Source organism: Ambystoma mexicanum, chromosome 9, assembly GCF_040938575.1.
Source record: "Ambystoma mexicanum isolate Mex_15411 chromosome 9, UKY_AmexF1_1, whole genome shotgun sequence".
NCBI lineage: Eukaryota > Metazoa > Chordata > Amphibia > Caudata > Ambystomatidae > Ambystoma > Ambystoma mexicanum.
The window spans coordinates 771129263-771273441 of NC_090931.1; positions in this window are offsets into that span (position 1 = coordinate 771129263).

Genomic DNA, 144179 nt, shown 5'->3' on the forward strand with positions numbered 1-144179 from the left:
TGCCTGATGCGAGGAGGACACAACACGGAAAGCAACGGAACGGGAAACGAAGGTAAGAACAAAAAGAAAACAGAAGTAAGTACGCTCGAAGAGGCGAGAGGGCAGAACAGTAGGCAACGATCGAAGGGTCGATCGCGGGAGAGAAAGACAGAAAAGATAACAATGGAGCGTTAGCTCTGAGAGTGAAAGTTACTAGCGTTGGCAGGACGGTGAAAGGACCGAAGGTGCAACGCATCCGAACGCCAGCAATTCCTCCAGTATAAACAACGGGCAGCCATCTTGAAAAACACTAGACCGCTCACAGGAGAACTTAGTGTAATGTGAAGGCACTTTCAATGGAGTCTCCAGGAATGCCATAACTTCCATCGGGGAAGCATGACAACAACTGCATAGAAATCGTGTGTCCATTCTGTGATTTCAAACCTGTGAAAGTGTCATTTGTCATTTGAATCTTACTTTATTTCTAGAATCTACCTCCACTGAATGGTCCGTATCTTTTGAACCGCATGTCCTAGAAGCGAGATGTAACTTTCATTTTAAAGCTAAGAACTTTCTATTCCTCATAGTTAATCGTGATTGACGCACTGGGAAAAAGTGCTGCGAACTGCAATTTTGACTCAATTTCTCCACCTGTCAAAAATAGCTGTCCTTTTGCTTGCAACTGCTGAACTCTGTTTTCATCCTGATAATCATTCATGAATCACTGATAGTGTTGACCTGAACCAATCTTAAGTAGCTATCACCTACCCTGAATCTCCAATAGGGAATTAAAATCATTTTTAGCATATTTTTCACTTCATTGCAAATCACATTTAAAAGTATTTTTGACTGTTTAAAAGCATACCGGTTGCTCTAAGCTTGCTAGGGGGGAACTGGAATTTGTATTGCATTTTGTTTGTATTCCTGAAAACTGTGTGCTCTCTTTTCCATCCCTTTATATTACATAGGGGGGAGTGAATTGTCACAAGGAAAAGTGATCATATTATCTCTTGTTGAAACCATATCAGTTTATTTCTGTGCTGCATTCTTTCCATCATTGCTTTTCCTTGAAACCATAAAAGTATTCTCTGCTACATTATCCTTCCTATACTAACTTCTCACTGATTGAAAACAGTGTGCTATTGTAACATTACCCATTGTTGATCAACATTATATTCATAAGTGTGCTATCAAATATTAATGTATTCATAAAAGTGTGATATATATATATATATATATATATATATATATATATATATATTAATTTTTCAAATAAATCTTTTAATTTGCAAAACAAACCTACTTCTTGGCTCAGTGAGGTCAGGGGGATTCAAAGAGAGGGGTGTTATACAAGGGTTTATCATCCAGATTTATGAACTTGTTATAAAATTATCTAAATAAGGGCTTCCCTTGGGCATCCCAGACTAGGCATTGACTTAGTTGGAGTGCTGAATTGGAGTCACTAACAGAGTGGGGGCTCGTCCGGGATGTCTGGATTAGAACTACCACTTGTGCAGCTTAATACAGTGTGCCAACTGACAGGATACATAAATCCTGTTGGTTCACCACGCTGTGTTACACTGTAAAAGCACCCCTCAAAAGAAGGACCCTCTAAGGAGACGGTCTGTTTTGCAAAATAAAATACTAACTTCTGTAAGTCAGGAAGGAAATCAATTTCCAGAATGACGACCTTGGTAGATATCAAAATAGCCAGAGAGCACCTCTTACATAAGCTATTTGTGAGAGGCGGACGGAACAGGACCAGACGGTGTGGTTGCAGGCAATCACACCCCAGATCACTGCAACAGGGTCAGACAAATGGAGAGATCAGGGTCCATTACATGTGGGCCTGAGTGAACTATATATGGCCCCTAAAGCCAAAGATGAGCACGACAAGTTTGCCAGGATAGTGGCATATTTATATTTATATATGGGAGCCATACAGGACAAATGTGCTGAAGGCCAAGATCTGGCAAATAGGCAACAGATGGCATTAGAGAAGGCCCAATCTGACCTGGTCTCTTCTGAGCAGAGGCTGCACAGGAGCCAGGAGTCAGATAATGAGAGTAGACAATATCTCATTAAAATCAAAGAGGATATGGGTATCCTGCAACAGGAAAAGTCGACCAGGATACCAGAGTTCTGGCCTTGCAGAAGGAGTACCAAGAAGGTTTGGACTCCCTACTGCAGAGCCAGAAAAGCTGGAGCAACAACTGGACTTCAATAGGGCATGCGCAGAGCAGGTAGTCACCCTGCAAAGCCACCTAGATAGGGAGAAGGCAGAGAGCAACAAACTGATTCTGAAAGACCTGGATACCCAGACAGAATTTGAGGAAGAGCGCCAGAAAGCTGGTGCCCTTCAAAGGCAGAGGGACGACCAGGCTGCACAGAGGCAGGCTCTTAGTCAGGAAAGGGACATCTTAGGCCAGGAAGTCTGCCACTTAAAAAGAAAAATGGAAGAAAATCACCTGGCCCTCCAGGGACTGGGTGACCTCCAAAAAGAGCATCAAAACGTGTTGGAACACACCAGGAGGGTGGAAGATGCTCTGGCAAGAAAGGAGCAGGCCAGTAGGGATGGGACTCAGGAGGTAACCCTCCTGCAGCAAAGACTGGCCCAGTACTCCAAGACTAACCAGAAAGCACAGAGAGAGAATGAGGCTCGATGCCAGCACAATGATAGGCTCCAGCAACAGGTAGCCATGCAGGAGAGACTGATAGAGTCTAGTAAGGCCTTAACTGAGGAACTGAAAGCACAGGCTCTTGCATGGCAACAGGGAGCAGGGGCTGTGTCAGACGGGCTCTCCTCCTCCCCTGACTCCTCCTCACCTGTATGCTCAGGTACTTCCTCTACCCTGATAGAGTTCTTCTTCTTGGTCTTTATCTTTGTCCCTTGACCAGGCTTCTCGTTTTTTGACGTAAGTAGGGTCGCGCTGCCTCGGCCGCCTCCGTGGTCTGAATATAGAACAGATCCGGAGGTAACCCGAGGAGCACGCCCTAAAAATGGGGAAAAAGCCGGTTGGCAGAAAAAATCCCGATGAATTCCAAGACTGTTGTAATGGGAAGGTCCGATGATAAACCAGAAGACTTGCAGAAGTGGGGAATCTGGTCTGCTGACACCACAGACGCGAAGCTCCGATGTAAATGGAAGAGGCTGGTTGCTGGAGCCTTCTGGACCCGGTGTAGGGGGCCGTAGGATTAAACGGCATTGCGAACTTCCGTGAAAGATACTGCACAGAGGTAACGATGCAGGTATGAATAGAACAGAAAAGGTAACAATAGAGGGAACATGAAAATTAGGATAGAACAGAGTAAAGATAGAAGTCTCCCGACACTAGAGAGGGATATGACGGCGGAGACTAAGTGGGTTGCAGAGAGAGACAAGTACACGGAATACACGTGGAGAAAGGGAACACGTAGTGAAAGCGAAAGTCGTTAGAAAAGTCCCCGATCACCTTACCTGAAAACCATTAGACACCGCGAGTGGCAAGGAACAGGAAAGGCAAAAGCAAAGTAATACGGGAGACGGAGTAAAGCTAGTCGCTGTAAGAGACTGGCAGCGCAGGTAACACATACGATACAACGCGCCGTGCGCTAGTTTGATCAGCCAGTTATAGGTTCCGTCGGCCATCTTGGAATAAGCTAGACCATTGGTTTTGCTAATGGATTCCATGTTAGTAGTACTTCCAACGGTAAGCTATATTCCAGGGCTGGTGCATGACAGGCTGATAGAGATGAGGTTCGCTGGGAAAGGGAAACACCTGAGCATAACCTCAGGAGCCCTAGTACCAGAGGCCTTCATCTCTCCCAGTCCCTGGACTCTGCCACCCGCATGTCCCCTGGCGCACATGAGCACAGGGCCACATGGATGGCAGATTACTATCCAGCCAAAAGTATGGGGCTCATAGGCCAGTACCACCCAGGAATGGATGGGCGGGCATCCGGGTATGGGCACCTAAGTACAGTGCAATTTAATGGGGAACCCCGGGAGAGTAGGCCCACTATGGGCATCCTGAAAACCTCTGCCCAGTTAGGTCAGTGGGGAAGGGTACCCCATCAAATCCTGGCAGCAAGGAGGAATCTGAAGACTCCTCTGAACGTCACAGGACACAGGAGACCAGGTTCCCACATTCTGCCAGCCATTCCCAGGCTCGCAGAATACGGTAAAACCTGGAAGATCAGATGGGCACCTCTGGGAGCAGTGCGTCTGAGTCAGAGGATGAATGGACCAGGGTTACCCAAACCAAGAAGCCCAATAGGGCAAAAAAGGCCTTGCTTAAGGACCCCTTAAAACAGATTAAGGCAATCAGGAGTGTCATCACGCCTTATCACAAGAACTCCAAGTATTCTGTTTGGGAACACTTGGAGCTCTTTGAGCAAATGATGGAGACTTTCCATTTGAAAGACAGCAGTAGCTGCATTCAGTATGTAAAATGGACATTCTCCCCAGAATACTCCAGTTTCTTTGCAGGGCTGGAGGACCAAAATCATGCAAGATGGTCCACCTACAGGGCGGCCATCTTAAAGCACGTTTCTGTTCACCGGAATCCCCAAGAGGCTCACAAGGCAGCCTACAATTTGCAATGTGGGGAGGATAAGGCACCACAAGAATTTGTGCAGGAATTGAAGCATGCCTTTGTGAAGACTACCAGAAGGGTGCACACGGACAGCAAAGAATTTGTTAACACTTTTTTCCATGCCTTGCCCAAATACATCATGACCCAGCTAGTGAGAGATTTTCATGAGAAAAGGTCACTAGACTGGGTCATTGAACAGGCTACCCGGATCTATGAGGTGCGGAAGCCCATAGGAAATAAAAATAACACCCAGATAAGCCCCAAATCAACCAGCACCCCTGCTGCTGCTAAGGTGGCAGAGGTAAATGTAGCCCCCATTTTAGATTTGGAGATGGGGGGCTAAAATCTTGCCTGCGCAGAATAACTCTAAGCCCAGAAGGCCCTCGGGCCAGTCACAAACAGGGAGTCAAGGAGGTAGTCCCACAGAGGGGATCCCTCATTCCCCTGATTATGTAAGTCCCCGTTACAAGGGAAACCGACCCATCCTGGGTTATGTGTGGACTCCTCCAGCCCAAGGGGGGGATCCAGCTAAGCACCTAACCCAGGGAACTCCCCTCCTAACTTACCACAGGAGGGCAGAAATTCCCCAGGTATCCACCCAACTTCCAGCCCCAAAACCATCCATTCTTCTTTCCCCAATTCCCTGAGCCCAGACAACCTAATCCGGGAGAGGGGAGGCCAAGGGTAGAGAGGTACCCAAATCTTCCCAACCCGGGGTACTACCAGAGAAGGGATAGCTACCCTTCCCGGGAACAGCCCAGGGGAAAAAACAGAACCCCGTATCAGCCTGAGCGGGTTTCACAGTTAGAGCGCCAGGTTCAAAATATGGCACAGGAGCTGGGTCGTGTGCTGAGGGCTTAGCAGAACCCCCAGATGAGCATGCCGGCGCAGAATGCCCCAAACTTGGGGCCTGGTGCTCCAGAACAATGACGGGGGCAGCACCCTGATAACCCACCGGTTCCCAGGGAGGAGGCACAAGGGGGTGGGGGGTGTAAAGCCTTGGAGGAAGCTTCCTTCCCCTCTCGTAAACAGCCCCTGGAAACCAGGAACTGGAAACAAAATCTCCTACCCCTGAAAGTCTGCCACCCAAGAGCAGAGAGGAGGTAGGAGAAACAAAGGACCCAATCAGACCCATTTTGTGGAGGAGGTGCAGATCTTCCAATTTGAGGGAGAGGGATCCTCAGAGGATCCTGGGAAAATGATCTTCTCCTTCAGAGATGGGGGAACTCCTCCCAAAGAAAGATGGGTCCCCAGGGATTCACATCCCGACTGGATAGATGTGGGGACTGAGCTAGCGCCGCCCATCATCTCTGGTGACTGCCTCCAAAAAGGGGGGGGCGGCCCAGAACCGGAACCAGGGGAACCCACAACGGCTCTGATTTCCAGCTGCCAACTTTTTCTTGCAGAGTCCCATGACTCTCCACAGAATTCTGCCCAAATCTCTTCTCTCGCAATGTCCAAAACTAAAAAATTACCCCACCAGTTGTCCAAAAATGTGCATTATATGTGCCCCTTGAGGAGAAGGAGGGAAGACACTATGCCCCGGTTCAAGTGCAGGGGCAGGGTACAATTTTGGCACTGGTGGACACTGGATCCCAAGCTACCCTTCTGTCCAAAAGGGCCTTTGATGAACTAAATGCAGGAAGGGGGGAGAATTACCAAATTCCACTCACCTCTCTTCCTGGACAACTTCAGAACTTTGACGGGAAGGAAATTCCCGTTGAGGGTACTGCAGATTTGGACATTAAAATTGGGTGACACAAGGTGAAACACTCGGTCATAGTAGTGACTCCAGAGGGCACCCCTTGTTTACTAGTTAATGACCTCCTGAGAAGGTTGTCACCCCTAATAGATTGCGTAAACAAGGTCCTCTGGACCCAGACTAGCCGACCAATAAAATTAAAACAGAGTGTCAACCATGTTAGTTTAAATGGCACATGCTACATGGTTGAACAAAAATCTGACCAAATAGAATTTCACTTCCAGAACAACCAAATTCCAGACGTGACAGTAATAGCAGTAGGACAACAGACTGGCGTTCCTCTCTATTTCTGAAAATCAACCTTCCTTCCAGTTTATGGTGGTATTCCACACTGGAAGGAAACACTCTGATTTCTTTACTAATCCACAATCAGACATTCCCACTCCAATAGTCCAGAAAGATGTTAAATCAGCTCAGAGCCTGGCTGATATTCAGCAAATTGGAGAGCAGTTGTTCATCCCTGTTCAGTTAAATGATGGGAAGGACTCTGTTCTCGCCCGAGTGTGTGTGAACAACGGTAAGAGCTTCATCAGCGAAGCCATGTTCCGCCAACTCCCAAAAGATCCAGCCATTGACACATTCAAACTGATAGACAAATAGGAAATGGACCTGGAAGCACCCAATTCCAAACATTTCGTGTAGGTGTAGGTGTATGCTCAAAATCTCCATTGGCAACAATTGTTGGGTCGTGTGAGACGTCACTGCCGCCTTTTACTTAGGCAGTGACATTCTCAATCGCTTTGCCATTAGTTTGGACCTAATAAACTTCAAAGTTTGGTCCCGATTAGCGGATAATCCCATGGGCTTTCATGATCCAGAAAAAGCATTTAGGTCGGATCAATTGCTACCTTATGCAGTTGAAATACAGATTAAAGAGGAAGTCACTATCCCAGAAAGGACCCGATAATTCTCCCTGGAAGTGAAAGTTAAAGAGGACAAAAATTGAAAAACCCTGATGCTTATATTCATCTAAATGCTTCTCTCCAACAGCAAGGGTTGGGGGTAAACCCAACACCATTAGTCAACATAGAACATGACACCATTCCAATAGAGGTGGACAACAGCGACTTAAAGAGTATTACTCTAGCTGCAGGCACCATTATTGGAATGGCGGTTGATGACCGACATTTCTCCATTGATTTAGGAAATTAACTGTTAGGTCCAATCCCCAAGGACTGTTTTGACAGTGACAGTGATGACAATACAACACCAGACAGGATCTTTACCCGGCATGTGGGGAACTTCCTGGTGTACACTTCCTGCCCTTATGGTAAGGAAGATCTGACTTGTGACTTGCCTCCAGTCCAAATCAGCACTCTGACCAGGGACTTCTCCACCCAGCTGGAGGAGATCACTGAGATAGCAAAACCAGAAGTCTTTCCAGGCTTCAGGCAGATGGTTGAAGAGAGAGTCAACCTAGCTGACGCCTGTGTGACTCTGGAGCAGAAGCAAAAGTTGAAACAAGTTTTCTTGGATTTCCAAGATCTCTTTGCGGTAGACTCATTTGACTGTGGTCGCACCAACATCCACACAACAACAATTCCCACGGACCCTGGCATGACTCCAGTGTTTGTGAAGCAATATCACTTGCCTCTCGCATCCATGGCGTCCCTTACTGAAATAATTAAGAACCTTGAGTCCCGGGGAATAATCTGTCCAGTACACAGCACCTTCAATAATCCGGTGCTGGGAATATTGAAGCCAAACGGCCAGTGGAGACTTTGCGCCGACCTTAGGGAGCTCAACAAACGGGCCATACTTTCCGATGGCCTCTTCCCTACATTGACCAAGGGCTGGCCCAGATCCAGGGGTCACCACGGGTATTCACTGCAATAGATCTGACCAATGGATACTGGACTGTGCCTGTCAGTAGGGAGGACCAATACAAGCTGCCTTTTACCTTTGGGGGCCAGCAGTACACATGGATCCGGACTCCCTTCGGATACCTCAACTCCGGCAATCAATTCAACTTTTTCCTACACAAGGCCATGCCCGACCTGAGTGCAAGGGGTAACCTGGCTTATGTAGATGATTTCCTCATCAAAAGTTCATCTGTGGAGAAACACATAGCAGAGATCTGTTATGTTCTGACAGAGTTGAGGGCTGCCGGAGCAAAACTTTCCTTTCAGAAACCACAGTGGTGAAGCACCCGTGTTAATTTCTTGGGGCATTAGATTACTCCTCAGGGTCTCTGTCCCCAGGAAAAGAAAGTGGAAGCACTTCAGAAACTGAAAGACCTCACAACTCTGCAGGAACTAAGGAGCCTCCTTGGACTGACTAATTATAGCAGAAAGTTCATTGAGGGCTACTCAGAGATCACCAGACCCCTGATTCATCTCTTGAAGGGGGGGGTCAAGTGGGAACGGGGTCCAGAACAATCTGCGGCAGTAAGACAGCTCAAAAGAAGCCTCTCACAAGCACCCTGCCTAGCTTACCCTGTCAGAAACAAGTAGTTTTTCTTGGAGACAGGGTTCTCTAATACATGCTTGACTGCAGTATTATATCAAAAGCATGACAAGGTCAATAAAGTAATCTCCTATGCAAGCAAAACTTTATCCTCTGTGAAGGAAAAATTCAACGATTGTGAGAAGGCACTCCTGGCAATGGTGTGGGCATTGAAGAATTACCGCTCGTTTATCCAGGGGGAACACATCATAGTGGAGACTCCACACCAGCCTCTGCAATATCTCCAAAGTGACAGAATCCGGGCTGGAAATGTGAGTAATTCCCGAATTACTTCCTGGATTCTGTCAATGCAAGGCTTTCCTGTGGAGGTCAGATATGGCCAAAACAAGAAGAGTCCCCTCGCGCAAGGTCTGGCTGACTTGCATGATTGTGCCAGAGAAAACTGTCTCAGGACAAAAGTCTAAAAATCAAGGACAACATGGAGGCATACCTTAATTCCCCACACAAAGTCTTTGAAGAAGACAAGTGTGAGGGAATGCCCACTGTCTATGTGGATGGATGCTCTTACCATGTTGACAACAACGGGGAAAAAGAACTTGTGGCCGGCGTAGGGAATGCATTGGTGAATGAGTCCCCAGAACCCTCCGCTGGGTACAAAATTGGTCCCCGAAGTAGTCAGGTGGCAGAGTTGATGGCTGTGCATCAAGGCATCCTCACTGCTGTCCAACAACAACTCCACGAACTGGTCATAATCACAGATTTGGACAATATACGGAACTTGTTCATGGAGCACCTGGTTAATTGGAAAACCAGAGGCATGTTATGTGCTAATAACAAACCCTTGAATCATGGGAAGTTAATCCAAAATATTGATTATCTGGTCACCTCGAACAGGATGACCATCTACTGGAAGAAGATCAAGGGTCATTCCAAAGTAGAGGGACCAGACACAACTGGAAATGACTTAGCTGATCAGCTGGCCAAAACCGGGGCCATCCAAGGGAATCTAATAGAGATTGAATCCCTGTTGGGGGAAATCCAGGTCACTGCTATCACTAGGTCCCAGAAAAATGCTCACAATGATCTTTCAATTGCACAATGGAGTAAGGAGACCCCAGATGCTGATTTGATTACGGCTCAGAAGGGGGATCCAATAATTGGTAAGTTTTACCAACACATTGAGGACCGTGAGAGCTTTCCCCTGACGGATACTGATTACATTGGGAAAGAGGACCTTAGAGTTTTGATGAAATGTCCGAAAATGTTCCGAATCCAAGACGGTTTGTTGGTAAGGAAATCCCAAGCTGGCCATGATCAGTGGGTGGTTCCTACCTCATTCCGAAGCCTGATGTTAAGTCACGCCCATGATGCGGCCACCGCCGGTCATAGGGGGTTTCATACAACACTTGAAATCTTAAGAGAGGTTGCAAACTGGCCACACATGGGGCAGGACCATGACCAATACTTGAAGGGGTGTCTTGTGTGTGCACAATTTCAGCCAACATCCCTCACACACTGTGCGCCTCTCCAAAAGAGGGGGATGACACTGCCATAGTCAGATTTGCAAGTCGACTACATAGGGCCCGTGATTCGCTCCTCTAGGGGAAATAAGTACATGTTGACGGTGACATGCTTATTTACTAAATGGATGGAATGTCTCCCGGCCCCAATCTGCAAGGCAGACACAGCAGCTGCCCTGATGATCAACCACATCTTTTCCCGTTTTGGTCTACCCCAAAGGATTGAGTCAGACAGAGGTAGCCATTTCACTAGCGAAGTAATGACAAAGATGTGGGAGATATTGGGGGTTAAAAGGAAGCTACACATTGCTTACCGACCAGCTTCTTCTGGGGCAGTAGAACGTTACAGCCGAACCATTGTGAGCATATTAAAAAGGTTTGTGGCAGATTCTGGGCCAAGTTGGGACATCCGATTACCTCTGGTCCTAATGGTCATCAGATCTACCCCTTCATCTGCAACTAAAATGTCACCGTTTGAGCTGATGACTGGACGCAGGATGGTGCTTCCCCAGCATTTGCTTTACAGGACCCAAGAGCAGACATTGTTTAATGCCTCCACAACTCATGAGTATGTTGAAAATTTAAGGAAACACCTTCAACATGCTTTTGCCTATGCTCAGCAAAACCTAGAAAGATCAGCCAATAGCATGAAGACTCATTATGATTTGAAGACTACTAGGAAAGAATACAATGTGGGAGACCGGGTCTATCTATACAATTTCCAAAGGAACCAGGCCAAACAGCGGAAATTTCTGCCTACATGGAAGGGACCATTCGAAATTGTAGACAAGATCTCACCAGTCCCCTACAAGATCCGCATCCCCAAAGGCAGTTTGGCGGAAGGGGAAGACAAGTGGGTCCATATAAATCAGCTAAAGTGTTGCCATCCCAGGCACACTCTGCAGCAACTGGAGGAGTCCTCTGCAATCCCAGAGGGGGCCATCCAGAGTAAATCATTTCTAACCCTAAAATATTCCACATATAGCCTATAAAATTCTATGATTCTTGAATGCAAATGTCTCCTGATGTATAAAATGTATATGTTCGCCCCACCATCAAAAGTGGTGGGGAAACGTCTACGAATGTGTTTCTGCTGCTTTGCTTTGTCATCCTAGGAGAGATAAACCATGGAGACTGACCAAGGAGGACAACCCAGGGACCGGGAGCAAAGATCCGAGGAGCCCGGGGTACTGCCCAATACTCCCATCAGGACAGGCAAGGAGAACAGATTGATCCACCCTGATGGAGGAAAAGATGCTGAACTTTGCCATTGGCGGAATCAGAAGAAGATGAGGCGAACATCCCAGATCTTGCGAGTTCCAGCGATGAAATATCAGAATGGCCATCGCAAGAGGGGGGGCTTGTGGGATGTTTTTACCCACGCATCCAAGCCCTACAACAGAACTGTGCATTACTGGCATTGAAAACATCATGATGGCCAGAAATCACCAGACAATGCACAGGGAAAACATGAAAAATAGGTTGCCATCCATTTTTGCCACTCTGTCAATGTTAATACAGGAGACCATTGCCAGACCCTATCCTTTGGCTGCACACAGAGCAAAACCAGGGCAAAGGAATATGGTGCTGTTCAAAATCCGTTTTAATTGATGTCAAAAATTGCTCAAATCATGGGCACAAAACCACCAAACAAAAAAATCCAACTTCTGGTTGGGTGTTCTACATTACTCTACTGCAAAATCCACATCAATACAATGTTAGCAAGTATCATATGCCATCAATTAAAATCCCCTTTTTGAAATGCATTAATTCAATACAGCTGCCAAAAAATGGGTGGAGTACCAGTGTTTGACACGGACCGGCGCTAGCGATCTAAACTCTGACATGAGACCTGTATTTCAGGAGCTGAAAAGGAACCTGAGTTAGCTGGGACTTCATAGCCTTGCTGGTCAATGAGAATTCTTCACACCTACTGTTCCCAGGCCCTATACCAGAAGGCAGTCTGATTTAATTAAAAGTTCAAGAGGCCTCTGTCCATGGGAAACCTTCTGCTGCCCCCACCAAAAGGAGATCACTAGGTCCCAGAAAAATGCTCACAATGATCTTTCAACTGCACAATGGAGTAAGGAGACCCCAGATGCTGATTTGATTACGGCTCAGAAGGGGGATCCAATAATTGGTAAGTTTTACCAACACATTGAGGACCGTGAGAGCTTTCCCCTGACGGATACTGATTACATTGGGAAAGAGGACCTTAGAGTTTTGATGAAATGTCCGAAAATGTTCCGAATCCAAGACGGTTTGTTGGTAAGGAAATCCCAAGCTGGCCATGATCAGTGGGTGGTTCCTACCTCATTCCGAAGCCTGATGTTAAGTCACGCCCATGATGCGGCCACCGCCGGTCATAGGGGGTTTCATACAACACTTGAAATCTTAAGAGAGGTTGCAAACTGGCCACACATGGGGCAGGACCATGACCAATACTTGAAGGGGTGTCTTGTGTGTGCACAATTTCAGCCAACATCCCTCACACACCGTGCGCCTCTCCAAAAGAGGGGGATGACACTGCCATAGTCAGATTTGCAAGTCGACTACATAGGGCCCGTGATTCGCTCCTCTAGGGGAAATAAGTACATGTTGACGGGGACATGCTTATTTACTAAATGGATGGAATGTCTCCCGGCCCCAATCTGCAAGGCAGACACAGCAGCTGCCCTGATGATCAACCACATCTTTTCCCGTTTTGGTCTACCCCAAAGGATTGAGTCAGACAGAGGTAGCCATTTCACTAGCAAAGTAATGACAAAGATGTGGGAGATATTGGGGGTTAAAAGGAAGCTACACATTGCTTACCGACTAGCTTCTTCTGGGGCAGTAGAACGTTACAGCCGAACCATTGTGAGCATATTAAAAAGGTTTGTGGCAGATTCTGGGCCAAGTTGGGACATCCGATTACCTCTGGTCCTAATGGTCATCAGATCTACCCCTTCATCTGCAACTAAAATGTCACCGTTTGAGCTGATGACTGGACGCAGGATGGTGCTTCCCCAGCATTTGCTTTACAGGACCCAAGAGCAGACATTATTTAATGCCTCCACAACTCATGAGTATGTTGAAAATTTAAGGAAACACCTTCAACATGCTTTTGCCTATGCTCAGCAAAACCTAGAAAGATCAGCCAATAGCATGAAGACTCATTATGATTTGAAGACTACTAGGAAAGAATACAATGTGGGAGACCGGGTCTATCTATACAATTTCCAAAGGAACCAGGCCAAACAGTGGAAATTTCTGCCTACATGGAAGGGACCATTCGAAATTGTAGACAAGATCTCACCAGTCCCCTACAAGATCCGCATCCCCAAAGGCAGTTTGGCGGAAGGGGAAGACAAGTGGGTCCATATAAATCAGCTAAAGTGTTGCCATCCCAGGCACACTCTGCAGCAACTGGAGGAGTCCTCTGCAATCCCAGAGGGGGCCATCCAGAGTAAATCATTTCTAACCCTAAAATATTCCACATATAGCCTATAAAATTCTATGATTCTTGAATGCAAATGTCTCCTGATGTATAAAATGTATATGTTCGCCCCACCATCAAAAGTGGTGGGGAAATGTCTACGAATGTGTTTCTGCCGCTTTGCTTTGTCATCCTAGGAGAGATAAACCATGGAGACTGACCAAGGAGGACAACCCAGGGACCGGGAGCAAAGATCCGAGGAGCCCGGGGTACTGCCCAATACTCCCATCAGGACAGGCAAGGCGAACAGATCAATCCACCCTGATGGAGGAAAAGATGCTGAACTTTGCCATTGGCGGAATCAGAAGAAGATGAGGCGAACATCCCAGATCTTGCGAGTTCCAGCGATGAAATATCAGAATGGCCATCGCAAGAGGGGGGGCTTGTGGGATGTTTTTACCCACGCATCCAAGCCCTACAACAGAACTGTGCATTACTGGCCTTGAAAACATCATGATGGCCAGAAATCACCAGACAATGCACAGGGAAAACATGAAAAATAGGTTGCCATCCATTTTTGCCACTCTGTCAATGTTAATACAGGAGACCATTGCCAGACCCTATCCTTTGGCTACACACAGAGCAAAACCAGGGCAAAGGAATATGGTGCTGTTCAAAATCCGTTTTAATTGATGTCAAAAATTGCTCAAATCATGGGCACAAAACCACCAAACAAAAAAATCCAACTTCTGGTTGGGTGTTCTACATTACTCTACTGCAAAATCCACATCAATACAATGTTAGCAAGTATCATATGCCATCAATTAAAATCCCCTTTTTGAAATGCATTAATTCAATACAGCTGCCAAAAAATGGGTGGAGTACCGGTGTTTGACACGGACCGGCGCTAGCGATCTAAACTCTGACATGAGACCTGTATTTCAGGAGCTGAAAAGGAACCTGAGTTAGCTGGGACGTCATAGCCTTGCTGGTCAATGAGAATTCTTCACACCTACTGTTCCTAGGCCCTATACCAGAAGGCAGTCTGATTTAATTAAAAGTTCAAGAGGCCTCTGTCCATGGGAAACCTTCTGCTGCCCCCACCAAAAGGAGATCACACCTCTCTGATTGAATCAGGGGAGAGGCACCTGGGACTGCAGGGAAACAGAACCATGAACTCCCTTGCCTCAAAGCAATTTCTAAATCAGGGTGTTGTAAATGGCTTCCTTTTGGAAGGAATTGGGAGGGGCTCTGCCTCTGTGTGCCAGCTGAGCTTGGAGGAGGGGACGAACAAGAATTCCCCATGTGCTTTGGGACCTAAACACATCCATCTGGGCCAGAGCATAATTTTAAGAAAATGGTAATTCATAGTACAAAATTGTCAAAAGTATATAAATAATATCATTATTCCTGAGACTGAACCCCACGATTTATTAATACTACAGACACTGTGCTTACACTAGAGAATTGAAAACTTATTGTAACGTGCTCATGGAGGGGTTGCAGGTCTGTGTAAAATTTGATGCCGAACCGACCATGGCAAAACCCACTAAAAGTGCAAAATGTTGTTGTTTCCGAACCCAAGCTCGCAGGAACATGGGGCTTGAACAGAGAACTGTCTTAAATTCATCTGTGATGTGTACATGTATTATGAACCACTTGTGTATCTGGGAAACGTGTGATTATGAAAAATTGGGTTCTAAGTAAAAGCAAAAGGGCGTTTCTTCAATAGATTGTAAAAGGGTAGCATCACTCTGACTCACATCTCAGTTATCCAGTTAAAGGACAGAAAATCCTCCAACCTATCAGGATCCTTAGAGGGTTGAGCATAGAAAGGTAGCCTTCCCACCCACTTTCAAAAGACATAAAAAGAGCCACTGAGACCCAGGTAGGGACATTCACTTCCCACTTCAAACTGATTTCTTGCGAAGCACTTTGACGGACGCCTGCAGATTCCAGAACTTTGAAGCAGAGGGCCTACTGCAAGCTGAACTCTTCTCACTTGGCCTTCCAATCTTGTAAACTGATTTTACCCCAGACTTCCAAGGGGCACATCAGAATAAAACAGCCGGGCTGTGCTGTTTCTGCTTCTTTGCCAAGAACCTTTGCCGGAACCAGAGACCCAGACCAGACCGCTGTGCAGTGCCAAGAACTTTTGCCAGAACCAGAGATCCAGACCAGCAGAGCAGAGCTGACCCAGATAGCTGTGACTTCAGAAACACCCGCCAGAAGTCCAGTGCTAAACCTGTTGACCAGATCTTGACGGCCTATTTCAAATTTACAGTGTGAGTATCCAGCCAGAACTGTGCAGAACCAATCTCTTAGTTTAAAATAATCGAATTCAAACCATTTCAACCTATTTAGAACTGCATAGAAATCGTGTGTCCATGCTGTGATTTCCAACCTGTGAAAGTGTCATTTGTCATTTGAATATTACTTTATTTCTGAGAATTTGACTCAATTTCTCCACCTGTCAAAAATAGTTGTCCTTTTGCTTGCAACTGCTGAACTCCGTTTTCAACCTGATAATCATTCATGAATCACTGATAGTGTTGACCTGAACCAATCTTAAGTAGCTATCACCTACCATGAATCTCCTATAGGGAATTAAAATAATTTTTAGCATATTTTTCACTTCATTGCAAATCTCATTTAAAAGTATTTTTGACTGTTTAAAAGCATACCGGTTGCTCGAAGCTTGCTATGTGGGAACTGGAATTTGTATTGCATTTTGTTTGTATTCCTGAAAACTGTGTGCTCTCTTTTTTCCATCTCTTTATTTTGCATAGGGGGGAAGTGAATTGTCACAAGGAAAAGTAATCATATTATCTCTTGTTGAAACCATATCAGTTTATTTCTGTGCTGCATTCTTTCCATCATTGCTTTTCCTTGAAACAATAAAAGTATTCTCTGCTACTTTATCCTTCCGATACTAACTCCTCACTGATTGAAAAGAGTGTGCAATTGTAATATTACCCATTGTTGATCATCATTATATTCATAAGTGTGCTATATATTATATATATATTATCATTATATTAATAAGTGTGCTATCAAATATTAATTTATTCACAAAAGTGTGATATATATATATATTGTTTAATTTTTCAAATAAATCTTTTAATTTGCAAAACAAACCTACTTCTTAGCTCAGTGAGGTCAGGGGGATTCAAAGAGAGGGGCGTTATACAAGGGTTTATCATCCAGATTTATGAACTTGTCATAAAAATATATAAATAAGGGCTTCCCTTGGGCATCCCAGACTAGGCATTGACTTAGTTGGAGTGCTGAATTGGAGTCACTAACAGTAAGAAGTCTTATTTTTCAACAAATTGTTCTTGTCTATTTCTTTACCATATGTAGACTTGCAAATTCATCACTTGACTCTTATCTTGTGAGGATCACGATATTGGTAAAGCTGCAAATAACAGGTGTCATTTTGTGCACTAAAATAGCCAACTCTGTTGTATCGCCTACCTTTTCTTTATGTAAACATTGCCTCTTGACAGTTTCTTATTCCAAGATGGCTTCCTCCATTCTATTGCTTTGATTTTTGTATTCCAAAATGGTCACATCTATTATATTGCCATCATGTTTTCTTTCAAGATGGCACAGACATATGGTACCCAAGGTGGCGATCATGTTCATATTATGCAGTCCATGCTTTAGAAAGATGTCCTCCATGAAGTCTAAAATACTGTCCATTGCCACACAAATCCATTTTAGCAACATAGTGTAAATTGTAGTCATGGCTGCTACTGTATGAATGACGCAGATATTTGCATTGTAAGTATTATTTGCAACTTCTGTCTCCATAATAGTTGTCCACTCCCTTTTATTAGCCTAAAATGTTAGTAAAGGATTTCTTTTTACTTCCGAATGTATTTATTCTTTTCCATTTTTTTCCAGATATCAGATGTGTCGTTATATTTATAATCCAATATGGTTCGGAGATGTTATTAAGTTCCTCTGTGATCAGACTTTGTTGTTGAGTAAACTATATTTTAAAGATACATTTCACATAGAAGCATACAGCACCAATGGCTGGACAGGAATTATGGAAATGAGAATTATATTTTAATAGAGCACATGTTTTTGCTCTCACAAGAAAATTGAAATGTTCATTCAATGATTCTATACAATCAAGGACCCCAAAGAAGATGTAATCCCCACACTGAACAATACTATAACCATATGACTGGGCCCAGGGATACTGGAAATGTGTTGTCACCAGAGGCGTTGCTAGAGGGGGGCTAAGGGGGCTATAGCCCCTGGTCTTTTGGTTGTAGCCCCAGATAGAATCTCAGAAGCTACAGCCAAAAGACTAGCTAGCCTCCAGTCCTGACAGTTCCGACATCAGCGTAGCCCTGGGTCATTTCCAGACCTAGCAACACCCCTGGTTGTCACTAAGAAGACTGGCCTCATTATGAGTGTGCCGGTCCAGTAACAACAATGCTGGTAAGCTTACCGGCACCGTTGTTACCGGACCGGCACACTCCGTGTCTGCATTTAGCTGCTGTCCCTCCCGCCAGGTCTGACCTGGTGGGTGGGATGGCACCCGCATGCAGACTTTCTGGGAAGCACCATCACCGTTATTAACAGGTGCTTCCCTCATCCCCATTCCCATTTGAGTCCGATCGGACTCAAATGGGAAAATCACAACTCTGACGGCAGCCTGCCGGTTTTACTGGCACGGCTACTACCGGAGTTGTAATGAGACCAAGTATTTCTGTAAAGACAAATATTGTAAAGCCTGGGGCTTCACAGTTGGCCCCAGGCTTTTGGCCTGGTCCAAAACATGTGCTGGCAAGACTAGAATTCTTTTCAAAGCACTGATTGAGAATTATATTTTTGTGGTTAGACAACCCAGTGGATATAAGAGGATTCTTACTCAATTTGAATTGATAAATGAAGTTCACATATCTGATGTATTGGATAAAGTGCCTCCTAGGTCATTTATAAGGATATTGCAAGTCATTGAGGAGTTGTGTGAAGAAATAGAGGAATGAGGCTAAAGGTTGAGTTCTTTTATAAGGTCACTGAACTCCAAGGTGGCTTGCAATATCCTTTTTATTGATGGTAGGGATATTTGTATTCCTTATAATACATGGCCACACGCTGTGATCCCCTTGAGACAATTTTGCATGGAGTATTAGACTTTTGTTGGTGAGAGATCTTGTTAATTTAATAGGCCTCTCACAAAATGTTTATTGAGTATTGATCTGTTCAAAGTGAGCAAGACCTTCTTTCCACCAATACTCAAATGCATACATTCACAACATTGTTATTTATGGTCATGACTTTCTTAGTGTTTATGGACCATGGACAACACTCACCGGGTAAGAGACTGGCATTTTAACAAATATCTGCTACTAGATAAACAATTCATGAGATGAACTGAGGGGTAATTGACATGTTTTGGAGGAGAATTAAGGGAGTGTGGAAACATTGGGGTCCTCATTACACGGATGGCGCTAAGGGATTACCGGCACCAGTAAGGGCACCGGTGCTGGTAATCCCTTAGCCCCATACTACAAGGTCCCTGAGCGGGTCCCGTCCTTAACGTGTAGCCAGACCACACGTTAAGGAAGGGACCCGCTGAGGAACTTCAGGGCTAATTGCGGTACCGTTATTTGCTCCTTCCCCATTCCCATTGAGGCCTATGGGGGCTCAAATGGGAATGGGGAAGGACCTTGGTGAATGGGGAATTACCGCCACGCCAACCTTGGAATGGGGCGGTAATTCCCCCATTCACCAAGGCGAAATCGGTAAAATACCGGCGGCAACCATGGCGCCAATAGTGCCATGGTTACCGCCGTCCGTGTAATGAGGCCCTGGTCATATTATGGGACGCGTTTGATCAATTACTGAGTGCACACATAATTTGCTTCTGGAGTATGAAAAGTATGGAGAGGGAAACGATTGTGGCAGACATTGAGAAAAACCTGAGCACACTAGAAAACGTACTGACACTCAAAGAACACATTAATTATTTTACACAGAGAAAGCTGAAGTGTACTGCCGTACCACCAATCATGACTTTTGGGAGAGTGGTGAGAAGTGCTCCAACCTACTGGCATATCACATGAGACAATACAACTGGGCATCCAGGTGGACATGTTGGTCTCTGCTATGGGTTCACATTTCTACACTCCCAGCAAAACATGTGCAAAATTACAGGAGTTCTACTAGTGTCTGAACACAGAAAATGTAGTGCCACAAAGTGAGAAATATATACATTTTTGGATGCACTCAATTTAAAGTGAATCAAGGTGGCACGGAGGAAATCCCAATAGAAGCCACTTGTTGATACCAAGAGTGCATTGACAGCAATGCAAAATAAGAAATATTTTGGTTGGACGAACTAAGAATTAAGCTCTATGAACACTTTGAGAGACGATTGGTGAAGGTACAAGAGAAAATGTTGAGAGAAAATGGTCCGCTGGCAGAAATGTCCAAATCACACATGTAAGCAATGATCACAGTCATCCACATAAAGGGAGATCTCAAAGAGGATGTGCCAGCTGCATAGCACACTCATTTCTGAACGTGGAGACTACAGTTTCATGCAAATGTTCTTGCAAACAGAATATGTCTGGTAATGGGACAACTGATCCAGGCAGATCAGGTGGGCACCATTAAGGGATTCTTAACATCAACTTTCTCTTGGTCATCAAAGCCTACGTACAGACAGACGAAAACCATGTACAGCGATATCAGAAGAGGGATGCGAAGAAAGCATTTCATCATGTGAACTAACATTTCTTGTTTGCTGCCCTCTGCTTTTATTGCCTGGATTTGACATGTTGAAGATTATTATGTCACGATGCCCGCTCCTGGGGAGCCAGCTCAGGCCCTGCGTCCCCGAAAGCGGACATCAAGTCCCCGGGGAAGGTCCCAGCAACCCCTTATAGGGGCCCTTTGGACAGTGTCCTGGCGCCTATGGCGCCAGGCTCATAGAAAACGTCAGTCCTGGCGCCATAGGCGCCAGGCTCATTATGAAAGTGTTTGGGTGCACTTACCTGATGCAGACCATGCTGCAGAACCCCGGCCTCCTTGAGGCTTGAAAGGAACTACTATACCTGTGGGACTCATTTACCACCCGGGCGTGGTCGGGGAAGGATACATACCTGATTGGAGGAAGGACACATTCTAGGAAGTTCTTCCAAGGCTATTTAAACTACACCCGATCAGCCACACGTGCTTCGCGTTGTTCTGCATCTAGCAGCTGGACGCTCACCGTGTCTGCTCCTGCATCCTGACTTCTGCCACGCCTGCCAGCATCCTGAATCACCTGCAAAGGAAGGGAACAAGAGAACAGAAGAAGGAAAAGGCCTTACCTGCTAAATCTGCATCCCGGAGACATTTCGCCGACGATCCTGAAAAGGAAGACATTTATTTTTAAAAGCACATCACATCGATCGCTGCAGCGCCTCATTCTACTCATCTTACAGGGCGCTTTCATGTTCTGCAGCGACCATCCGGATTCACAGTCGCGCCCCAGCGCCTAGGGAGAAAAAGACAATAACGAAGGTGAGAGAAAGAAGGGAAAAGGGAAGCTAAATCTCCATGTTAAGACTTACCTGCTGGGTCATTCCCTTTTCGTTTCGGGTCCGCGCCGCATCCAGGCATTTTCGGACCCCGGCCCCCAAGGGGAAAAAGACATCAGCGTTAATGAGCGAATGACATTACCAAGACGCTCATTAAAGTCTTACCTGATTTCCACAAGGATTTCACCTCTCATCTCGGGTCGGTGCCTGTTCCCCGGCATTCCATACCCCGGCCCCTATGGGGAAAAAGACACTAGCATTAGAACATTAATGCATGGACACAAGGGGAACCACTTATCAAAAACTTACCTGGAAGCCAAGCAAGTTTGGTTCTCACCAATCCGAAAATCCAGTGAAGTAACTGGATACCAACGCGCCCCTGCATCAGAAGCAGGATGGAGAGCTCGTCCTTCCAGACCCTAAGGTGAGACGCTACGGAGAAGCACAGAAGGGTTTTGAGGAGGGTGAGAGGGGTAAGTGGGAGGCCGATTGCATTACCCCGCAGACAGTTAACCCCCTATTTTCACCTACAGAAGGATACTTCTGCGAGTCAGACAAGCCAGATTTGGGGCCCGGTCCAGTCCGTCTCCCGACCTCTGTGCATCACCTTAGACGAGGTCACAACAGCGCGAACCAGGCCAGCGCCTCCGTGGGAGTCAGGTGAACGTTACAGATTAAGGCACTCTACAAAGGCCCTGAAGCATGCATCTATGTTAAAAACTGTCAATGACCTTCCTTTGCCTGAGTCACAGGATTTGACTGGTGTACCCGCTCCCTCCCACTAAGTGATCGAAGGCTAGAACCCCTGTCAAAAATGATCAGAAGAAATACAGTCTTTAATGTGTGTACATGATCTTCAAAGAACATTAGCCGGCATTATATGCAGACGACATCAAGGTCATTTAGCTATTTTCCTTCCTTAAGTACTATGAGCATTTTTCAGGATGCAAGTTCAAACAGGAGACATCCATAGCCCTTCATTTCTATGATGAGTGACCCATGAGTTTAGAGCCTGAATGATTTGAATACTTGACAGAATGCTTAGAGAACATAGTGCCCTGCCAGACAGATAATAACATGTCTATCTCTCTCAGTGGGGTAGGGTAAACTCATTCAAAATTGAGTCTCTCCCCTCTCTACTCGATAAACTAAGAGCAGCCCTGATGGCGAATCTGCAATAGAAAGTGTTGTGGGGAAAGGGGTACAATGTATCTAACGTCTCCATCCTAAGGCAATTGCACAGACAGACAGTCTTGCATTAGGCATACTGAAATAGGGTCAGGAACAGAGGCCCTATTGTGGGTTCATTAAGTAGCCGACAAGGATACTAGCCAGTTACTCTGAGAAACTGTTCATGGTGAGGAGAACGCTAAATGTAGCTAGCACACAACATGTGCCTTTGAGCAAGCTGAATGGACAGATATTGTGAAAGTGTTTGGATAAGATTCCTTTGTAAACAAAGAAGCACCACTCCTGGGTAACTGAGAGATAATACTGAGTCACAGAGTGCAGAGGTGGCTGAAACCTCAAGAGGGTGGTTTAGTAAAAGTTGGGGAACTGTTTGAGGGAGCAGATCTTATCCCTTGAAAGTTGACTCATAGAACCCTGAACCTTACATGGGATGAGACTCAGTGGTCTCTAGTTCTGGAGAGATGGCATGCACAATCAGATACATGTGAACTAATAAGAATCAAATTTGTTAGGCAAGTGCTAGAGTAGACTGTTGTTAGTGAGCATAAACGTCTGTCGTGAGTGACAGATGGTTATCGGAACAAGAAGCAGAGGATCTGACTGCACTAAAGACAAAATGGGTGAGGAAAATGTGGGAGACAATATCTCAAACGGAATAGGAGTCTACTTTGATAAACTTCAAAAGTGAGCCAATAGATCCAGAAGAAAAACAAATGTAAAGAGAGAATTTATTTTACAGGAAATACTGAACATTGGAAAAAACAAATAAGCTGTCTTTTATTTCCATGATCAACTGGTGATACTGTGCTTGTCCTGTGCGCCCCCTCCCCCTAGGCAACTATGCATCACACGATGTGGGGCTGTGGCCAGAGACTATGGCAACAATGTTTCCCAGAGAATTAACCTAGTCTCTGTTAGGCCTCTCAAAATAGATATTACTTTTGACAGTGTTTGTCGTATCTCCGTTCCTGTGCAGAGATCCGAGGCTGTCAACCTAAGCAAGACATAAATAGCAAAGATCTGTGTGAAACACGTGATTTTAAGACAGTGGAAAATAAGACAACATCAATGCATAGACGTTCAGATGAATGACCTTGTGAGACTGGCTGATGTAGAGCAGCATTCGTCACTGAGGGAGAATCGATTGGGAAGATGTGAAAATTGGAGAAGCTTCCTGGAGCTCTTGGAGATTGAAATCTTCACTGCAGTGACTGTCTGGTATTGGAATGCATAGAGGACTGATCGGACATTCGTTATAATATATTTTACAAGGAATTAGATATTGTATTGTTGAAGCTATTTCACTGCAAGTCTTGTAAGGGACATTAAGATACATTGTGGCCCTATCTCCTATGCAATACAATGCAAGACAACAGCTTTTCCATCCCAGATCACTGTGAGAAGCATCCATAATAGTTTTGAAATGTGTGTCATATTGTTTCACCAATGTCCCGGTTCCTTTCAATGAAAACAGCCCCTTTCGTGGTCATAAATATATGGTTTCCTGCCTGTGCAAGAATACATGTGAACCTATAGACCTAGGGCCCTTTAAGATGAGGTAGCAATACTTCCAGATGGATGGGGATGTAGAATTTACTCAAACATCAATAATCAAACCGACTGAGGAAGTTGGCCAAACTTAGTCTGTTTTATTTTCATTTGTGTAACTAAAAAAACCTACTTGGGGATGTGATGGGATTACAGGGAACATCTAAGAAAATGTTCCATACTGCCGGGGGAAGTGATTGGGTCTCTACTGTCAGATGGACAACTAAGCCCATCCCAAGTGCAAGCCATCTTCTGTGTCACTCTAACACTGAACACTCTATTGATAACATAAACTATAGGGCTCATTGAGACATGGCCCTCTACCATTGGTTTGGCACCCTTGTACCCTTTTGGAATATTCCACACACTAGCAGCACGCAGGCTACCATAACAGGTACAGGCAGGGTCGGTATGATCATGCCTCCCCACCAATTAGCCCAACATCTATGTTCACTCTTGCAGTCTACCAGTCAATCAAGACTTTGAACTTGGCCTTGTAGAAGCTCTTTGTACCCGAGAATAACAGGGAGTATCTTCTTGGTTTCGGTGTAGTTCGACCCAATGTCTATTTTGATCCGGAGACCGTGTTTCTGAGGTCTTTGCAGCATTCCATTCTACCACAAACAGAAGTTTGTTTCTTTCTCACGTTCATGTAACTACTAGGTGGACAACCAGGCTCAAGGTGGCCTTGTCTTCTTGGTTCTGGGCCAGTCAAGCCTTTCTTGCAATTCTCCATCGCCTTTAGTTATTTTCAATCTGCGCCACACTGAAAAACCCCTCCCAATCACAGAGTTTCAAGCCTTGCTTAAAGTGCACTGTGGAATATTCAGGTTCTATACATTCTATCGTACTATACATTGGTGCATCGCTGCAAATAATCACTACATAGCCAGCCTTAAGATTAGTTTGTCTACTTGCGTTACTGCGACTGTACAAGTGTAAACTGATTTGAATTTTCTTCAGCGTTTCTGTAGCATGAGCATCTCCATATCAAGCCCAAAACGTTGCTCACCTTTACCACCTTCTCTTCAGATCTTATAGAATGTCTATGTTCTTTTGCCTCGTATCTTTCTAGGTGCGGCAGCTCTGCTTTCCATGACATCACCAGTCTTCTTTTGCACTCATTGTCACATTTCCTCTGGAACTTTATCCAAAAGGCCATTATTTCTTCATGAATACATATAAGATTTTCACAATGGATACCTAGATGATTTTCTGTGGTACAGGCATCCTCATTGGTACTGCACGTGTTGCAATTTCCGGCTCCCAACATATAGGTAGCATGGGAGAGGAGCTTTTGATGGGGTACTTGACTCCACCTCTACACCTGTGCTATTTGGGCAATCTCACTTAAAAGTCCCCCTATTTACATAACAGGTACAGTGTTGAGAAAAGGTTTATGAAACTCTTAGGGGTTTCACATATGCCCTCATTATAGATAAAGGAGATCTCATAAAGAAAATGGCACAGAAACATCATATTCTCTCATTATGGCGTAAAGTATCGTTATCAGCGCCATCACTCTTATCACTGTATAAAGCTGGAACCAATTCTAGGTTTGGAGGAGAATGTACCACAGTTATATATGAATGTCATCGACTTGAATGTTAAGTTCGGAAAAGCTTATGTTATTGGTAAACACAGCAAATCTAATTTCTTATTCAGCTGCGATTCAACATGTTTAGCATTGGCAATCCTGTTACGCATTATGCACGATAATTGAAAGATTAGCAAGGGGCTTACCACTATCCAAACAGGTATGTTAAATGGACTCCAGCATCACACAGAACGCTGCAGAATGGAAAATGAACAGGGAAGTGCAAACTACGCCAGCTTGTCATTGACGCCGCTGCTTATGTCCCCGTATTTCAGCATTCCGTCATGGATGGGGATTGCATCTGCTGCTCTTCACTATTTATTATGTATTTATATTGATATTGGTATTTTTTTCTATCGCGCTCATACACAAGTGTTTCAAATTGCTATAATATCCGTGTTATGACTACAACCGACCCACAAAACATAATCTAAATTCAGCCGCAGTCCCATAGAATTATGTTCACTCTCTAACCTCGTAATTACTTCTAATTCATGTGACATATGCCAACTGGTTGAGTTAATGAAAATATGATCTAAAAAAGTGGAAGCGGTAAGGCAATTGCCCGGCAATCGACAACTGCCAGGTTCAAGCCCTAACTCTATGAACAAATGTGCAATGTTGAAGGCACCCCAATGTTGCCAAGATGGAAAGCTCTCCTCTTATGGAGCGATATGCCATATCTTGTCTTCACTATCAGAAACATCTGAATTGGCTTTCAAATGGTCAACTGGGCATTCAGATCACCAGCTACTAACACAATACATTCCACACAATACTATGAGGATTTTCTAAACTCATACAGTAGTTACTGGTAAGAGTCTGATATAAATATTACATAATTTAATATTTAAATATTAATTAAATAATTAAAAGCGGCATGGCTAACTCCAAACTCGTAATGAGGCACATTGCCTCAATAGGATGATTAGTAGCCATGCAAGCTTGTTTCAAAGAATCTACTTCCACTTTAATGGCTAAAATATCCAAATAAATATCGATCAATTTCAACATCAAAGTGTCCAACTAGCTATGACAATCAGGCAGCCTGGACAGCAGACTTTTGATGGATGGACAGGTGGTCAATTTTGTGACTTTATTATCCATTACAGTTGATCTATGAAAAGAAAAGAGTGCCTAAATAATCCTAGTTCACACAAGCTATTCAATACAAAAGAAGAGGGAGAAACATCATTGTTACAAACAATAGGAACTGTTCATACAGAGTCAGAGGCCTCTTCTTCAATTTCGTTTGGTAGTATCGAGATTGTGTTGTTTAATTGACTATTACCAGTAATTACCATCTCGGCAGGAATAACTTGTACGGCCATGGCTTCAGCTTCATTGCCTACGTCATTTGGCAGTTGAAATGTGCCATGAATATGTGTGTAGCACATGAACACCTCGTTGTACTAACCTCACACATCTAGCATTGTTTGAATTATTAACTGACTATGTCAGTCTCTATGTCTATTTTTTATGTTGAATTTTATTTTTTAGAATAAACTTAGTTTTAACAGTTTTTTCGTGTGATGACAGTTTGATCAAATACTGTTAATGGAAAAATTCCTTAACTGAATGTAGTCCTGTGTCAGCATTTACCTAACGTCAAAGAGAGAGGTAGCCTGACTCACCCTTGTTTATATACTACCTCATTTGGAGACATGGGGCCTCATTACAAGTCAGGCGGAATGGGTTAACGGGGTCCGCTAATGGGTGCGGACCCGTTATTCCCATTCCGCCTGATTAAGCGGTCCCCTCGCGGGACCCGGTAAGGATGCCTGGTAAAACCAGGCGTCCTTACCGGGTCCCGCAAGAGGACCAGGGAGCGAACAACGGGCCGGTCGTAATTGGCCCGTTGTTAGCTCCCTCTCCCATTCCCATTGAGCCCCATGTGGGCTCGAATGGGAATGGGGAAGGTCCGGGCCCGGGTTCCCTGAGGGAGGAATTACCGGGCCCTCCAAACTCGGAATGGCCTGGTAATTCCCCATTCAGGGAACCCAGACCCAGTTTTGGAGGCAGCCATGCCGCCAATAGCGGCATGGCTACCGCCAAACCCGTAATGAGGCCCATGGTATGTGAAGCAGTATTCAAGTGTATATCAACCGGAAGCCTATACATTGACCCTCGCACATGTGCGTGAAGCTGGACCACTTCAAACCGGTTTAGAATATCTTTCCCAGCACCATCACTCTTATTACTAAAGAATAAAGTTGACTGTCTCAAAACTCCCCCCACAAGATGCATAGAGCTTGAAAGGAGTCCGGGTTTGGAGGAGATTCTACCAGTGTTAACAATAGGAGAAATACAAATGTCACCAATTAGAATTTTGGAAATGAGCGTATTAGTGTATGTTATTAGTGAACATAGAAAAGCTAAATTCGTATTCAGTAGCTGTGAAATAGGTTGGTCATTGGCATTCCTTTTGCCCATTATACAAGATGATGTGAAAAAAAAACAAGGGGCTTACCGTAATCAAAATAGGTATACACAAGTGGGCTCTGGCATCACACAGAATGCTGCCAAAAAGAAATGAGCAATGAATAAACAGCGCTACCCTGCGCTAAATTGGTGCTGACACAAGTGCATATGCACCAGAAACCCCGTAGTACTGCATTCCTGCAGCAGCAGGGATTGTATCTGATGTTCCCCTCATTCCGCTCTGTGCTGCAGCACTGCTTTACAATAACTTGGGGAAGACACACAAGCAGCTCCATAGATCAGCATTCTGGTGTGAACATCATCAAGGATTGTATCAGCTGTTCCTTGGCCCCCCCGACACTCCATGCTACCAGAAAACAATGCTATCATGTCTTTCCAGAGAAGATTGCTTCAAAGCCCTTGTGAATTCTTTCAGAGATAGAAGTGGTTGTCTCATGACTATCCTTCATTGAATACCATTTCCAGTAGTTTTTTTCTCATGGTCAGGGGCGTTGCTAGGGGGGGGGCTAAGGGGGCTATAGCCCCTGATATTTTGGTTGTAGCCCTGGATAGAATCTCAGGAGCTACAGCCAAAAGGCTAGCTAGCCCCCAGTCCCAACAGTTCCGACATCAGATTAGCCCAGGGTCTTTTCCAGACCTAGCAACTCCCCTGCTCATAGTTGCATAAATCCCACAAACATCAGCAAATTGGAGAGTGGCATGCGGATTCTTGGTTGCTACTAAGGGGTACTGTGTAAACTTCTGAATGATTTGGTGAGGCTATGGTAGTTTAATCTATCCAGGGTAGAGTGTCTGTGGGCTGCAAATGTCCCTGTTTGCAGACTATCCTAAAGAGGTCCACAGTCTGGTTCTGCAGAGCCTTAAGGCAGTGACTCAGGGGGACCAGGTCGTCAATCAGTAATTGATGGGCCCTGAGGTGGATTTGATGGATCTCTTGGTCACCATCCCTTGGTGGCTGACACTTGGCAGGTAACAGTCACATGCCATCTCTGCAACCACACCTGTGGAAAATGGACCCCTGCCCAAGCCCCAATGCGCAAGAGCTTAAAGGCCCAATTCATGGAATTATTTGCGCAGAAGACTTGCGTGCCAAATTTCGTACAAATTCCCATTTATCGGTTCATGGAATCGAATGTGTGGCACTTTTCTTGGACTTGGGTGGAGTTTGCGCATGCTCAGAATGTCTCTGTGAGCCGTTGAGCACCTTGCATTAGACACCATGGAGAGCATGGGCGTTGCTTGCGCAGAGGGATGGGAAAGGGGTGGATCACAGAAAATGGGGAAGAACATGCAAAAAAGTGGGTGTTCAGAGGGACGGCTCACGGGCAGTACCTCGCACACCCACAATTATGCCAAACGTCACGTATTCATGGAGCCATCCGCGCAGCTTCTCAGCATGGAAATGGCCGTGCAAATCCCTTAATCTCTACTCCACCTGAAGGCAGGCGTAAAGGCACTTGTGCGTGGGAATCGCAGCACAGAGGTGGGTGTGCTTGTTGGATATAGGGGTGCGTGCACACAACTGCGGTTCTTATCTAACTTAGGGGTGCACGTACGCAGTGTAGCATGGTGCAGGAATAGTTTACAAGGTTCGCACACATATTTTGCTAGTTTTAATCGAGCTACAAATTTCTATACGCATGTTGTTGGGGTGCCGGCAATAGTTCCGGGGACCCTGCATAGGGTCCCCAAGATGCAGGCTGGCTTGTGGGGGACCCCGCGCACTTTTTCAATGGTGCCTGTATTTGAAACCGGGGTAGCACGCAAAGGTAGCTGTTCTGGTTGTTTGTGCTTTGCATGGGGCCATGTCGGGGACATCGCAGGCGTGACTTGCGAATACGGTTGCTTTGTGCAGTTAATTCGATGAATACGCGGGGCGTGCATTTTTATTCTGCGCGCAGACTCGCGTAGTGTCATTTTTGGCACGGGGCAATTGCGGCAGAAATGCACACTTTTCCATGAATCGGGCCCAAAAGGTCTTTATCACATTCCCTCTAAACTAATCACCCCTGTAAGTCTGCCTGCAGTACCCTGTACACGCTGCACATCACCAGTTCTAATAGTGGCAGAGAATTTAGTTGGGTGATGATACTACCTAGGACATCTATGCACACATAACACGTCCCATACATCCCTGAAAAGTAGTTTAAAGAAAAATATTTACATTTTTGAAGGGGTGGGGCAGTGAATTATTAACAGAAAAATTAACAATCAAACAGAAATTAGTATTTACACATCTATGCATTTTACATATACTGGCATATCTATTAAATTGTTAGTGGTGTCAGTAGTTTCTTGTTGTGGTGTGGCATATGGTCGAATTACGACAGTATTGCTTGTATCGGATGGAAGGTTTTTGAAGTTCTGTATGTTGACACTGGAGATGTAGTGAGGCCTGCTCTCGAAGGGAGGCTGTGGAACCTGTTGTCAGGGAGTCAGTTGGTGTGGGCAGTGACTAGAGGAATGGATGTTGTCTTCCTACCTATAATTAAAAAAAAATGTTTCGGCAATACCATCCTTATAAAGATGGTGCAGGGGACTTGGCATGGGTGGTATGGTAAATGCGTGTTTGCCCCCTTAAAGACGATAGAGGCTAGTGTGTGGGAGATCCAGAGTAGTCGATTTGGTACCGTCCTGATCACGATGACTATTCTAGCTCCTGGGTACACATCCGTGCTCTACTTGCCACATACGATGCCTGTGATAAGGTCTGGTGGTAATAACTAGGATCCTGCCTTTTGATTATAGTTGATGCTAGAGAATATCTGTAGCCAACAGGACTTACATCTAATGTGGTGTACCAGTATTGTAGGTAAGTGGCTGCGAAGATAGCATGGCACTCAAATATGAATCCCACCCTACTATGGCAGCGCAGGGGAGCGCCTTATGGAATGACCTTAGCCAAAACCATTTTGAAGTTTGCAGTTCTCTGACGCTCGACATGAGTGTAGATGTGGCTTAACAAAACCACTAAATGTCATGTATAAAATACATCAAGTTAAAATTGGTATGCCGGAGGGAAACATTCAATCGTCTCGGAAGGATAGCTCAGTGGCAATGTGCTCGCCTTGGCAGCAAGCCGACATGGAACCCCACAGGTTCGATCCCCAGATCCGCGCTTAAAAACCTCTGGGTATTAAGCGCGTTATAAATAACCTATCATATCATATCATTACTGCTGTCAGGCCACCCAAACTATTGCACATCACATTCACTCTTGAAGCCCACAAGGAACATCACGTAACAGGGTTTGGGCTGCTGAGCACTGATGACCTGAAAGAATACAAAAAGAGCTATGAGGTGTTTTTTTTTTTTTTATAAGGCGTACTGATATTGCTGTCTGTTTTCATAAGGCTCGGTAAAATCCCAACAATGACTAATAGCATACTGAGAAACGGTTGTATATTGTTTCACCCCCTAGGGATATGACAATTCTTTAATGACAAGTTTGCATACCTTTATGCCATTTTTAAATTAATGTTCAACCATTTCTATTCGTGGATATTACTGCGGATACCCCCAAAACTATTGTCTTGATAAGTTACAATGGGAGAGAGATGGGATTTGAGGGTGATTGTTGCGTTTTTACCCACCCATGCAAGTCCACTATAGCCAGGACCTCCCTCTATTCGCCCCTCCCTGCCCACAAACACAACCCCCTTGGTGTCTCTTTGAGATAGTGCAGTGCTTTCAGAAGAGTCTTCTGAAAAATAATGGCTCAATTACGGCTATAAGCGTGCAACTGCTTTAATAAACATGTTATAAGCACGTGTGCCTTCAACACCTTGATTAGTAGGCACGTTATCTATCCTTGCATGTGTTCCTTGCAATTAATTCCCTTTAGGAATAACGATTTGCAAGGAAACTGTTTTGGCTTTTGAATTGGCATTAAAAAGGCATTTGCCAGTCACTACGATGATATGCCCCAAGTACTGACAGCCAGTGAAAAACGACAATCTCATGCTTGCACACAAGCCAAAACGGTTGGGTTTTCCAATTCTTCTTTACTTTCATTTTCACTTTTTCTTCAGTGCTTCTTTTTTTAAGGCTAGGCTGACTATCACCACTCACCACCGCCTCATTTCATCCCTGTTATTTCTCCTTTTGTGTTTCTTTGTTTTCAAGGCCCTTTTCTATCTTGTTCTAATTTGTCTTTCCTTTCTATTTTGCAGTTGGTGTGACCTGCTCAGTTCCCACCATTTTCGTAATGTCCTTTCCTCGTTTTTACACTCAATCAGCTTCTTATTTATTATGTCTTTGTCCTCTAATCCTAATCACAACCCTAACCCAAACCGCAACGTAACTCGTCTAGTTTTACATACAGTTTCCTTTTCTTTTTTGTGTTTCAATAGTTCTGTAATTCTCTTACATTCTTATTATATTTCATAGTAATTTTTCTTTATGATGGATATAATTCGACAAACTAATAATTGGGGCCAACAATTAAAATTCTAAAGCATTATTTATGTGATAATGTACCCCTACCGTACATTATAAGGATGTTGCAAGTCACTGAGGAGTTTTTGACCATAGAGGAACAAGGCCGAAGCTCTCAGAACTTCAAGGTGACTTACAATATCCTTTTTGTGTATGGTGGGCCGTATTGTACTCCTTTTAATACATGGCCGCACACTGTCATTCCCGTTAATACCTCGTCTCTTGCTCAATATAATGAAAGAGATCTTCCATTTGGTGGTACATGTATGTTATGTTGATTTACACCATGCACTGCCACCATTCAGGGACAGTGGCTCTGCAAGAAAGAGGACAGGCTTGGTTAGTGAGGGTAGAGTGATAGGATAGGTCCAGAACCACCAGAAACTGGTGTATGTGTGTGATATGATATGATATGTCATTTATAACGCGCCTGTACACAAGTGTTTGGCATGTGTTGGCTTGCAGATAGTTGATTGCGTGCCCTGGCTTGTTGTATCCGTATGGGTAAGGCCCAATGCCTGGGTTGTTTTCTATGTGAATGTTTGTTACGTTGGTGAGTTGTCTGTCTGTTTTATGTGTAGATTACATGGGTTGTATTTTAAGTGAATGTTTGTTATATTGGGGTTGTGCCTGTGTCTTTTCCGAGTAGTTTGGCTGGTATTTGAGGTTGTGCACACTGGCGTGTTGTATCCAAATGAGTAAGGTTCAGTGTCAGGGATTGTTTGAAGTACATGCATCTTACTTATGTTGGGTCTGTGTTTTAGTGTGATTTGGCTAGCCAAATGGGCATGTACAGTACTTGGGTAGTGTGTTGGAGGGGAGCAGGAGCGTCATGGCTAATAAACATGGTTAATTTTACAATCTGTCTAACTGTGACTTGTGGCTAATCTTCACAGATCTATGTAAATGTGATGCATGGCTAATGATCACAAATCTAAGTGCAACAAGTGGTTAATCTTCACAATTCTCCATAAATGTGATGCAGGGCTAGTCTTCACAATTCTAAATGTGATGCGTGGCTAGTCCTTACAATTGCTAAATGCAGAATATTGCTACCTTACACAATTGGAATCGATGCAGCATATGGCTACCTTACACAATTAGGCCAAATACAAAATATGGCTATCTTCCACTAACACAAATGAGCTAAAATCAAGTTAAGGCTACCTTACATAATTAGGCTTACTGCAAAATATGGCTACCCTGCACAATTAGACTAAATGCGAGATATGGCTGACTTACTCAAATGGGCTATATTATAATAGGTAATGGGGTTTTAATGGAGTACAGTAATGGTTGTACTCCTTGACCACACCACACTTACCATCTAAGTGTGACACATTTCCTACCCCCAAAGTACAGCTAAGTGGGATGCATTTCCTACCAGAACATGCAGCTAAGTGCAACACTTTTCCTACCCCAAAAATCTATATAGAATCAGCATGGAATTTAAAAAGTACAAATGCTTTCCTAGTGTGTTTTGCAAAATGCTTTGAAAAAGATGTTATTTTTATGCTTTAAAATAAGTAATAAAATGCAGATGTTTGCTCACATGAGTGGCGCAGTAACCAAATCAAACATTCTACCATAAACAGTTTCATGTCAATTACCATCTGTGATGTGTCAGAGAAAACTACTTAGTAAGCAAGGAATTTGAAATGATTTGCATGGCTTTAATTAAGTGCTATAGAGTCAGTTGAAATTCTCTCTGCTGGCTCAAGCAGGAGTCATTTTGACGTCATAATTAAAGTGTAATAACTGACTATAGAGCGGTTGTGATGTCATTTCTTATTTCAGGTCAGATGTGATGTCACACCTAGCCTGTAACAAAAATGATTTCCAGGCTTTTATACAGATATTGCAGGCTGCCAGGTATTATATAATATTTAAATGTGAAATGACGTCAGCTTAATGTATTAAGGATTATCATGCAAGAAAGCCTCCACGTTGAAGACGTATGTATTAATTTACAGAACATCTTTCATTTGCATTGGCAATATTATAACATGCTTTCTGCACAGTTGCAGACACAAATGGCTACTCCTTGTTAAACACAGACCGGATATTTTCTGTAAATGGTTTGACAATAATTAAATAGACTTGGAGGAGAGAAGCGTAATATTTTGGAAGCCATGGTGGAAGGCGACTGATAAACACGAAATAGCTACTTGCGCTGCCAGGAGAGACTGGAATTTAAAAAATCACTAATATGTGCCTGAGGAGGACTTAATACCCTTCTCTCTGACAAAGCCGAATGGTCCATCAAACTCTCAAAGTAATTGGTCTTTGGAAAGAGCAATAAAGCTGATAGACGTTTGGCTTTACAGTCTAGTGAAGGAGCTGAGAAGTAAGTCACTGAAGAAATAAAAATTAAATGCACATCAATCTTCCACAAACCTCTGCAAGTTTCTGATATTTTTAATGAGAGTGTGTAGTCTGTCAAATGTTGGTGACTTTTACCCAGGGCATAAATAATACAATGCAACTTTAATCTCTCTCTCCATTTCTTCGTGAATACCTGATTTTGTGCAGACCAGACCTGGCAATATAGCAACGAGTGTTTTAGAAATTCAACTGTGCTCAGCATACGTCCCATCTCCATGTAGGCAGGGAACTGGAGTGTACTTAGAACACTAACAACTACGTTTGCATTGATCTCAAATGTCAACATACATGACAGCTAAACTTTCATGTTTTTAGATGAATGTCACTGATGAAAAACATATACCTCGCAAACCAAAATGATTCAATTGCGAACATGAAGCATGAAAGTGCCTCAGCAGTCAATGCCAGCCAGGTTGGGTCCATGGATGTCATTTCACAAAATGCTATGGGTAGTGAGAAGTGTCATCATGTACCTGATGACATCACAGGAAGTGACATCAGATGGGCGTTTACCATGACAACATCAAATGAATTGACCTTTTGCCCTGGTGATATCACATGAATTGACAATGCAAAAGTACACACAACCGACAATAAGTGTATTATTATTAGAAACCAAATAGTAATAAAGTGGCAAAAGACTATTCGCTTTCAAAAATATATTAACCATGGCATTGAACCAGCATGTAAGGAGTACTTGCATGATATGCCAGAGCCAGAACCACCATAGGCGGGGAAATAGCTTTCTTGTGCCAGTACTGTCTCATATCTGCCATTTTACATCTGTTAATGTCGCACTTGCCAGGTATAGTCAAACCATGCTAAATACTGCCTCAAATGCCAGGCACTGTGATAACATGCTAAGTGCTTCCTTGGGTAGACTGTATTGCTATTGTTTTCCATGTTAAGTTGCATATGCCATGCTTAGTTATCATATGGAAGGTACATCCACATTCTGCAATCATTGACACGTGCAGACTCAATTGCCAAATCAATGTCATGTTATGCCAGGTAACGCCTGAAATGCTAGATGCATGATTTAACATGTTTGTTTTTCCTGGTGCAAACTTAACTGAATCGCATTTGATGATCTCAATTTGGGCCCTACAAATTAACGCAAAAATATACCAGTTCACCATGAGGACCACATTTACTACCATTGCATATTTATTTTTTCCACAAACATACTAATATTTTTGGCTTGGGTTATTGCACAGCAGACACAGTTGTTTGTGATTAATGAAGTAGATAAGTGAAGCACCAGAACCAATTCTTAATTATTCTGAAAGTAGAAAGGAAACCTTAGTGTTGTGATGGGATCTAGCAGGAGCACAATAACTAGTGGTAATTTACAGGGATGTCATTTAGGGGTTGCCCTCTGATCTCCCTTGCTACCTCTAAAACATTAAATTGAGGCTCCTAGGCTGTGCCAGCACCATGTGGCTTTTTGTTTTTGGAGTGGCTAGTTTTCTGTTGGCTAAAGCCCTTACGATAGCTCAGTGGGTTGAGCGCTTGCTGCTCCTGCAATGTGTGTGTGATCTGCAGGTTGCAGGTTCGGCTCCCGGCAAGGTCAACTCAGCCTTTCATCCTGCTGAGGTTGATAAATGAGTACCAACACAGGGCAGGAAAGATTGTATGTATATTTGTTCTGTATGAAGTGCTTAAGCGTAAGTGCTATATAATAACACATCATTATCGTTTGGCCTTGTACATCTGCTTGCATTCACAGTAATTTGGTAATATGAGCCTATACACGCTGACATTAATGATACATATAGTGATTCATTCTTGTATAAATATATATCACTTTACAGTGATATCGTAACCATATTTTTCGTGGTGTACATAGAAACAATGCAATGTGATGACACTTCCTGTTTGGTCAAGGAGTGAAAGGTTGTGTTCCATTGCTTCCTGTGATGTCACTGTGGGGCGGGGTAAAATGACAATAATGATACATATAGTGATCCATTCTTATATAAATATATATCCCTTTACAGTGATATCGTAACCATATATTTCGTGGTGTACATAGATGGTCAAGGGGTGAAAGGTTGTGTTCCATTGCTTCCTGTGATGTCACTGTGGGGAGGGGTAAAATGACAATACTTTCTGTGATGTCATTAGAGTTCAAGGGCCGTGTGATGTCACTGTCGCTACCCCTGGCATTTTGATGAAAGTACGTCCCTGTTCATTTATAGTGCTAACCACATTCATTGCTACGTAATACATCAAAAGTTAATTTCCTGCATATGCAAAAGTACATAGAAATACCTGCTTTGTCTAGTTTACAATGAAGTGACATGCATAAGACATACAACATCACACTTAAGGAAACTGCAAACACAGATATACACACACAATGTATACACTCAAATACAGCTACGCACATACTAATTCTGAAGATGCAATAGCAAGTGCAATTCTGGAAAATGTTGTGTTTCCTTATGCAAATGGCTAAAGCGTACACTCCTTCAGGAATCACTTCTGATGGTGGCTCCCACTGTACCAGCACCCATCATGTTGAAGAGGTGAATTGGCCTAAACACATGAAAGTAAGTTGCTGGACGCCAATAACTGGAGGACACACGTGATCGTGCTCACTCAGAATTAACTTTATTTTAGTCTGCCACTTCCTACGCCGAGGCTCCTCCTCTTGCTCCTCTCCTCATGCCTCTTAAAGAGGCGCAGTCATCTTTCCCTCACAACACCCCACCCAACATATCTCCTTACGTCCATGTCAAATTTTGTCAATCAGACGATTCGGTCTTTTGAGGATTCGCCCGGGTCTGCCATAAAACTCTGTGCCATCTCCCCTTTCCGTCTGTTCTCGCTGCTCTGTTCTCGCTGCTTTGCCTCTCTTCCTCCTTCCACTTCCGGAACACTCTGCTCCCTGTCTTGGGTGTTGCCCACGACTGGGTTCTCATCATGTATCAGGTGCTTGAAGCACGATGCGTTTTGGGTCACTTCCTTCTGCAGGTTGTTGGCAGTGATCATCGTCCCTTTCACTCCTGTCACTTTCAACGGTGTATTCTGATACCTGGCATCTGTCTTCCTTTGCATTCGCTGTTTTACCAGCCCTTCATCTCTTTCTTCAGATTCTTTGGCTCTGGCTTTCTGAGTCCAGTCAGTCGTTTCTTTGGTTCTCTCTTTCACTGTGCCATCTCTCTATCTCACTTCGGCCTCTAGCACATCTCTTTCTTCCGCATGGATTCCGGACATCATTTCACCCTGAGGGAGCCGCGTCTTGGCATGGCATGCCCTCATCAGATCGCCAGGTGGCACTCCTGTTATGGTGTGCAGTGTGTTCCTGTAGTGCCGCAGCATCTGGCATAGGGCCTGCTGGATTGAGATACCGACGATTGTAGCTGTCTTTATTCTTTTTATGGACGACAAGAAATGCTCAACCATGCCATTTACCTGGGGCCACAGCAGTGTTAACTTTTGGTGGGTGAAGGCCTATTGCCTCATGAATCAGTGGAACTCATGTCCATTAAATGCCGGCCCGTTGTCTATCTTTACCGTGACAGGAATAACCCATTCACTAAAGATTTTCTCAATGATTCCTACGACCTGGGCGAACACCATGGATGGAGTCTTCTTCACCACTGTGATTCTCGAGAATTCATCCACAATTACTAGTAGGTGGTCCCTGTTATGATAATGCGGCATCCCCTGAACAGTATTCCATGCTCTGACGCAGCGAGTTCTGTGTGTATTTCCTATTACAAAATGGTGGAGGTATTTGCAGGCCCACACTGCAGCCAAACCCTCTTTCTCTGCTTTGAGTAAGCGCTTTCCATTTGCGATAAGGACCTGCTGGCGTAGGCCACAACAGAAATTGCTCATGCTTCAGGCTGTTCACGTTGTGTCAAAATGGTGCCTATTGCTAAAGTGGGCATCTACCACAATCTCTGTGTGTCATGTTGGATTGAAATAAGTGAGGTGTGTAACATTCACCAGTTCCATTTTTATGGTGTCAAATGCCCTCTGACAGTCCTGGGACTAGTAGAACGGCTCGTCCTTCTGTCATAGTCTCCTCAATGGTTTGTGGTAATGGCGTATCGTGGAAGGTAGTGGGCACAGTATGCAGCCATCCCTAGAAATGACCTATCCTGACCTCGGCTACCTGAGTAGGTTCCTTTAGTTTGCTGATGGTGCACCCCTTCTCGGGGTCACGTTGCATTCTTCAGCCGGAAAACATGTGGCCATAGAACCTCAGCTTGTCCCTGCTGATATTGCATTTCTCAAGGTTAAGCTTGAGGCCGGTGCCATTTAAAATGTTGCATACGTCTAAGAGTCTGGTCATGTTCTTTCTGCCATGTACCAGAATGTAATTAGAGTAGTTAAATGCTAGTTTCACAGTAGCTAGTAGCTGTCTAATTGTTGCCTGGAAGAGCTCCGCTGTGGAGGATATTTCAAAGTTTAAACGGTGCAATGAAACAAACATTCATGCGTGGCAAATGTAGTGATTCCTCTGGATTCTGGGTGTAATTCCAACTAGTGGTACACCTGGTTGAGGTCCAGTTTGGAGAATCTTGTGGTGCAGTTCAGTTGCACAATGTCCTCTATTTTGGGACCCAGGTGTCTCTCCCTTTCTATGGCTGTGTTGGCCAGTCTCATGTCTATGCACAGCCTTATTTAGCTTCCTTCCTTTGGCACGACTAGGGGAGAGAACCATGGTGTCAGACCAGTCGCTCTTTCGATGATATTGTTTGCTAATAATTGTTCTGGTTCTCGTGTTACTGCTTCCTGCAGGTGGAAACCCAATCATCTCGGGTGCTGTAGGACTGGCTTGACCGTCTCATTGATGTGCAGCTTGATGATCGTGTCCTTCAGCTTACCTAGCCCTTGAAACAACTCTGGAAACATGTTTTTGATGGCCTCTTTCTCAATCGGCACACCCCGCATGTGGCAAATGTCGCTGTACCTTGCTCGTCCTTGAATGCACTGGACCACTTTGTTGTCTTGGAAATGGACATCTATCAGATCCAATTCCTTTGCAGTGCGATAGCTAAGCAAACATTTGCTGCTGACCTTGATCCTTAGTACATGGATGATGGCATCAGTCGTCTTGCCTTTGTTTGACAATGACCTTTGAAATTGTCCCAGGGAAGGCAAAGGCGTGCTGGCTCCCCATTGGAATATTCACGCTGTGGATGGTGTCAGATCATCCTTGTTAAATGTCTGTTCAAATTCCTATTCCCATATGATGTTTACAGTGGCACCATTCTATCAGGATGTGGTGTGTTGCTTCCCCCATTCGGACCATGACCTTTGGGACTTTGCTGCCGTCTTGTTCCCCATGCATTAAGTTGACAAACTCATCCCTTTATTCGGGGCCTTGTTCTCGATAGTAGCCATCACATACAGTGTAGGGGTCAATTGGGTAGTCATATTGGTCTAGGAAGTATTCTATTTGCGGTGGTCGATCATCGTCTGGAGGATCATCATAGTCTAGGCCCAGGTGCATGGCTCTGATCATCCTTCTCGGCTGTTGGGAGTAAAACAGTGGCTGTCTCCACTGCATTGCCTGTGCATTAGATCTGGGTTGCGGGCGCCCGCTAGAGGGTATCATCTGCGGTTGTCACCCAGTTGAGAATGGTCTTCCTTCTCAACAGACCATGTGAAAGTGCCCTCGCTGGGCATGGCCAAGAGTGCATGAAGATTTGTCCACATCAGTAGCAAAGTCTCTGTGGATGGGGGCATACCCGCGCCTGCATGTATCCTTCTTTCGGTAGACCTCTCGGTGGGGTCAAGCTGTTACTTGATTCTTTTTCTGAGTCTTTGGTGGTCCTGAGTGCTACTATTGTCTCTTCTTTCTCTGCTCTCTTCTTTGTTAACTCCTCAGCAGATGTTTGGATCTCGATCCTCTCATGGACCCTTGCCACATCAATGGCCTCATCGATGGTGAGGGGTTTCTTCAAGAGTTGTTTTCTCAGCACAGACCATGCACACCCTTCAATCACATGAAGCAGAACTGCTTCGTCATCTAAAACAGCCAGAAATTGACAATTTACTCGCTTTTGGTGGAGTCGCGTGATGAACTCTTCCACTGTCTTGTGTGGGTATTGCTTGAACACATACCTTTTGTAGTCCCTATTTTGTTGGATTACTCAGTTCAGAGTGGCCATGAGTTAATCTTAGGTGGTCCTTTCATCTGGCGGAATTGTCTTGATGATGTTTTTAATATCTTTGCCAGACAGGTTCATGGATATATTTTTTAGGACTAGGGATTTGTCTTCACCTGCAGCTTTGATTAGTTGTTGAAATCTTCGACCCACTTGATGCATCTGGGCCAGTGTCCTGCTCTGGTTGGAGGTTGAATGGCAAGGATTTCTGCAGAAATGCAACTCTGATCGTGCCCTGCTGTGCCCCCTCTTGGTCTTCCACTTGGTCTTCCATCTTAGTGTTGCTCCGGGTACACATTCCCACTGTTAGCAGTCTGTATGTTTTCTACAGGCGTCCGCTTGTGTGACCACAGGTGGATAGGGGGGCTAGGGGTCTGGGCATGTGTGCTATGGTTCCAAGCAGTAGATCCAAATTCCTTTCCAATATATTCCTGCTTCTGCTGCTTACTGCACAGTCACTACTCCCTTTCTTTTCCATTGTATCTCAACTGTTGCACAGCTTTCATTGACCCATGCTCCTACATTTGTGTTTGCATGTTGTCAGGTATCAGTGTTAGGAGCCCACATGCTCAGACCTGCATACAGTCTGCACGCGAGCATCCACTCCTCTGTCAGCCCAGAAAGGACTGACAGGTTCTGAAGAATGCAGGCGGCAGATAAATGGTTCACTTATGTTGCCGGCGGGAGGAGATGGATGCTTTGCCTGATGCGGAAGGTGGGCAGTCACACTTCTTCAATGTTTCCCCTTCAGCAGGACCACAAGGACACGTCACACGACACAGGGTGCTAATGAGCAGGCAGAAGGACGCTGCAGAAAGACACTGCTTTCCATTCGCAGTGGGTTGTATACGCGGGAGGCTCACCAGTGAGCGGAAGGACACTGCCTCGCAGCTGCAGCAGGAGGGATGTGGACGCACCGCCTGGCATGTCAGGGCCAGTCTGGAACTAGCAGGCACGTGGTCCCTATGTCTTGGACAAGACTGTCAGTTCAGTTCAAATGGCTCTGCCCCTTGCCGACTCAATCTTCACTGGCCGCACCTGCCAGGCATGACCCGGCTGTTCACTAACCCGTCCCATCCACATCATGTTTTTATATTGTTGCTAATACCTTGCCTGTTCCCATCAACCACTACTGTCTTATTGCCCTTTTGTACCTCTTTACACTCCAAATTTGCACAAGTCATAATAGATCTATAGAGCTCACCCTGTGCCCATATTGTGGCAATAAGACCCTCGGTGGCGGGCCAATACCGCCCCAGGTAATGCCCCCGGGGCCCCTAGTTACAGTTAACGAGGCCCCGGGGGCATTACCGTGGGGGGTATTGGCCCGCCGCTGAGGGTCTTATAGCCACTATTAGACCATGGTACTAATGGCATTTTTTCTGTTCCGAAACGCTGCCTCGTTTCGAAACAGAAAACAAAAAGAAAATGTCAAATAAAATGGCCGCCGGGAAAGGGAAAACATAGTCCGCTTTCCCTTTACATGGCAGCCATCAGGAGCAGACGCGCTGGAAACAGAAGTGTTCCCAGCGCGCTCTCTCCCGAGAAAAAGCAACAATTAAGGTAAGTGGGGCTGGGAGGGTGGGTAGGGGATAGTTTGCAGGGGAGGAGGTCGGAGGAAAAAAATAACTTACCTGAGTCCCCGGCAGGGACAAAGGCAGCCTGCAGCCTTGGGGAGGCTCGGAGCGAGGATTGCCCCATTTCGAGCCTCCTCATTGGCTAAGGGTTTGCCACGCCCCCCGCCGGGAACAAACACTGGCACGCTCGTACGTCCACAGGCATACCGTGTGGTATGGCTCAGAAAAGAGCCAATCCATGTGTAGTATTTCCCGTGAACAGCGCGTGCCGGGTACTAATTGGAGTTATGGGACTGTACACCCCAATGAATTACCTTTCTATGCTGTGGCCTTTAACTTGGTCTTCAGGGCCCATAACTCCTTGTATGGCCTATGAGCTAGGTGTATAAAGCATAATTAAAATGTTTAAGATTATAAACTCACCCATCATTCGACCCCAACCCACAAAATTACATAACACTCTCTCGAACTTTGTGATATGTGCATGTGTATTACAATTGGTCCGGATGACATTTAAGTCCCCCAGTATTAAATGGTCAATGGCGGAAAGTACACTTAGAAGGGTAGCTTAATAGGGTAGTGCTTAAGCCACTGTGGGTTTTAATGGGGGAACTACGCCAGGACACTGTAAAGATGAATCTGATTTTCTTGACAAATACCTGAGGCATGTTTTATGTGCACTAGCATTTTATCTAGTATGTGTTAGGATGTTTTCCTCTTACACAACTGTTACATTTGTGTTTTTTCTAACCCTTGTTAATAACTATTGTACATATTCAGACTGATGTCAACATTCCAGAACTCAATTTCTGGCTTGTTTTCGCAGTCCAAAATACATTTTACTTGACTTTCCGATCCGTCAATGGCAAATCTGTTCTAAATGTAGTTGTTTCTTTCCACGTCTCACCATGTTGTCAGTGAGTGCTGGCATGTACACTCGACTTGTACAATATGTCCTCACAGACATCCCATAGGGATTTTCCGTTATGGCGCATAGAGGACACACATGCGATGGCCATGGACTGCATGTCTCCCATAGCTTATTTCAACGACCACCTGATGTAAAGCTTCCACAATATCATCCTAATATAAGATACAGGTTCCTCCAGCAGTCAACTCTCATCCCTCTGGCAGTTCCATTCTAAGTATGCCATCTGTTAGGGAAAATTCTCATAAATGTGCTAATTCCCTTCACTTTAGAGACCCCCAGCGACTGGATTTTGAGGACTTGATTTTTTTTACCTGGAAAGAGTGTGAGCCTTTTTTCCCACGCTTTCATGTGTTTTGATGTGTGTTTTACACTTGTGTTCTTTGAATATGGGGTTTCAGATAACACCATAGGCACCATCTTTTCATGTGTGTTACACAGCATCTTCAGTGCAGTGACACAGAGATGTCTTTTGAGACTTCCCAAAGGTTTAAATACCTTCTCTGGGATGAACCACTGTTTCCCAGAGAATGTAAAGTGAAATTGACTTTACTAGTCTTTCCAAATTCATAGACGCAGCACACACCATCTTACAATGGAGTGCTGGAGGGGTTACCTAGTATGCCCTTTGTCGAAATACTAATGTAGCAGTCAAATGCTACCCTTTCCTATTGAAAAGGCAGTGGTTTTACAACAAACTACCATGACTTTTCCCGACCGCGAACACCTGTAGCTAAGAATCACTGGAGACATGTTTTTCAAGATGGTGCCTTAAGCCCCTTTGTTTAAACAGGTCTGGTCTTCTTTTTTCGCCGTTTCTTTTTTGGAAAGGTCCTTCTAGAGTTTGTCTCTGCGCACCAAACAAGGTTTGGTCGCTTTGTTCATGTGCCTTTGGCGGGCTTCAGGAGTGAAGACCGCCTCTGGCCTGTGAGTGTGTGGGGTGGGCAGGAAGTGAGGGAGGTGCCCAAAACTCCCTATGCTTAGTCTCCTATGAGACCCAAATGCACTCTAGCGTGATTGGCTGGCTGACTGTCCGGCAAGGAGAGCCACCCTGCTGGGTGAGTGTGAATGAATGGGAGAAAACTGTTTAAAAGGTAGTCTCCTGGACTGAAAGGAAGAGTCGACCACTGGAACAGAGGACGGATGCTACAACTCCTGGACCCTTGGTTTGCCCGGTGAAGCCCTGCTGCAGGTCCGAATAGCCAAAGCTCCATTCGACAGAGAAGCTCCTTCAAGGACGGCTTCTTCCTTTGAGTTGGTGGGAACAATCAACTCGTAAGACACCTGGATACCATTCTCAAGGCTGGTTAGGATTAACCAGGGAGAGGGACACCAGCTTGTGTTCTTGAACCTACAGCTACTGGAAACTGAAGTGACTCCATCTAGTTTTCTTTCTTTGATGATCCTGTGCAGTGCAAGAGTCCGCCGATGTCCTCCCTCTTGTCCCCACGACTGAGGCTCAGGAACAATGAGACCTGCAGGAACTCCCAGGAAACCACGACTTCACCGCTTGATACCAGAACTGCTCTTTCCTATCCAGAACACTAGCCCATTGACCTTGGCCTGGCCTATTGACTTGAATTGAACTATTCTGGTGAACTGAAACCATTTGCACTGTCTGCCAAGTATATGTAATCTATTATGCTAATTTATGCCTTTTTACTCCTTTTGAAAGTTACTGAAGTGCCATTTTGCTCCCACTTCAGGGGAGCCTAACTTGTTCAGAAACTTATTTGTTTAGTACTGAAGTATATCTTTGTATATTATTAAGTTGCCTAACACTAGTGAATGTTTCATAAATTATTGTGTAAATAAATTAATAAGGGTTTTACCAAGAAACCTACTTGAACAACTGTGATTGTAAGTCATCTGTGTAATATTTTGTACTGCTCACTTTCCCTCTTGAGATAAGCCTGACTGCTCAGCTCTGCTAGCAGTAAACTGTGTAATACAGGCTTATACCAAAGGTTGCTCTTTGCTTACACCTATAGCCCTTATTGTATGTGATGGTCTCAGACGGAACTGCATGCAATTCTGTCTAACACCATCATTCTCCTTTCTCCACAGAGTGCACAGCTGCAACTCGAATGGGGCAGGCAGACAATGGCAAAAATACTAAAATACAGAAATAAAAATCTAATTAAATCAGCCACATAATTTGACTATCTCTCCTTTCAAGCATCTCTGTCCATCTACTCAGTTTCATTGTCATTCGTTACATGGTGTCTATATCTCTCAGGTCGCTGTTCTGAGTTGCTTAACGCTTGATGTGCTTTGTACTCTGAAGTAAACTGCACTGAAAAGGGGTGCTTGTGGCTGGCTGACATACCCCAGAGCAGACATGCGAGTTGGCGTGCTGCAGCATACTGGGACCTTCTTGCGCTATCCCCACCTGTCATCTCCCCCTTCCGTGGTGCAGTGAATTGTGGTGCATTGTGGTGCAGAAATCCCAGAAATAGGGCATCCTGGGGCCTTGAAACATGTTTTCCTTGGTCCCAAAGAGACCATGATTTTTGCTCCTTGCGTCAAGATGCTTAGAATGAGCTTTGTCCTGTCACTCTACCGTCACATTAATGTTTTGATGATTTCAGGCAACCGTCTCATGTGCGAAGGGGCTGAAATCTGGAGGAAAGGGCTGGGGTGCCCAAATGTCATGTAGCCAGTAATGTCCGGTCCTAACAGGTAACTATGCAACATTTGGTGCAAATTGGTGAAACAGTAGAATTGTATGAGGACCGAACTAACAGATGTTCTGCTGTATATATAAAGAAGAGATAAGGGCTTCTTTAAATAATTCCTTTTTTAGTATTTCTACATTTCAAATTGCATGAGCTCTGCTTTATACTGAGAGTTTGTGTTATATCAATAGCATAATGACTCTGGCTACTCAAAACCCCACTGCAAGCCTTCTGCCAATGTCACATATTACTATATGCAGTTATTCATAAAGCAAAGCGTTATTGTGTAGAGTCGCTAATGATGCATAGAGATTGCCACACACCATACTTTATGGAGACATATCTCTTTGTGGTGCCAATTTGTAGATCAACTGCTAATTATCCTTAATAGTGATGAGCAGCAACTGTACTCTGTCCCCAATGGTGGAGAGATATTGCGGTGCACTTAATCTTTCAGAATTGTAAGCACAAGTGAACACACTGGTGCCAGGGTATTTCAACAATTAGCCTTCCCCTGGCTGAATAACGTAAGCCCTTTGTAAACGTATCTGATGTCTCAATATCAACCCACAAAGAACACCCCTTGTTTGCTAATTTCCAAAAGAGTTTGTAAGTCCAATGTTTGCTAGGATAATAGCATTAGTTCCTGGTACAGGTTTTGGTCATCCTGCAACATTTGTTGCAGGTTCTCCTCCTCTGGCATATGCCAGTTATTTTCCATTGTAGGTAATTTTTAAGTGAACTGCAAAATGTGTACATGTTATTGATTCAAGAGATTGTGTAGGGTTGATTTTTTTTGGGGGGGGGGCTTTGGACCTGAATGTTCAGTGTACCACACAGGGTGTGTTTACATTATTTGCATGAGCTTTGAAGAGCCAATGCAAGATTTTGATGCATGTTTTCACTTCATTCTCCCACTTTTAAGCTTATGTTATGCTGTTGGTTTTCTTATAGTGCACTGCTGCTATTTTCATGGTGCCTTGTTGCTTTGAGCCTGCAGGTGAATAGATCAGTCCTGTAGGATCAGTGGACAAGATTGTTTTGCTATTGTACTGGTGAGTTAAGATAGGAAGGAACTGGAAGCTGTGTGATCCTCTAAATAGTTCTAAATCATTTTAAGCAAGTAAATATCCAGTAATTTCTGTAGCGGTTAATTGCAGATATTAGCTGGTTTTTAAGCTATTACAATGCTGACAGATAAGGTACCTATGGCAAACATATATTGAGTGGTCTGCCCATGATCAAACAGTGTGGCAGTTAAGCTTGGATTATAACTCTGGTTTTCTCATCAATCAACAATTTCATTATTTTAATACAAGCCTTTAAAAGTGGTGCTCAGTGGGGTGATTTTCAAAGGACAAGGCATTATGCTTGCAACATGTGTGCAAGTGTTGTTATTATTGTAATACAGAATTGTTGATGAAATTTAGCGCATTCATTCATGGGGGTGGAATTTAAAACAAAGCACTTGGGGGAATGGTGGGCTTTAACAATAAAAACCTTTACAATGAAATACATGATTTAAGGCTGCATTATTGCAACACATATCAAGTGTTTGCTAACAGACTAAATATATATGGCATGACCTACGGTAGCGGCCATGTAGTTATGGTAAAATTGCTAAACCCATTGGAAGACCACTTTAAACTGGCTTATAACTTCGCTCCCCCTGGACGAACCCTCACCAAACTTTGCAAAAAAAGTATATGGCCTTCTTTTAATTTTATTGGCAAGATTGGTCAGGTTTTGTGAAGGGGGGGCAAAGTTATAGGGGGGTTCCATGTTCTTTTTTTCCATAGACAGAATGGCAAAAAACTTTGCTCACACCTACAGGCCAAACTGCTTGACAGATTTTCATCAAATTTGCTGCAGGAGTGGCGTCTTGGGCCTGAAAGCGTGCTTTTGTAAATTTGGTGAAAATCTGTTGCGTAGTTTAAAAAAAAAATAGCCAAAATTTAGGTGCCAAAAATGTGTGATATCTGGCTCCGCTGACTGATTTCCCTGTTTGCTCAGTGGACAGGACTCTGAATGGCCTGAGGGATGCGTGATGTTTGCAGACATACGAAATGCCCACTGGATGGCTGGACGGAAGCTTGATGAGCATCATATTTTTCTGAAACTGCTTCCATATTGTATCCGTGGATATTTTTGGATAGCGCGGTGGCGAACACGGCTGGAAAGCATGTTTTGGGCCATCTGGTGTTGGGCAGAGGGGCTGAAAAGGGCGGGTGACTGAAAGATGGTTCATATGATGTGTTTGTTTAGGTGGAAGAAGATTGCGTTGTCACGTGGGTATGTCAGGAAGCCAACAACTGTACCAAGTGCTCCATTAACTAAACCTTGACTCGATGTCAATGTTACGCTTTAGCATCACTCTACAGTTTAAACACAATGTTAGCATTTCTCCATTTCTGTGTTAGAGATAGAGTTCTCTAAGGAGTTTAGTCGTACTGTGGCTTGTTGACACATAGGTACTGTCATACCATGCATGTCCAGTTTGTCTGTGGAATAAATTTGCACTAGTGGTTGCATTTCTTTTTTCAACATTGTTTCATTGAATTGTGCACAGCTTGCTAGGGTTGGCAGTAATGACATACATCTTTACATTTGTGTGTGCTAATTGTTCCATGACACCAGTAGGGACATGTGTTATGCCCGTATAGCTCATGGATATGTCTGCTATTTAAGATCGACTGTGCTTCCTTAGATAGTACACCAATGCAAATGCTTTTCAAAATGTTGGCATAGGTTAGGTCTGCAGACTGACACATCTTTTCAGTTAGTTCTCTGTATTGGAAATATTACCAGAGATTTACATTTCCTATGCTGCCAAGTGTCTTACGGCACAGTTTGTGTCCTAAGTTCTTAAATATAGGTTCATCTTTTACTGGTGTTAAGAAGATCTCTGAAAGCAATAATGTGTTTTCCTCCAGAGTTCTTCGTAGTCTCTTTTAAGGACCTCTTGCAATCTCAGGTGAATTAAAGCCAACGTTAGGTTGGAGACCATGCTTACCTCATACATTAGGAGCATTTTCATGTGTTTCAAAACTCTGTGTAGCTCCATAGCAGCTTCTGTGGAAAGTTTGTAGTAGTCTAATTTGTTTTGGTCCTTTCCTGGAATGAGTAGCAATCAGTGCAAAGTAACACCACCTATTTTGTAGGCAGCTAAACATGTGGGGGCTGTTACAACTGCTGAAAGCTTGTTGTTTGTCACTTTTTGAAGGAACTTACTGATCATTTTTATCAGGAATCTTTTGCCTGAATCAGCTTGACCACTTACAAAAATGAGGACATGTTTATAGTTTTGACAGGTTTTGACAGGTACACGTTTTAGTTTTGTGCTCCATACCATGTACAATTTCTTTAGTTACTTCTAGGAAAATGCTGCTCATTGGTCAGTTGTGATTTAAGTAGAGAAAGGTTCTCTGCAGATTGCTCATAGTAACACATGGTGTTCTCTACTTCAGTCATGGCTAATTCTGCCTAATTTGCTATGAGTAGCCGTCCAAGTGGTTCTTGGCTTCCTGTAAGAGAACGTTGACTGCTCTCAGAAGTGTCTACATTTAGTTGTGCTTGGAGTTCTTCTTCTTGTTGGCGTTCATTGTCCACAATGTTTTTTCTTTTTTTGTACTGTGTAAAGTTCTATCTGTTATAGTGCTTTCAGTTGCATTGAAAGCATCTTCATAGGAGATATGGGTGTCCAATGAATCTTCTTCTTTTCTCCATGGTTTAAAAAGTTGTAGTAGGGACATGTAGTACAGTTCTCTATGTTGAGTTTTTTTTACGATAGTGTCATATGATTAATCAGGCTGTGTTTGGTAAGTTTAACCAGGCTGCCCTCACAACCTTTCACTATGTTTTTATCTTCTTTCTCATCCGGTTCAATATTATTGTTGTATGAGAAGGTTTGGGCTATGTGGTATAGGCACATGGTTTCCAAAGCAGTACTCCTGTTTGGGTAGTATGTGTTCAATAAGTTATGTTTCAAAATGTCCTGGCTGTTGTGATCATTTTTGGCTATTGTTTCTATATCTTGGTACGATTAGAGAACTCTTTTTCTGGATGTTGCAGGCACAAGGCTTATCCAAACTATGTTTTCAGATTTGCCATAAAACGCAGTGCCGGTTAAAAGGTCAACAGCTTCATAACAGCCACATTCTCTATGGGAGAGCATTTTTATGCCAAAGCTGTACAATTTATGTGACAGTGTTTTGTCAGATGATATGTCATCCCAGAGGTCTTTCAGCTCTGTTTTCTCTGCTTTTGGTAAGTAGGCTGTGACATACCATGTAACTGCAGTAGAATTGTCATCAATGTATTGCACATCTATGTTTGCATTCCATAGGAGGGCAATGATTGCATTGTATCATTGATGTGTTTTGATGCTTTGGTTCTTTTTATGTAGTATGTGTTCTTAGGCGATTTGCCTTTCAAAATGTGTCTAACAGAAGACATGAAGTTGTTTACTTGTCCTTTTTCCATAACAGGTCTAGGGAAACCAAAGAAGCATTTGGTGTAGTATTTGCCTTTCTTTTTATATCTGCGCCAACATTACTTGTGACACTTGTGTCTTTGAAACTGCAACATTTTTGCATGTAGGTCACTATGTGTACTTTCTGAAGGGATTTTGCAAGTGACATATTTATAAATGACCTGCAAAACAGTAGCATCACTGTCCTGACCAAATATAGGAGCATTTTAAATCCACAAAAGCATGTGGATGTATGGTGCTCCCCTGGCTTGTTATTCTTTTCTCCAAAGAAAGTGTTCCACTTCTCTGAGGGTAGGAATTGTTTTATTACAAATGAATTGCAGCATGGCAATAAAGTGATGATGGAAGTATCTTGACTCATTTACACGGTCAAGAGAACAGAGTTCTCCTGGTGTTTTCAGGTCTATCCCTGATTTGTTTTCATTTGCTATGCATGGGAAATTGTGCAAGTCTTCCCATGCATACTATGCACAACTTCAAGTGACAAAACATGGGTGTGGGCCAAGGTTGCGTAGAGTACACTGCATGACATCAGAACCAGTATTCTTTCATACCACGCATGTTTGCCAAGAGATTTGTAATACTTGACAGTAAAACTTCATCTTTCTCTTGCATTTTTTGAAGTAGCTGTGTAGCAGACATGTTTAGAAAATTCTAACCTATTTTCAATTTGTGTGCAACTCCGTAAGATAGAGTTGCTAGTTCACCTTCAAAGAGGAGGTGGAATATGTATTCAATGTTTGTCTGAATCTGCTGTCTTCAGAATACATTCATAAAGAGGGGTATTCAGATGCTGTTATTTGTGTGCATCTTGCATCGTATCTTCCACCTTTTGTAGTAGGAAACAGTAGAGTTAAGGTGCATGCTTTTACACTTTTTTCCCATATGCTGATTGGAGATCCTTTGGCTTGCCGCATTCGATATGTTTCTAGTGCATCATCTATGGTGTCTTTGGAGTATAGTGGGTGAATTATATACTGGTCTAAAATATTGGAGGCTGTAGTCAGATCTAGAAGTTGAAATTGTCCAGTTGATGAGGAATCCTGAATTATTTCAGTGGTTTCTCTCAGGTTTTCCTCAAGGTTTATTTCTCTGTAGTATTCATTGTTGTCTTTAAGATATTTCAGGGCTTCTCTAACTTTGATTAAGTCTACTAGTTGCTGCCAATTCTTTTTGTCTTTTGTAGGTACACCATTCACTTGGATAATCAAAGATTGATCTATTTGCTGTTGTACTCCTACATTGTCTACATTTTCTTTGAAATCTAATGGCAAATAAATTACTTTGCCACAAATGCCTTTCAGTAATTCAGAGGGAGGCAGTTTTACTGTTTTCGGTTGAAGGTGTATTATCGCTTGAAATGGGTGCACTGTTTGGATTATAATGCTCTCATACAAGTTAAGTTGTTGGAGCGGGTTTGGCAGTGGGAATATTTCCAAGTTATTAGTGATAGCCTGTGAAGGCATTTGGTTATTGTCAGGTTTTGCCGTGCAGTAAGTGCCCTATTGAGGGGTTAGTTATTTTGTATTTATTTTCTGCTATAAGATAGAGATCTAAATGGAACCACTGGTATTGGTCATTGTCTTCTATTTTGTATGTTATATCTATAGTTTTGGTGCTCTTTAATACAAAGTTCTGCAGAAACACACATACTTCGTTTGGTACTTCAGCAGATGTGCTTTTAAACTTTGCTATTTCTTTTTTGTACGTGTGTAATAGAAGGTTGACATCTGCAAGGTTGTCGGTAGTCTTTTCTAAAGTTACTGGATTTTGTGCTCTTCAGTTCCAAAATATTTGTTTTGGAATTAACTATTTCTTCGAGCAGTTCTTTGGCTGTACCATGTAGGAGAATGTAATTTAAATGCCCTAATGCTAAAGCAGGACTTTTTGCATAGTATAGTCTCTGAACAAGATTTCATACAGTAGAATGGTGTGTTGCTAACATTTTGATGTGGTGGGATGTGCTTTTGCAAGCAGGTCCAGAAATGCAGGCGAATGAATGCTCTCACAGTCCTGTGTATTTTTGCACTGGACAGGAGTCCATAGTTTGTCATGTTTAAATTTGTAATTTGTCTTTGGCTTTCACATACTGATTGAGGGACTGCTGCAAAGACTTGAAAGATTGTTAGTGCATGTTACACATTGATGTGCATGGCCGTTTGTACACGGGACATATTGGTTTGGTGGAATAGAGAGTTGATTGTAAGTTGGTTGGGGATATTCTTCCATAATGGTATTGCCTACCTTTTCATACCCTCGCCCACTACTATGTATAGCAATTGGGTTTGTTTGCTCTCGTTTGTATGCCTCTTCATTGAAATATGGCTCAGTGCTGTTGGTGTGAATCACTCACCTGCAAAGATGTTTGCAAAGGTATCTATACTGATATTGCTTCTGTTGCAAAGTACTTTTTTTAGTTTACTAATTAATTTTGCTAGTGGTTCCATTCTGTTTAAAACTCATATAAATAATGTCCTTTTGGGGAGCATTGCCCTGTTTATGAGAGCTTCCAGGATCAGTTTTCTGCAGTAAGTTTTAAAGGTGAAACATGATTTCTCCCCTGTTTTTATAAGGTTCTGAAGGTGTTAGGGAAATTTCTCCAGAATAGCCAATTGCCCTTACCTATTGAGTCCCTCAGCAACTTTGCTTGATTTCTAGGATTTTTCTTTTTCACCTGGGAATAGTGTGAGCCCTTTTTCCCCACTCTTACATTTGTTTTGCTGTGTGTGTTTTACATTTTTGTGTTCATAGACTGTGGAGCTTCACCTACTCCATAGGCATCATCTTTTTACTGTGTATCACACAGCACCTTCAGTGCAGTGACACAGGGTTGTCTTTTTCAGACTTCCCATTTTAAACTCCATTTTCTGGGACTGACTACCTACTGTCTCCCAGAACATGTAAAGTTGCCATTGACTTTATTAGTCTTTTTAAATTCACAGACCAGTCCAACCTCTCTTACATAAAGTACTGGAAAGGGTCAATAGTTATCCCTTTTTGTCTCTCTCTCTCATGGAACATTATTTTGTTCCTCTTTCTTTAAGATTTGGCTGTTATTTTTCCTATCACGGTTTATTTAAATAGCCTTGGTACTGTTTTAGGTTAAGTTAGTAGCCTCGAACTTAAATCCGCTGGACCCCTTTACTTTTATTTGGTTCCGACTGGGTTTATTCGCCATTTCTTTTTGTAAAGGTCTTTCTCGTGTTTTACTCTGCGTGCCAAACCAGGTGTGGTTCCTTTGTTCGCTGTCCTTTGGCGGGCTTCTGCACAGAAGCCCTCCTTAGGCACTTGAACGTCTGAGAGGGACAGGATGTGAGGGAGGGGTTTGAGACTCCCTGCACAGGGTCTCCTTGGAGACCCATGTTGCACTCTGTATAATTGGCTATGGTGACTGTCCCGCCAAGACAGCCACCCTGCTGTGTGATTGGCAGCCAGGCTGTGTGAATGGGGGAAAATTGCATAAAAAGCAGGTCTCTTGGACTAGGAAGGCAGAGTCGCCACTGGATTGAGAGAACCAAAGAGAAGCTGAAGGGAGAGGACCACTACCATGACTGAACCTCCCGGTCAAGCCCTGCTGCGGGTCCGAATCTCCAAACTTCGACGAAAGAGAAGATCTGCAAGGAATATTCTTCCCTTGAGCTGATGGAACCAACCAGTTCGCCAAACACCAAGCAAGGCCTGCCTCGCCTGGTTGATTTTGATGTGCACAGCTGCAGTGAACCAGATAGCCACAAGGACAGGACCCTGTTTGGGTTTTAAGGAGCGTACCTTTTATTTGTTGCTTTGTTCTGCAGTTGGTTTCTTCCCTGGGCAGTGCAGGACCCTCCAGTCTTCCTACTTTATGTCAGTCCAACAGTTGCTTCAGGAACCGTGAGCCTGCAGGACCTGCCAGGGACTTCTGCCCCAGCTGCAGCCTTCTTCTTCATTTAAGGTACTGTTCAAACCTGGTTGTTCGTTCCGTCCGACCGAGGTGAAAGTGTTTGAAATCTTTCGGAAATCTGAGGGCTTGTCCTTCTCTACTCTTTTAAGTAACTTTTCTTCTGACCAACTTCGTTTCGAACACTTGGCAAAGACTTAACCGCAAACTACTCCGAACTGTGTAATCCTCTGCAAAGACACTGAACCATTAACATTAGCCCAGGTCTATTGATTTGAATCCTCATGGTAGTAAACCTTTTCTAGATTGCCCTGCCTACTTACTTGTTGGTGCTGCTTAATTGTGTATAACCTTGTCTTTCCCTCCCTTTTTAATTGCTTGAGTGCCATCTTGCTCACACTTCATGTTGAGCTTAACTTGTCCAGAATTCAGGTGTTGTGTAGTATATTAAGAGTGTGATTTTTCTGCTGCTTTACTTAGTGAATTGTCTTAAAACTGATGTGTAAATGCATGTATATTCTTTTACTCAGGAACCTTGAGTCAGTTTTTGTTTGACCATAGTAATTGTTGTCCTTTGTGTAACTGTTCATACTGTTCACTTTACTCTTGAGATAAGTCTAGCTGCTCAGCCATCACTACCACTTTACTGTGTAGTACAGATTTGTACCAAAGGTGAATTTGTACTTGCACTTGTAGTCTCAAATGTGTGTGGTGTTCCCAAAGGGTACTGCATATGATTCTGCCTAACAGAAAGATTCCATGATGGAACATTTTTTGTAAAATACATTTTTTTGAATGCTTACTCGTTTACTGTTGGTAGATGTGGGGTTTGCACTTCTGGTGGTTACATTTTTGTGAATATGTTTCGTTTTAGTTTTTGAAAGAGAAGTTACACTTTTTTTTCCTGCTACCTGGTTCCGTTTTCTTTAGTGACTGTATTAGCTGTTTCATTTGAATGTTTTGTACAAAGTCTGCCGGAGGTGGATGTGCATTTTGCTTGGCTTGAGATTTATCTTCTCTGTTTCTGTGTTGATTTCTATGGAGTTGCTTTTTGGTAGGCATTGTCTTGTGTCGGTTGGAGAAAAAAAGAAACTGTGGGTTTGAAAGTTGTGCAATGTATTTGTGTGTACTGTGGATGAGTGTTTGAATATGAGTATAGGTAGGTACAGAGGAGTGTAATTGTGCATAGGGTTGTTAGTTTTGGTTGGGAAGGTTGTAGTGCTATACATGTGTGTTCTTGTAGGAGAGGATTGCTTTAGTGTGCATGGTGTTCTGATGACAATAGAAACAGTGCGCCTGGCAAGTTGCAATGAGTATGGGTGAAACGATTGCCGTGGGCATTGTCTAGGCTACAATACAACAACACTACACTGTCTGAGTGACAGGCAGAACACTACAACAGTACTGCACTTACTTTTTTGGATGTGAAGAGAAGTTACTTCTGGGTTTTATCTTCTAACAGAGACACCACTGGCTTTCAGCAGGTGGTTCTTCACTGCGATTGCAAAAGAAGGAAGTTAGTGCGTATGTGTGTTAATTGTACATTAATAGCAGTAGTAGAACACTTTGTTGTAGATTGTAGGAGGATTTGTTGGCAGGAAGAGTTAGTGTGTGTGTGCAATTGTATAGCACTACATATGAGCGGGGGCTTGGGAGTATTAGCATTGTTGGTATGGGGGCCAGTGCTGCAGTGATTACGGTAGCCTATGGGGCTGCAGTTATGAAGTGTGTGAGAGGATTTTGTACTATTTGTTTTGGAAATGGATTAGTGGAAGTTATAGTAGAGTGAGAAAAAGGGCAGAAAGATGTAGAGATTGGAAAGGAGAATTTTACCGTAGGTGGAATTTTGTTAAGTTTCTGACACATAGATGCTTTCTCTATGAGTGCAGAAATTCTTTTCAGTTGTTGCATTTATGTATGCAAATTTACAGATAGCCGTCTTTCCAATGTACATATGCATGTCTTTGCTTTCTTTCCAATGGTGCATTTTATCAATTGTGCAATGCATGTGCTTGGCATGCTATCCTAATGTACATGTAGTTTTCCCTTTTTGTGTGCATTCTGGCCATTTGACATAGGATCTGGCTCTTGCATGTGCTGTGGCAATATTCTTAATGTGGTGTTCTATAAAAATATCAGAGGCAGTGGTAAAGAAATTGAAATATGTGGTTTGCAGCTGTTATGCAGGTTGCAGTACAAGAAAACTATGAAAGCAACAAGCATTGTAAGTAACTTAGTTGATGTGAGGATATGGTACGAATGACAGTATGAATATTTGGTAGGTTATGTAGGACAAGTGGCAGACACCCAGTTTGCAGGCATGCAATATATTTACTTGCTATGCTTTGGTAACATACATGCAGTTTTCATTTTCGAAGTGCATTCTGGTGATTTTAAAGCAGGTGTGTGAGTGGGAGAAGTGATTGTAAAAGTGACAGAAGAAAAGAAGAAAATAACAGGTCGCACATTACAGTGGGTGATAGGGGAAAGCATTCATGACATGGTAATATATTGAAATTTCACGTAGGATCTGGCACTTGAACTTGCTGTGAAAATGTTCCCAGTGTGTGTTTTTAAAAATAAATCAGAGAGTGCTGCTAAAATTAAAATATGTAGTTTGAAGTTGTTATGCAAGTGGACATTAAAAGAAAACCTTGAAAGCACACATCATTGTGGACAATCGGGACATGGGACAAATGAGAATATGATTATTGATTAGGTTATGCATAGTAGGTGGCAGGCACCCTGTTCATATGCATGGAATCTATGTACTTGCTATGCTCTGGTAACATTCATGCAGTTTGCATTTTCTGTGTGCATTACAAAATATATGCATACCTGTAATTTGTGTTGATCGATGTAGATGTGGATGAATCTGGAAGTAGAAATCCTGGAGAGTTTTACAGTACATTTGGATGCAGGTGCTAGGGAATCACAGGAGATTTGTACTCTGAGTGTTGAACAGTACATCTGCAGTGTTGAACTGAGATGACAGAGTTAGATGTATAGATCTTGGATGTGATTGGTGGATGGGTATGTGACTGCTTACCAGTAACCAATGAGAGAGTGCTGTAAAGTCTGAAGTGGAAAGGGACGAAGGGCTGCCCCTTTTTTATGAGATTTGCGGACACCATAGTAGTCTGCGGATCACACGTGCTGCATCTGGGGATTGCCAGCATGCTTGGCATGGAAATACTATGGGCATTATTCAATTAGGTGTGCTTTACAGGAAGGGAAGGTTATACTTTGTTTCATTGCTGTGTTGGTTGTATGGTGAAGATGGCAGTATTTTGTGTCTGGGTACTTGGTGATAGGTTTGTTGCTGATACACAGAGTTATGCGAAATCAAGAGGTGTTTCTGCTGATCTTGGGCTTAAAGGCATGGAGGTTTTGTGGTGGAGTGTGCCTGGATGCAATTTGGAGGAACTGGTTTCTCTTTGTAGAAAGATGTCTACTTTTGGTAGTCTGGACATCTTGTTGGTGCACAGTGGAGGAGAATATTTGGGGTACATCAGTGCTCCAACTTTGATTCCTTTGTTGAAGTCCTTTCCGGCGAGACTAATGCAAATGTTCCCATGTGCAAAGTTGGTGTTTTTGGAAATATTACCAAGAGCACTATGGAACCAACCACATGTGTTCAATCCCTAGCAAAATTCTGGAAGGTTGCATGTGAATAAAGGCATGGGTGTAATTATATGACATGCAAATATATATTTTTTTCCAATGACAATATTGACTGCCTTAATGTGCAGTTTTTTAATGCCGATTTGTTGTCTATTCTGAGGAATGCATGTATTTTTCCAGAATCTTAGTGATGCTGTTAAGAGGCTGATATAAGGAGGATAAGAAGACAAAAGAAATGCTAAATAAAAGGTGCTTTTTAAGCACCTTTACAAAAAACAAAAAAACAAAAAAGGTTCTTTTCATAGTCACCTCTAAAGAGGAAATCCCATACTCTGGTTGAAATGTGTTCCGCACCCCTGTGCAATGCATGATATGTCTGCGTACATGGTGGTAGTCCGCAGATCGCACATGCAAGATCTGGGACTTTTGAGGATGGCAGGGATGGAAATGTGACGTTGGAGGCCAGGGGATTTGCCAATAAGTTTTCCTTTTCTGACTCTGGTGTGCAAGAAGAGAGCGTGGCAGAAGGTCTGTTTGCTGAGAGGAGTGCAGATGACTATGGATATGGCTGTGTCTTTCAGGAGGCAGAGTGTATGGATTTTGGGGGACTTGTGGATACATTGGTTGCAGGTGCATGCAGAGCACTATGGAGTGGATGCCCCTCTTAGATTCCCTCATGTGGATGTCCACTGGTATGGAATGCGTGGCATGAGGTGGCTGAATTTGCTTCCTCTTTGTGCCACTTTGGTGACGCAGCATCATCCAGCCATTATTACTTTCCATTCTGGAGGGAACAGTTTAGGACATGTTACCGGAATCGCATTGCAGTTTGCGATGAAGCAGGCACTTGGGAAAGTCATGGACATGTTTCCAAACTCGAGTAATTTTCTCTCGCATTGCCCAGAGACAGATGTGGCTGCACTCTTCTTCATTTGGTCCGCAAATGTGAACAAGGCTGTTTGCGTCTTTTTGAGAGATGTTGGCATGTCCTCCTTCCACAATGAAAATATTACGTTTTGTAGAAACAATAGTTTTTTCACAGAGAACAAGTCAATTTTACTGATGCTGGAAATCAGCTTTATATGCGAAATATCCATAATGCATTGCAGCCTTTTTTGCAACTGTAGCAAGCATGTTCGCAGGTGGTGTTTTGCAGTTGAAACCTTTCATAAAGAGCAAAGAAACCCCCAAAAGGCTCTTTTTAGAACCTCCTCTTTCTCACAGAAAAGAATGCAATGTTTTTGATAGCATCACCCCCTACACGTTTGGAAGTCCACAGACTACCGCGCCTTCCACTGACTTTTTGGAGTGCCCAGAGCCCTGCACCATTTCATTGGAACATCTATTTTTAAACTGTGAAAGGTGGCTCTGAAAAGAGCCTTTTTTAATTTTTTCATTTTGTGTATTTTCTGGGATTTTTTAAACATGACACACAAGGGAGGGAAGTGTAGGGAGGGTAGGGAAGGGGCAACAACCACAGGGATAAGAAAGAGCAGATGGAGATAGGAATATGTTGGGTGCAATTCATAGAGGTGGGTGCAATTTCCTTTGTTGTTTCAGACCGCAGCCTCAAAACCACTCCGGAACTGCTCACCCTGCAGAGTACTGTGTCACAGTTTGTTTGTTTGTTTTGTTTTATTTATTTCTACAGCACGCCTAACGCGGAGGTATCTGGGCACGTTTAGATCAAGGTTACAGTTGCAATTAGAACAGTACAGTGCAGTTAGAACAATGATACAGATAAACGGGTCACACAATGTAGAATACAGTAGTGTACAAATAGAAATGGGTGAGTTACAAGTAGTAGGAATTACATATAAAGAAGACATCAGTTACATAGTTTTGACATGTTTAAGAGATGGCTACTGATGCAGAATTAGAGTCTTAAGGGAAACCTTGGACATGTTGCACTCCCGTTATCTTGGTAGGTCATTAGTTATTAGCCAAGTGATAGATTTTCTCCTGAAATTAGTGAAGGATTGGGTCGTCTTGAGGGAAGGTGGGAGTGAATTCCATAGCTTGGCAGCCATGACTGGGAAGCTACTCCCCCCTGACTTTTTTAGTTTTTAGTTTGTACCTCGGTACTACCAGGCTAGAGGTATTGGTAGACCTGGTGATCCGTGAGGAAGATCTGAAGGTAAATTTCTCAGTTAGGTAGGGTAGGGCACCATTATTCAAGGATTTAATTGTAAGAGACATAGTTTTCAGCTGTATCTTATCCTTGATGGATAGCCAATTGTGTTGTCTTCTGATTCCTGAGATGTGTTCTCTCCTTGGGATATATAACAGAGTCCTAAGAGCATTATTTTGCATAATTTGTTATTTATTGCAAACAAACTTACTAGCACCTAGATAGAGTATGTTACAATAGTCCAGTTTGGACAAGATGAGGGCTCTAGCTAGTGTAAGACAATGTTTGCTCGAAAGCAGTGGTTTACAGGCCCTTATTAGTATGGCAGTGTAGGCTGTGGCTGAGGCAGTAGCGTTGACTTGTTTGTATACATTTAGTGTGATATCTAGGTAGAAACCAAGTGTTTTTACCTCTTTCGCCACTGGAATGATGTTCCCATCTATGTTAAAGGAGGTATAGTCTGTGTTAAGTTTGTTTAGGTTAGTAAGTGAGTCTAGGAGCAGGAGCTCAGTTTTATCATCATTCAGGTAGAGGCCATGTGTAGGCATCCATGCCCAAATGATTAGATGCATTTTGTTCACTAGCCGCACATCCATATCATAGATATCTGTTAGGGGTAGGAGGACCTGTGTGTCAGCTGCATAATTCATGTAGGTGACACCCAGAAGATCCAACTTATCGAATATAGACATTGTGAATATATTATATGAAGCTGGAGACACGCAAGAGCCTTGGGGTACTCCCAAGTAATGGAAATTGGGTCAGTCAGCTGCTGCAGATGGTGAGAAGACTCTCATAGTCCTATTATTTAGGAAGGATTCAATCCAGGTAATTGCATTCTGAGAGAAGTGAGCTGCTGTAGCAAGATGATTGGATAGTAATCTGTGGTCACTCATGTCCAACACAGCAGATAGATCTAATAGTAGTGTGATTTTCCCTTTATCTTTGAGTTTGTCAATCTGGCTTTTTAAGTCAATCAGTGCCGTTTCAGTGTCACATTGAGGTCTAAAGCCAGATTTCTGAAATCCCTAGGAGCTGGTTGGCCTCTAGGTAGTCCTGCATTGGCACACAAGAGACCCTGTCCAAGATCTTCAGTAAGAAAGGGACCGTTGTGATAGGCCTGTAATTAGTGGGTATTGTAGGGTTCAATGATTGTTTTTTGAGGAGTGGAAGTACCCAGGACTCCTTTAGGTTAGTGGGTACAATACCTTAAATGAATGAGGCGTTAATTAATTTGACTATGAATGGAGCCAAGTCTCTGGCGGCGTCTTTGATAATTTGGACGGGCAACTGTCGCCTTGGCACCTTGATGGCTGAAGGGAGGCAATTATTTTTTGTAACACCGGGATGGAGAATTTTGAGAATTTGAAACCAGTGGACAGTATGGTAGATTACTTTTGGCTGCGGTCTGTCGTATCTGTATTAGGAAGATTCTGACGTTGTGTAGCAATTATATTGATGAGAGCATTCTGATTATTTGTGCACCAAAGTTTATCTTATAGACACAGATCTGTAGGGGGAATTATGGGTTTCCATTTCTTTGAGGACGATGAAGAGCTCTTTAGTACTAGAGCTAGCTTGGGTGGTTCTATTATTGTACATCTCTCGTTTAGTTCGAAGTATCTCATCTTTATATTTAGCCGATAAGGTTGGTTTTGTTCTCTGGAGAAAGGATGTGCCTCCATAAAGTTTCTTGTTTTCGTTTTTCAGTGCGTAAGGTTTTTAATTCCGGGGTGAACCATGAGTTCAGGTGAGCTCAGGTGAGTTGCGGTGAGCTCTTGGTTTTCCTTTGTGCAGTACATACACAAAATAGTGACCTTGGAAAGGTAAGGTTCCACTGTGGTGCGTATGGCCTGTGAGGCTGCTTGAGTAATCCTCTCTCCCACAGGAGTGTCCCTTGTAGTGACAGGAGCAGATGTTGAGGATGCTGCAGAGGAACTCAACCTACTACACTGTTCAAAGGGGATGACCCTCCAAACTGCTGATTTGTGATTGGATCTTAGGTGTCAACACATGGAAGAAGTCCCATAACTGTACAGCCCAGGTTTGCCGCGACTGAGTCACTCAATGCAGTGAACCTTGGCCGCACTAGACTTGGGCTTATTTCCAAAGGTGGTAAACAGCCTCCTTACCCAAGACTCACACTGTGAGCTGGTAGTGAGGACTTCCGCTATCTCATTTTCTTCTTCCTCTTGTTCCTCCTCTGCATCGTCATGCCTGTTCCACTCTCCAAGCCCTTGGGGAGTTGGTGGTGGTGGGGGTGGGGGCGCTGAGGCAGAGGCAGTAGAAGCAGGAGCAGCCTTGTATGCCATCACCAAAGGTATCACAAACTAGGAAGACAGAAATCTGCAAAACAAGAAACAGCAAACAGCAAGCAGCAGCAGTGCTTTGTAGTCCTAGTCAGCAGAAAGGATTCCTGCTAGTAGCTAAACGCAATTAAGCCAGGAGCAAAAGAAGTTCCAGCAAAGAGCCAAAAGTAAAGATGCAAAAGCACAAATGTGGAGCAGTGCTCTGTCCTAGTCAGCCAAAACAGAATGTGGAGCTAGGGAGCGTTTCCTCAAGCTGGGCACAAAAAGTTCAAATAGTGTCCAGATAATCAGGGCCATGGTCTGAGACCTCTGCAAGGGTGATGTTTCACAGTTAAACACATTGGATTTCTCAGAAAAGCACCTTTTTGCTGTCCAGGGGCACGTACCCTCTCTGTAGATAAGGCCGAAGCTTAGCATGGGTGCGTCCACATGGTGACATTGCGGATGTTCGCAAATGGGATGGCTGTTCGCAGGACACCTATTGCACGGATCCATTATGCGCATGTGCATAGGTGTCCTACGGACAATGTCAGGCTCCCTGAACTAATAAAAACTGCGACATACGTGCGGCGGCAGTTCCGAACAGACGCAGTGTGCCTAGGACCCAGGGGTTGAAATGCACATGCGCTCAGGTGTCAGCTGGACAGGGTCGGGGTCCCCAAAGTAATTAAATGTATGTCACAACTTTGCGGACATTCCGGACAGGCTTGTTGTCTCTAGGACACAGTGAATGAGATGCACATGCACCCAGGTGTCTGCCAGACATGGTTGGGGTCCTCAAACTAATTAAAGTATGTCACTGTTTTGCGGACATGATGGACATGCTGCATGTCCGTAGGACTCATGGGGAGAGACGCGCATGCCCCCCAGTGTCTGCCGTACAGGGTTGGGATCTCCAAACTAATTAGAGATATGTCACAACTTTGCGGACATACGGACAGAAGCGGGTTTCTACGGACACCTCCATTTTGAATACAGACCTTCCGGACCAGCCAGTTTCCTCAGGACACCTGCATTTTGATTAACTCCGGACATCCCAGACAGTAACATGCTCTGCGGACTCATAAAAGGGCTTTTTAAAAAGAAAAACACACACAGAGCAACATTACATACATAGCACTTTATTATACACATATATACACAAAATTAATAAAGAGAAGGGGTAGCAGAAATGGAAACATATACAGGGGAATTAGGGTTTTCCACCGGTGGGGCTTCAGGGGAGGATCGGAGTAAGGTCTCATCATAACGTATTTGTTTACAGGGAATTTTTGGGGCTGATTGGCTGGGATAGGGGGAAGGGGTACAGGTGCAGATGGGGTAGTGGTATTTAATTTCTTGAATGATATGGCCCTGGGTCAAAATCTTTTAAGTCAGCAAAAGTGTTCAGTAATTGCTCCATTAATGCATTCGGGCTGTCTAGTTTATTTTGTACAGTGTTTGTTTCATTTTCTCTGCATCCATGCACTTGTGGAGGAGCTGCTGCATCTGGGGCATTTCCTTCATTTCCTGTATGTACTGTTAAAGAAAGAAATATCTGTCAGGTACATGTGAAGCAATGTGTATTAACCTTCTTACTTTTCAAACTGTGTTGTGTACCAATGGAGTTACTGTCTTCACTCATTTCATCCTGAGGGAAAGTCTGTTCAAGCTTTCTACGGTGCTTGCCATTTCTGTGTAAAAAAAGAAAAATCATGTTTTCTAGTATTGTACACTGAAAAAACATTACAGTTATAGGAAAAAATGTAGTGTACTTACCACATAATAGTACAGTTCTGCTGTCAGTACTTTGAAGTTGTCTCGCTAACAGTTGCTTTTCAGTTTGTTTGTAAAGTAGCACTGAGGAAATATTGTTGGAAGAACAGGATATTTTTCTTGTTGTTGCATTCCATTATGTGGCATTCCCTATGCAATTGCTATGTTGCTTTCATAAGTACAGACTTTGTAGACATACTTCATGTTTCCTTCTAATTCTCGTAAAAGCAGCACCCCCCTCACCTTATGTGGAGTTCTGAGGGGACACTTTGTGTCCTTTTTCCCCCCTTCTCCTGTAACATTTTGGTTACAGTAACCATTCCATCTGAGTGCTGGTGGCAGTTGATACATTTTCTACCAATTTTGTGAAACGTACAATGCAGGCTGCATTTGCTACTGCAGTGAGGCTGAGATGGGACACCATTGATCCAAAATGGTTCCTGTCTTCTTTTTCGCCAACTCATGATGGTTTGTTCTTTCATGGTCCTTCTTGTGCTGTACTGGCTGGGGTGGGGGGACCGTGTGTTTCTTTTGTCTTCCCCGTGATCCCTTTGTGAAGCACACACAAAGGTGGCAGTGTGTCTGGGAGGACAGGAAGCTGGGAGGACTCGTAAACCCCACAGGTCTTTATCCTCAAGTGTGTCTTGTTAGATCCAGTTCTAACTAGGATGCTGTCTGTCCCGAAAGAACATCCCCAACCCCAGGTTTAACTGACAGCAGGCATGTTGAATGGCTGGGTTCCTGCATAAAAGGTAAGGGTCTTAATGCTGAAGCCAGAGTCAACCACTGGAAGATCCATTCTGAAGAGGAGAAGAAGAATGACCTCCAGATACTGACAGAGCAATCTGAGTGACCACTGCTGGTTTAGCCCTCTTTTCCAAGTGACAAGGAATCTCTGATCCGAATGTCTTCCTCTCTTAGACTGTGCTTTGGAGCAATACGTTTAGTAATGCGCATGAGTGAGGCTCACTATGGTCCACGCATGCACAGTAAATAAACGGGAGCCCGTGCGTGACAGTTGCAGCCAGGACCCCAGGCCTGCAAGATGTGTCTGATCCTTTCTGTGTCAAGGTGCATGCTTGAGTGACTAGGGCGGCCTTGGGCTATTAGAAACAACATTAGCTATGAGGGAAAGCCTGGGTAGGGGTGTGGTGGAATTTTGGAATTCATTCTGGAACGTCGCAAATTCTAGTCATAACGCCCGCCAGGTGTCGATCCATATTCGACACCCGCAGCCGCCATTTTCTACAAATTTACAACAGTTGCAGCCGTCACGGGTGCTCATGCGTCGGTCTTCATATTTAGGAATAATATTTGGACACTCCACAGCTGTCTATCCATAGATGGCTGTGGCAACTTTTGAAAAGAATGCATTTTGCTGCTCATTTTTCTCTGCAGACTACCTACCTACTACCCTACCAGCAAGCAGACCTGCGGCATAGGATTCCCCACGTGCTGTCGACATCCTTAATCCAGCACTGGTACACTGGACTTACTGAGGGAACAACAGACTTGCGGCCTCATAGTTGTGGTGAGGTGCTCGTGTGGTCTGAGACCATGGGGGACCAGGAAGATGCTGTGGTCCCAGCACATCCATCACACAGACAGCAAGGAACATTAGCAGCCATGCCTGAATTCGACATGTCGGGACCCCCATCCAAATTGGGTCCCAAGTGGCTTTTATGGGTAAAGAAACTTGAAACGTTCTTCAGAGCAACAGGAGGGACTGATGATGATGCCATGGTGGTGACCATGCTATATTCGGCAGGCTCTGAGGTGCATCGGATCTTTGAGTCTTTAAACTCACAGGCAAAGACTTATGATGAAGTTAAGAATGCCCTCAAAGAACTTTGTTTTACCTCTGGCAAACCAGGACTTCCTGCATTTCAAGCCTCAACCAGCTGTGACCTTCACGGGCTGCAAACCACCTTTGCTGAGAGCCTCTCCACTCGACTACTGCTGCGAATATCCGTCCAGTGCCCCTTCTTCAGTCTGCCTGACCAAGAATCCGGTGACTGGGTCTGCTGCCACTGTATCAGGGAAGCTTCATGCTGCAAATTCTTCTTCATGTTTAAGGAACTGTGATACTCTTGGTAGAACTTACCTAGAGTTGCTTTGCTGCTCCAATGCTGCTGGAGTGATAATTTGTATGTTTGGGAGTTTGCCTATACACGTGTGTCCAGGCCTAACACCTGTGCACCTACAGGCACTCTACTATGAACCCCTGACACTTTTGCCAAGCAAAGACATTGTAATTACTAGCTACAATTTGTCTTCTTTTTTAAAATGTATTTATAGTGCAAATTGGTTAATTAAAATCTTATACACTTTATGAAATAAAATATCAGAATATTCAATGTAAACATCAAAATCATACAAATTACAACTTTACAAAAATGGATTCAATTTCTATAAAATTTCATGTATTTCCTTAAAAATCATACTTCCATAAAACCTACACATCAAGATATCTACCTTCATACAACATGTATTATTACAATTCAAAATCTTAGAAATAAATCTTTTGTAAAATAACCTATTATTAATATATTACTAAGAACGAACCACCTTGCTAAAACCATTGTACACTAAGATAGTACATAACATTCATAAAATTCATTGGGTCCCCCCCTCCTTTTCCATACATTCCCAATATCTTCCCCTTCTCTTATATTTTTATTAGACTCCTCTCTAGAGTTTATACATTCATTACCCTCATTCTTAACAACAGGGCTACTATATAACTCTTAAACGCAGTTGTTCTGGGCCAGTTTACTTCTATTCACTAACAATTTGTTTCCATATATAGTATGCTGCCCCTATATATACCAAGGTTTCAGCCATATAAATGATTGACCAAAATTGATTATCTAATATCGTGTACGAGATCCTTGTATCCCTTATAATAAGATTCTTGCAGGTTTTGGCAGACTGTTAGTAAATGTGTGATGGTCCCAATCTCTATCTAACAATGCCTACAAAGTTTCTTTCCCCTGGGTAGCCCAGTAGAGGCCCCTATATACTCATTACAAGGTAAGATATTGAATCTCAACATAGTCATAAATCTGGAGAATTCCTTGTTTCTAACCTTCCATAGGTACCTGGGAGGGTGGGTAGCTACTGTACCCTGCAGGCCGTATGTCACATACCGTTTCTTTTTAGATGAGATGGGCACATTTTCAATTACGTCCCATTCTATAGCTTTTGATTTCAGACGCTTATGCCAGTGTTTAATCTCACCAGGTTCCCTCGGTAAGTCCACATTTATTTATTTGAAGAAGGCAATAGCTGTATTTTCCAAATCCTTCATAAATTCATTCTTCTCCCTTTTGGCTATATTCCTCGCAATCACACTCATCAAACCATCTTCAGTATTATCCATGACCCTGATTTTATGTATAACATGCAACATTTTATCTTCCACAATGTGGCTAAAGATGGTAATGCGAGTTTGCATCTTATAGCATCCACGGGTATCGATCTGGCCAGCTTCATAACAGGTCTCCACAGCTTACCCTCTATTTTACCCACGGCATCTGTGTGTTTCTACACCACAGATTCCAATGCATATAATCCGCCTAGCATAATACAGCTCTTATATATTCCCAAAAAACCCTCACCTGAATATATGCTCTTATTACATTCCATTTGTTAATCACCTTGTTTTCTATCATTTCATGGAAAACATTTCGAGGGGAATTATTCATGATTGTCATGCCTAGGTATGGGTATATATCCACCACCTCAATAGTTTCCATATCAATTTTACAATTAAAACTTGTACTTGCATTCTTCTTTTTCATTCCCCAAACACCATGATCTTAGTTTTTTCCACATTTCTACATAGGTTATTTTCTTTAGCATAGAGATGTACCTCATTTAACACCCTCTGTAAGCCTATTGGAGTTTTATCCAAAATAACTATCATTTGCGTACATCATCCAGCTGATGGCAAGCTCCCCCACAGTCACAAGTCTCTCCCCTTCTCACCTGTCTTTCCTGTTTGCTTGCGACCTTCTTTTGTGACTTCCTCTGCACGGTCCGGGATGTATATAAGCCAACATGCTTCGTTCAGATTGTCCAGGACGGAACCAGGAAGGAACAATGTCCGTGCGAGGAGGCACGGAACTGTGGCTCGAGCGCGGGCGAAAATCCAGGAAAGTTTGGTAAGTATGAGTGATGAAAAGAAAGGAGGAGGAATCAAGGAACCGAGAATTGAGAAATCAGGAAAATAGCCCCGAGCGAACTCCGGCAGCACGCGTCCAACTACGGCAAGTGGTAGCGTTGAGACGCGCAGAGCCGCGGGGGCGTGTCTGTTTTGTACAACGTAGAGCGTGTAACATAGAGACTGGCAAGCAGCGTTCCACATCAAGCGGCCATGTTGGAAGGATTACTGAGTTCAATCCCCTATGTGTCAGGGACCACGAAGTCCAGAAGGGACGCAGACGGAGGTTCATGACAGTATGCCTCCTCTGAAGTCCAGCTTCTCTTGGCTTGCCCGGATGTATAAGATGGTATCTTCGAATCAGCCTGGGAGCATTCATGTTTGACACGGGTCCCCAGGTGTGCTCACTGGGAGGGTATCCTTTCCATTCGACCAAATATTGTAGTTGACCACGTCGGTATCTAGAGTCACAGATTCTGGAAACCTCATATTCAAGTTGGTCATTGATAATCACTCGGGTAGATCTTGGAGCAGTTCAAGAGGGCTGGACATATGGTTTCAAGAGAGAAGTGTGGAAGACGGGATGGATCCTTTCCCATGATTCTGGTAGCTGAAGTCGAAAAGCCACTGGATTGACGATTTCTTTTATAGAAAAAGGCCCGTAATACCTGGGAGCCAGTTTATTTGGTCGCAGATGTCGAGGAAGGAGTTTCGAGGATAACCAGACTTTATGGTCTACTGAGTAAGAAGGCCCAGGTTTTGGTTTGGAGTCGGCATGATGTTTAATGTCTTCTTAGGCCTTTTCTAAGTGTTCCTTTGCTTCTTTGTGTACATTAATAAGGGTTTCGATCCAGGAATCAACCGTAGGAACTGGGGTATGATGTGGGAGAATGGAAGGTAGAACTGAAGGATGAAATCCTTGACTACAGAAGAAAGGACTGGTGTTGATAGCTGAATGATCCGAATTGTTGTAAGTGAATTCGGCCACAGGTATTAAGAGTGACCAATAATCCTGGACCTTGGTGGCGAAGCAACAAAGATACTGTTCCAGGGTTTGGTTTACACGTTCAGTGGCTCCATTGGTCTGTGGGTGATAACCTGAGGACAAGGCACGTTGGATTCCCAGTATACGACATAATTGTTTCCAGAACTGGGATATGTATTGGGGTCCTCAGTCAGAAATTATCTTGGAGGGTAGCCCATGAAGCTGGAATATGTGTTATTGGAAGATTCCGGCGAGTTCAGATGAGGATGGCAGTTTGTATAAAGGTGTAAAACGCCCCCTGGATGATGGTAGTTCCACGATAAAATCTGTGGTGATGAACTCCCAGGGTCTTGTTGGTATTGCTGGTTGAAGCAGTAGACCTGCCGGTTTCCTATTATCATGCCTGTTCTGATTGCAGACTGCACATGCCTGGATATGTATCCGGACATCCTCTTTCATCCTTGGCCACCAAAACTGTCTTTCTATTAAACGGAGGGTTTTGGCGATGCCACAGTGTCCTGAATGAAAAGTATCATGACATAGACTTGTGATCTTTTGCCGCAGTCCAGCAGTGGGGATGACCAAGTGATTGTCTTTGAACAGATATCCGTCCATTGTCTTAAGTTTCCATCGATTGTTTCTCTTAAACTCCTTCCAGGTTTCAGAGGACGGAGTATGAATTTGAATATCCTCCAGGAGGGTGATTGCTTGGGCAACAAATATTGTGTGGGAAAACATCTTAGGAAAAGTCCGATATTGAAGGGTTTCGTAATCAGGACGTCTGGATAAGGCATTGGCTATTATGTTGTGGGTTCCAGGGACATGATGAATTTGAAACTGATATTGAGCAAAAAAGAAGGCCCAACGGGCTTAATGACTGTTTCTACATTCTAGGGATTGCAGGACTTGAAGATTCAGATGGTCTGTGCGGACCTGTACCGGGTGTTTGGCTCCCAGGAGAAGATGACGCCAATCAGTAAAGGCTTGGCGGATGGCTAGCAGTTCCTTTTCCAGGACAGAATAATGGGTTTCACTGGGAGTCAAGGTACGAGGAAGATAGGCGATGGGGTGTTCTAACTTATCATCAAGTTCCTGTTTTAGGACTGCCCTGATGGTGTAGTTTGAGGCATCTGTTTCCACAAGAAAAGGGCGATCAATGTCGGGTTGAGCTACGATGGGAGCTTGTGTAAACTCCGACTTCAACTGTTGGAAAGGCGTATCTTGGGCTGAGGTCCACTGAAAGGGGGTATCCTTCTTTAGCAATGTAACGATAGGATGTACAATCTCTGAAAAGTCTGGTATGAATTTCTGATAGAAGTTAGCAAGCCCCAGGAAGGATTGAATTTGTTTTACAGTAGTTGGAACGGGCCAGGATAAAATGGAATCTACCTTTGAGGGTTTGATTCCAATCCCCTTAGGGCTAAGAACGAATCCGAGATAGTGAACATTTGATACATGGAAAAGACACTTCTCGAGTTTGGCCAGGAGCTCATGTTCATGTAGACATTGTAAAACTGCCTTTAAGTGTTCTTCATGTTTCAGATGGTCCTTGGAGTATATCAGTATGTCGTCCAGATATACAATGACGAAGAGGAACAGCATGTCAGAAAACACCAGGTCCATAAAATGTTGGAAGAACGCTGGGGCATTAGCAAGTCCGAAGGGTATAACCAGGTATTCAAAATGGCCAAAAGGTGTTCTAAAGGCTGTTTTCCATTTGTCACCTTCCTTTATACGAATTAGATGGTAGGCACCACAGAGATCTAATTTTGTGAATACTACTGCATCTCTTACTGCTTCCAGGATATCCGAGATGAGAGGCAATGGGTAACAGTCCTTGAGAGTACACTGGTTAAGGCCACGGTAATCTAGACATGGCCTAAGCTCCTTGGTATCTTTCTTAGGAACAAAAAATAACGAAGCACCCACAGTTAGTGTCCAGGTATTCCCGGAGGGCCCTCTTTTCAGGTTCTGATAGAATAAACATTCTCCCGAAAGGGATCACTGCTGAAGGTTCAGTATCGATGGCGTAATCCTCAGGTCTGTGAGGAGGAAGAGTTTGAACTATGGCAGTCGAAAATACATCTGTGTAAGCATGGGAATTCGGATGATGTTAGAGACAGTGATTGGACTTTGCTGGATTTCTTGCAAGTTTTCACAGGACTTTGGTAAGGAATCTAGGATGAAGCAGTGGGACATACAGTGTTCAGAACCAAGAAACAAGGAACCTGCTGCCCAATTGATGTAGGGGTTATGCTTCTGTAACCAGGGCATGCCTAGAACCATTGGATAGTGGGCAGATCTTACGAAGTCAAATTTGATTTTCTCTTGATGGTGATTTATAGAGAGTAGGATCTCTTTAGTTTGAAGGGTTATGGGTCCTGAAGATAGGGGTCTTCCATCAATTGCCTCTACTGGTTGCATCGTCTCTCGAGTTTCATTTGGAATGTTGTGAGTAGTGACCCAATCATGATCTATGAATATACCCATGGCTCCATAATCCATTAATGCCAGAATGGGGTAAGATTCTTTCTTGGAAGGCGGTAGAAAGGCCTGAAGAATCACAAGCTTATTAGGTCCAGGAGAGTTCAAGGAAGGAATTGATGTGGAGCCAACATCATTCTCCTGAAACTGTGCCCCAACTAGGATCGGGAGCTGGCGTTTCCCGAACGCCGTGGAGGAGCAATATGGCACTCTCTGACAAGATGTTTATCAGAGGCGCAATACATGCAGAGACCAGTGTGAATATGGCGCATCCTTTCTTGTGGGGTAATGGGTCCATGGAATGCCCCCAGTTGCCTGGGTTCTGGATCTGAGGTCAGAGAAACTGCAGGTTCTGGGCTAGAAGGGAGGTCAATGACACTCTTTTGGAATGATGCTTTCGACTTCTTTTTTTCTGCCTTTCTTTCCTGGATTCGAAAATCGATTTGCAAGGAAAGGTCCAAGAGGGCCTGGAAGGAATTAGGGCGAGATACCCTGGCTAGCTTGTCCTTTATTTCTTCATTTAATCCTCTGTGAAACAGGGTGGAGCTAGCCTCTTGGGACCAATCAGCTTCCTTCATAAGTTGTTTGAAACGGGTGACATAGGTAAGCATATCCTGGGATCCTTGTTGAAAATCAAGTAGACGTTCCTAAGCGCTGTAAACCTCCTCAGGACGATCAAACATGGCCTTTAGGGCTTCCACGAAACCATTGTAATCAACCAGGAGGGCGTCACCCGAATTGACTAGGGGAGTTGCCCAGGTTAATGCGTTGCCAGTGAGGTGTGCTATCATAAACCCCACCTTTGCTCTAGGGGTGGAAAAGTAGTAGGGCTTGAAGGTGAAATGCATCAAGCATGAATCAAGGAAGGCACAAAGGGTCTTTGGAGAGCCATCATATTTGTCCACCACTCCTCTCAATAACACACTTTCCTTGGTAGCAGAATCACAAGACAATACCAGCTACTTTAAGGCAGCGTTCTCAGCCTTAAGGTTTTGAACTTCTGTGGTGAGGTCCTGCATGCCTCGCATGAGGTCTTTAACCGCGGCTTCCATCCCTGTATCCATATCGATTTTTAGGCGTCTCAATCTGTCACAAGTCTCTCCCCTTCTCAGCTGTCTTTCCTGTTTGCTTGCGACCTTCTTTTGTGACTTCCTCCGCACGGTCCAGGATTTATATAATCCCACACGTGGGTCTTTGGATTCCAGCGTGCTTCGTTCAGATTGTCCAGGACGGAACCAGGAAGGAACAATGTCCGCATGAGGAGGCACGGAACCGTGGCTCGAGCGCGGGCGAAAATCCAGGAAAGTTCAGAAAGTATGAGGGATGAAAGGAAAGGAGGAGGAATCAAGGGACCGGGAATTGAGAGATCAGGAAAATAGCCCCGAGCGAACTCCGGCAGCACACGTCCAGCTACCGTGAGTAGTAGCGTTGAGACGTGCAGAGCCGCGGGGGCGTGTCTGTTTTGTAGAATGTAGAGCGTGTAATGCAGAGACTGGCAAGCAGTGTTCCGCATCAAGCGGCCAGGTTGGAAGGATTACTGAGTTCAATCCCCTATGTGTCAGGGACCACAAAGTCCAGAAGGGACGCAGACGGTGGTTCTTGACACCCACTTTAGGTGGAAAATTGTTTATACTTTCAAACATTTTCCACATATCTCCCACACAGAGGTTATACAGGACTGGAGATGTTACAAAGTCCTGTTTTAACCCCACATTTGTTTTAATAGCCGGTGAGATGTTACTTCCTTTGTCTAAACAAATTGTCACTGTAGTCTCCAAGTACATTTTTCTCTAAAAGTGGAGCATTATTGGGCAGATGTTCCAGTCTGCTAGATTGCTCCAGACCTTGTCTCTATCGACATCGTCGACCGCTCTCGAGTAGTCGATAAAGCATACACATAATTAAGTTACCTTTTTGTTCATTGTATCTGAAATAATGTGATTCAATGTGACCATATTGTCTAGGGTACTTTGCCCCTGCCTGAAACCAGTTTTTTGTGGTGATAATAACTTCTTTTCTTTACTCCATTTATTAATGGTTTGCAATAGCAATAATAGCAAGCAGAATATTTTACAGCTAGTATCTGCTATTGCTAATAACCAGTAGTTTTTAGGAGAGATTATTTTCAATTTTTTGAAGATACAGAAGAATATGGCCTTGCGCCAGTTGTCCGGTATTGTGCCCTTTTGCCCTATGGAGGTAAAAAGATTCAGGAGAATAAATGCCAATTTTTCCGGCTTGTGTGTTATGGCTCTTGAGGATTTATCTTATTTATTATTTTCAAGCTGTCCATCATGCCATAAGGGAATAGCAACCCACCCCATCCCAGCCAAGTCGGATTATTCCGTTCAATTTATTCTCACATAATATAACTGAGAGAATTATTTTATCCACTCTTCCAATGAGATAACATTTACATCTGTGTTCTCCTCTTCAATCAGATGCTGTCTGTATAAATACCAGAATTGTTGGGAATCGTGTTTTGCATAGAACAAAAATAATTTTCCAATTGCCATTATGGATGTGGGCTTTTAACCAATTATTAAATTTGGTTCGAATGGCAGTTAATTTCTGCCTCTTCTCACTCTCATTCATCCCCTTTTATACATCTTCAGGATATTTATTTCTACCTTAACTCCCTTTTTCTTATCATTAATCTGGTCATCATATAAGTTATGATGCGTTTTACCCATTCTTTGTGTTATGGTGGCTCTGCTACTGGTTTTTATTATCATACCCAGTAGATTCCCTATAACCTGCAAACCATTGTGAGCAATCTCTTGCTCGTCCATACAGAGTATATTGAACGTATCATCAAATTAATCAAGATTTTTTTCCATCCAAAATATCCTGTTTCCCCCTGCCAGACTTTGTATATTCATGTTTTCACCTTTTCAACCTCTCTTTTGGTTGGGCATAGATAGCTTACATTTTAATACTTTATGATCACTAAGGAGTGTCAATGTATGTTCAAAATAATTCTCTAATTTGCCTTCTGGAACTCTTCACTATCTACAGCCTGTGCCTTGCCTATGTGTACCCCTGAATCTGACTCTGGGACTCTCAAACCAATATGGGTATGAACTGAAAAGTCTAAGGCCTCTGTGAATTCAAATGCAAGTCTTAACTGCTCTGTGTTGGTCTTGATTCATTCATTCTTCCTTGAACCAGTGATTCCAAAGTAATATTTGTCAAGTGCTTTACTAACCTTGAATTGCTTTCAACGATTCTACAAGCGTGTAACATGTTATTTTACTTGCCAGTATTAAAAGTTTATGACTGGTGGTTGATGAATACTTTTGCTAACGTAAAGAAACTATTTCACTTATCTGCCTTCCAGCTTAAGGTTTACCATTGAATTGAGTTACAATTGCAAAAGCCTTACTGTATATATGTATAAAAGCTTCTCTTACTTACCTTAATAGAAAAGTGAACTTAACACTGCCTAGTATGTTTAATAAATAATTATATTTAGATATAACTACACGTGCGTAGGTGTCTCCTTGTCTGCCTATGTGCTCCACGATCTTTATACTCTACTACAGCCCACCTCGCTCCTAAGATAAGCGTGGCTGCTCAGCCATATCTATCAAACATTTTGGGTAGTTCATGCATATACTAACAATTGGAGCCCTGTGCACTAAAATGAAAGTCCTCTTTAGTCCTACCTTAGGTGGACGTTAGTAAAATTCCCTAACAGCATTTATTGAACACATATTAGTGTCATGTATTGGAGGAGGATTTTTACTCTATGAAAGTGCTTATGGATCACTTCAAGCCCCCTGAAGTAATCAAACATATGAAGAAGCGCTCAGAAATGCAAACAGTCCTGAATTGACATTAAACTTGCAAACTCGCCTATCGTTTTTTTTCCCCAAGAACTTTGTCATAAACTGTTACACTTGTGTTATATCTCATCATATCAATAACGTGGACAGTGTCTGTCAGAGCAAGATGAAGAAGATAGTGTTAGGATAATTCTGGTGGTCCAACTTGGTGAACTTTATTGAAGTCTCTGTATAAAGAATACACTGTCTGTACATAACAACAGAACACTGACAACCACTCACCAGCCTCTTGCAACCATTGAAAGTAACTGACAGAACCTGGAGGTGGGGGCACATCCATTGATATTCTCATTGAATTATGCTCATTCAAGCACAGTGATATCTGCCAGTGATCAACACCTATTCTATTGTGAGGCATTTTGACCTGCTTGCATTGCTTCCTGGCCCAGTTGTTCATATATCACAATGTCTACCTTTGTGGATTACCTGATAGGGTGGTATTGGATTGGGGGCTTCAGTTCACAGGTGTGTTTTTGATGCTCTTTCTAACCAATCAGGTTCTCCATCCCACTGCTTTCTACCTCCAAATTGATGGTCAAATGGAACACATTGATCAGGTGATAGGTCAGTATTTCTGCTGTTTTATATCTCATACCCAAGACAACTGGAGTAAAATCCTGCCAACACCGAAATGTGCCTACAAGAATCATCACCAAATATATATTGACAAGTCACCTTTCTACTGTCTGACAGATTGTCACCTTGCATGTTCCTTGTCCAACTGTCCAGAACCTGCCCAGTCTCCACAGCAGAGAAGTTAGCTAAAATGATGGTCTTCATATACTACACAGCCGACAATGCACTACAACTGGCCAAAGATCACCATTAATGTCTGTACCTACTGAAAATAACAACCATCTACTACCTAAACAGTTCATGATCATGCTTGACTCTCAAGCAAGAATATTAAGATCCTGCAATGCCAACACAAGATTAAGCCCTGTTTTGTTGATCCATTTAGGATTCTGAAATGTGAGTCCTACAAAGATGCCACATATATACTTCCATGGAATCTTGCTTTTCATTTGTCCTTCTATAAACATGCTCATCCTAGACACCAGTGCCCTAGATAGCGCCTCTAGTGAGTGTGTCTAGCACTTCCTAGTCTATTGTGTCTGAGCCTCAGTCTATCCTTGATTCCAACATTTAAGAGCAAATGTTCAAATACCTAATTCACTGGAAAGGTTTGGGCCCTGAAGAATTCTCACCTCCTGTTCTGTCCCTGCTGGCCCATCGGTGCTTGCCACAGTTTTTCTCCTTCCAGCCTTCAAAACCCAGTCTTTTGTGCAGGTGTCTCAAATCAGCTCATGTTCAAAGGCCGATCACTGACTCCACAGGCCTTAGTGATCAAAATAGGTGCAGTATTAAGCTTGTCTGAGGTTTGTCTACATATGCCTATAGCTCTCATCAGAAGATGTGGTCTAACCATGAAAACTGTTGTCTACAAATCCTGGGTCCATGCCATGACCTTTGCCATGCAACATCCTTTATCATTGCTGTCTTGTTGGCTACTGTTATCCCAATGCCTCATCCTCCTGTTCCCGTTTTCATGACTCATACATGTTGGTGTCTACCATGCCATCCATTAAATCTGTCTTACTTGAAACCATGGTTCTTCTACCAGGGTTGGCCATCCTCCAAATTGTCCCCCTTGGTTAGCTTGGGGGATCTGCACGAAAGCTTGGGCACTTCAGCAGTTAGCAGGGCTTTTAACAAGTTTGGGTACTGATTGTACTACACCTCTCTTCCAGCCCCACAACCACTCCACTGTTCAGCTATTCATTGGAGCCTTTCCTGCCTCTATGCTTCATGCTTAAGTGAAGACACGTCCAGACAGTCCAAGAGCACTCGCCTTCCTAATGCACATTGTTATCCTGTGAGGGAGTGTGTGTAAAGAGAGAGGGTCTGTGCTGATGACATCAGTACGTGTGTGTTATCGAAGAGTCCAAAGCCTGTCAATATGTTTGTAAGTGTATTTCACTTCAGTAGATCATCTCTTCCATAACAAGGTTTTATTTTTTGTTAAGGTAATTATGTATCTTAAATATAATCAATTACAATATGTAAACAAAAAATGTCATCCATTAAATGGTACCATTCAAATCTGATCTGGATCATCTAGGTAACTAATTTGGACACAAAAGAACATTGCTCACTGAAGGCTTTCAGTCTGGTGAACTATACTTTAGAAAAGCCTCTCCTGTATGCGGAAAGACATCAAGATTCCCCAAAATGTCAAGACACAGCTTAAAAAGACATTCTGGTGTCCTGCACCACGGTGCCCGGTCAAAAGATAAAAAAAAAGGATCGAATGCCATTTTTTCGAAACCAAAAAGAAAAAAAGAAAAAAGAAAAAGTTTCAAATGCTTTTATATTTATTATTGATATATTTTTTAGTTTAGTGTGCAAAAAAAAGTTTTTTGGCAAAGGAAAACAGGGTTTAGGGGGGAACCCCCCCTAAAAAAATAAAAATAAATAAGCATTCAAAACTTTTTTTTCGGCACTTTTGGTGTCGAAAAAAAGGCATTCAATCCTTTTGTTTTAGATGCTTTCACCTATAACACTGCACCACACCTTTTCAGATTGTAGTGTGGGTTGATAACGTTCCCACCCACCTCCTCGAAAAAGCCGTTTGCCAGGAAAAAATCTAAGTGTATTATAAATTGTTTACTTCTATTTGTTGGAATGTCCTGCTCTGCATCTCCCTTCCCGATTTGTCCTAAAACCCTGAGTAGATAAATAAAGATTCCATCTAGTGGACTACATCCTTGTATGAAATTGCCACCTGCCAAGGGTGTGGAAGAAATGGGGGCCCTGGCACTGTCTTTTTGAAATTGTGTTAACTAATAAAATGATGCAGGCAATTCCATTTCAGAAAGGATGACCTGCCAACCTATTCCCCCTTCAGAAACTCTATACCAAAGCCATACTGCACACCAGTGCCCTGCTGAATCGGTTTCCTAGTCTTCAGCACCTGCTCTCCAGTGGCACAAAACAGGTTGAGGGGTGACAGATGCCCCATTGACAGCTGTAGTGGCAGTCAACGTTTCTGTAGAGCAGTGGCTGCATTTAAGATATGCACCCATGCCCCCAAACCCTGTAGCTATGAGTGTATCCTTCCTTCCTGTCCCCTTCACTTCCTTTAACACAAAGTAATTTGGTGTGATGTCAGCAGGCAAGGTCTACCTGTTACAAGAACAGAGAGTGGACCTTTAAAAGGGGCTTGCTTTTGTCTAATCACTTGTAGACTTTTGGCTTTAAAATAAGGTGTTTCCCACTCCTTTTTTGAATCATCTCTGGAATTCCATCTTGAATAAGATTTCATTTGGACACTGTTGAGAGTGCAATCCTATTCAACGTCCTCCAGTTGTGAGGTGAAGACAGATAGTCCAAGGCAGAGGCAAGCTCTGTCCCCACACCATTCACAGGACACATTTCGGGTGACCTGATTTTGGAGCAAGATCTCCCTCCGTGCCCATCGCAATGGTACGCAGGACCTGACCATGCTGAAGGATTCCTGCAGGTGAGTGGCAGCCTCTGCCATGTTTGGGAGTCTCAACAAAGGACATCTCTTTCCCTTGAGACTCTGGAGTGGCACTCATAGCTTCTGAGAGCCAAGAATGCTAGGATTCCTGCCATTGTTGTAAACCCAGTGTGGGTCATGATTTTAGTCCATTTGACTCTGATCAAACCAATAGGATCCTCCAGAACTGCCTTTGGCAATTGCCAATCTCCAAACTGCTGTCCTGCACATTACAACTCAGTTGCCACCACACCATCTGAAAGTGCATCATTGCCTTGACTCAAACAAAGAAGCATTGCTGCACCCATAATTCTCAAAACCCCATTTGAGCCCCCAGCCTTTTCTTCGCCAGTTGACGATTCAAATTGATTGTGGCATTTGTCATGAACTACGACCTTTGAGAACAGCATCGAACCAACTCCCTTTGAGCACCCTGACATTACCCCAGCAGCCATCAAATCTCGACTGGTAAACTGAACCTGGTGACCTCAACGATCTGCATAGCATGAGTAATGCTTCAAACCACAGCATCCTTCAGTTTGAGCCTGCATCACAGTTGTTTGCTGCTTGACTACTGTGGCTTCTGCATTTCAAACCAAATTGTACTGCCGAATAGCACCAAGAAGCCGGGTTTGCCTTGATCAAGACACTGCAAATGCATTATTGCCTGATAATGTCCCCATGGTCCATTTTTTCCCATAGTGACTGGCTAGGTTACTGTAATCCCTTTTGCATTTCAAGAACATCTTTTTTACAATGACATTGTATTTTTTTATTGCCTTGTCTTCCCCTGACTCCTCTTGATCTGGATATCTTACATATTCATTGTTTTTTCCACAGGAGAGGGTTTTTGAAGTGCTTTCTATTTAGTTATTGGTGCCTATGGTGTGTTTAATTAAAGTGTGCATATTTGTATAGAACCTTGATTTGATATTCCTTTACTTAGGACTGCTGTACTTTACAGTTATGTTTGCTATTGTTTCACATTCACACACATCTTCAGAGTGTAGCATTTCCTCTACCCACTTTACCACACAAGGAAAAGGAGGAATATCACTTAACAGTTTCTATTGTACCTGTTTGACTGGGTACGTTCTTGGTTTGTAGGCGTGAGAGGGCTGAGTAGGACTTTAGCCTCTACTCATCCTTGTACTCCTTTAAGACAGAAGTCAATTGGTCACAATCCTTTCTTGCAAGGGTGGCTCTTCCATAACAGGCAACAGTGTGCCAATCCACCATCCGTAATGAATGAGCCCATCCAGCCCATTGAAACCACTGTTTGCTTTCCCTCCTCCAGTTAGCAGCTGAGGGAATACACCTGGTCTGGCTTTAAACTAAATAGATAAACATGGTTTCCCTTTGATAGATTTTGCACTCCATCTTGAATGCCGAAATGACCATGAAAGGCATGGGGTGTTTTCCTTCCTCAGCCTTGCATAGCCCTGTGGAGATGCATGTTGGTTTACTTCAGATCTAAATGTGTGTAGGGGCACTCCGGCACCAGTCCAGATTAGGGGTGTAACGGTATAACGGATTACCGTCATAGATACCGTGAACAGCTTAATTGAACTATAATAACCGTCACCTTGTTTATACCAGCATACCGTTTTAGGGCCTGCAGCTATTAAGTGAGCTTTTCAATCTGATTTGGAAAGGCTGCAGTAAGCAAGTGCTGCGCATTCTGGACCTTGCACTGTGGGATGTGGCGTTTAGCATACAAGCGCATAGGGAAAGTGAGGCCACATTAGTAAATGCAGCTTTGATGCTGTGACCGCTCTTTCTCTGTGATCAGTAGAATCGGGTTAAAGATCAGCCGATTTGTAGTTTTCCCACCAATTTGAAAGATGGGGAACTACACATGCCAGAATTCAAAGGGGGGAATGAACAGGATGCCCTTCTGATGCATGTCCACAATAAAAGTTAGCCCTGTAGACTTTATGAACACTCTGCCCATCAGTGCTTTGTGCTAGTATATAAAATGCCCCCCACTGTCCTCCGTGTAGATTTACACATTGGCACTAGAGTTGTTGCTTCACTTGATCCTTCACCTGCCTTCTGCATATGGCACTGGACTGAAGCAGGCAGGACCGATTCTACATTCAATTTGATGTATCCAGATCAATGGGGGTGAGATATTTCTCAGGTCTATCCTCGATTTGTGACACCACCCATGAAAGCATTCCTCCGTCTCAACTCGCATGACAAGGGTCCTAATGGTAATGATGGGGATCTGGTGATGTGGTGGTCTAGGCCATATTTGTGCCGATATGTATTCTAACTTTGTCATTTTCAAAAAGTTTTTGTGCCACCATCTTTAAGAAGGTAAATGAACATGTATTGCAAGAATCAAGAAAGAAATCAACAGTGCCCACTGAACTCTGTCCTGTTAGGATAAAATAGTCAGTGGTGACTCCAACATCAGACCTTTATAATACACCAGGCAGATGGTAAGCAAGCTATAGTGATTTGATCAATATGCAACCTTTCGGTGAGTGTGTGTTGGCTATGACATTTTGAAAAAAGAAACACAATGACATGGGCTTTCAGACCTCACATGAGTGTCTTTTCTCACTTTAATGGGATAAAGCGTAATCAAAACAAACTTTCATGACTGATCGCAGCAAGGGGTCATGATGCCCATGCCATGTGATTCCAAAATAATGCAGGTCGAGGCCGATTTTTCAAAGTGATTACCTGTGACTGAGCAGAAGCTCATTGCTCAAAATGTGCATTTTAACACTTCCACTAGTCACTCTTTCATTCAGGACGATCAACGAGTGAGCGGCATGAAAGACCAAATCTGCAGTCGCCTTAGATTCCTGGAGGATCAGCTAAAAATATGCAGAGACAAGTTTCAAAATGCTGACAATTTATGACCTTTAAGAAAATATTTGTTAAGATTAGTTAACTCCACCTGCTATACCGCGATAACCATGATATACCGTCATTTGGCAAGAAGGTTATCATACCGCCATCAAACCAATACTGTGACACCCCAGTCCAGATATTGGGAAATTCAGGGGCACTAAGGTGGGGGTGCTCAGGCCCCTTGACACATGTGTAGTAACCATGAAGCTCTCCCTGATTCCTGGTTTCTATTTCGTGCTGTGCAGGAGCTGTAGGGCCTCTTTGGCAGACAGTGTAAAAGTTAGCAGAGTCAGGACCAGGGCTGTGGGTGAGTAAATAAACATACTAACTTATGTGTGTATACGTGGGTTTGTTTCTCTAAGTATGTCTGTGACTGAATGAGAGAGTGTATGTTGGATGGATGTGTGTGTGAATGAGCAAGTGTATGCTTTACGATACAGCAAACATCCCCTCATTCACATGTGCAGTATGGATGTGTGTATTTTTGTGTTTGTTCTAGAATGGGGCCCTTGATGTCAGGTTGGGGAGGACTTATTTGAGCAGCAGCCAGTCTGCAAAATATACATCAACAGTAAAGCACACATTGTAAGAGTTTTACATGGCTAGACTGTCCCATATTGCTGCAGATAGTCTGGGTATATTTTCATACTGTGGCATAGCAAATTGTACTGGTGATGAAGGCTAACGCAGATTTGATAAGTAGTATTGTAGGGCACACTGGCCTACAATGGTGCAGCCAGTCTGGTTATACTTTCTTACATTGGCACAGTATTTTCCACTGGAATCAAGGGTAAATCAAACATGGCAACTGGTATAATGTAGGTTGACTGGCCAGCATTGGTACAGCCGGTCTGGATATATATTCTCACTGTGGCATGGCTCTTAACATCTACTTTCATGCTCTCACATAATGTCCACCCACCCACATCACCTTGGAACTGTGGCAACTCTGGTACTCCTTTCATCCACCACAGGAAATTGTCTCTTTATCAGCTATTATGGTCATGTCAGTGATGCAATGCATATCAAACTTTGTATACCGAGTACACGTTTGTTTGACTGACTGACTGGCATACCATAATATACGTTTACTCTGTAAGGACACACATATGTAATATGATCACTAGGCACTATTATACCTTTATTGGAACCTTGGTTCTAGCAACCTGCACAGGTTCTTAGCAATGGTCCTCCTCAGAAGTACATTTTCCACAGCATCTCTCCCCACATCTTACTACTGTGTGGGCTTCAGCCACCGGAGTTAATACAAGATCACCCTAATATGGGCACAGTAAAGCAAAGGGCGCAGGGTTTGTAAGGAGTTTGTAGGGCCAGGAGAAACTGTCTCAGGATGATGCTCTGTTAAAGAAGGTGTTTCTGCCTAATGGCAGCATACTCCTGCCAATGTTCAAGTCTGCATCTCCCAGCATCTGGCCTTCTTGCCAAAACTGATCAAATGTTTGGGACATTCAGGCACATCTCTGTTGTCCCAACGTAGTTTACATTTTTATATTTATTTCAGTTTTCTATTCTTGCCTATATCACGTAAGGCACTTTTTCGTTTCATGTTCTGTATTTCATTCTAGTGGTGTTCAGTTTATCAAAAGACTGTATTTTTTCTTAAGGGGCACTGTAGGAGATACATTTTACATTTTTAAACGTATGGTGTAATGTATTTATATGTACTACTTTTGTATTGTATCCCTCCTTACTCTATAATTGCGTTTGTGATCAAAGAATGTTATTTCACTTTGTATAGCATAAATACATTATGTTCCTACATATAACCACAGGAAAGAACCAGCCAACGCTCTGTCAGACACGTTAACTTTGATTGAATCAATCAAACCACTTGAAAACCCCCTATTCTTCCACAGAGGGAACACGTTATTACAAACTGAAGAAATTGATAATTTGTTAGGGTGGTGGTCATCGCAAAGTATTTGAATTTCAGATTGGGTTTGGGGAATCTAGCTGGCAACTCCATTTTCCTAGATAGCGCCACACTGCCTAAAAAGGAGGGCATGCTTCACTGAATAAGTTAACATGGCATGTTCCTTTTTCAATCAAACAACAGAAGCTTTAATTTCTGGAAACAGAATAAACATCTCCCAGCTAAAGCATCACCAACTCCATCAACACATTCTTGGCAGGAGAAATGCCACTTCAGATTAGGACATTTTGGCATCAATGAGTGGCGAACAGACCAGCACAGTGAATGGTGCTGTGCCAACAGTGCCAATTGCCAACCCAGTGACAATGATGAAGAGAGCATGTTACTACAATAATGGGTACTTCTCTGGAGTCATAAATTGTACGTTTTGGCTGCATTAAGAAATCCTGCGATAAATTAACTCTGTAAAGAATGTGACATTTAACAGCTCAATCATCCACCTAAAATGTGTCCTCTATCCTGGCTACTGCCAATGAACGCTGACTCTGCAATAGATTGTTTTAATGTTGCCAGTCATAAGCAACGCCTATGTTTTTTTAGAAGACGCGGCACAGTCTTACTTTAACAATTAGTTGTTATCTATCATTTACGTGCTTTATGTATGATCATGGATCCATTCCAATATATCCATTCCATAATGCCTTTAGACATTATGACATCACTGTGATGAAATTACGTCTGCTCTATTGGAACAGAAGGATGATTAATGGCTAAATCGCCTCCTCGCCCTCCACATTTCTGCAAACCAACAGCGATCCCAATATTAAAGGTAAAACAGGCACATCCAAGAGATATACCTCTTTTGCCTATCATGGTATTGTTGACCTATACTCTCAAAAGGAGTTTGAATGTGAGCCACTACCAACAAAAACAGCAATAGAACAACAGTTCTGAAATGAAAGAATGTCCAATCAAGGTCCTATAAAACATGTACTTTAATTTCACAAATCAATTGTATAATTAACTATCAAAACCACTATCAAAACACACTTTTGTACAAAGAAGACAAAGACATGCAGAATGTAATGATGTAAGCACTCTGGATATTTAGCAGAGAGGACAGTCAAGATATGCAAAAATGAATTCAAAAGGATATGTCTTGTAGGAATAAAGTGCTAAAGGGATTTAGCCAGTTTCAGTGGCATTAAAAGTTGGACCAGGGGTACAGGATCACTTCAAAATACTGGTTTCACAGAGTGTCTGTGTGTCAAACCCAGTTCAAAGTAGTCGAGTCACATTGCTCCCAAGCGGCGATTCGACAGCAAGTCGGATTCGAGTGACTGCTCCAAGTAGTTCAAGGCAGCATCGAGCAATGAAGTTCATCATATCACCGCTGATTTGATTCGACATGTGAAGTGATAGTCCAGACGTTTGAATCAAGCTGTATTGTGATGACTGGTTTGATGCGTCAGTTTGAAGTCATCTGCATGATGGACTGTTGCTCGGACTGGACACGTAACAAGGTTCTTCTGGGGTGATCTATCATTAAGCCAGATTGATGATGTGAGCATGGTGGTTCTAAGCTTAAGTAGGTACCAAGTGACGCATGCGTGGATCCTTCTGATTCTACGGTGGTGGACACGGCTCATATGTGGTTTGATTGATACAAAACAGTGAAAACATGGATCCTGTCTGTTCTGTCCATTGGGTTGTTGTGAGACGACCCTCTGAAGGGTGTCTAGAACAAGGTGAATCCCCTCAGACTCTCTGCTCCACTAGCCTGGGGAGATTTGCAAGCTGAGTGTTAGGCCTTGAACCTCAGCAAACGTCATCTCCAAAGTGTCCTGGAAATTGGTAGCGAGCAGAGACTGCTTCTGCTTGGGAACACACTTTCACTTTGATTGCTGAGGGCTTTGGAAAGATTAACTCTCCCAAAAGAGATACAAATTAAGTCTACGTTTAAGTTCTGGATGTTCCAAAGTGAGGCAACAAATGGGTGGGAGACTTTCTCTAGTATAGGCAAAAGACCAGCCACGATTTGAGGAACACATACCTAATTTAAGGGGTCCAGTCCCTGTCCTTGTGACAAGTGGTCTTTGCCTGGTTGCCTGCTTTGTACTAAAGGTAGTGTAGGGGACAGTTATGAAAAGACACGTACAGAGAAGAACAAAGTTATGGAATCTGTCCCCAACTATGCTGAACTATGTCAGGCAAAACTAACCCCACCCTCTTCTGAAGCAAATAGCATTAAGATATTCTAGTGTAATACATTGTGGTGGGAGGCTAATCCTTATGTTAAGAGTGTGCCTTCTGAAGCCTACTTTCCAGGCTGCTCCTGTTGTGAGCTTTCTGGGCTGGAGAGAGGTGTTACCTGACCACACAAAGGATGAATACAAAAGTCTCCCACTTGCTATTGTCCTGTTGTTTGCAGCAAAGATAACCAGTCTAGGAGGAATATTGTTTGTGCCCTCCCTGACTTACACATGTAAAATGAATAAAACAGACACTCCCTGGACAGGGAATAAGGCACAAAAGAGCAGGCTGCGAGAGTTCAAGGAAAAGTTTATCTAGATCTCTGAGAACGCTCTGACCACATCAAGGTTACAACACTTTCAAAATAGCCCCAGAGAGCCCCTGTGTCTCCACATTCCTGCCTTAGAGCGGAAACCGCCCTTCCATAACACATGACTTCTCTGCTCCTGAGCATACCATAAAGATAAACTGCTTATTTCCTATCTCTGCCCCCACTAGTGGTTCCTCTTCTGCACGTAGGGTGGTGGATAGGACTGGACACCCAAGTGTTCCCTGTGGCTGTCCTAATCTGAATGTCTTTCTTGCCCTGGCACTGAAAAGTCATTGTCTCCAACCACTGTCACGCCACGGTATTGTGCGGGCCCACCGTTTGCACCTGTTGCGAAACAATTATTGTTTGCGTTTCCTACCGTGTTTTGTCTTGCCATAGGTTGTGGCGGTGGTTGCTATCCTTGCTGCATTTGAGGTTTGTTATAGTACTGGTCCTGCTGTCTCCCTCCTCCCATCGGTAGTCCATAGGGGCTACCTGGGAGTGGGCACCCCAGCCTTGTGCATTCTCCATGGGCTATTGCCCATGGAAATACCATGAAGGCCAGATTCTACAATCTCTGGAATAGTGTCCCCATCTCCCACAATTCCAGCATGACCCTTGTGGTCCACCTCTCATTCCTTGACCACCAAATCCTCTATTCCACATACCTGCAAACCCCCCTCTCTGGCCACGGCACCCAACTCTCCCTCTTGCTGGTCTTTCTTGCCACTGTTGTCCGCTGTATTGCTCTTCTCCGTTCCACGGTCCTTGTCCTCCTGTTGCCCGCAGTGCCGCTATTGTGACTGGTCTGTTTCCCGCTCCTTCATCCCCCTCGTTTCCTCCATCTGTGGCTATGCTGGCGTTGATGGCGGCGACCTTCACTAATTTGTTCTGTGCACAATTATGCTCTGTATTTCAGGCCAACCCTTGGCTTCTATCCCAGCTATTTTATCCAAGGCCTTCTGTACCTCCTTCGGGAGCCCCTTTTTGATGATAAAATAGAACAAGGCGGTGGACTGGTTCCACGCCGTGCCAGTTTCGCTTCTCCATAAATCCTGCACCCGCAGTATGAATTGCGCAGGATCCTCGTTCTCCTCCATTGTACACTGCATCACTAAATGTAAATCTGGGACATCTGGAAACGTACGCCGCAATGCATTCCCATACTTGTGCTCGAACGTTGTTGAACGCCGATCCATCGTGGCAGTCACAACTCAACGTTACTCCAGGGAATCCGGCCTTTTCCGACACTGCGTCTGCTTGGTCACCAATTGCTGACACTAATACACTTTTCACATCCCCTATTGCTAGTGGCACTCCTGCCGTGTTTTTCTCAAAGGTGTGTATCCATTTCCCAGCCCCTCCCGATAGTGGTGGGAGGACCTTCAGCCAGTTGTTTTTATCCATTTGAGCCCATGGAATGTAGTGTGGCCTACCTGCTCCTTTATGTATCAATGGCATTTGTAACTTGTGTTTCTTTCCTACCTTACTTACCGCAACTTTCTTTATTTTACTTACCATCATATTCCCTCCTCGCTGTCTTAATCTACCCTGCCATAGTGGTGGCGATGGTGTATCTGGGTAACAGTGGTTTGGCAGTGGGGACCTGGCCTTGGCAGCTGCCTCTTCATATTCGTCTAAGTCACTTCATACCTCTTCTATTTCTGATTCTTGCTCATTGTTTTCTTCACGTCCTTCCCCTTTCTCACTTTCTGGGGTGGGTGGGTGTATAATCCTCACGGGTTTGTCATTTAGATGAAACAGGAACTCCCCTGACTACTACTCTTTCTCTCGCCCTTGTGGTATGCGTGTTCCTTGTGATGATATTGATTGCACTGGCTCTGAGATTGCTGGCATCACTTCCCCTGCTGTGCTTAATGATGGCGTGAGATCTGCCATGGATAACCGTGGCACCTCTCCTCCCCCTGGCAGCATTTGGCCTCTATCGCAAAATGCCCTTACCCGCGTTTTTTCCATCCGTGCATGCGCTAGCTGGCAGTTTAATTCTCCAGTTAAGTGTGCCAAATTCACAGGGGCACTTGTCGGACCATACAAACCTCCTTTATCGTAGGGCGGCGGTGCCGTAGCGACTGCTCCGGTTGAGGATGTGGGGGTGGGACATGCTGGTGTGTACAGGGGCTCGCTGTATCCTACTGCTGGCCTTGACATTAAGGGGCGTATTTTTGTGGTGTCGCCCTCAGCTGTAGTGGTTGTGCACTCGCCCTTTGGCGTTCTGCTTACCTCTTCCTGCGTTTTCTGGTTTTCATTCGTTCTTTCTTTACCTACCTCTGCTATAGGCATGACTTCTTCAAACATTCGCCACAGGTCTAGCACTTCTCTTCTATTTTGTAACTGTTTCCCCTTATACCTTGCCAACAAGTGTGTGGACACTAAATCTAACACCCTTTTATCAAATGGCCCACCTTCTGGCCAAATTGGCATCACACTGTCTCCTTTTATCTCTGTCAACCACTGATCGTGGTATTTTTGTATCTTCTCACTGTATAACAGAAGGTGCTGACAAATATGAGCTAGTGGTGTTATTCCCCCCAATGACGATATTTTGTTTCCCTTTGTCTGTACTTGCCCATAAGTCTCTCTTTCCCTCTAATCACTTCTCCACTTACCTTTCTTTCCATTCTAGTTGGACAATATACCACAAATCTTCTCAATTACTTGTAGTTTGTATGCACATATATGTATCAATATATATATAAATCAATTTTCAATGTTAACCTTGTGATTGTTGCCTGTTCAAATTCAACAGTTCACTTTTGCATATTTTGCCACTTTAACCACAAATCAATCACAGTACTTGGATATCCTTGACAAAAATGGACAGAACATAAAAGACATATAACACATATCATGCACATGCACTACCTGCGCGCTTTTACTTCCCGTTTTGTCCTTGTTACCACCCCTTCCCCGTTTTGCATAATCTTCTCATTCACTCCCCACCTCTTACACCCTCTTACTCTTTTCCAAGAATTCTTTCGTACCCAGAAAAAGAATGTTCTAAATAACTACTCCGAGTCTACTCAATATACGAGACTCCTACTATTTTCTCTGTATCTTCACTTATTTATTCTGCACTGGACGAGACAATGCTACGTGGCGCCGCCTTCTACCCTGTTCAGGCTAGGATACCTCTTCTCTTCTTCTCTTTACTCCTCACAAAAACCTAATGGCCATATAAAGGACAGATCAGAAAAGCCTCATCATCACTCACACAGGCCCTACTCTTCCCTATAACCCATTACCACCTGTTCCCTCCTGTTTCCCCCTTACCTTTCCTTGGTAACCTTCGCAACCAGCACTCACGTGTCAGCCAGGTGACCCTCGGGTCGACGCTCGCAGTCCGACCCCAGTTAGGTCTGCACCCCAACCAAGCCGTGACCCACCTCGGCGAGCAGCTTTTCAGTCGGGTATTCGTCAACCGGGAACCCTTGACCCTTCTTCGTAGTGCGCACAGGCTGGTAGGCCGCGGAGGCAATGGTTTTGCTGGGGGGCGTCCCGGATCTCGCCACACGGCGCAGGCCTCGAGGCACCTCTCCGATCACGTCGGGGTCACCAAATGTTTGTGCCCTCCCTGACTTACACGTGTAAAATGAGTAAAACAGAAACTCCCTGGACAGGGAATAAGGCACAAAAGAGCAGGCTGCGAGAGTTCAAGGAAAAGTTTATCTAGATCTCTGAGAACGCTCTGACCACATCAAGGTTACAACACATTATATAAGAACATTGGCATATCTAACATATGATGCTACGTTGGACCCGGATTGGTCAGCCAGGGTGGTGTCTTAGGTGTGGGCATCATCTCTTCCTCCGGGTTGGTTGCTTGGTTGGAGGGAGGATTGACGCCAGACAGCTGTGCTCCAGATGGGTGAAGGTCAGGTTGCTGTGAAACACAGTGGTCACTTTCTAAGCTAAGAAAATACATTCTAAATAATGCATGCACTAAATAATGGTTGATCAAAAAGACCCTCAGTAGTTTATCATGTAATTATACAAATCACACAGGTATCTATATCATCTATAACATTTTCGTTATACAGGTGTACAGGTTTACGGGTCTTGACCACTATAATACTCTCATTGAACTGTGGGGTTAGTCTCACAAGAATCTCAGGTATGTGGCATTTGTTAGTATTGGGCACGATATACTGCAGCAGGGGTCTAATGTTAGTTGGGGGTCTGTTGGGTGGACTTCATAGCATGGTCAGCGGTCTGGCACATGAAAGGAATATCTTGCAGGGACACAGGGTTAGAATGGCAATAAGTTTCAACTGGCGAGAGTAAGAGGGCAAGGATACTTTTGTGTAGATGGACGATCTATGTGCTTAGCTCATGTTGGTTCACATGCAGGACAGTGATCTCAGAGGAAAAGAGATATGTTACATTTATTATTTGTTGCAAGCATCTCCGGCTTCAGCGTGAGAATGGAGCTGCAGAGTTTTCCAGTCAGAGTCGGAACGAGGGTGGGGGCCATGTGCTCCGAGCTGCTGCGGCGGGGAAAGGGAGAGAGGCATTTTGTACTATCGCAGTGAGGCCTGGTCACCAAGATGGAGTCGAAAGGGGGTACAAAAATGGATGCCCTGTGTCCTGCTCAGTGGTCCCATCTACGCAAATGTAACCCAAAGTTAACATCGCATAAGGGCGAGGGGCGTACGCCCCACTGGTGGCTCTTGGTCCGAGTTTTGTACTGAGAAGTGATGGCAGAGAGGGGCCCATTGGCCCCTCGCTCCCACACAATATACACAACCTGTCAATTGCTGACATGGGCCCACAATGATGAGATGTGTATGATAGATTAGGTGTGGCTTTAATATTTATGTGTACCTTACCTCAAAACTCAGTGCTGGCTTATGTTTAAAGATTAAATTGCCACCAGGTGGTTTGAAACAGAAGTGCAGATTTTAAATGCAGCCTCTGTGATGTAGTGACTTTGCTGTCACTGCAATTTCAGGCAAGACACCTGGGAATTCTGAGCCTGTTCTGTGCACTGGAGAGCAGGTGTTACAGCTCAAGATACGGATTCTGCAAGCGGTATGCTTTTAGCATTGAGTTAATTGAGTGGCGCAAAATGCTGGAGGAATTCAGCCACCTTACTTCCAAAATGCGTACATTTCAGCATAATTAACATCACCGGTAATTCCGCCAACATCCCGAAATGGGGACTCACACTGCCATACTGCCACATGTAATGCAGCGATCATTCCCCCGGGTCAACTGGCAGGAACGGTAAATCCTTTTGGTTGTATTTCAGCTGAATTACCTTCATAATAACACCAAACTTGCAATGAGGCCTTGTCTTTATGGGTAACTTTGCTGTGAAATAGCCTCATATTTTAAATCTTAACAATTATGTGTTCCCAGTGTGCACTCGCATTATCCAGCTGCTGTCCCACTGATACTGAACACCTTTTTTTGTTCTCACACTTTTAGGCAGAATCACAGTACCTTTGGGAACACTAGACACAATTAAGACTACAGGTGTAAGTACAATTTCACCTTTGGTACAAGCCTGTACTACACAGCTATTTGGTAGTAGTGGCTGAGCAGCCAAACTTATCTGAAGAGGGAAGTGAGCAGTACAAGATGTTACACAAAGGACTTGCAATTTTAGTGGTTCAAACACACACTTACTCAAGGTTTTTGGTAAAAGAATATACATTTATTTACACAGTCAGTTGGAAAACATTCCACTAGCAAGAAGCAGCTCGATATCACACAATAATACACTACAATACTAAACCAATACGTTTCTGAACAAGTTAGGCTCCCCTGAAGAGGGAGCAAAATGGCACTTCAGTAACTTTCAAAAGGAGTAGAAATACAAAGGTTATAGGAATCAAAGCACAATTACTTTCATAGGCAGGGCAAATAGTTTCAGTTCACTACAACAGGCAATTCTATCCAATAGGCCTGGGCTAAAGTCAATGGTTCAGTGTCTTGGATATGATATCACATTTGTGGTAGTAAACGGTTAAGTCTTTACTAATGTTCTTAGAAGCAGTTTGCCAGAGAAAAGTTATATGTTGGTTTAGGGGAGAACAAGCTTACAAAGTTGGGAAAATTTCACAAAATTTCTCCGCGGCAGAAAGGATTTCTTTACCGCACTTGCACAGTACCGTAAAATGAAGAAAAGCTGTAGCTGAGGCAGTTGTTCCGGGCAGTTCCTGCAGATCTCGCGGTTCCTGAGCTTCAGTCGTGGGGACAAGAAGGAGGAAGTCGGGAGGTTCCTGCACTGCCCAGGGAAAAGGCCACATACTTGGCAAAGTGTGAGTTTAAGGTGTGAGTGTCTTAAAGTCCACAAACTGGTATCCTTCTCGCTGGCTATCCGGTTTTCAACAGCACTCTGAAGAAAATTCAACCAATATAGAGACGGTGTCCAAGTGGCTTGCGAGTTGGTTGTTCTCACCAGCTGAAGGGAAAAAGTCGTCCTTGAAGGGCTTCTCTGTCGAGGTAGTTTTAGGCAATTCGGAAGGGCTTCGCCGGTGGAGCAGGAGTTGCAGCAGTCGTTTTCTTCAGCTCGTCTTTGGTTCTTTCATTCCAGTGGTCGACTCTGCTTTCCAAGTCCCAGAGACCTGCTTTTAAACAGTTTTCTCCCATTCATTCCAGCCTAGCTGTCACTCACCCAGCAGGATGGCTGTCCTTTCTGGACAGTCAGCCAGCCAATCACACCAGAGTGCATTCAGGTCTTCGAGGAGACTAAGCACAAGGATTTTCGGGTAACTCCCTCACATCCTGTCCACCCCAGACACTCAGGAGCCAGAGGAGGGCTTCAGAACTGAAGCCCGCCAAAGGCCAACAAAAAAAGGGACCAAACCTGGTTTGGCGTGCAGAGATATAGACTAGAAGGACCTTTCCTAAACGAAACGGTGAAAAAAGTCGACCTGAGTCTGTTTTTACAGATAGGTCTTGGGCGCCATATTGGAAAACATGGCTGACCCAATTTTTAGCTACCGGTGTTCGCGGTCGAGATAAAACATGGTAGTTTGTTCTAAAACCACTGCCACCAGCAATTTCAAGAGGAAATGGTAACATGTAACAGTTAAATGAGTTATTTAGACATAGGGGATGCTAGGCAACCCCTCCAGCACTCTATAGGAAGATAGTGTGTGCTGGGTCTGTAAATTCAAAAAGACTGGTAAAGTCAATTTAACTTTACATGGTCTGGGAGACAGTAGTCAGTCCCAGAGAAGGTATTTAAACCTGAGGGAGTCTGAAAGACATCCCTGTGCCACTGCACTGAAGGTGCTGTGTGACACACAAGAAAAAGATGATGCCTACGGAGTTGTTTAAAACTCCATATCCAAAGAACACAACATTAAAACACACATCAAATTACATGAAAGAGTGGGAACAAAGTTCACACTCTTTCCAGGTAAAAATTAAACTCTTAGAAATCCAGCAAAGTTGCTGGGGGTCTCCAAAGGTAAGGGGAATTAGCACATTCTTGAGAATTCTCCCTAACACATCCACCTACCCCCAGTGCATGTTTCCAACCCCTCAACGCGTTTTTCTATTTCTGCCGAAGCGCTCTTTTCTTTATTCTGGTAGAAGTGTTATTTTTAAGTTTTCAGCCTCATTATCATGATCCGAGGTCCAAGCCTTGCTAAAGATTTGCAATTGACAGAGTTCTGAAAGTGATCGTGCTTGAATATTATTAGAAAATGATTGAGCATTCAAATTAAGAACACGTAATATGATTCCAGAAATCCAGTTCAAGAGAACACACGAAAATGCAACTACAATAAAAATGCTAGAATTAAGAGGAGCATCACACTACCAAGTTTAAGCAGACCCGATGAATCGTCATATTCTGATTTCTTTCTGTAAAGATTTAAGTTACCTTAACCAAAGGTATTGTGGCTGTCAGAACAATGTACTTGAATGTGTTTTACGCGGTGGTCAAGAGCTGCATTTTTAAACAGTTATTAGTGTCAAGTGAGCAACACTGCTTTGTAACCTTCTTTCCTCTTCTTTTCTCTGACTCTGGTAGTGCTTTAATTGGCGCCCCCAGTGATCTAAACTTTCCCTTTTTTACTGCAAGGTAATTATGCAGAATATCAAGAGTGCACCGGGAGAGACATGTAATAATAGGGCACGGATTGACGATTTGATCTGCTTCAAACAGAATAAAGATATCAAGCGGCAGAAATGATTGTAGATAATGGGCGATGTCCTGTATTCACTTCCTGCACATGTATAGGAGTTGCCAAAGGTGTTATGCAGCCTGATTTTGGAGGCCAGCATCAGTGCTTTTCCTGAAATATGTATTTTATATCTATAGAACTATAATTATTAGGCCCAACCTTCCGTTGTTAACTCTTCATTTATAACACAAAATGTTTTAAATGTCTTTAATGAAACAACATACGATTCATGTCTAGTCTCTAGCACATAACTATTTGAGCAATTGACATGCACAATTATGCATTCTATAGGGCCCAACTCTTCAAACTATTATATGCACTTAAATTTGTTCATGATTATTCTCAACCTAGAACAAAAACAATAGTGAACATTATTGTTGTGTGGTGTTTCTTTTTTTTATATGAACAGTTTTGTTAGAAGGCTTACATGGTTATAGTGTCAATTTGCGGTGTTTGCATTGTTCATGTATGCATATGTTATGTTATGTTATTTTGCATTTATATAGGGCCTTATGTATCATTGGTATGATCTCAAAGCACTGGTAGGATGAACGCCCTCGAGAACCGTAGTTCAAGTCAGTTGAGAGAGAGATGGTCATAAGTTGCGTGGGTGCACCGGATATGTGTGTAGCTGGTGCGACAGTTGTATGATAGCTGCTTCATAGCGGTAGGTGTGGTGGTTGGGAGGTCAGGTATAAGTGTTCATTCCGGGGGATTGACACCCAGACTCATTTCTGGCTGCGTTAGGCCTGAGTAGAACGCTTAAGCTGGCTGTGTGTGTTCAGCTTGCTGTGTATTATTAGGATGATGAGTAGTATGTGGCGAGTGTTAGTATGAGAACAGCTACACTGAATGTGTTATAGTATCGCTGGGTTCTATTTGAGTGGGGGGGTATAGGAGAGAGTAAGCGTGGTATTGTGATATGTGGTTATGGTGGCAATATGGTGGTCCATCCGCTTTATCCACTGCATCCGCTCCATCTGCTACATCCATTCCATCCACTTCTTCTGTTCCATCCATTCCATCCACTTCTTCTGTTCCATCCAATTCCATCTGTTCCGTCTACCCAATATGTGCTTTTATGGTGTCATTCCACATCAGTATACTTCTCTGAGAGCGAGGAGATGCTTTTTTGGATCTCTCAAATGTTTTCATAAGGTTTTATACAGGTATATAATCTTTCACAGCATTACAGCAGTTTTCGTGGGAGAGTAATGTTAGGGGTGATCTCAGGGGATACATGAGAACATACAGAATCTGGCAGTGGCAGATCATACAGCCATGCAGCACTTTACTCTATGTATCAAGTTCGATGTAAGCTAGTGGGGCACTGGTCATCTTCCTTCCTCGTTACGGTATGTTTAGTTGTGAAGTGATTTTAATCGGCACAACTAATGTCAAATGGCATCCTGGTACTCATGGTTATAGGAAGAGAACACATGATCCTTTAATCTTTTTTGGCATTTTATTGATAAGGAGTGATTTGACTTGACTATACATTGCTTGGCACTGCTATACAATAGCTTCGAGCACTTAAATGTTCAAAGGAACGCTGTTTATGTTGTAACAGTCATGGCCGCCTTGGAGTCAGAGGATGGCGGTCCGTGTGCTGAACAGACGTGGATGAGTCTAAACTTTGGGATGGGGTGCTTATGGTGCAGACCTTTTTGAGGAGGTTTATGAATATTTTCTTACAGATCCTAACCTTACAGTGGTGAGTGGCAAATTATATAATCATAGTCCTCTGATTTAGAGGCATGGGTGCCTTGTTATCCAACCCATTGAAATTAACTCAGATTCCCTTTGCTGATACTGTTTGAAACTCAATGAACATAATGCAGACAGTCTCACATGGCTCTCAATTAGTAGGAAGGCAATGCGGCCTGTGCTCATCTTCTTTGAAATACGGAAGAGTGATTGACAAGTGCTACCACAGGCAGCAACTAGGGCAGGGGGGTTAAAACGAGACGTTACCAACATGCCCATACCTGTTACACATGGGTGGGGAAAAGCTACAATGGGTATGCTGTCAAGAAAGCAGGTGGTATGGTACATGATACATAGATGGCAAGGGCTACAGTCCAGGCAACAGCCCTGCCAGGTAGGCAGGCTAATGAAAGGGGGAGGCCATACCATGGGTTGCTCCGTGGGGATAATGGGAAAAAGCTGTAGAGAAGAAGACAGATATTGAAGTGCTGGTATACATTTTTGGATGGTGCTGGGGTAGAAGTCAGGGAAAGATGGGATAGAAGACATGAGATGTTTCTTCTCAGTTTCATCCTCCCTGATATAATGAATGTAAAAGGAGGTTAGCCCTCACAGTTCCACCTGTTTTTCACCTAGAAGCTTGATCTGGGTGGCCCTCTCCTAGGCTAATGTTGCGATATACACCAGTCCATTTTCAGCACTAAACTTTGTTTGTGTCCCGTACAGAGCACTCTTTGGAAGAGCCTAACATGGATGATTAGAATGTGTAAATGCAGTCTTTGGCATCACAGATCTCAACCAGGTCGCAGCCATTCATCCTGAAGCAATACTGTTCTGGGCTAGAAGTATTAAAGTGGGGCAATATTAGCATATTTTATTGATAGCCCTCATCTACTTTTGACAAAGGCATCAAGAAAAGCGGCAATGACAGCATATATTGGGCACTCGGTTCACGAAAGTGTGTTTTACAGTACCAATGCTAGCACACACTGAGCAATGGCAGCATGAAAATGTGTTTTACATGACAATGATGGCATATTTTTTTGGGCACTTGGCTGGCAGTGTGAATGTGGTGCAGATCTGATATTTTGTGTTTAGAGGCATCCAAATCATTTTTTGTTTCAGGATCACCAGCACCTCCATTGCAGCTGCAACTAACTCTGTCAACTATCCTATAACATGGAACCTGACTCGCGTCACAGCAAACTGTATTACGAAGACATTCAGATTCTGAGTGCAAGAGGTTATTGCAGGTTTCAAGAATAGATCATAGGTATATGGGAGAAGGAAACTAAAGACAGGTTAATTCAGTCCATTCTCAGAAACAGGATTAGCAAGGTACACATCCTTCTGTTTACTGCAGTGTCTTACACAAAACAGTACATATGCCTACATGTATAGTTCTCTGGCTGTGTAACCTTGTGTAGTGGAGGACATAGAAGACCTAACACTGCTCTGAAAACCTATGTGAGTCCTAATGCCTTATTGCACCTTTTCTATGAGTAACAGGACCCAAGATAATTTCCAAAAAGTAAACATCCCAATTATTAAATAATGAATGAATTAAAGGTAAAGGATACATAGGACTTAGACCTACTAGCATCTACATGAAAACCCAGTACGCCACAGAGGCACCTTCCCAAAACATTTTCCTGAAGCCAATTTGGCATTTAAATGAGCAGTCTCTTCACAGCACATTGGTTATTCTCTGGTGGCAAGTGCTTTGATGATCTGCTTCAAACAAATCAAAGCACATCTCTTAGAGAGGAGTTCTTCCATCTGGTGTGTGATGCAAGAATGTTCCTGTATTTCCTTGGTTCTGGAGAACTGGGGAAAACAACTTCTACAATGTGCTGTTCTTTCTCCAGTCCAACTGGATACTGAGTACTGAGTACTGGTATCCAGGTGACTCCACTAAGTATAGCTGCAAACAAGGCCTCCCAAGAATTGTGGAATTGCAGATCCCTCAGTGCATCTATTATGTTGACAGACTGCATGTTCTGCTTTGTGCATAGCCATCATGAAACAATAAGTTTAAATATATGCCAGACAATGCTGGCACACAAATGTCTTTCTCAGACAACGGTGGAATATATTGTGGGCAATGGGTTGGCAGCATGAAAGTAATGTAGTGCCACCTATTGTGTTGACAATTCACATGATATGTTTTGGGTACAGGCTTTGTGAAATGGTATGTTTACATTGACAATACTTGTATATATGTTTCATTGGCAGCAGGCACATGTATTTTACATGGATAATGCTGACATGTATTGGGCACAGATGGCTGATAATGTATTTTATGTGGTAATGCTAGTGTATTTCTGTGGGCAATCGACTGGCAGTATATCAATGGTACAGTACTGCCATGCTGTATACTATTGAGCTCTTCATTAATACGCATCCAACTCTCTGTGCGTCAGACGCTTCTCCAGGCAGAGAGTGATGGTAGATCTCTTTCCTTGTGGGGCATCCATCTGGAATAGCCTCCCTGCCTCTCTCAAACTCGAGCAGGACCAACTAAGGTTCCGGAAACAACTTAAGACCTTCTGTTTTGCTTCTGCGTTCTTTCTCTCCCTCCCCTGCTGATGCTCCTGTCTGCTGTGCTAACTGGCTACCTGGTCACTCACTAAACCTCACAGGCACCAGGCTCCTGAATGACCAGTAGCCCCTTGCATTGCCTCCAGGCCTCCCAACCACTTAGGGAATGTATCTGCAACCCCACAGTCCCCTGCCTCTCTGCACTTACTTGAGCCACCACACTGGCAGCACTTACCACGTTTTTGGCATTGCACTCTCCCCTCGCCCCGCCTGGCTCTTCTCTTTCCTCCACATCTCATGATCTGAATGACACTTCCTTGTCGTGTTGCGCCTAGAAACAAGTGTGTACAGGTGCGTTATAAATGACATATCATATCATCATGCTACGTTGACACACCTCATGATATGCTTTGGGATCAAGCAGCATGGAAGCACGTTTTACAAATGCAATGCTAGCATATATTGAGCATTGGCAGCATACAATATGTTTTTAAATTGCAAATTCTGAAGTGTATTTGGGGCTGCTTGCATGAAAACATTTCTTGAAATGGTAATATTACAAGGCAAATAGACATAAAAATCTCTCCAAACAAAGGAACATTTTATTCATTTCAATACCTATTTAGCAAATATGTCAGGGTATCCCTAAGCCATATTTTAAAAACAGTGGGCTTAGTTCAAAGAAGATGGGGTACCAAAAAATTGCACAGAGGATGTGATTTTTTTAGATGGCTGATTTTTGGAAATGTGCGGATGACCTTATTCCCAAACGTCAGCAGCGCATTTTCAGGGTGATGCGCACCATCACGAATGATGCTCTTATCAACCCCCTTGCATACATGTGTCTCAGAAATGCACTCCATACAGTTATATGGCAAACTCTCAGGACCCACATGAGTTCTGGGTGGGCATTTCACAGTGAAGGGCATTTAAAAGGTCTGGAAATGTGTAATGTCATGTAAGAAATAAAACATGCCCATCCCTGCTTGAGAGATAACATTGCAAGACACATATTAGTGATTCATACCCCTTCTGTTCCACTTATATAAAATGCATCAAGGGTTGAAAATGACCCTCTCATGCATAGTGCATCCCGCTACCCCTGCTTTGAAAAGTGCAGGGGATGGTTTTGTTTTTTTTGCTCATTTGAACATGCATGCCATTTGTGAATTAGGGTTGAATTTTAAAATGCTCAGACATGCTCCCTGATTTGTACAATTTGCAAAGGGGAGGAAAAGAGCATCTTAATGCAGTATGCAGATTAATCCCAAAAATAGAGCCCATTTCAATCCAGGATGGTCCAGTCTCCTTCAACACTATATCCTCCCCCAAAGCCCTATAATGTGTTAATACCTTTCAGACAGCCTGCTCCAGGGAATCTCTCCCAGAAGTGCTAAAGTACAAAGCCCACCCTTAATTAAACATGTGCATAGTTACATTCAGCTTTCCGCCCTATGGATCCTGACTGTTGGTGTCATAGGAAGTGGCTGGGAGCGTGGTTACTCTCTTTTCTCCTGTTCTTTCGTTCAAACAGCCTCACCAAAACTTGCAGTCAGGTGTCATGGAAGGCCTCAAAGCTCAATCACTGCTAATCCAAAAACAACACAACATAATGGCCCTCATTCCGAGTTTGGAGGTAAGTACTGGTCATTACCGGCATGGAGCAAATACTGTGTCCGAGCTGGTAATAAACCGGTAAAAGCGGCCTATTATGGGCACGAGCTTTGCGCCTTGCCGGTAAAGTACCTAATGCCATGCCGCAAAAGGGCCCCAAAAAGCACTTACCGGCATGAAGCACACCTTACATAACACTAACGCCATAGATTAAAGCGGCAATAGCGGTGGCCGTAAACAACGGTGGCCGTAAAATACGGCTACCGTAAATTACGGCCACCGCTAAATAGCGGAACCGGAAATAGCGTCATCACACAGGAACGGGAAGGAGCGCGGCGGCCATCTTTAAAAACACAATCCATTGCCATCCTTACCAGGCAGGACCCCTGGGACCATTGTGAACCTTGTAAAAGCCCAACAGAAGCACCAGGAATGCCAAAAGCACCTAAGAAGGGAGCAGACTGGCTCCGCAAGCAGCGCTTCAGCCCCAATGAATTACAGATCATGGTGTACACCCTCGGGGAGCATGCCGACATCGTCTTCAGCTGAGACATGCGGAGAGAGCCGGTGCTCAGGAAGAAAAACATCTGGGCACTAGTGGCCGAGAGGGTGAGTGCAGTCGGCAGCACCCCCCGCACCCACAAGGACTGCTGCAAGCTGTGGGACGACCTCCGGCTGAGGGTGCGGAGCATCCTCTCGGCAAACCGCAGCCAGGCCCAGGAGACTGGAGGGGGCCCAAGATCCCCCATGAAACTGATGCCATGGAAGGAGACGTGTGCCGGCTTGATCGGCCAAGAATCAATTGAAGGGGTCGGCAACATGGAGAGTGGGGCACGTCGTCTGCTGATCCAAAGTCAACACTGCCAATGCCAATGCCATGATATACACTTGAAAGGCCTGGACAAGGAGTCATGGCATGGTGTCCCCCCCGCCTTAAATGACCAAGCAAGTTCCAAGTGCAAGGGCTTAATGCACATTACACATACTGCACGAAGTGGCCCATCCCATGAGGCACACTGGGCAGCTGTTGTGGACAGTGTACTAGTCAGACAGCACAGCACCCGGCCAACATGAGTGACACCGACACCTGCATGCATATCCCACCCATAAATTGAATGTAGTGCCGTTGCATACCCAAATGCCCATAACCCCCAAATGACTGAATATGTGAATGTAGCTATGTATGAAAGTTGGCTTCCAAATCATCACTCATGCATCCCTCTCTTCTACCACCCACAGGCAGTGAGCATGACAGCGAGGACCACGAGACCAGCTGTCCCACCAACTCCAGGGGCAAAGGCAGGGTCCGCCGCATCCCAGCCAGGAAGAGCACACCTGGAAGCTCAACACCGGCTCCTGCAAGACCCATGGAGGGTGCACCACCCCCACCCCTCCCTGCTTTGGCACCAGGAACATCGGCAACGCCAAGGTCAGAGGAGTCAAGCGTCGCTGGGGAGGTGGAAGCCACGGCCCCCCTGGAATCTGTTGACAGCCCCTTTTCCACCTGTGGAGCGGCAGAGGAGGACACATATTCAGTCGTCCACACCCCAGAGGCCAGCACCTACCCACATGTCTCATGCAGCGACTCGGGCGAGCCAGACACACCTGGCCAATGTGCCCGTGGACCATCACAGGAACAAGCCAATCCTGTGCCCCGTCCTCCAGGCGAAGCCCTGCCAGGTCATGGCAGCACAATCCCCTGCAGGGACGACACACCATCGGCTGATACGCAGCGTGCAGTGCAGCTCACCGCCCTCATCACTGAGCTGATGCAGGACAATCGGCAGGGCGGGAGGAGTGGCAGGAGGAATTAAGGGCAATGCGGCAGGTGGTGACGGGCAGCACCAACCGTCTACGTGATGTCCTCGGACGCATTGCCGATGCCCTGGAGGCTGCACGTCCTTCACAACAGGCTGAGCATGAGGACACCCCTTCAACCAGTAACTCGACACGGACGAGCCCACTGCGTCGGTCACTCTGGTCCCAGCACCACCGGGATATGGCTGCCCCTGGCCCGGGGAGCGCAGAGTAACTTGCCTACCAGCCATATGTGGCCTACATGGACACCATGGGACTAGTGTTGGGGAGTTGGGGTGGGGGACGGGGGTGAGGGTGTGTGGGGGAGTTGGGTGGAGGGGGAGGGGGTGAGGGAGTGTGGGGGAGTTAGTAGGAGGGGGAGCAGGGGGAGGGTGTGTGGGGGAGTTGGGGTGGAGAGGGGTGCTGTGGTGGAGGGTTTGTTATTCACTTAGGCATTTTCAATTTCAATACACCGTTTGTGTTGCAAAGCTAAACCAGTGTGGACATTCATCATTGCGCATGTGTCTTTTGATATCTGACAGTGCATGGTGTACATGTATCCCCACACCCAGTGCCCTATGTCCTCATGTCATGACACCGTCTGCTGACTTGTGTGTCAGTAATATTGCCCAATCAACGCTTGCCACACGGCATGTCCCTCCTGTGCATCGGCACCATGATGCTGTCCTGCCCCTTCTTCCTCCTCCTACCCTTCATCATCATCTGGTGGTAGCAGTTCCATGTCAGGGGACAGCGGCACATTCCAACAGATGCACATATTGTGCAGCATTACACATGCCATTGGGATCTTGGATACCTTCTCGTGGCTGTAGATGGGTGCCCCACCCGACCGGCTGAGGCAACAAAATCGTGCCTTCAACAGGCCAAAGATTGTAGGCCTCCTTGTGCCTGTTCTGTGGGTTTCAGACAGAGGTCATGAGCCACGGCGTCAAGGGATAGCCACCATCACCTGCATGAGAAGGAAATGAAGGTAAGTGTTTGTACATTCATGGTGGACAACTGAACTAGTCTTACATGGCAGCAGGTGATTTCTGCCCATACGCACATGTCCCTGGATGCATTGGCCCCATTCCTGCACTCCCATCTTGTAGAATATGCATCGTATATGCATGCAGCACTCTTGGGGTAAGATCCTTGAAGTGCTATGTTCTGTGAGATTTGATAGTAGGGAGTGTTGGCTGTAGTCAGTAGCATATTGGTCATTCTGCACTGATCCGTACTATGGTGACTTACAGCACTCCTATGGGTGTGCAGTACCAGTGACGCGGTGTGGTATTCCTGTTGGGCTCAGTTCAATGCATTCCCAGAGATGACTCTCCGGTGTGGTGATATGCTGGAGGCAGTGACATAGTGCATATGCAGTGCATAGTGCTAGATGCCCTTACGGTGTGTGAGGGCCACCGATGAGTGGTGCATGTGTTGTGGGATGTGGCCTGGTCACCTGTTAGTCATGTGGTGTTAGGTGTCGGCCTTACTTCATCACTGTCGGATTCGGTAGTCATGTGCCGTTTCACTGGCTCTGGGGCACAGTGTTTGGTGAGGTGCACATTGTGCACTGGCGTCAACATTTCCACCTAGGTGGAGTATGCATCTCCTCCCCTTCCCACCCAGGTGGAGTATGCAGGCAGCCACCTCATAACCCCGATGCACTGCCATGGACCAGTCAGGCAACTCACCAAGCAGCCAGGCACATTGTCCAGCATGTCGCTCCATATAGCGTGGTAGCATGGAGTTCCGCAGGACCAAAGAGTCATGAGTGATCCTGGATATCGGGCACAGCAATGTGTGATGATCTTGCTCGCGTTGCATACCATCTGCACGTTGATGGAGTGGTATTGCTTGCGGTTGCGATACGCCACCTCCATGGCATGCGGGACCACCAACTCCACGTTGGTGCAGTCAAGGGCACCTATACAATTTGGCATGCCTGCCAGTGCATGGAAAGCAACGTTTGTATCAAGTATCTCCTGGGGAGTCCTTGGTAGGGATATGTAGTCCCTTGTGTGCTTGAGGAGGGCAACCAGCACTTGTTTCAGTATCCGGGAAAATAAGGATTGTGATTTGCCATGCATGTACCCAACTGTGTGCTAGTAGGTGCCTGTGGCAAGGAAGTGGAGCACAGACACTACCTTCAATAGAGGGGGGATGGCGGTGCGTATTTCTATGAGGCTCACTTTGTCGTCATGTATCAGGTCCACTATGATGGTGATGGTGTCACGGTCCAGCCGGTACAGGGTGTGGATCTGCTCAGGGGTTAGGTTGAAAGGACTGGCTCTGATGCAAGGGTTTGGGGGCTGCCGGCGTGGTAATGGTGGCTGCACTGGTGGGGCATGCTGGGCCTGTCTCACCCTCCTTCTCCTTTTGTGTATCCTCTGTGGTGGGGGCTGTGGTTGTTGTTGTTGTTGTTGCTGCCTTGCTACTACTATTGGTATCATCTTGGTGTGGGAGGGCGTGTGGGTGTGCACCTTTTGTGCTGTGCCAGACTCCATGGCCTCCACCTGTGCTGATTGTGTGCACCTGTGGCTCTTGGAAACACTGCTGAGGGTTCTTAACACCTTCTCTGAGATGCCGATATTTACTCCATGCCGGTAAGGTACTTTTCGGGCTTCAGGAGGCCGTTATTTGCATGTCCGCATTACTTGGGATCAGCTCCGGTTTGCGGCATGCCACTAATATCGGCATGGTGTGTCGCGCACGCTACCCTAGACCACTATTTACGGCATCGTACTTTACGGTGCCGTAAATAGCGGTCTGGTTGGTCAGAATAGCCCGTAGCGGTAAGGGATGCCGGTAATCCTTTACCGGCATCGTTTTTCCCTTACCTCCAACCTCGGAATGACCCCCAATATGTTGGGAATGTAGCAAAACTGTTCCCAACTCGAGAAATGTTGCCTGAGAGAAACCAACCCCTGGCAAACATCCCTTTGCTACTGTAACAAGCTATCATTGCCAAGAAGCCATGGGAATGGTGACTTATACACTTTAGAATTACTGCTTAGTTACTGCTCATAGAAATAGTGCGCTCAAAAATATTATTGGCCCGATCGTTCGGGCATGTGGTTATAAGCATACGTTCATCGATTGTAAAAACATTTCCTGTGCACCTTACCGTAGTTGTCCTCCCTTTTACGCATGCGAAATCAGGCAGCAGGGCGCGGCCATCATGTGCTCATCTTATCTGTTGCCACATCGCCCTAAGGAGAACTGCCCTAGCGGCACTAAATCATATCCCCAGTCCCTGAAGCTGACATCACCATTCCTAGCGATATTCTCTGCCTATCTCCATGACGTTACTGTGCAGTGTAGCCAAATGCTCCCAGTCATCAACTACGTCTTGACGTCAGTTGACGCAGAACCCGGAATATCAACACACATCCTCACACAGCACACCCCAATTCTGAATACAAAACACTATTTTTAAAGGGAACCGCAATACTCTGCAATTTATAATGTGCTTTTATTTCACAATAAACGCTCTGAGAACATCTGCTGATTTCCATATTCAACCACATTTGTAATTTCTTTCTTTGTTCTCGATCCACAAATGTTTATCGTGAGTCACACGGTGTTCCTTTGGGTATAAGAAGCGCATTGGACACACCGTGAATCGCAAGGCTTCGGCATCAGCTTGTTGCTAGACCACCGTAAACAATGTCAGGTTGCTCCTTGTTGCTGGTACCGCGAAAGGGCATATCGGCCCGGGGCGATCGTCCCAAAACAATGTGATAGAAATCCAGCCATTTAGGTGTATCTGCAACTGCCTGCTGAAGAAGCCATCAATTGGTATCTGGAAACGATGACATTCGCAGAATGGGAGGATTTTGCTGTGTAGAAAACATAAAAGAAATGTGTCTCAGTAGCCGTTCTTTAATCTAAATGATCAATTTACCCATTAATTCTGCACTGTGCGAAAACTAATGATGAACACAAATTTAAAACAATGGAAATGCAGAGAAAACATCCTGAAATGTTGGAGTCTATAATGTGCTTGAGAGGTTAGTGCTATGTAGTATGTTTAGCTCGCAATGGGATGCCAATGTGGCAGCTAACCAGAGAATTCAAAGAACACATAGATGGCATTTTAACAGAATATTAGCGTAGAATTTGCCGTTGGTGGAACCACTGGGAACCCAGATGTGGACTCCTTGCATTTTGGTGTTGGACTGCCCATGTGCCTGGGACCAAGACACAGGTAGTTTTTGCTTGTCGTTACAATATGCCAACAACAACAACCCATTACAATGTTAGCCAGCAATACCGGTCATAAAATAAAAGCTTGACTTGTTTGTCTATAAACTCGTCTACAGTAAAACGTACATAATATTCGGCATTTCCATTCTCTCGGCGTAACGCAGAGTGTCCGTTCAAATCAATGAATTTTCATAAAATGAAATTACATGTTCCTTTGTCCAGTTTTGGAATGGTGAACCTTATCATATTTGATGGTATTACACACATCCCTTCATTCATTCCATTGCAAATCCTCCCTTTCTTCCAAGGACGAAAAACAATTGAACCTTCTTATAAGTGCCCTTGCTAAGTTAACTTTTGGTGAAGGAAAGCCACAAATCCAAAACATACTATGTACGATGCGTGGGTGTGCACAGCTCACAAGCAAAAATCTAACTCGATGACCTTCACTCTCATGGGAGCGATTAGCGCTGCAGACCAACCTGGCATTTGAAATATTTTCGATAAACAAACAAATGGTTTGCTGGCATCCACCAATGCCACGCAAAATTTATACTGATTTACTTATTTTATGAAAACAGTGCCAGTAGTGTCCTCCCCATTGTAACATCTTCGTGCGCCCTGTTTTGGAGGAGGAATGTACTCTGTGGATAACGTGAGACACTCACAAGTCATAAATACAAGTGCCCTTCCATCTCCACTGTACTTCCCGCGTACTAACAAATGTTGGAGGAGAGGCGGTATATCCCCCCCCCCATGAACCATTCTTGTACTGGTCAAATGATGTCTAAGCTAATGTGGGAGACACCTCCACCCCTACTGTACCTATTTTCATCACCCATGTTTCATATATGTCTACTAACGCTTTGCTAATGTGTATGCTTTGAACCTCACCTTTTTTACTTCCAAATGCCTTATTTTCAGAGTCCCTCTGCCCCTCTGGTGAACTGCTCACTCTCCCAGCGCCTCGCACAGCCAGCCCCAACCACCTGTCAGCTCAGCCCGTCCCCTGTTCTCACGGCAATGCATCTATTCATTTTTGCAAGTAGCGAGTCTCGAGCCCTGACAAAATGTGCTTGTACGAGAATGTCAGACCAAGCCCTGCTCCAACCTTAGTGCATAATCCATCTCTGCTGACTGACTCGTGCCATCTCAAACCCCCTTGTGCTAGGCCATGGTCCCCTGAACCCATGACCCCTGTTCCGTTTGAACGCATCTGGTCCCCAGACCCTAACCTCACACCACATCAAATTCACCTCCCATATACCTAATCAGGAGTGGTCATATATTTTGGTAACACTAACACCTATCCCCACTGTGTTTGAAATCGTAAGACTCCAAAGGCCGCAAATCAAAAATCGGCCCTTCTGATCTGATAGCAACGACCCCTAACACATGCCCCCATAAAAATATAGGTCAGAATGCACCTATTTCACACCAACAGCCCCCTTCCATGCGTTGTTTTGCTTACAGTCAGTAGTTCTTTCATGCCAAGTTTGTTATCTAGTGTAGGTCTCATATCTTAGTGGGACGTGTATTATTCAGTTATTTGGACACGTACTTGCTAAGGTAACTGCAGACCTCGCAGTTGCTTTCTTGCTGATATCGATCTGGCCCTCCCCCGAAAGTGAAGGACCCACAAAATAAAATGTTGATGCTTTATTTGGACAATGTATAATTATAATTGAAATTCAAGTTCAATAGATTTCCATTGGTCATGTACAATGTATAAACATTGTTGAACAAATAAATAGCTGCTAATCATTTGAACCGGAAAGTGAACTGATCCACGAGGTCTGCTTTCGGTGGACAGGGCACAACCTTTTTGCAAAGGCCATTGTGTAACGAAGCATCCCAAAGTGTCCCACAGTTCTCAATTGTTGTCTCCCTATTTTCTCGTTATGCTCTAATACGATTAGTAATGTTTGATATTGAATACCGTCTATGCTGAAATGCAATCACTTGGGCCTGTACTTTAGGCACATATTGTGGAACACCTCCAAATCTGTGACAGAATTCTGTGAGTCCCTTCAGATCTCTTGATAGAGTTTTATCAAACACCATCTTCTCAAGAGCTATTTCTGGAGGTGAAGATGGAACCAACCACTTCTTCTTGCGTTCCTGCTCCTCCAATAAAGGTCCAATGTGCACATTGGTAAAAATGTAGGTGTTCTGTCCATGAGTGAATTCTGGAACAGTGGTGCATCAATGAGCGCCATTTTTCAAGTAGAATTTCCACAGACCCACCACAAATTTTGGAGCTCCACCAAAGACGGTTGCTCAAAGACTGGGACCACTGTAAAATATTTTCAGAACCCTTTTTTTGCGAGCAGCTGTGATTTTATTATTGATTGATTTGCCAATGTGCCATACGTCAAATTGATGGTGAATGTTTGGAAACTGCTCTCGCATGGCTTTGACTATTGAAACTTGTCTGTAGATGGCTATGAGGTCTATTTGCATTCTCCTTGATTGAAGATCTTCCAGGGATTTTATACAACCATGTTTCTCCATGGCCACTGAGGATTTACATTCGGACACCTGCATGACCACCAGACTCACATTTTTTTTTAGTTTCCATGTCCTGAAAGTGGAATGTGCAGTACTTTGCTGAAAATCCGGGGCTGTCACACTGTCCATCGCCAGCTAGCCTGAACCGTTTGTCAGAGAATATCCTTTCGATTGACATTTGTTCAATTTTCTAGGCTTCACTAATAGCGGGAAATAAACATTCTCATGATATTTGTAGTGCTGAGTTTTAGAGAGGAACTGAAGTCCCACAAATGTACAGAAACTCGACAACTTACTAAAAGTAGAACCACTGAAAAATAAAGCTGCTGCACACAGTATATTTGCAGCTGGCACTTTTCCCAGCATCAGTTGAGTAGACCATGAAAATGTAGCATGGAGCTGGGCACAGGTGGCTTGGATTTTCAGGTTAGTGCCTTGTGATACACGAGTCACATTCACCAATGACTGTCCGCATACTTCCCCCCTCACTGGATGGACACATTTCAGAATCAGTATAACCTCTACCAGGCATCTGTGGAATTCAATGTCTTTGTGCTCCTTTATTGGACTATCGTCCTGCATGAATGGTTTGTGACTCAACAGTGGTGGACATATCGGCCAAACTAGACACACTGAAGTCGAGATCTTTGGCAAGTTCCTCGGTCAATTACGTTGAGGCTTCAGTGTCTGTTATTTCAGCTTGTGTTATTTGCACACAAATTGGAGAAACCATCAATTTCGATTGTTTATTGGGTGGCCCTTTTGTTCCGGGTGTAGATTGTGTAACGTGGTCATCAAGTAGTTCAAAAGCATCTTCATTATATTCAGTGTCATCTTCATCTTCTTGAGTCCTTGCATTGTAGCTATGGTCCAACAACACTTTGCTTGCTTCTCCGGTCACATTCAATTCATTTTCTGGACATTGGGCATAAGCATCTCCAGTCAGCTTATTGACTGGACCACGCTGTGCATCAAATAATAGTTGCTCCATGGTGAAATCTGTTTGGCAAGCAGCATCTTTGGCTTCATTTGTTGTCTGTGGCTTCATAGTTCTTTTCCTTCTGGGCCTCTAGGAGATGGGTTGTAAAAACATGTTCACTGTAAATCCTCCAATTTACAGGATCTAGCACTTTAGATAAAAAAAACATGTTATGAAGACAACACCAGCCCAAAACAGTATTCGGAAATGATATTGTTTGTAAGTTACCCTTGTTTTCTTGATTTCCTGTTAAACCATGTTCTTCACTGTAACAACCGCACAAGCAAGCTGGTCCACCATCTCTGATCCATGTACCTCCTCTTCTAATTCCCAACCTTGTATATATCCTTTGAATAGAATATTCAATAAAAAAGTCAATGGTATTTGAAATCAAATTCTTTCATTGCACACATCACTTAGATACATACCCTCGTAAACAGTGTGCGTCATTAGACAAAATAGATATTTCGAATTCCACCTGATTGATGGCAAGTGTATTCGATCAGAGATCACCGTGCAAAACCTACTGATTGCATTGTTGCACTCAAGCATTTTGCATTGTATTCTAAATTAGGGTTCAAATTGTATCATTAGAACTGAAATGATAAAAGTTTGAAAAACTGCATGTTTATATGAATGTCACTGTCTTAATAGTATTCGATGTAGGATTTATTTTCTTTCATTCAAGGGAACTGTCAGTATGCATACCTCATACTCTGGACAAGCTACAAAGGATTATGTAATTGTAATAAAAGTTCCAGCATCCCCCTGTAATGCAGTACTTGTTTTTATGGATGAAAACAGTGAAATTGACAATCGGATGCAGACAATGGTACATATACATTAAAAGAGACAACAAACAAGTTCCCAGTTTGGGAACTCACGTCCCCTGCACACTTTCATATGTCTGGAATACCAGACCAACAATTCATCATTTGGATTCACAGTATTTCAAATGAATTATAGTATTACATATATTAAGAGAAAAACAATTTTGAAATAACAATCATTCAGTCAGATTAGGTCACAAGAACCAGTCTTCATTTTATTCATGATGGTGAAGCTGTAAAGGACCCAACGCGTTTCGAGTGGTTACACTGCTCATCAGGGGCAATTCAATTTCTGGAAAGAGATTTATATGCAATATTTACATTCAAAAGTCGAAAAATATAGTTCTTTAAATACTTAATCAATAACACAAGATCAGTTTAGAAACTGTTTCAAAACATCAGTCATTGATGTGACCTCAAAGTATATTGAACAGTACGTCCCAATGGCATAGTATGTAATTGTTACACATTTTAGTATGGTAAGGATGAATTTCCATAACAATCTGCAACAGACATTGATCATATTATGTCTATAATTGCCCCACACAGGGTATATCAGAAGGAAAACCCTAATTGGGACATCCCTAAGGTTACAATCACTATTTCAGATCACTATTAGGGTTAGAATCACTATTTCAGATTTAAGATAAATAGAAAATAAGGGAGAAGAGGAAGTCTAACCTTGTGATTTTTCTATAAGATGCTTCTGTATTAAAAAAGAGGGTGTAAAATTCTTCGGAATCTGGGACCCGCGTTTACGGGGATCAAAAAGTTCTAAGCATGATAAATATCCTCTCTGTAGAAGAAGGGGGAATATAAGTATCTGCTAGACTGAGCGTTATAAAAGATAAAAATAAAGCATAAAAATAAAGCAGAACCAGGACTTACTATAGTCTGCAAGGTGGCTTTTGAAAGATAGTCCAAACAATGTAGGTGGATTGAACTTAACTAATCTCCAGCACCAAGCAGAATCTAGAAAAGTATGTAGAGTAAAGGTAGGCTTGTCAGTACTTCAAGATACAAAAATCTTGCTTCAATATAGATGCCTGTAGAAAAGAGGCTCAAGAGAGCAAGAGAGGTCTTACCTTCAGCCTCCAGCGCTGCAGGATGGAATCGGGATATCCTGGAGGATGTCCGACTTCATTTGCAACACCGCAGCATCTTAAATATGATGTTAAATGGATGACATCATCACGCGCGTGCGCCTGTGATGTATCAGAGTCAAAAAGATGAGCGTGAAAAGTATAGTAATAAGTGGTGGCCAGATTGAAGTTGTGTAAAGCATAGGTACAGAAAGTACTATGCAGAGGTTGTTAGAATTCTCTAAGGATTCTTAGTGTATTATTTCGTGCTCATATCAGTATTGTTTACATAATGACGTCAAGATGAGTATATGTGCCAAAGAAAATGTGTGAAATGGGCCGTACACTTCTAGTGATGTCAGCTTCAGGGGTAGGGATATGATTTAAAACAATCGATCAACGTATGCTTAAAACCACATGCGTGAATGCGCGGGACAATTATATTTTTGAATGCACTATACCTTTAACATCACATAGAATACGTACCAGGTATTAGATGTCAATACCTGGCATAGCTCTGTGAGCAATGCAGTCTGCTGAATTTTTAAAGTGGTGAGACATAAATGTTTTCACTGAATTGATCTGAGCGGGTGCGTGTAGGGAGTCTTCATCAAGTTACAGGACCAGTGGGGGGAATTCCCTTCACTCAGAAAACATTTTAAATAATGTGTCAACATGATATTATATTAATTCATTTATTAGATTTTTGTTTAGCGCTGGTCCTACCCAACGGGTCTCAGAGCACCTTGCATGGTTCAAACATTGAAAAGGTGGAAGTTGAAAAATGAAGTTACCTATGGATCAGTTTAATCAGGTGGCACTCACAGCACAAACTGTTTTAGCCGTCATAAATGTATCCCAGGGAATCGCAAGCCATGCGGCAAGCCAGCTAGAGGACCTGAATCATACCACTTCAAGGGCTGCAGGTGAATCCTCGGCTGTCATGTTCAATATCTTGGAAACTATATTGGACCGTCTGAACTCTAAATGTGACAAACACTTTGATGAAATTAAAGGCCTTCCTACTTCAGTCAATGACTTACAGTGAAAATGTATCCAAGGTAGTCTGTGTACTGGTCAACACTCAAAACAACTTCTTCACCCTTTTAATGGAGCTTGTAACTGATGTGTATAAAGAAAAGGAGCTACCTGAAAGTGGTCAGGGAGTAGCTGACAACTTGATGTTGAATACCACTGTGTAGTATCTATGGATAAAAAAGCCCCTGCTGAAACAAGCTATTATGTACACAGACCTGACCACAACAAAGAAAAAGAGAGCTGTTACTGTGGCTGCTGAGACTGTACGTACAAGCAAATAAATTGTGAAACATAACACTGCAGATATGATGACTAGTCCTCATGTGATGCCTGAAAAGTGAATATGTGTATCCAACTGTGCTATTATTACACATACGTAAATAGAACAAATACCTGAAAAATCTTCGAGATGGAAAAACAATCAACCAGAAAATGCCGGCTCCAACTCAAGCTCTAACCTATGTGGAACCCGTAAGGGCCAGCATAACATCAAGCAAAATGGCTCCCAAAATCATACAAAAAAGTCCAAAATTCATTGACCACAAATAGAGAGTGTGCCAGTGACAGCGGGGGTTACAGTGTCTAATGCTGCTGTGCAGATGGACTTGGGTAATTTTTCATCAAACAATAATCCAAGTCCAAGTCCAAGTACTTTAGTGCCTGCCCCGCCAGCTGAGCCCAAGATCTCTGCACTACACATTCGTAGCATATTTGGACAAGTGAAGTGTGCCTACATAAATCTATGCCGAGTCTTAGAGCTATTTTACTCAGTGATCCCTCTTTGATTCATACATACCAACGACATCCGTATCATAGAAATATGTGACCCCACCTGTAGGGATGAACCTACAACTTCTAATGTTTTCTTCCATGTTGAGTGAACATTATCTTATGGCTTGGAACATCGTCAAGCACTGCCTAAACTGTGCTATGATTGTACGGCAGTGGAAGCTTACGCTAATACATTTTTGGATGGTCCTGGTACCCGTAAGGAAATAAAGAGCCAGCCAATCAAAGAACGGGGCCGAAAATCTCTACTTAATGACAACTGCCCTAAAAAAAATATGATAACCAAAGAACTCAGTGACGAGGGGCACTGGGCCTGGCTGGCCAATCTGGTGGACCAACATGGTAGGCCTAGTTCCTAATCCTTATTCATCATGCTGCTCCTATTTACTCAGTTGGAACACTCAGGGCAATTTTCACTTATGTTAACATGGCAGTCTTTTGTCACACATCGACACATTTGCCATAATTGCCCTACAAAAGACTTGGCTTGCCTCCCCACTAGTCATAGACGGCAGAAATACTCTTACCTCCCTGGCCTCTCAGGGCCTGTGGAGTCGACCAAAAGAGGACCCTGTTTTGGAAGTCAGGAAGGAGATGAGAATTGAGCAGGTTTTATCAGAACATAAGGATATACTAGTTGGAAAAATCTTGCTTAATGCATGCTCCCATAGCACTGTTAACAAAATTGTATATGTAATTAACATCTATGACCCTCCCTATAAGTCTCATCATGTTCATATACTGAAGTTTGTCAGAATGATACTCACTAAGCTTGACAATAATTACCAGATTTTGATTTGTGGGGATTTCAATGCCAGGATTCCCAACATATCCTACGTAACTGTAAGTAACTCACTGAATCTCACAATAGAGGGCCAACCGACTAGACTGACAACAAGCTGTAGACATGGAGTAAGTTGGGCTGGTCTTTTATACTTGTATAATTTTGAAATGGCTAATGGTAGCTTTCCCTCTGACATCCCACGGGCTATACTAGGGTGAGGAAGATAACCAGTAGTATAATTGCTATGTATTTATTAATCCCAATAATGTCATTTTAGATATGCATATAGGGAATTGGAGTGAGAACAATCATTCTCCACTGTTTGTGAAGCTGAAGTTTATACCGGCCAAATTGGCATTTGTGGTTCTCAGCGAGTTATAGGTGAACAACACCCTAAATACGATATCCTGGCATGATGAGAATCTTATTAAGGCTTCCATTAAGGCACAGGCTAGCCTTAGTGCCTTTTGTCATGTTTGGAGTATCAACTGTAGCATGAATAACAAGCCTCCTGTCATTAGTGCAATATGTCACTTTGAAGCCTGCATTAAACTTATTAAGGCAAGCCCAGTAGGCCCAGAAAAAACTTTTAAAAGAACGGGCACAGGCTATCAGTTGATTCACCAACAAACCCATGACAAAGATATCAAGGTCAAGAAAATACACTTGTGACAGGATCTACGTGCGATCACCCAAAGAGAACAAGACGCTGCAGCACATACCGGTGCTGTCAGAGCAGCTAAAAAAGAGTATGTGACTTGGCTAAAGAAATACAAACTTAAAAAGGAATGCGCAAAATGGCGCCTTCTTGTTTGGTCCTGCCAGTCCAACAATCCTGTGCTATTTAGGGAACCAGTTAACGTGAAACCCATTAACCATAGAGATCTAAATTGGGTCTCCTGAGAAGAATGGGAAATTTTTCTTGCACAACATTTTACAGGAGACACATCATATTAGATTACGGACCACGTGTCAGACACTTTTTGGTTATCCAAAAGAATTGCAGCGACATTGAAAACATAATTACATCTTGTAAATCCTTGTTGGTGCCGGGTCCGGCATGGTGTGCCGCACACTATTGAAGCTGAACCCAGTAGTGTGGGTAGAAGCCATCAATTGGCTGTTTTGTTTGATAAGGGTGGTGTTGGTTATTCTTGAGCCTTGAAGAGTTAGTATAATTATCCCCATATTAAAGAAGGGTAGGCCAGAGGATCCAAGAAATGATTGTCTATTGGCGATGTTGGATACTTCAGCAAAGATATTATCTCAAGTAATCTTGGCAGAACTAGAAGATTGTTTGGCTGAAAACAACATCATTCCGATAAATCAGAAAGGTTACCGGAAGGGAGGTGACACTACCATAAACAGTTTGGCCCTTGTTACAATCATTCAGCAGGCCTGGTATATCGGTAAAACAGCAGTATATGCCGCATTTATTGACTTCAGTGCACCGTTCGATACAGTGGACCAACCTAAACTATTGAACAAACTGAATGAGTGGTACATACCCCAGGGACTCCTTTACATGATTATATTACTACAAGACTACACGCGGCTGAAATTCTGTATCGATCAGCAGAGAAGGACCTCAAGTTGGGTGATCAGGAACAGGGAACTCAAACAAGGTTTTTTGCTAGCACCCATGCTATTTAATCTTTCACTGGCAGACCTCGAGAGATCTCGCTTATGACTCAGCAAACCCACCGAAACTGACGATGCCTCAATCCAGTGGTTGGGTTATGCTGATGACCTTGTCATCCTAGATTCTACCACCTGGGGCCTGCAGGAGACCTTGAATAGGTTGGCATCTTATGCAGAAAATAAAAACCTCATAATTAACACAGAAAAAACTAAAATCATGATTTTTGCAAAAAGGGGCGGGATTACGTAGTGGTTAGTACTCTATGTTGGTGGTATAGTGGTGAGCATAGCAGCCTCCAAGCAGTTGACCCGGGTTTGATTCCCGGCCAACGCACCATATATGTAGGAGTTTTTGTCTTTTGGGGTAAAATCTGAATTTGGTGGTATTTTCTTACTGTGGTAATTCTGCTGTAATTTTGGGGTAACTTGGCCTTACTGTTAGGAGCAGTTCAGTATTACCCTATTTTGATGATATATAGTATTAGCTTATGTTGGCTGTAATTTTTAGTGAGATCTCATTTTGGTGGTATTTTAGAATTATCTTATTTTTGTGGTATAGTGGTGAGCATGTCTTTTATGCTATATTTTATACTATCGTACCCTCATAGAACAAACTCTCCCTCATTATAATTGTGACCCACCTTTGGCTCACTGCAGGTACTCTGTCGACCTAGCACACATTTAGGGAACCCAGTGAGTTTATTCAGAATGCAACTTATTGCATGTAACTCATGTTACTGACTTATTTACATTCGGTAACCTATGTGCCTTGGGGCACCACTTTCTCTCAACATGCAAAGAAAGTGCATCCACACACACCGCCTCCTATCTTACACACACACATATATATATATATATATCCATATATATTACATGGACGCGGTAGCGTCCATGTAGTTATGGTTAAGTTGGTGTTTCCATAGGAAGAGCACTTTTTGGGTGGCTTATAACTTCGCTCCCTCTGGACGAATCCTCACCAAACTTTGCAAAAAAAGTATATGGCCCAGTCTGAAGTTTGGAGAGGTTTGGTCCAGGGGGGGCAAAGTTATAGGGGGTTCCCAAAACTTTAGTTTTTTCCTATAGACATAATGGGAAAAAACTTTGCGCACGGCTACAGCCCGAACCGCTGGACGGATTTACGCCAAATTTGCGGCAGGAGCGGCGGCTTGGTCCCGAAAGCGTGCTTTTGCAAATTTGGTGTAAATCCGTCCAGTAGTTTTTTTAAAAATGACCAAAATGTAAGGCAACCAAATTAGTGATATCTGTGTTCGCTTCGCGGACGGACTTCCCTGTTCGCTCCGCGGACAGCACCCCGATTGGCCCATGGGCTTGCGTCATGTCCGCAGACATGCGACGTGTTCACTGATTGGACGGCGTGGGGCGTGGAGCACGTCAGATTTTCTGTGGCGCCCGCCATCTTGTATTCGCCGTCGACCGCGTACAGCGCAGTGAAACTTGGATTAAAAATTGTATTTAGTGGAGTGTGTTGGTGTGTAAGAGTGTTTGGGGAGGGTGGGGGAGTATGAGATAAGTTCAATGTTTTGTTTTTTTTATGTGCTATACGCTTTTGTTATGTTCGATTTGTCCGCGGAGAACACGGCTGTTCTGACATTTTGTAAATAAACTAAATGGTGGGGTGTTCAGAGGACGGAGTATGTGTCCTTTTTGTTCGCAAGGAAGGTAAAATTGAGCTAAAAACACTCGCGGTGTATTTAAATGTTCGTAAATACACAAACTGGGGGTGTCCTGAGGACGCTGTTCGTATTGTAATCTGTCAAGTTGAATGTGTTCTAAGAACACTCGCGGTGTCCCGAAATGGTTGCAAATGCACAAAATGGGGGTGTTCTGAGAAAGTTGTTTGTATTGTTCGTTGTCAGGTTGAAAGTGTTCTACAAACCTTCCTTTTGTCTGCTGATAGTACAATTTCCTATGGGCCTCACCTGACTTTTTGTCCACTAAAGAAACGATAAATCAGGCTGGTGTGCGCCGACATTATGTGATAATCCTATGACTGGCGCTATTGACCTGGCTGGCTTGCTTTTGCAACACTAAATCATATCTCCCGCCCCCAAGCCTGACATTATGAATGCATTCATATTCCCCGCCTCTCTCCGTGACGTTACAGGGTACGTCATCAAACGCACCCAGTCGTCTCCAGTCCTACGCGACTTTACACAGAACCCGGAAGACAACACACATTATGTCACAACACAGCACGCCACAATTGGGAATATGAAACTGTGATTTAAAAGCAAAGAGCAAGATTGTAAATATTGTAAAGTACATTTATTTCACATGAAATGTTTAGTGAATATTCAGTGATTTGCAAATGTCTCTGCTGTTGATCAGCAAAAGTTTATTTTGAGCCACGCGCTGTTCCTTTGCGGTAGATAGGCTGTTGGTTTATGATAAAAGCAGTAAATGGTCACACTGATAATCGGAAGGTTGCTCCAACAACGAGGCATTAGACCACCATAATGGTTGGTATGTTGCTTCTAGCCGCTCGTACTGCGTAAGGGCATATTGGTCTTTGGCGATTGTCCCATAAAATGGTGAGGGTCATGAAGTTGCTTACATGGAGCTGCACCTGGCAGTTGAAAAATCCATCCGCTGGAGTCTGAAAATACCTGTTTTAAAAAACATAAATTAGTCTCACCAGCCGATCTTTATTAAAAATATTCATTTTACTTATTAGGGCGTGAAACTATTTGCTAGCAAAGATAGTGCAACAGAGTATGTTAATAATAAAATAATAATATTTTCGCATTTATATAGCGCTAAGAACTGTCAGGTATCTCAGCGCTGCTTATTATTACCCACGGTGTGTGGTGCTCATTTATCGACCATGGAAGGATGAAAGGCTGAGTTTTGCCGTGCCGGGATTCGAACCTGCGTTAGCAAGCTGTGCACGGATGTCAAAGCGAGCGCTCTACTCGCTGTGCCACTTGACCGGCTACAGTGAAGTGGCACAGCGAGTAGAGCGCTTGACCGGCTACAGACCGGTTACATTATTTCTATTAACCCACCCTGTGTCGTCTGCCTTTTTCAGAGCCCTCTAAACGACAGGGGATCAATTTGGCGGTGATAGTGCGCAGTAGAAAACAATATGCCACATTGAATGAACAAGTACAACTTGACCGGGCTTTAATGCCACGCTATTGTTTTTATATTCCGGTATAAAATAATCTAAAGGGTTACTTACATTATAATTGCATTTTCCATTGTCCAAGTGTAGTGCAGTCCGAAAATATGACTCCACGTGTGCCAACGATCTTTCTCAAAGTGATATAATATACAAAAGTGGTTTCGTTTCAGAAATTTCATCTTTATCGTGTCTTACGTTTTTGCTACACTTCTTCAAAAGAAGTCTTTCAGCACAATCTCTGTCTGTCAAGGTAAAAAAAAAATAGAACCTTATACTGGGAGTTGTGGGCCTCTCCGGGCCGCGAGAAAAAAATGGAAGCAGATGACCTTCACTGTGAACGAGCATCAATGCTTACTTTGCAACATTCTGTGTAAAGCCATCTGTGAGAACTTGCTGTTTACACTACATCTTTGTATATTGTTTGCGTGCTAATAAAAAAAGTTTGTTTAAGGGACGTTATGGTTCCAAGTAAAGCCAAAAACCCCAGAAATTCGCCAGTTATGGTAAGCTAAGCAACCATAACTCGCGCCACCACCGTGCACTGGTAAGACTAACACCCAGGACATCAAAGAAAACATCGCAAATGTCATTGATGACATCACTGATGACATCACATGTGCATTTACTTTTCATGAAATTTGTGTACTAGGGATTTTTATTATAATGTTGCGAAAAAAGTGTTAAGGATCATTGCAATAAATATCATACCGTAATTAGTGCTTTGAACGATGAATTGATATAAATAGCATTGTATTATGGGGTTCTATCTAGTATACTGAGCTACTAATGGAGAAACATAGCATTGTGTGCAGCGTACAAGATGAAAGTATTTGTATTGTTAATATGTTGAATAATGAAATGATAATTGTCCTGAAATGTTCGAAAATAAAGAAAATGGGGGTGTTCTGAGGACGTTCTTCGTATTGTGTGACTGCTTAGCTGTATGCAATGAGGGAATGGCACAGAGAGTAAAGTGGAAATAGTAGAAGGGGTGTCGAAGAGTTACGCGGTCCGCGGACACCGCGGCTGTCCGTGGACAGGGCGTGCTACATCCGGGGTTTTCCAGCAAATCCAACATGGAAAGAAGACTGTATGGATTAGCCAATCAGATGTCGAGGTTGTGGATTTGTGTAGGCTAAGCAACCATAACTGGCCGCATCACTGTGCACTGCTAACACTAACACCCAGGACATCAAAGATGACATCACAAATGTCATTGATGACATCACAGGTCTGGATCACTCTTTTTTCCTTCACTGATATATCTGGGGCAGTAACAGGATGGAACTAAAAAGTCACTATACTATAGTACAAAGTACTATGGTGACAGCACAGATGACATTACATGTCTAGCTCCTCCTTTTTTTGTTCACTGACATATGTAATCCAGGTGGCTTTCTTCAATGTCAGTCAGGAGTTTAAGAAGGTAAAATTTCTATATTTGTAGTCCTTATCCTTCTCATTTGTTCTAACAATACTTTCCTTAGGTTACGGTTACATCATATCATACATATGCATAGAAGAAGAAGGAATTCACAAACACAAGAATCTTTTCTGTGCATAAAGTTAAGTAGGTCGGGTATGATCATTTGCTATTAAAACTGCACTTTTTGGTGCATGCTTTACATTCTCTGTATATGCTTATATTTGTATACATAGTGTTCTCTATATGTTTTTTGAGCAATAGTGCAATTATGCAGTAAAGGAAGCATACGTAGATACTTATGTTTCACAGTATGTAAATATTTGTAAAGGTAGCATTTATCAATGCAACATGGGAAGATTGCAAATATTGCACCTCTGTAGTGCATGCTGCCTACAATGCCTACATGTCTTCATGAGTTTGTTCATGTACTGAAAGAACTGAGCAATGGAATTGTTTTTTTGCAGCAGTGCATTGCTTAATGATCTGTGTGGCATATCTTAGTTATTCAATCACCTCTGATACTTTTCTGCTAATGATATAATTACAATTCCTTGTGGAGCCCCTGCATGAAAACTAAATGTACATGTGATGTCATCAGTGATGTCATCAATGACATTTGTGATGTCATCTTTGATGTCCTGGGTGTTAGTGTTAGCAGTGCACAGTGGTGCGGCCAGTTATGGTTGCTTAGCCTACCATAACTGGTGAATTTCAGGGGTTTTTCGGTTTTAATTTCAACCATAATGTCACGTTTATAAAATTATTTTTTTTAGTGAATTTTACAGGTTTTTAGTAGGGCAACTTAACCATAAAATCCCTTTAACAAAGTTTTTTTTACTCAATTTCACAGATTAACTTAACTATACCGTCCCTTTTGCAAAGTTTTTTTGCTTTACAGTAATGGCACATAACCATAATGTAAAGTAACTTCTGACTTATTTACACACCTTGCGGAGAATACCACATGACAATATGCTTGTGTACAGCATGGTAACGTGTCCCAGAATCCGTAAAAACACTTAACAGTAAGATGTTTGCCTCGTGGACAGTGTGGAAACAGAATTTAAATTGATGTAGGAATGTCCACCTGCAACATTTGCCTTGCACAGTGCCAACACGTATTGGTAGTCAGCCATTAACAATGTAGTACACATTACATACTTTTAGCAAAAGTTCTAGTTATCTGAAAATGACATCAGCTAAGGCCATCCCTCCTCCCCAAGAAACAGCAGCACTGCTGTAATGAAGGAGCATGACAAACACTGCCCCAACCTTAGAAATAACAAATGCAGAATATTTTTGGACCGTCCACCCACCCCCCCATATCACTGTTTGATGCCTCTTTCCTCATTTCCGTATGCAAATGGCCTTATTAGCTGTCCTACCAAAAAAGAAAGCCTTCCATTAACAAAGTAAATGTTGCATTAAGAACCACCTTTCACAGTGTAAATATGTATTTTTTTTAAATCGCATACACTCCATGTATTTTTTATTTCTCAGTAAAGGACATGGACGCAATAAGATTTGTCAGTAATAGTATACATGTGCAAAGCATTAACGTGTGCTACTGAACAATAGGATTTCTGGTTATAATCCGGCCACCGAAGCCAGGCCAGATTACAAAACAAAATCCTTTGTCAAGATGGCCATCATCGAAAGTAAAGGTGGTTGTTCCATACATGACCCCTCTTCGCTTTCCATGGCAGTCAGCAAAACGCAAAAGTACGTGCCGAGATGTAGAACCTGTACATAAGCATACAGTGATTACAAAACAAAATCCTTTTTCAAGATGGCCACATAGAAAGGGAAGGCGGTTGTTCCATACATTGCCCCTCTTCGCTTTCCATGACAGTCTCCAAAAAGCAAAAGTATGTGCCATGACACAGACCCTGTAAATAAACATACAGCAACATACAACGTGGTACCTTACATTTTCAAATGATACGCTGGATCTTAAAAGAAAACGTTAACATTTTAGAATTTGTAAAGTAGTTTTATTTAACAAACAACTGTCAGAGACCATCGGACTAATCCCATTGGAACCTGTACATAAACATACAGCGATTACAAAACAAAATCCTTTTTCAAGATGGCCACCATAGAAAGGGAAGGCGGTTGTTCCATACATTGCCCCTCTTCACTTTCCATGACAGCCTCCAAAATGCAAAAGAACGTGCTGTGACGCAGAACCTGTAAATAAACATACAGCGACGTACAACGTGGTATCTTACATTTTGAAATGATACACTGGATTTGAAAAGAAAATGTTAACATTTTAGAATTTGTAAAGTAGTTTTATTTAACAAACAACTGTCAGAGACCATCGGACTAATCCCATTTTTCATTAAATTGTAACAATGGTTCTATGCGCGACATTGAAAATGTTCATGGTGAGACACACGCAGTTATTTTTGCACACATAAAGTATGCGTTTCTGTTAAAGCACCCGCTTTGTTTGTACAGGTATTTCCAAGACGGCGCCATGACCGTTGCCCTACACCACCATAAATGATGTCATGTTACTCCTTAAGGCTAGTTCAGCGTAGGGACAGAGGGGGCCTTGCCGGTCATCCCATAACATTATAATGGACAAGCAGCCGGTCACGAGCAGTTGCATCTGGCTTTCAAAGAGGCGTCACTCGGCATCTGGAAAGCATGGCATGCACAGTACGTCAAGATGTAGATAGGCAGAAAAAGTAAGAGAAAATCTGTGTCAATACCCAACCTTTGGGAAAACATTCCAAAAAAGATTCAAAGATTGTGGAAAGTAGTACACAAATGGAAGTGGACATTTTAAGGAAATATTAGCATTGACCATGGGTACATATAGTGACAGCCTACAAAAGCAGAGAATCAGCACTCGCCATAAGGGTTAAAAAAAAGGGCAACTACACAGTGAGATAGTAATTCAGTTATGAAGCCAACATGAATGGACAAGCAAGAAAAAATTACATGTCTTGATGTTACACAATTCCAAAAGAATGTGCAAACTGACACACAAAGCTACATGGGCAAGCATAACATTTAAATAACGGTCAACAAGGGTGACTCTATTCATAGCCTGCAAATGCGTCCAATGTGCACTCTCTGTTAATGGAGGAAAATTACAACTGCGCAAAAAGATAATACTTCAATAAACATTGTCACAATTAGTGTTTCGTAATATAAAATTAAAATGCGGGTCGGTGTAGAGTCGTCAAAATTAAACTTACATGATCTTGACAGCCTCCATTGTTTTTGGCAAAGTCAGACAGCAATGTGTTCGCATCAAATGATCTTTGTGAACGGATATTTCATGTTCCTTACAAACGTTTTTAAAACATAACCTTATCAAATGGTATTTTTTTTCCAAGCTTTCATTCCTTGCATAGCTTTTGAAGTTTCCCTTTTGCTCAGGGTAAAAAAACAATAGCCCCTTATGGATTGACTTGGATGTGTGGGCCTACTGAGCTCGCAACCAAAAAAGCAAATCAATTGACCTTCACTCAGAAGGCAAATACATTCTCACTTTGCAACAACATATGAGAATCCAATCATGAGAACCGCTACTCCCACATGCATCCAGAACCACTGTTTCCATCAAACACTCCAGGTGGCAGACTCAGATTTCAAAACGTAGGACGCCAGTCCGACTTCAATATTAATCTGAAAACATTGTAACACAGACACAGGCATTGGTCGCCGTACATTGAGCACCAACTTCCACTTTACCGTATGAATTTGGTGGCAAGAAAACACCACTTTTTGGGTTTGCGGTGCCACATTGCATCCCAACCTAATTAAAGCTCACCTTCAGAAACAGTATTTCATAAGTATAACAAGAGCCTTGGTGTCTTGTTTTGTATGTGTTGCCGGCTATGTCCTTGTACACCAAAACATGAACAAAAGATGGCGGAGGAAGCGCAGAAATCTGACACACTTCACGCTGTTCCACAACAAATCAGTGAAAGCGCCACATGTCCGCAGACATGACTCTACGGATTAGCCAATCGGTTTCTTGTCCGCGGAGCGAACAGGGAAGTGTGACCGCGGAGCGGACATAGATATCACTAAAAATGAACTTGGTGTCCAACACTTTCTTACCCAATGTAGAAATTCAGAGAGAAACATGAAATATATATTTTTTAATAACCCTAGCTCAATACACTGATTGCCAACAATTACATAATTTCCATTCATTTTGTTTTACCCACCACTCAATTAGCAACTAATTCATCAAGGCAGGCAAAGTTTAAATCTCTTGAGCTTTATCTGCACGACTGCACAGCTCACAGACCGCACAGCTCGGAATTCCTTCTACTTCAATGCCAGCAACCCAATCCATTTCTGCATGGCTTGCCAGCTGTCTTCAAAGCTGCATTCCCGGAGCCCCATCCAGGAAGACACCGACAGCCTCCAAATCTCTGCAAGGACTACCTACTTCCCCAAGCTCAGCTGATTAAAAAAACTCTGGCTGTCTGTCAAACTCAGATCAGCCTTCTCTGACATCAGCGCTGCCACCTCTTGATTCCTACCAATCATATTACAAGAAGGTCCTGTAACAGCTTTTTCCCCGCCAGAACAATGAAAACTTCAGTTAACAAGAAACTGTTTTCCATTTATTTCCTGCCCTGCACATATTTCTCCTCTCCATGGAAGAATACTAAATGGAATGAATCTCACTGTGTTTAACAAACTGCATTATATGTTAGAGGAACAGTTAATGGGTTACTGGAGCAAATTAGTATAGGATTAGTTAATTATATATTTCTAATGCAGTTCCACACAGATAAAAACACCCAAGTTGTACCTATGTGCATTTCTGCACTTTAAAATGACAGCACACTGTGCTGCATGCTTTTGAAACTAAACCCCATTTTGCTGGCATGATGCTAAAAACGTTTTGCTAAATACTTTTAAAAATAATGCTTTTCCAAAAATAATGCTTACTGGCCTGTTGCTGAGAAGCTGTCCCTGGCACCAAAGAAGCTGCATCTAGATACTAAACAAAGAAACCCCACTTTTGCGCCCCTTTGAATCTCTAGACATGTGCTATTGTTTTCACAGATATTTCATGCATGAATATATCCCTATAGAGAATTAAAGGACTGCCCTGGCTGTTGGGGGGTACTAAGTTGAAAGTGGTTTCCGAATTCAAATATCTGGGGATATATTTGGACTCTGAGTTGCGGGGAACCCAACTCATGGAACACATTAGCCTGAAAACCTTCATCGTGACACGTTTGTTAGGATTACTTGCTGGTAAAAGAGGGAAATATTCCCTAAAAATCATCTTTCAACTGTATCAGGCAAGGATTGTGTCAACCATTCTCTATGGTGCTGAGATCTGGGCACTGTCCTATGTAGAGAGCATTATAAGGCTAGAAGGAAATGCCTTGGAAGATTACTTTCAACTCCCCCCAGGCATACCTGTTGAAATGTTATATCTGTAATTTAACCCAACACCTATGCATTCTAAACTAAAAAGATGTTGTATGTCTCTTTTCTGGAAAATGCACAATGCAGCAAATGACTCCCTGCTGGGCCTTCTACATAAGGTCACCAAATTTAGAGCTAAACTCATGCCAACTAGGAACCTATTGAAAATTGAGACTGTTTGTAATACCTGGATGGCAAGGGCATCTAACCAAATTTTGAACTGGTCCCTTGTTAAATTTAAGAGCGATACAACGTCAGGTCTAGACTCAGACACATTTGAGCACTGTAAAACTAAGTTGGCAAGCAAATCTCGGGAAACTGGCTTCCTTGAATATTACAACAGGCCAGCATCGCCACCGTAAAAGACGTTCTGATTCTGCTTGTGTAAAAAGAAGAACATATAAGCCTTTTCATGACACTGTTTTAATGCTGCTTCTCTCCCAACGAAAAACGGGAGATATGTCTCTAAAATCCATGCCAATGTTTCCTCCACTTTTCTGAGGATTGTAGCAAAGAAAATCATAAGCTAGGTATGTAGAATATATGCCAATGCTGTATTTGATTGTTGGTTGTGCTCAAAGAATATCATAGGGCTTATCACAAGAATACAAGCATGCATTGTCACTGTAAAACACATGTCTACGCTGTATTGTGTTGCTGCATGCTGCTCATAAGCAAACAAACAGGTTTGGTATGTGCATAAGCAACTAGTGGTTTTGGTATGCAGTCCCTTAACATGGAGCCTGTATGTATCCTGAGGGAGATTTATATATTGTGTATTATGTTGATGTCTGTTGTTGTGGTTCCTGTGAATGCTATAGGTTGTGAGTAGTCAGTTTGCTGTTGCCTCAGCTTCAAGTGTGGCTGAGTGTTGTAATTGATTTTAGTTCATGTATATTAGGTGTGTCCTTTATCGTGGTCCTGGTCAATGTTTTAGGTGTACGTTTTAAATTGGTTTAGTGATATTCGATGTTACTTATGGTCTGAAACTGCAACGTTAATACGGTCGAAGTGTACGAAAAGAAGTAGTGGAACTATGTTCCCTGCTGGCCTGCCTCGCTCCCCACAAACCCCATCACCACGTCCCCTCCACACACAATACACCCTCCCAAACACTTGCCCTGCTGTTTAAGGGAACGTTCAGTGCAGTGCACTGAAAGTGCAAGTTTCAACTTATTCCTACACTTATTTTAAAACGAAACCATTCTGGAGCGGTTTCTATTTAAAATAAAAGTATAGGAGCTGTAAAAGGTAATTTAAAAAAGTATAGGAGCACCGCTCCCGACCGCTCCCGCTCACTTCGACCACTGTTAATACCAAGCAGTTTTTGTGCTGAACATCCAACACAACCATAATGTGCCTGGTTGCAATCAAAAGTGCAGTTATTATTGTGGAGCAGTGTAATACAAGATGCAATCACGGAACCATATTCCAACCTGCAAAAAATACTTAACTGGCAGCATTCAAGGAGTCAGACATCCAGCAGGAATACTAGGAAGATTTGTTCGGAGCCCTCTGCTTAGGCCTCTGAGAACCTTTATCCTAAGAGAAAGCAGGGTTCCAACCACAAGACAGACCAAAATCAGTCTGAGCGGTAGCAATGTAAAAGCAGTCTTGACTTCACTCATTTGAAGGTAGAAGGCTTGTAGATAAGTACAGCTAGTCCAAATAGAGAACTCAAGAAGTTACAGTACAGGGGTCAACGGAAACTTAAACAATCTTCATTGTAGAACTGCACAAAAGGGGCCAAAGTACTATAAGCAACACGACACATGGCAATAACACTATGAGACAGGTTCTCAAAAATGAGTGTAAATGAAAGGAGCACAGAGAATGCACTTGTTTCATTCAAGCTAATTTCTGAAATGCTCAGGTCACCTTATTCACAAAGTTGACCTGAGAATTTTAGGAGAGTCTGGACAATTGCTCAAAGATGCGCTGTCCACCCCCTTGCATACATTAGTGTCAGGAGTATGCTTCCAACACTAATGTATGACAGGCTATGAGCAACCACGTGGTTGCTGGTAGAGCATTTCACTGGGATGGGCTATTTAAGAGCCTGTCTCGGTAAATGCCCAAGGAAAAAAAAAGCAGTTCCATCCCTGTTGGGGGGATGGAAATACAAGTGCGACAGCCGCAGTTTATACCAAATAATGACAGGGTCATAAATTACCTGTCAAGATTCACATCTCTCCCTGTGCCTGTTTCAAAAGGCACAGAGGGATGATCCTCATTACTCCCATAGTTCATCTAAGATCGGTACCGGTGTTAAACTCGACGCATGTTAATGATAAGGGTTGAGGAGAAAAAGGATTGCAAAACAGAGTGGTAAGTGCAAACACACATCCTGGATTTACCCTGACAGTACATGGGGTGAAAAATTGTTCCTCGCAACTTCCAATGTATTATACAAAACATACACCAAAAAGAAATATTGAGACACATTTACTGCACTACATAGGGGAAATAAAAGGGTTAGTCAAGAGGAATAACCTGGGTATCCAGTCAGAAGCAGAAACGGTGACAGAGATGTCATCATTAGCAGAGGAACCCGCCAACAGGCTCAGGCCAGGTCATGAGGTTAAGAGGGGGCATCCATTCAGCAACAAATGATCCTAAAACTGGAACAATGGTTGGAGGTGACTCTGCATAGCCCAAGATGACAATGAGGTGGTGTAACTAGCAACCACCACTCATCCAGGCTACAGGCTATGAATATTTACCATCTCATGGTGCTGGGTTCAGGAGAAGTTCACCAGGAGGCAGCACTGCAGCAGCTAAAAAATGGTCCCAAGATAGAACAGCTGTTCCAGCCATCAAGGAGGAATGTGGGAGGATGAGCAAGAGATCTGGATGTGTTTCTGGCAGCATTCGAAGAAACAGGGGGCTAGAATAAAGGAGCTATGGTCCATCCAATATGGCCATACCAGGTCCTAAGCAGGATAACTAAATGTTGTCAGTATTCCACCAGCAATACAGTTAATATTAAGATTGCATATGGTGTAACACATTTTGGCCTAACCCAGCCCTCCAATTATAGCACCGGGCAACGCACAAAATATTGGACAATCACCAATCAAAATAGCCCTAAAAAACACCAGACATGCTGGTCCACCTACACAAGTTGGACATTGGGGATGTCTGGGGCATCAAACCAGGCTAACTCAGTTCATATCACACAAGGGGGTGCACTTTCGGCTCACTATGAGCCCACATAGACACAAAGGGCATTGTATGTGTACTTCATGGTCCACACAGACTAAGGGATTGCCTAAAACAAAATGGTCAGGAGTAGGTTTAAAAAAACATAGTGTTAGTACCTCGAAGGCTTTCACATTGCTACATTGGGCTACTAATGCACTAAACTAAAACTAAAAATGATAGCACCCTTGTTAAAAACAAAAGTAAATTACAGCTGCCACCATCCTACTCCACAAAACACTCGCAGGGCAATATAATCCTTAAGAAACGGGTAGCTATATGACTGCTATTGCAGCACATTTCACAAAGGCTTGCCATGGCAGGGGAACTTCAGAAGAAGTCCCCCTGGACACAAAAGAACTCTGCAAAAAATAGGGAAGTCAGCAAAAAGAAAAAAAAACATTTAGGGAACCACCAAAGTGGATCCAAAGAATCCAAACATGGAATTCCACCCTAACAAGGAGCGCAACACCCAAATCCAGGAGCTGTTTAGTGCAGTAAATTTTAATCATGAACCAAAAATCACTTGATGCTATCAAGGAGTAGGTATGGAGGACAAGCAGGTAAATCTAGGGCAAACTCGTAATGAATGTTGTCTCTATTATTACCTACTTGTGATACTCAGATTTTGGACATTGGATTTTAAATGGCGGTATATGCCTGACTAGTGTATGGAATCTTTGTAGTGCAGCACCATCGCTGTCCAGGGGTTAGCATGTTCTCTTAAGCTTTCCACCCATGTATCATATATTAGTACCCGACGAGGGTCAAAGAACTTGTAAAAAGTAAGCTCATTGGCCCTCACCTGCCTGACATGGCACAGACGCTGCAGTGTCCCAGAGTTCTTTCCCATGAGTGGCCACCATGGAAAGGGAGAAGGGGCGTGTAATCCCTTTGCCCCTTCCATAGTGCAAATTTTGTTTGTCTACTTTTTTATTTTCATTCATTTTAATAGCCGCCATGGAAAGGGAGAAGGGACTATGTGTAGTCCCTTCTCCCCTTCCATGGCAGCCATTTTTTTTTGTTTGTTGATTTTTTCATTCAGTTTAATGGCCACCATGGAAAGGAAGAAGGGACTACGTGTAGTCACTTCTCCCCGATCCCTGTCCGCCATTTTTTTTTTGCTTTTTTTTTCTCAAGTCAAGAAACGTTTGCAGGGCCGTTTCTCAACTCATGAAAAATGTCTCTTAGTAACCCGGTACAACATGCCGGGTAATAATGGCAATATAACCCTCAGAGGGGGGCCATTACTAGTAGGGTAATACCTATGGAGCTTTGTTAAAGCCCTTGCTTTGCTCGGGCTTCTATGGCCTCAAGGGCATTACGGTACCGGTAATGTCCCCCTCCGAGGGTTATATTGCCTAAATAATGCCTCAATCAGGAGCAAAGTATCATCAGCAGCAAATGAAGGAGCTAGTTAGAGCTGAGAAACAAAAATTGAATGGCGCTGTCCAGGAAGATGAACTCATTCAGCTGAGTATTTTGACCGGATTAAATGGCAAATGATGTAAGCACCTTGCATGTGTTGAGAAATGGTGGTGTAATGTGAGTGAATGGATATGTTTTGGCAATATCTACCAGGCGCAGGACATAGACTAGTTGGCTATACAACAGACAAACCTTTTGGTTGTGCAATGTGTTGTATTTATGGCAAGAATTCTAGCCAAATACTACCAACATATGACCCAGTTCTGCAGGTTACATGGCACTGTAATCATCGCCCAAAAAGGTGGCCACTTAGCCCTTTGAATATCAACGTAGGTTTGTCCTCATTACACAATATGTTTATGGGTGTGCCTTGCCATCATCTTTCTTTTTTCAACTAGCACAGTGGCAACCTATAATTAGAACACAATTGATTTTGGTGCAATATGTTATTTTGAAAAGTAATTAAACCGTTGGTTTCCTTCCTTCAATTAACTATCCAATAATATAAATCATAGATCTAAACATTTATAATTCTTTGTTTTATGTAAAGTCAATTAGAGAGTCAAAAAAGTGCAAATTCCTTTGATGTTGCTAAACTCTTCAGCGCTATGTAACATCTGTGAAATGCAATCATTCGAGATCTCTTTGTGGTATTTTGCATTAATACGTGGCAGCTTTATTTCACTGTTATAAAACTTTAACATTATCTTGAGTGCAACTTTAATTCTAAATTGTAGTTTAATAAAGTGTGACCTTTAACAGGTTATAAAATGTGGCAGTCAGGAAGGTGCAGGCTTGCATGTATTTTAGATTTACATAAAAGTGTTTTATAACCATCTGTCCTGAGAGAACCTAATGAAATATAATAATCGTACCCACTAAGCAGCTGGAAATATATCTACTCTTTGCTAAATAAAAGCTGCTTTTGTCTTAAACCGTGCAGCTTATTTTGATCAAGTCTGCAGCTTTGTAAAATTATTGTACATTAAAATGAAACACGAAGCTGAACTCAGAAAATTCCTCTAAAAGATTGGTAATATCTGAAGCACAACTGTTAACATGTACAGATTACATGTGTAATAATGCTTGGTAAAGTCCAAATACTTCCCAAGTCACAAAGTTAACTAAACAAAACAAAAACATCTTTAGTTCGAATACTTTGCTGGTTGGGCAGATATCCCTGAAATTTAAAATATAGATAACAGATTTACAAGTAGTGCAACCAAAGTGTGCCAATCTAAAGCACTGTGTAGTTGCCCTGTTCAAACGTGAGCACTGCCGAGCTGCATTATCCACCGATGAACGGAGCTACTGTCTGGTCGTGGATAACACAGTAACCTTTAGCCTTTTATCTTTAAAGAGAAAACAGTGTTCTGAAGAACTGCACAGCTAAGCAGTCATCCACTTTCCGTTTTCAGGACTCACTTTTAATAGATTGTCGGAAGGATTGTGTGGAAGAGAGAGGTAGACAGGCCGAACGAAAGATTGATTTGTTCAAATGCAATATCTTAAAGCACCAGGCGTATTCATGCAGGCCCGATTGCCCATTCTGTTCGAAAATACAATTTTCCAATCAATCCAGTTCTAGCAAACCTTCAATTTTGATGTTTCTTGTCATATATATGATTCCTTCTGATGTAAAATAGTCCTTTACAAAGTACTCAATGAATGCAGTGAGCACAAAGACAAGTGTCCAATGATTGAAAAGGTTGTTGCTTTGAGTAAAAAAATAATGAACATTGGGCCTCATTACAACTGTGCCGGTCCGGTAACAATGGTGACGGTAAGCCTAATGGCACTGTTCTTACTGCCCCGCACATTACAATTCTGCAGGCGGGTGCCGTCCCGCCCGCCAGTGTCAGACCTGCCGGGAGGGACGGCACCTGCTCTCAGAGTTCTCAAGGGAGCACCAGCACTGTTGTTAATGGTGCCGGTGCTCCTGTGTCCCCATTCCCATGGAGTCCATGGGAATGGGGACTAACAAATTGCTGGTGCCTGACTTCCCGGCCCGCCGGACTTGGAATAGCGCGGCGGCATCAGGAAGTCAGGTGCCTGTAATTTTTTCTGGGTCTAGCGCAACCCGCCGATTTTGCCAGCACAGTTACCGCCGGACCCGGAATGAGGCCCAATTTTTACATGAATGAGCCTCAAAAGTGTGTTGTGAATGGAGACAGAGGAGTAAAGGTAGGTACCTCTCCTCGACCTCAGGGGTCCCTGCACCGCAGAACAAGCAACATCCTAATGTCCGCTTTTGAGCCAATGTTTCGTTTCCAGTTTGTTTTGTTTTGTTGTAAAAGTTTACAATTGAAACTGTACAAAAGAGTAATATTACCTTATTATTAATACATACCATATAAGAATTTACAATTTATCCAACTTTGAAAAATGAAAACTTTTTTAAACATTCCAAAACTTAAAACAGATATTTACAAAAGCAGAATATAAAGACCAAGAGCACCCTGCCTTGTCCGCACACCATAATTAAGAACATTCACATTCAAATATCATTTACGAAAATGTAACAGACGAAAAGAGAAACAAATCTTAAGTGTATAATATCTTGCACCCCATGCGAACTAAGAGGCATCTCCTTTTATGTAGTTCCACCTTGTTACATAAACCAATGACATTAGCAGTGTTTACTTGACCGAGATTAAAGTTTAGATAGAACCTTTGTTAGCTAATGAAACGCTAGACCTCCTCTCCTGTTTTAAGCTTATTGATTGTGCATATCTAAATATATAAAAGGAAAAATGTGGCTGTGGGTTTGTGGCGGGATTTGTGGGTTTGTAGATTTGTGGCTTGGCGAAGCGTATTTCCTTATTCAATTCCATACTATTTCAACAATATGCACCACATTGTGCATACTTACCTCTTAGGACCCTCCGAACATTACTGGCTACTTGACACTTGGACACCCCACCCCTTTCCCTGGATTTCACCAAAGTTCACATTTGTTTGTGGGTTTTGCAAAAAGGTTTTCCCCATACACCTCCACACAGTTTCACCAATCTGCTGCAAAAATGTGCTTAGTTACCTGTTAGGACCCTTTGGACATTACTGGCTACATGACATCTGGACACCCCACCCATTTCCCTGGATTTCCACAAAAGTTCTGATATATTTGCACCATAATGTACTGCAACGAACTGCACCATGCCAGGGTGAGGCAGAACAGCGACCTACAGGATCATTCATTTTCAACAATTGATGAGAGTGTTATCATGAGAGTCTGCAGAACCCGTTCGGAGAACGGGTACTTCTGCTAGTCTTTTATAAAACTGACCTTTCTGGTGAAATGTGTTACCTTTTCCTCCTTCATCTTCAGGATAACCATGGCGGGCATTCCTCAGTGGCTAAGGGCAGAATGTACAAATCATGCATCGGCAGTGACTCATGTTTTTTTCCCCATAAGGACTCTGGCCGTGAGGCAAAAAGCCTTAAATGACACAACCAACATATTGAAAACACAATGCAGGTCATTTTAAAATGTGCTGAAGTGGAACAGTGTATGTGAAAAAGTAAGGCGTAATACTTTGACACAATTGTTTGCTCCATCCCATTTGTGGGCTCTTTCACAGCATAGAAGGGCACAAAGCAGCGTTGGCCACTTTGCTGTGCTTTCCTCCTCTGTTTTGAAGAGCACCTCATGGTATACCTCCATGAGATTTCCATGCAGGTGTAAAATGAACAGAGGCTGATTAAACCTACCTTGAATTAGCACCTCCTAAAGAGAAAGCAGATTCCATAGGTGCCCATTAGTAAATGCTGTCTGCAAAGCATAATTTGCAGACAATTACTTGTTTTAAAAGACAGTGGCCCTCATTATGATCTTGGCGGCCGCAGCAAAAACGGTGCAGGTAAGGCACCGGCACCGTTCATACCGGGCCGCCACCTTACGAGTTCTGCTCACCAGTTCCTGACAGCCCACCAGGTCTTACCTGGCGGGCTGTGCGGCACCCACGAGCATAACTCATAATGGAGATCGGGAGCCCGGCATTACCGCCTACCGCGAATGGGCAATTACCAGCCTACTCATCTCGTAATGGGCGGTTATTGCCCAATCGCGGGAGGCGGTTGCCAGACGTGAGCATGGAGGTAGCCGTGCCTGCCATACAGGCATGGCTACCGCCATGCTCGTAACAAGGCCCAGTGTATAAAAGTGAAGAGTAAACACGATTTGGATGGATGCAGCACCTTCTGAAATGCCTTTGACTCCTTTATCCCCAAAAGAAAAGAAAAAAACATGCAGTTCTTCAGCTACTTGCACCAGAATGACGGAGAAATAACAAATGTTGTTGAACTATCATGGCCATGCACCCATGCATTAGTTCCTTTATAACCATTTGATATCTACACCTTCCCTTCAACTTCTCCAAACCATCCTCTCTACTTTTCAGACAGTCACCTTCAATCTCATGTACAGTCTATCAGGGCCCAACAAACATCTGATGAATACTTCATCTAGCGTATCTGAACCATGTGCCTCGACTAAACGCCTGTCTCCCTCAGTGGTGTCAACATCCCAGTGTAGTCCTCCACCAAAATTAAAGAAGAAATGTTCTTCAAGTTCGTACACACCAAGTACATCGACTCCTGAAGTTGTTCTACAATGTCGACAGATCGCTCTACATCTAAATGTCTAATCTTACTGCAAGGCCATCTGGAGCCCATGGCACAACTATTGGGCTCCTTCAACGATATTCTCCTCAATATCCTAAGATAAGACATCATCCTCATAAAAGCCACTACATTAATAAAAATAAAAAATTGGCTTTTGTGTTGCATTTGAAAATGAATTGCTAGTCATGTAATGTCATCTGGGAGAATATGGTCATTTACAGAGAACACGTTACCCTTTATTAACAAGGCCTCTTAGTGATGATTAGTCAAGAGAACCACCACTGAAAGCACTACAATGATCTATTTTCAAATCAGAGCTGTTAGGGAGCGATTGAATTCTGTGCCTGGATGATTTAGTCCAGTGCTGTTGCAAACGCGTTTATGCACAGCAGACACATGTATACATAATATCCTCCAATTTTCTCCATCTGAAACCTTGAGTCACTACAGAGATTTTGGCTTTTACAAATAATGTGACATGCGAAATAATGGACAGCAGGATTACAATGTCATATTAAAGACAAAACCCTGGTGAATACTGTGCTTAGAAAATACTGTATCCTTGCTAGAAACACTGCCCCTTGGCAATGCTTTGCAATGCAAACATATCCCTCAGAATATCAGAATGCTGTGCCATGGAATAATGACCCTCTGAAAACTGTGTCAAGTAGAGTTGCTCCTAATGATACTGGACGCTGGCAATACCCACAAAATAGTGGACCAAAGACAGTGGGCCTCATTCCGAGACTGGCACAAAGGGATACCGGGCACCGGTAAGGACATTGGTGCCAGTAATCCCTTTGCACCCTATTCCGAGGTCCCTTTGCGGGTCCCGCAGGTTTTACCAGGCAGCCTTAGCGGGACCCGCAAAGGGTCCATGGAGCAAATAATTTTTGCACCTTCCCCATTCCCATTGAGCACCATGGGGGCTCGAATGGGGAATGGTATTTTCAATGGGGACTTACCGGTCCCGCAAAGGTCAGACTAGACCGATAAGTCCCCATTGAATGAGGGCGGACTCGGTACCAGTATTGGAGGTAGTCCAAATTCGGAATGAGGCCCTATGGCTTCAGAATGTTATGCAGTATAATAAAGCAGGCATTATAATCAACTGTTTAAATAATAAAAACTGTTTTCACTGTTTTCACACTATACTTGAATCCTACTCAACTATCACCTTCTATTGTGAATAAAGAAAAAGGTTGTAGCAGTAATGGCAAATAAAGTCATAGGCTCTCATTATGAGTTTGCTGATAATACTGGTCGAATACCGGCAAACTCTAGGAATGTTTTCCGGCACTTGGTCTGACAGCAATGCTTGTAGATTTCAAGTGGTGGAAACGCCTGTAAATCCCCATTCCATGGAGTCTGATTGGAATCCATGGGGGTAGTATCAGTTTTACCGGCACCAGTGTTATCGGGCCAGTAATACCACCAGTTTTTTGCAGGTAGAGTGGTGGATATACCTCCAGCTCAGAGATGGAGGTAAATCCTCCACCCTACTGGCAAACTTGGAGTTGGCCGGTCCAGAAAAGTGCCGGCACACATTTATTTCCAGACTGGCCAACTAGTAATGAGGGATGTACAGCACTGTTTTTTTTTAAATGCTCCATATTCAATTTTGTCCTCAAAGAACAGAGGAAAGTGTGAGACAATGCTAGGCTCACTATGTGCAATTGAATGTTTTTATTCAGGCTAATAACCAGAGCCACTCAAATCACTGCTCCTGAAAATAGCCAGAGACATGCAGAGCCAGATGCGCAAAACTAAGCACACATGAAAGGAGCACAGAGAATGTGCTCGTTTTCACTGGCTCTGCTTTTCCGAAACACCTTATTCACAAAGGTGATGTGAGCATTTCAGCAAGGGCTGGACAGTGGCACAAAGAAGCGCTGCCCAGACCCCTGGCAAACATTAGTGTCAGGAGCATGCTCCCAACACTAAAGTATGACAAGCTCCCAGCAGCCACGAAGTGGCTGGGAGCACGTTTTCCGGGGATGGGTCGTTAAAAGGCTCATCTCAGTGAAATGCTTGAACAAAAAACAGCATTTCCATCTCTGTTTGCGAGATGGAAATGCAAGTGTGATAGTCGCGGTTTAACCTGCCTAGGTTACACCGACCCTCTCATTTCAGGGTGTTTAAAAGCACATCACTTTTGTCAATTGGATATGCGCTTTTAAATTCGCTGCAATGCCCACTTATTTGCAAAAAGAAGCAAAAAAGGGCATCTGAATAAACCCATCTAAGATCTGCACATTCAGATCACCTTTTTGAATTTGTCTTCTAATTTTCTTGGCACAAGTGAGGAGATGCTCCAGGGCATCTCCTCACTTGCACCAAACAAGGTTTTGAGTATCTGGCCCACAGAGTGCTACAGTGAAGATAGCCACCATGTCACTTAGAGTACCCACATACACTAAGGGCCTAATTCATGGAACGTTTTGTATGGTACAAAGAGTACTTTTGCAGTGCAAAGGGACTTTGCTCCACAAATATACATTTTGAGCTGCTCGGTGAATTAGGTCTGGTTAAAGGTGTTTGTTTGCAGTGCAAAGTCACTTTGCACCGTGCTAAATGTTCCATAAATGTGGCCCTAAACTTCAGTCCAAGAGAAGATCTGATTCACTCAGCTCCTTGCTTGTGAAAGTACCCAGACATTCTTTATTATCTGTTCATGAAAACACACGGTCTCACTCGGATATATGCTTCTAATAATAACAGCACATCTCTCAAAGTTAATGCCCTACTCAACAGAGCTATGCTAATGATACCCTAAGGATGTAATCAATGAGCTCTGATCATGATAATACACGAGCTGACGCGCAGCACAGATATTTTAAAAAGGAAGTAACCATTTTAGTTTTTTCCGATATAACTGTACACATTTTTAGGTTTATCGATAAACGCTAATGTTATAGATAAGAACGTTAATCTCTCCTCGTTCCAAAGTCCAGGACAGGTAGTAAACTGCACCAATCATTAACACTCAGGTTATTTAAAGACGACCAATGAGTAGGGCAAGAAATCTGGTTGGCTTGCAACATTTGTCCAACTCTTAATCATACTCGTTAGTCTACCACTACCAGCTCATTTTAATGTGGGTTGGAAACTGAACATTTTTTAGCTCATTTTCAAATTGAGAATAAATTGCCTGGAGGGGACCACTTATGTGTGCTCTTACGTGAACATAAAACCGCTTTGGGCAATTTTTGTCATGTGCATTGCGGAGTGCAAATGAGAAGTGTAAAGAGATGGCAGAAGTCTCTTTACACTTCTCCTTAGCACTCTGGCGTGCACATTTTTGTACACATGGCAGGCAACGTTTACAAGACTTTCCTATGGAATCTTCCTGCTTTTTGCTGGTGCAGAAAATAGCTGTATTCCAGAGGAAACCATTGGTATGATGCCAGAATGAAAATATCATACTGTCATAAAACCAAGTTTATTTTGAAGGTGGAGGGCAAACGTGAGGTGGAAAAGTAACTCTCATTCAGCCCCAGCCATCGACCGTCAAAAACAATGAAATTCCCCCAAAGCGTCAATAGAGGCATTAAGACAAACATCTTTTTGTTGCGCCTGTATTTAGAGTCTCGATTTATGGTCTGAGGACTCCAACATGGGCCCTTCTGTGATTTAATGGTGGAGACATCATTTACAGCAGTGCTATTTCTGTGCCTGTTCCAGGGGGTGGCTGTGTCAGTCAAGGTTAGAATGGTTATGAATTGTATGCTACCTGCACTGTGACAGTGTGCACGATTTATAAGCCGGAAGATAGGGTGGGAGTTCAGGATCATACGGATTTGATTTAAGTAAGCAAAGCTTAGATTAAAAATAAGATGTACTACTGTACTGTCAACATTTTAAAAAGGGGCTGAGACTACCTTGCCAGGATTTGCACATGCTGTGATGGAATGTTGCACATTGATCACTAATCTAGGAAGCATGCATGTAACGTGCTAGGGGTGATAATGGTCATTCCATACCAAAAAGTACCTTCATAACTCTCATTGGCATCTTTCATTCACCATGCAGGACCTAGATGTTGATGGTGGCCTGTGGGTGGAGCATAACACCTGGATGTGGGGTGGAGGCACCATAGTTTCAGACCTCAAGGGCATGCCAGAAACGAATGAGTAGTCACCTGCTGGAGGATACATTCTGGCTCTCCTTTACAGGGTGCAAAGTGACAGTCTCAATCGGGCTAACCTGCAGGAGCAGTCAGAGAAATAGGCACTGGGGGAAGCCCCTGTGATGTTCTGGGTGTTCTGGAGAATGGTCCCCTGTGCAGTGAGCCCAATTATTCTGAGACAGGTGCCAACAGGAGGTCAACTGTACACCAATGCCAACGAGGTGCTTATTGAAGTTTGCTCACAAAATGCCTCTGGCAGGTCACTTAGCAAGGACCAAGACAGCTGACAGGCTATCTGCACGTTTTTACTGCTTCAAGATGGGAGTAAAAATATAGGCATTTGTCCGGTCCTGTAAAACCTGTGTAGCATCCAGTAAGTCAGGTAGGACAACACATTATTTAATTCCAATACCAGTGGCTGGATAGTCTTTCAGGAGAATAAGCATGGACTTTCTGAGTCCTTTGAATCCTTAAAACATCTCAAGGAACCAGTACATCTAGGTCTTGGTAATTAATGCCACTGGGTACCCTGAAGCAATACACCTGCGAAGCACAAAATCTCCCGTGGTGTTCAAAGCTTTGATAGGGACATTACTACTTGTTTTTTTGTTTGTAAAAGATTTATTGAGAGCACACAAATCATGCAGCTCTAGAGACTTACATAAAACAGCACATCAATGCAATAAAACAAGACATTCAACAATATTTGGCTAAGAGTCAGCCTACGATACATATCATATGTAGAGTAATTACCATCTTGTTGGACAAACAAGAAAGACATGTGTGGTCTCCAGCTGTCAATATTTCAATATTCTGTATTACTGTATTAGAAAAGCCAAAGCTGGGGCCTTAGCACAGTAACTCTGGCACTAGTAGTCTATAAGGATTCAGGACCAATTGATATGCACCCTGGGGTTAAACGGCACCATTTTGGAAAGTTAACATTCTAGCTCACAGTATATGAAAGTCAGATGTGTGTCAAAATACAATAAATGTGACTCAGAGATATATTTTATTTTTATTGTCTTGAATAATGTATATGGGCAGTGAAATAATGTAATGTTATGTTTTTATGTTGATTTCAACCAGGCACCGCTACCATTTGCATGGTCTCCATTTGCTCACGTGGCTCTGTACGAAAGTGGGTGGGGTAAGTTACTGTGGGAAGAGGGATATGATAGAGGTTGTGCTCTTCCATTGGTGCTTGCATAAGCAGGTTAAACTGGCATCTGTGTGTGACATTGTGTGTGCTTGGATTGGGTGCACTGGGGCTATTGTGTCCGAGGGGCAATGTCCAGTGTCTGGGTTGTTTGTTTTCAGCTGTTTGATATTTTGGTGGATTTGTGGGTTGTGTTTTAAGTGTGTAGTAAAGACTGGCCGACTAGGGTGTGTGTGGTATGTGAGAAGTATGCTGGAGAGGAGCAAGTACCAGGGAAGTTAGTAGTTAGTACAATGTGCTTGTATTATTGTTTGTTCCAGGATCCGTACTGTCCCCTGTTTGCCTTGGGTCTGAGGTAAGAGTTGTGGAAGGTGCATGTTTTTTATGCTAGTCTCGGTGAGTTAAATAACCAGGTTTTCATTCATTTTCTGATGGTTAGGTGATCTTCTGTCGTCCTTATTGCCTTTGGGATTGAGTTCCATAGTTTGGCTATCAAACATGAAAATGTGGTTCCTCCAAATTTCCTTTTCTCGTAGTGTTTCATTTTGATTTGGAGGTCATTGCTCAATCTTAGTTTTCTTTTTTCTTGGTAGCAGTTGATTTTGGCTTTGAGAAATTCAGCTCCTTGTCCACGTAGGGATTTGTGAGTGATGCAGAGGGCTTTGAAGTGAATGTGTATTTCTACTGGAAGTCGGTGTAGGCTTCTCAGGGCCGGAGTGATGTGGTCTCTTCTGTTTAGTCTCCGGAGACGTCTTGCTTTAGTGTTTTGGATGTGTTAGAGTTTTTCTGAGAGACGTTCTGGCATTCCAAGGTACAGGCTGTTTGCATAGTCTGTTCTTGGCAATATCAAGGAGATGATTGCAAACAAAAGGGGAAAGTGGTATTTCTACCCTGCTTAGAAAAATGAAGACTTTGGGCCTCATTACGACCCTGGCGTTAAGGGTTTAACGGCGCCGTAAAAAGGTGTATTGCCAAAAGAAAATTGTCTAAAAAAAGCTTTTTTTCCTGAAATAAAAGCTGTTTAAAACAAAAACATAGGAATTGTAGCTATTCAAAGTTTTTTTTTAACATTATTTTACACTAAGAACAAAGTTTTTGTAAAAGGATAATTATATATGTAGGGCACTTTCCAATGCCACCTTCCTCAGCATCATGTTAATTATAGATGAACATACAAACTGTGCAGTAATTAGTCTGAATTAATTGTGTGTTCAATCATAACATTTGATGGAGCTACCCCAAACAATGCCACTAACCTTCCGTACTAAAATAAAACTCATTCTTCTGTATACACCTCTCAAACTCCTAACTAAACACAACCATACCTCTACAGCACAACGAACTGCACGCATTTCACTACACCACCCGAATGAAACAAACCACACATAGCCTCGCACAACAGCACATGACGGCTACCATCCGAAAAACACACCTTCGCTCAGTGAGCGGTATATACCGAACTGAAGCTGCCAACAGCACATCACAGCTCTCTTGCTTCTTTTTCCCCATGTGTCCTGCTAACTTACCACCCTGCCCTCTTGCTTTACAGAGGCACCACAGCACCAAAGAATCATGGAAGTGGCGACAGTGCTTGATAACATAACATATCATAACATTCAGACCAGCCATTCCTCACACTGTAGATTCTCTTTTCCTTTCTAGTGATGTGATTTTTGTTCTGATTACTGATTTAATTTTGTTATGTATTCCTTCTATTTGTGTGCCTTATTCACTCATATCTAACTAAGGAGGGTTATTAATGTTATCGCTTTTGTGAGCGCGACCGTCGCCAATTAAGGCATCATGATGCTGTAAAGAACTGAGGAGGAAAACAACTGAAAAGGAGAGAACAGAAGTCTTAAAAAAGTTATGTTTATAGATGACACGTAAAAAGCGAGGCCAAAGAACTGCTGCAGCCATTGAGATGGCCTAGAAGTGCATGCTCAGATCTTAAAGCTCGGACGGGAATATACGGGCAACATTTTTCACAAAGGTACTCTGCGCCTGTGCCATAGAAGACAAAATAAACAATACAGAGTGCCTTAAACTCTATACGGCAAATAATTGGTAGCCAGCAAAGGGAGCAAAATTGTGGTGTGAATGGGAATACTTGTAGCAGCTCTCGCTCCAGAGTTCTGCAAAATCTGCAAATGGTTCAGGAGGTAGCAAGTTTTGGCTAAACCTGTAATCCCAAAGATGGAAGATGCAACCACAAGAGTGCACAGGTGAGTCGGCAGAAATGGAAGAACCTCACCAAGAATGTTTAGTTTGAAGTAGCCACTTCGACAGACCATGCTAACCACCTGGGCTTCCGCAGAGGGAGGCACCAAGAATTTACAGACCGGGTCTTTGGCAACAGGAACTGGGGTAGGAAGAGGACCCAAGAAATTGGTCAGAAGGCCTGTGTCCAGAAAGAAGTGGAAGAGGGGGAATAAATAACCAGAACCTCTGTTTTGTGTGTATTCGGCTTCAGCCAATTTTGATTCATCCAGCTACCCATGGATTCCAGGCAGACGATCTGCTGCGCTGCTGCTACCAGATTGAAGTGCATGACGATTTGAGTATCGTCAGTGTATGAGTAGCAGCGGAACCCATGGGACTGGATAAGCCTGGCCAACATTGAACAGAATAGGGGACTCCGTACAACTTTTGGGAAACCCACAAGTGATAGAAATAGGATCAGATTGAAAAGGACGGAGAGAAAGTGATCACATAGAAAATAACCAAATCAGGACAGGACTAAGCCAGAGACACTGCACTACACAGTCGAAGGAGCTGCATCTCCTCTAATCTCATGTCCTACCAAAAACTTAAATCTCTCAAGAACTTTATTAAATGTGTTTTACACATTCATATATGTAACAAAGAGATGCAAATCTCTTTCTTTCTTTTGTTGCATCACATTTCCAGCAAAGGTTAGTGTTCGATAAATGGAGCTTTTTCAACTCCTCTGGTGTCCCCTAGAGGTGATAACAGATTCAATAGTCTATCAACCACCTATTCATATTGGTCCCAGCCTTCGGATGCTCTCTGATTATGCATGAAAAGGTTTCAGCAGATATCTCTGCCCCAACTTCATTCAGTGAATTTCGACTTCATTGTTAAAGCACTCCATGTTCAGCTGTTGAAGATCCACATAGATATTGCTTACCTTGGGCGTTGCAATTCGGCCATTCATTAAAGATTCAGCAGTGGTTGATGAGCTTACATTCCTCTGTAGTATGCTCTGTGCCAATCAATTACTACTTTTTTGAGCCTCTGATATTATTTAATGCTGCTGTCCTGCGACCATATTTTATCTTGAGTTGGGTTAATGACATTG